This window comes from Salmo salar, chromosome ssa17, assembly GCF_905237065.1.
Source record: "Salmo salar chromosome ssa17, Ssal_v3.1, whole genome shotgun sequence".
In the NCBI taxonomy this organism is placed as follows: Eukaryota; Metazoa; Chordata; class Actinopteri; order Salmoniformes; family Salmonidae; genus Salmo; species Salmo salar.
This window is the reverse complement of record NC_059458.1, coordinates 6,728,513-6,872,691: the sequence shown is the minus strand read 5'-3', so window position 1 is coordinate 6,872,691 and position 144,179 is coordinate 6,728,513. Positions and strand designations below refer to the sequence as shown.

At 42.1% G+C, this 144,179-nt stretch overlaps 1 protein-coding gene and 1 non-coding gene across 2 annotated transcripts; both read right to left on the bottom strand.

Annotated features, from left to right (window-relative positions):
• Positions 1–13,143: 13,143 nt before the first annotated feature.
• Positions 13,144–13,219, bottom strand: trnae-uuc (transfer RNA glutamic acid (anticodon UUC)). Its single transcript has one exon. It is a non-coding gene; the product is annotated as a tRNA-Glu (tRNA).
• A 36,483-nt stretch (positions 13,220–49,702) lies between these two features.
• On the bottom strand, positions 49,703–135,109 carry nalf1a (NALCN channel auxiliary factor 1a). The gene is made up of 3 exons (XM_014151342.2): positions 133,816–135,109; positions 54,978–55,149; positions 49,703–53,018 (listed from the first exon to the last, which is right to left on the bottom strand). Exons 1-3 carry the CDS (start codon positions 134,518–134,520, stop codon positions 52,690–52,692), a joined length of 1,206 nt encoding a protein of 401 aa, XP_014006817.1. The 5' UTR covers positions 134,521–135,109; the 3' UTR covers positions 49,703–52,689.
• Positions 135,110–144,179: the final 9,070 nt, after the last annotated feature.

Below are 144,179 nucleotides of genomic sequence, written 5' to 3'. Positions count from 1 at the left end.
GCCTAAATGACATCCGACCCGTAGCACACACGTCTGTACCAATGAAGTGCTTTGAAAGGCAGGTCACGGCTCACATCTTAAATAAGCACGCCCCTTTCAAAAAATGTAGAACTAAGAACAGATATAGCCCTTGGTTCACTCCAGACTTAACTGCTCTTGACCAGCACAAAAACACCCTGTGGCATACCGCACTAGCATCGAATAGTCCCTGCGATATGAAACTTTTCAGGGAAGTCAGGAACCAATACACACAATCAGTTAGGACTGCAAAGGATAGCTTTTTCAAACAGAAATTTGCATCCTGCAGCACTAATTCCAAAAAGTTTTGAGACACTGTAAAGTACATGGAGAATAAGAGTAATGTGCAGCTGTCTTCATTGACCTGGCCAAGGCCTTCGACTCTGTCAATCATCGTATTCTTATCAGCAGACTCAACAGCCTTGGTTTCTCTAATGACTGCCTCGCCTGGTTCTCTAACTAATTCTCAGATAGAGTTCAGTGTGTCAAATCGAGTTGTTGTCCGGACCTCTGGCAGTCTCTATGAGGGTGCCACAGGGTTCAATTCTCGGGCAGACTCTTTTCTTTGTATATATCAATGATGTCGCTCTAGCTGTGGGTGATTCTTTGATCCACCTCTACGCAGACGACACCATTCTGTATACATCTGGCCCTTCTTTGGACACTGTTTTATCAGACCTCCAAACGAGCTTCAATGCTGTACAACACTCCTTCCGTGGCCTCCAACTGTTCTTAAATGCTAGTAAAACGAAATGCATGCTCTTCATCCGATCGCTGCCCACACCCGCCCACCCGACTAGCCACACTACTCTGGACGGTTCTGACCTAGAATATGTGGACAATTATACATACCTAGGTGTCTGGCTAGACTGTAAACTCTCCTTCCAGACTCACATTATGCATCTCCAATCAAAAGTTAAATCTAGAATCGGCTTCCTATTTCGCAACAAAGCCTCCTTCACTCATGCTGCCAAACATACCCTTGTAAAACTGACTATCCTACTGATCCTTGACTTCAGCGATGTCATTTACAAAATAGCCTCCAACACTCTACTCAGCAAATTGGATGCAGTCTATCACAGTGCCATCCGTTTTGTCACCAAAGCCCCATATACTACCCACCACTGTGACCTGCATGCTCTTTTGGCTGGTCCTCGCTACATATTCGTCGCCAAACCCACTGGCTCCAGGTCATCTATAAGTCTTTGCTAGGTAAAGCTCCGCCTTATCTCAGCTCACTGGTCACCATAGTAACACCCACCCATAGGACGCACTCCAGCAGGTATATTTCACTGGTTATCCCCAAAGCCAACTCCTCCTTTGACCGCCTTTCCTTCCAGTTCTCTGCTGCCAATGACTGGAACAAATTGCAAAAATCACTGAAGTTGGAGACTTATATCTCCTTCATTTGACTAACTTTAAGTGTCAGCTGTCAGAGCAGCTTATCGATTGATGCAGCTGTACACAGCCCATCTGTGAATAGCCCATCCAAACAACTACCTACCTCATCCCCATATTTGTTTTTGTTTTTCTGCTCTCTGCACACCAGTATTTCTCCTTGCACATCTGCACATCTATCACTCCAGTGTAAATTGCTGAATCGTAATTACTTCACCAGTATTGGCCTATTTATTGCCTTACCTCCTTACTTCATTTACACACAGTGTATACAGATTTTTCTATTGTGTTATTGACTGTACGTTTGTTTGTCCCATTTGTAATTCTGTGTTGTTGTTTTAGTCGCACTGCTTTGCTTTATCTTGGCCATGTCGCAGTTGTAAATGAAAACTTGTTCTCAACTGGCCTACCTGGTTAAATAAAGGTGAAATAAAAAATAAAAAACACACCATTATTACATTTCAGTCATTTAGCAGACGCTCTTATCCAGAGCGATTTACAGTAGTGAATACATTTCATACATTTTTGTTGTTGTTGCCGTACTGGTCCCCCGTGGGAATCAAACTCACAACCCTGGTGTTGCAAACACCATGCTCTACCAACTGAGCCACACGGGACCGATTATCCTAGAAGCCCTAGACCCACTCCAATTTGCATACCACCCCAACAGATCCACAGATGATGCAATCTCTATTGCACTCCACACTGCCCTTTCCCACCTGGGCAAAAGGAACACCTACGTGAGAATGCTATTCATTGACTATAGCTCAGCGTTCAACACCATAGTGCCCTCAAAGCTCATCATTAAGCTAAGGACCCTGGGACTAAACACCTCCCTCTGCACCTGGATCATGAACTTCCTGATGTGCCGCCCCCAGGTGGTAAGTGTAGGTAACAACACATCTGCCACGCTGATCTTCAACACGGGGGCCCCTCAGAGGTGCGTGCTCAGCCCGCCCCTGTACTCACTGTTCACCCACGACTGCATGGCCAGGCACGACTCCAACACCATCATTAAGTTTGCCGATGACACAACAGTGGTAGGCCTGATCACAGACAACGATGAGACAGTCTATAGGGAGGAGGTAAGAGACCTGGCCATGTGGTGCCAGGATAACAAACTCTCACTCAACGTAATCAAGGCAAAGGAGATGATTGTGGACTATGGGAAAAGGAGGACCGAGCACGCCCCCATTCTAATCGAAGGGGCTGTAGTGGAACATGTTGAGAGCTTGAAGTTCCTTGGTGTCCATATTACCAACAAACTATCATGGTCCAAATACATCAAGGCAGTCGTGAAGAGGGCACGGCAAAGGCTATTCCCCTCAGGAGACTAAAAAGAATTGGCATGGGTCCTCAGATCCTCAAAAAGTTCAACAGCTCTGCACCATCAAGAGCATCCTGACTGGTTGCATCACTGCCTGATATGGCAACTGCTCAGCCTCCGACCACAAGGTATTACAGAGGGCAGTGCGTACGGCCCAGTACATCACTGGGGCCAATCTTCCTGCCATCCAGGACCTCTATACCAGGCAGTGTCAGAGGAAGGCCCTAAACATTGTCAAAGACTCCAGCCACCCTAGTCATAGACTGTTCACAGCAAGTCCAAAGGGTTGCTTATCTATCTATCCCCCCACCATAAGAGTCCTGAACAGCTAATCAAATGGCTACCCAGACTAATTGCATTGTGTCGTCCTCCCCCCTTTTACGCTGCTGCTACTCTCTGTTTAGTAAATATGTCACTTTAACTCTACCTACTTGTACACTACCGTTCAAAAGTTTGGGGTCACTTAGAAATGTCCTTGTTTTCCATGAAAACATACATGAAATGAGTTGCAAAATGAATAGGAAATATAATCAAGAAAGAGACAAGGTTATAAATAAAGATTTTAATTGAAATAATAATTGTGTCCTTTGCTTTCATCAAAGAATCCTCCATTTGCAGCAATTACAGCCTTGCAGACCTTTGGCATTCTAGTTGTCAATTTGTTGAGGAAATATGAAGATATTTCCCCCCATGCTTCCCGAAGCACCTCTCACAAGTTGGATTGGCTTGATGGGCACTTCTTATGTGCCATAAGGTCAAGCTGCTCCCACAACAGCTCAATAGTGTTGAGATCCAGTGACTGTGCTGGCCACTCCATTATAGACAGAACACCAGCTGACTGCTTCTTCCCTAAATACATTTGAAGTCGGATGTTTACATACACCTTCGCCATATACATTTAAACTCAGTTTTTCACAATTCCTGACATTTAATCCTAATAAAAATTCCCTGTCTTGGGTCAGTTAGGATCACCACTTTATTTTAAGAATGTGAAATGTCAGAATAATAGTAGAGAGAATGATTTATTTCAGCTTTTATTTCTTTCATCACATTCCCAGTGGGTCAGAAGTTTACATACACTCAATTAGTATTTGGTAGCATTGCTTTTAAATTGTTTATCTTGGGTCAAATGTTTTGGGTAGCCTTCCACAAGCTTCCCACAATAAGTTGGGTGAATTTCGGCCCATTCCTCCTGACAGAGCTGGTGTAACTGAGTCAGGTTTGTGGGCCTCCTTGCTCTCACACACACTTTTCAGTCCTGCCCACAAATGTTCTATAGGGTTGAGGTCAGGGCTTTGTGATGGCCACTCCAATACCTTGACTTTGTTGTCCTTAACCTCTATGGGCTAGGTGGGACGTAAGCGTCCCACCCGTGGTGCACTCCATCAACAGCAGGTGCATTTCAAGAGCGGCAAATTTGAATCCAAATAAATGTCAAAATTCAAATTTTTCAAACATACAACTATTTTACACCCTTTGAAAGATAAACATCTCCTTAACCTCTTGGGGCTAGGTGGGACGCTAGCGTGCCACCTGTGGTGCACTCCATCAACAGCAGGTGCATTTCAAGAGCGGCAAATTTGAATCCAAATAAATGTCAAAATTCAAATTTTTCAAAAATACAACTATGTTACACCATTTGAAAGATAAACATCTCCTTAATCTAACCACGTTTTACGATTTCAAAAAGGTTTTACGGCGAAAGCATAAATTTAGAGTATGTTAGGACAGTACATTTACAAGAGTTGTGTGTAATGTTTTGTCAAGTCAAAGACAGGGTCACCAAAACCATAAAACCAGCTAAAATGATACACTAACCTTTTACAATCTCCATCAGATGACACTCCTAGGACATTATGTTAGACAATGCATGCATTTTTAGTTCTATCAAGTTCATATTTATATACAAAAACAGCGTTTTACTATGGCATTGATGTTGAGGAAATCGTTTCCCTCCAATAACCGGCAGTCAAGTCAGCGTCACAAATTAAATAATTAAAATTAGAAAACATTGGTAAAATATTATATTGTCATTTAAAGAATTATAGATTTACATCTTTTGAACGCAATCAACTTGCCAGATTTAAAAATAACCTTACTGGGAAATCACACTTTGCAATAATCTGAGCACTGTGCCCAGAAAAATACGCGTTGCGATACAGACTAGACGTCATGTTGGGGAGATCTAAAATCGAAAATACTATGTAAATAATCCATTACCTTTGATTCTCTTCATCAGATGTCACTTCCAGGTATCACAGGTCCATAACGAATGTAGTTTTGTTCAAAAAAGCTCATCATTTATGTCCAAAAATCTCCGTCTCGTTAGCACATGATGTAAGCCAGCCGGACTTCTCGTCATGAACGAGGGGAAAAAATATATTTCCGTTCGTTCAAACATGTCAAACGTTGTATAGCATAAATCATTAGGGCCTTTTTAACCAGAACATGAATAATATTCAAGGTGGACGAATGCATAGCCTTTTATAACGTATTGGAACAAGGGTACCCAACATGAAGTAGCGCGCCAGGTGTCTAATGGGACATCACCGTTCCATGGCTCTTGTTCGGTCAGATCTCCCTCCAGAAGACTCAAAACACTTTGTAAAGGCTGGTGACATCTAGTGGAAGCAATAGGAAGTGCCAAAATATTCCTAAACCCCTGTGTTTTTCAATGGGAGAGGTTTAAAGTCAATACAACACATCAGGTATCCACTTCCTGTCAGAAAATGTCTCAGGGTTTTGCCTGCCAAATGAGTTCTGTTATACTCACAGACACCATTCAAACAGTTTTGGAAACTTTAGAGTGTTTTCTATCCATATATAATAAGTATATGCATATTCTAGTTACTGGGTAGGATTAGTAACCAGATTAAATCGGGTACATTTTTTTTATCCAGACGTGCAAATGCTGCCCCCTAGACCCAACAGGTTAATCTAACCACGTTTTACGATTTCAAAAAGGTTTTACGGCGAAAGCATAAATTTAGAGTATGTTAGGACAGTACATTTACAAGAGTTGTGTGTAATGTTGTGCCAATTCAAAGACAGGCGTCACCAAAACCATAAAATCAGCTAAAATTATGCACTAACCTTTTACAATCTCCAACAGATGACACTCCTAGGACATTATGTTAGACAATGCATGCATTTTTAGTTCTATCAAGTTCATATTTATATCCAAAAACAGCGTTTTACTGTGGCGTTGATGTTCAGGAAATCGTTTCCCTCCAATAACCGGCATTCAAGTCAGCACCACAAATTAAATAATTAAAATTAGAAAACATTGGTAAAATATTATATTGTCATTTAAAGAATTATAGATTTACATCTCTTGAACGCAATCAACTTGCCAGATTTAAAAATAACCTTACTGGGAAATCACACTTTGCAATAATCTGAGCACTGCGCCCAGAAAAATACGCGTTGCGATACAGACTAGCCGCCATGTTGGGGAGATCTAAAATCGAAAATACTATGTAAATAATCCATTACCTTTGATTCTCTTCATCAGATGTCACTTACAGGTATCACAGGTCCATAACGAATGTAGTTTTGTTCAAAAAAGCTCATCATTTATGTCCAAAAATCTCCGTCTTGTTGGCACATGATCTAAGCCCGCCGGACTTCACTTCATGAACGAGGGGAAAAAATATATTTACGTTCGTTCAAACGTCAAACGTTGTATAGCATAAATCATTAGGGCCTTTTTTAACCAGAACATGAATAATATTCAAGGTGGACGAATGCATTCTCTTTTATAACGTATTGGAACGAGGGTACCCAACATGAACTCGCGCGCCAGGTGTCTAATGGGCCATCATCGTTCCATGGCTCTTGTTCGGTCAGATCTCCCTCCAGAAGACTCAAATCACTTTGTAAAGGCTGGTGACATCTAGTGGAAGCAATAGGAAGTGCCAAAATATTCCTCAGCCCCTGTGTTTTTCAATGGCATAGGTTTAAAGGTAATACAACACATCAGGTATCCACTTCCTGTCAGAATCTGTCTCAGGGTTTTGCCTGCCAAATGAGTTCTGTTATACTCACAGACACCATTCAAACAGTTTTAGAAACTTTAGGGTGTTTTCTATCCATATATAATAAGTATATGCATATTCTAGTTACTGGGTAGGATTAGTAACCAGATTAAATCGGGTACATTTTTTTATCCAGCCGTGCAAATACTGCCCCCTAGCCCTAACAGGTTTTAAGCTATTTGCCACAACTTTGGAAGTATGTTTGGGGTCATTGTCCATTTGGAAGGACCATTTGTGACCAAGCTTTAACTTCCTGACTGATGTCTTGAGATGTTGCTTCAATATATCCACATAATTTTGCTACCTCATGATGCCATCTATTTTATGAAATGCACCAGTCCCTCCTGCAGCAAAGCACCCCCACAACATGATGCTGCCACCCCCGTGCTTCATGGTTGGGATGGTGTTCTTTGGCTTGCAAGCCTCCCCCTTTTTCCTCCAAACATAGCGATGGTCATTATGGCCAAACAGTACTATTTTTGCTCCATCAGACGAGAGGACATTTCTCCAAAAAAGTACGATCTTTGTCCCCATGTGCAGTTGCAAACTGTAGTCTGGCATATAATTAGTAGATTTGGATAGAAAACACTCTAAAGTTTCTAAAACTGTTTGAATGGTGTCTGTGAGTATAACAGAACTCATATGGCAGTCAAAACCCTGAGACAAATCCTAACAGGAAGTGGAAATCTGATGTGTGGAATCACTTCAAACCTAGGATTCATTTTTCACTTCCCAAGGCTTCCACTAGATGTCAACAGTCTTTACAAAGTGGTTTGAGTGTTCTCCTGTAAAAACTGACCGAACGAGAAGGCTGTAAACTAGGTCACAGGCGGATGGCCATGTCTACTATGACGTGCATGTGTGTGGGGACCCTTTCTTTCCGAAACATTTTATAAGGCAATGCAATCGTCCGCCTTGAATATTATTGAAGTTCTGATTGAAAAAGGCCCTAAAGACTTATGCTATACAACGTTTGACATGTTTGAACGAACGTAAAAAAAAAAAATTGTTGCTCTTTCGTGGCGACAAGTCTCGCGGGCTTCGGTACATTTTGAGTAGCCTACAGAACGCACTAACAAGAAGGAGCTGTTGGGACATAAATTATTAACTTTTTTGAACAAAACTACATTTGTTGTGGACCTGGGATTCCTGGAAGTGCCTTCTGATGAAGATAATCAAAGGTAAGGGAATATTTACAATAGTATATTTGATTTTAGATGGTTCCAAGATGGCGCTAACCTGTATCTAGCCTATTTTTCTGAGCATAGCACCTCGTTTATTGCAAAGTGTGATTTCCCAGTAAAGTTATTTTTAAATCTGGCAATGCGGTTGCATTCACGAGACGTTAATCTATAATTCTTTGAATGACAATATTATAATTTACCAATGTTTTCGAATAGTAATTTTGTAAATTGTAGCGCTGATTCACCGGCAACATTTGAGGGAAAATATTTTCTGAATTTCACCGCCACTGTAAAATGCTGTTTTTGGATATAAATGTGAACTTGATAGAACACAAAATGCATGTATTGTCTAACATAATGTCCTAGGAGTGTCATCTGATGAAGATTGTCAAAGGTTAGTGCATCATTTTAGCTGGTTTTCTGCTTTTGGTGACGCCTGTCTTTGCATTGACAAAACATTACACACAGCTATTTTCAATGTACTGTCCTAACATAATTTAACTTTATGCTTTCGCCGTAAAGCCTTTTTGAAATCAGACAACGTGGTTAGATTAACGTAACAGCCACTGGCAGCCTGTGGCGCGATTTTCAAAACGTTAAAAATCCTATTACTTCAATTTCTCAAACATATGACTATTTTACAGCTATTTAAAGACAAGACTCTCGTTAATCTAACCACACTGTCCGATTTCAAAAAGGCTTTACAACGAAAGCAAAACATTAGATTATGTCAGCAGAGTACCAAGCCAGAAATAATCAGACACCCATTTTTCAAGCCAGCATATAATGTCACCAAAACCCAGAAGACAGCTAAATGCAGCACTCACCTTTGATGATCTTCATCAGATGACAACCCTAGGACATTATGTTATACAATACATGCATGTTTTGTTCAATCAAGTTCATATTTATATCAAAAACCAGCTTTTTACATTAGCATGTGACGTTCAGAACTAGCATACCCCCGCAAACTTCCGGGGAATTCGCTAACATTTTACTAAATTACTCACGATAAACGTTCACAAAAAGCATAACAATTATTTTAAGAATTATAGATACAGACCTCCTCTATGCACTCGATATGTCCGATTTTAAAATAGCTTTTTGGTGAAAGCACATTTTGCAATATTCTAAGTACATAGCCCAGGCATCACGGGCTCGCTATTTAGACACCCGGCAAGTTTAGCACTCACCATAATCATATTTACTATTATAAAAGTTTGATTACCTTTTGTTGTCTTCGTCAGAATGCACACCCAGGACTTCTACTTCAATAACAAATGTTGGTTTGGTCCAAAATAATCCATCGTTATATCCGAATAGCGGCGTTTTGTTCGTATGCGTTCCAGACACTATCCGAAATAGTAAAGAAGTGTCGCGCGCATGGCGCAATTCGTGACAATAAAATTCTAAATATTCCATTACCGTACTTCGAAGCATGTCAACCGCTGTTTAAAATCAATTTTTACGACATTTTTCTCGTAGAAAAGCGATAATATTCCGACAGGGAATCTCCTTTTCGGCAAACAGAGGAAAAAATCCCAAAGGCGGGGGCGGTCGGGTCACGCGCATAAGCCCAGTGTCCCTTGATCGGCCACTTGAGAAAGGCGATAATGTGTTTCAGCCTGGGGCTGGAATGACGACATTCTGTTTTTTCCCGGGCTCTGAGCGCCTATGGACGACGTGGGAAGTGTCACGTTAGAGCAGAGATCCTTAGTAAATGATAGAGATGGAAAAGAAGTTCAAGAAATGGTCAGACAGGCCACTTCCTGTAAAGGAATCTCTCAGGTTTTGACCTGCCATTTGAGTTCTGTTATACTCACAGACACCATTCAAACAGTTTTAGAAAATGTAGGGTGTTTTCTATCCATATGTAATAAGTATATGTATATTCTAGTTACTGGGTAGGAGTGGTAACCAGATTAAATCGGGTATGTTTTTTATCCAGCCGTGTCAATACTGCCCCCTAGCCCTAACAGGTTAATTAAGGAGATGGTTATCTTGCAAAGGGTGTAAGATAGTTGATTGTTTGAGAAATGTAAATTATTTGATTTATTCTGATTTGAATTTCGCGCGTTGTATCTTGTCAAGCAATCCCGTTAACGGGATCCGAACAGGAAGGGGTATCCCCAACAGGTTTTAAATGTCAGAAATTGTGAAAAACTGAGTTTAAATGCATTTGGCTAAGGTGTATGTAAACTTCCGACTTCAAATGTAGGTACAGGCACGTATAGAAAATCCAGATCAAAGGTGGCAAACTGATCTCACAACGTGACTCCATGGTTTTTCTGCTCTGCATGTCCGTTCTAAAAGGTACACAATCAAGCACTCAGCCTTGTGATAGACTTATCATCTCTTTTTGTGAAATGTTCAAAATGCAAAGTATGCTAGAAGAGCAGAGGGGGAAGGTATTTCAATTAATACATTTTCCATGAATATGGAAAAATCCTCACTGGAAAAGATGGGCTATTTTCCATTCAATTTAATATCAATTTACTATCTGAATTTACATATTTTGACCCCAACCCTGATACTAAAACTGTATGGAATATGGAAAATCTTAATTCAGCCAAAGGTAGGCCAAACAGACCATGATGTAAACGTCCTCTCGAAGTGTTCTGTCCCAGGCAAATTTCTTTGAGGAACACATTTTATTTGGCATTTCAGAATGTCAGGGAAAGTGGAGGGGGTTGACAGAAAGGGTCATGTCTAGATGGGATACAGCTTATGTCAAATTAACACTGCTGGTAAGTTCTCCAAACCTACTACGAAAGGTCCATTTTTATATAAGCTGTACTCCATCTAGACAAAACAGACATAAATGTGGGGCATAGAAAAATTGCAGACACAGGGATCGAACCCCCAGAGTTGAGAGCATTACCACTCGACCAGACTCTGGCACAACATTTCAGGACTTTGAATGATCTTGAATAACCAACACCCTGTGACATTTCCATTTGACACATGGTGAATCTAAATGCCATTATATTGAATTTTAACCTGTTAGGGCTAGGGGGCAGTATTGACACGGCTGGATAAAAAACGTACCCGATTTAATCTGGTTACTACTCCTGCCCAGTAACTAGAATATGCATATAATTATTGGCTTTGGATAGAAAACCCCCTATAGTTTCTAAAAGTGTTTGAATGGTGTCTGTGAGTATAACAGAACTCCTATGGCAGGCCAAAACCTGAGAAGATTTCAAGCAGGAAGTGGCCTGTCTGAGAAGTAGTGTTTCGTCTTGGCTCTTTTTATTGAAGACTCAGGATCTGTGCAATAACGTGACACTTCCTACGTCTTCCATAGGGTCTCAGAGCCCGGGAAAACGTTGAACGATATCGAGGCAGGCTCTGGCTGAAACACTTTATCGCTTTTGGCAAGTGGCCACTCAGAGTACTATGGGCTTAGGCGCATGCCCGCTTCGACCGAATGGTTTCTTTTCCTTTGTCTGTTTATCTAAACGCAGATTCCCGGTCGGAATATTATCGCTTTTTTATGAGAAAAATGGCATAAAAAATGATTTTAAACAGCGGTTGACATGCTTCGAAGTACGGTAATGGAATATTTAGAATTCTTTTGTCATGAATTGCGCCATGCTCGTCACCCTTATTTAGCCTTTAGGATAGTGTCTAGAACGCACGAACAAAACGCCGCTGTTTGGATATAACGATGGATTATTTTGGACCAAACCAACATTTGTTATTGAAGTAGAAGTCCTGGGAGTGCATTCTGACGAAGACAACAAAGGTAATAACATTTTTCTTATAGTAAATCTGACTTTGATGAGTGCTAAACCTGCTGGGTGTCTAAATAGCTAGCCCTGTGATGCCGGGCTACCTACTGAGAATATTGCAAAATGTGCTTTCACCGAAAAGCTATTTTAAAATCGGACATAAAGTGCATAGAGGAGTTCTGTATCTATAATTCTTAAAATAATTGTTATGCTTTTTGTGAACGTTTATCGTGAGTAATTTAGTAAATTCACCGGCAGTGTTCGGTGGGAATGCTAGTCACATGCTAGTCACATGCTAATGTAAAAAGCTGGTTTTTGATATAAATATGAACTTGATTGAACAAAACATGCATGTATTGTATAACATAATGTCCTAGGGTTGTCATCTGATGAAGATCATCAAAGGTTAGTGCTACATTTAGCTGTGGTTTGGGTTTATGTGACATTATATGCTAGCTTGAAAAATGGGTGTCTGATTATTTCTGGCTCGGTACTCTGCTGACATAATCTAATGTTTTGCTTTCGTTGTAAAGCCTTTTTGAAATCGGACAGTGTGGTTAGATTAACGAGAGTCTTATCTTTAAAATGGTGTAAAATAGTCATATTTTTGAAAAATTGAAGTAATATCATATCTAAGGTATTTGAATAACGCGCCACAGGATTCCACTGGCTGTTACGTAGGTGGGACGATTTCGTTTCCCACCTAGCCCATAGAGGTTAAGGGACTGTACATGACATAATTCACTGAGTCAGGAATATCCTGAATATTGAAGGATTTACAGATCTGAGCCAATGAACAGCCCAATGTCCTCAGATGCTACATTAGTGTGGCGGTGGAATGAAGCAAGTCTATCTCCTTAGTTCTCACCATAATAACACTGTGTCTGAATGTCACCATGATTCCACATTGAAGAGAGATAAATGGTTCCTAGGCAACACGTCTGCCTACTGTAGGTTTACTATAATACACCCGTTAACCCTCAAGACTGAGGCTTTGCGTTTCTGACTCCATAAATGTGAGTCTAATTAAATTCGGCATTAGACTTAATACCACTCAAAAACAATATTTTGGTATCTGTTTCATTAGTCCACTGTTGATATATTTTGCGCTAAAGCAATCAAGTTTTCAAGATATAGAACTTTCAATATACAGAAAGTGTCAGAGTATGATGCGTTTTGGGTTTTGCAAAACCTTTAACTGACATGCTGACCACACCATTCACGTCATGTGCGCGTCAACGAGAGTCTACGTATCCAGGCGTTAAAATAGAACATGGTTCTATTTGTGATGCTTAATGCGCTGCAAGTCCCACCTCTCCCATCTGCTCTTTGATTTTTAGGAGCATATATTTTTACATTTATATTTTAGTCATTTAGCAGACACTCTTATCCAGAGCGACTTACAGTAGTGAATGCATACATTTCATACATTTTTTTCCCCATACTGGTCCCCCGTGGGAATCGAACCCACAACCCTGGCGTTGAAAACACCATGCTCTACCAACTGAGCCACACAAGACCATATATCCACGTGGGTTATTGAAAGATGTACTGAGGTCCACACTCCAGTCCAATCGGTAGTGGTAATGCACCTTAATAACCTCTCTGGTATCAGTGGGACGGTAGCGTCCCACCTCAACAACAGCCAGTGAAATTGCAGGGCGCCAAATTCAAAACAACAGAAATCCCATAATTAAAATTCCTCAAACGTACAAGTATTATACACCATTTTAAAGATAAACTTCTTGTTAATCCAGCCGCTGTGTCAGATTTCAAAAAGGCTTTACGGCGAAAGCACACCATGTGATTATGTTAGGTCAGCGCCTAGCCACAGAAAACCATACAGCCATTTTCCAACCAAGGAGAGGTGTCACAAAAGTCAGAAATAGCGTTAAAATGAATCACTTACCTTTGATGATCTTCATCTGGTGGCACTCCCAGGACACCATGTCACACAATAAATGTTCGTTTTGTTCGATAATGTCCTTCTTTATGTCCAAAAACCTCCGTTTTGTTGGTGCGTTTAGTTCAGTAATCCAAAGGCACAAAGCGCACTCTCAACATCCAGACGAAAAGTAAAAAAAAGTAGAATAAAAGTTCGTAGAAACATGTCAAACGATGTTTAAAATCAATCCTCAGGTTGTTTTTGTCATAAATAATCAATAATATTTCAATCGGACAATAGGTTCGTCAATAGAAAAGGAGAAACAAGAGAGGTGCGTTCCAGATCACACGCAGGACTCAGGTCTGGAAATTTCCACTGTCCACTCATTGAAAGTGATGTATCTGCCTCATTTTTCAGAGTAGAAGCCTGAAACAATGCCTAAAGACTGGCCACATGTCGAAGAAGCCATAGAGATTGTGAACTGGGTCCTAAGTCTTTGTATGATGGATAGGCTTTTCAATGGAAAAACAGCCTTTCAAAATAATAGTACTTCCTGGATGGATTTTCCTCAGGTTTTCACCTGCCATATCAGTTCTGTTATACTCACAGACATTATTTTAACGGTTTTGGAAACTTTACCACTTATATGCATATCCTAGCTTCTGGGCCTGAGTAGCAGGCAGTTTAATTTGGGCATGCTTTTCCTCCAAAATTCTGAATGCTGCCCCCTACCCTAGTGAAGTTTTAAAGTTGGTTTCCAACTGCCATATAAAGTCCCAAAAAGAAGAATAAGCCTGAAGGAGGAGAGAATACTAGAAAATAAACTTTTACCCTTTTATCTGTGGATTAATTGTTGGATAAGAGGACCTTGTGCATTTCAGGTAAAATAACAACCCAATGATAATATCCAAGGACAAATTAGCGAGCAACAGCAAGCTAGCTAGCTAAATTTACATAAATGTATCATGCATTTTGACCTGCCCCCAAATTAATATAGTTGGTTCATAGTTTGTTTTGATATTTCAACCTGTGTGTCTTGATCACGTCTGGTGTGGGGGAACAAAATCAATATGTCTATGTGTGGTGTGGTCAGCATGTTAGCGTGAAGATGAACATGTGTGGATGATTAAAGGCCATGAATTCCCTTTGGTAACCCCTCGTTTGAGTAACAGCATGTCGTTTTTGGGTTGCTGCAGCTGTGCTTTGGCAGTAGGTTGGGGTGAAAACACAAGAGGTGATTAGGTGTTACACACATTTTTTCCCCCTCCAAATTCTCCATGCAGTAACTCCCTCTGGCTGATTATGATGTACAATGTGTCTGATAAGAACAGTCCTGGGTGTTTTAGAGTGCTGGCCGCCACCCCTCGTCTCTTCACCTCTCAGGTAATCAGCCAAGGGCTCCTCTGTCTGAGCACCCTTTTCCAGGCTGAAAACAAGGGGGCTCCATTACTAGCCTACTAGGGGGCAGTGGACAGCATGAGTGGCATTGATGAAAGGACTGTGTGTGTATGTGTGTGCCTGCTTGCATGTGTGGGTCTGCAAAAAAAGGTGCTATTTAGAACCTATAACAGTTCTTCAGCTGTCCCCATAGGAGAACCCTTTGAAGAACCCTTTTTGGTTCCAGAAAAACCCTTTTGGCTTCCATGTAGAACCTTGGAGAACCCAAAAGGGTTCTACCTGGAACCATAAAGGGTCCTACCTGAACCCAAAAAAGGTTCTCCAATGGTGACAGGCGAAGAAGCCTTTTGGTGCCTGAAAGAACCTTTTGGGTTACCACACCATCGGAACCTTTCCAGTTGAATAAGGTTCCTCTAGGAACCCCTATGAAAAGAGTATTCAAGGAACCCCTGAGTAATGGTTCGAACACAAATCTTTATGTGATGGGAGGACTTCAATTTTAAACCATTTTAATCATATATTTTAGAGGCGGCACCCTATCAGATTGGAGGTGTGGCTTATTGAAGGCGTAGCTTTCAGATAGTTATTTTTTGTCACCCGTTAGCATTAATGTCATTCCTGTTCATTATTTTAAGTGTGTACACTGAAAATTGACATTGAATATTTATGCATAGTACATATTCTAATATAATATTACCAGTGCTGATTACACACAGTAATAAAGTGGTAACGTTCCAACTTTAGGATTTGCATTTGCTCTTCAGGAACTCAAACACCCCTGTTAGCCTCATTGAAGCTACAACCTTAACATTAGTGATGGGTCGTTCACGAATGAGTCAGCTCTAAGAGCCGGTTCTTGTAGGTGAACATTGGGAGCCGGCTCGCATATCAGAAGAGCCGAATCTATTTATAAAAAAATTAAGATATGAATAATCGAAAGATTTCAATGAATAGAATTAACTTGTCACGGCTGTTAGAAGGAGCGGACCAAGATGCAGCGTTTCCATAGTTCCACATATTTATTTAAACGTGAAACTTAATGCAATACATAACTAACTTGAAAAATAGGAAAACAACAAACCGTGACGCAGAGAGGACAACACACTACTCAAAAGACAATAACCCACAAACCACAATGAGAAAAAACCCTACTTAAATATGATCTGTAATCAGAGGCAAATGAGGATCAGCTGCCTCCAATTAGAGATCAACCCCAAACAATCCAACATAGAAATAGAAAACTAGAATTTAAACATAGAACTGGAAAACATAGATCAGCCCAAAAACACCCCCTGTCACGCCCTGCTCTACACTACTATAGAAAATGACATCTTACTAGGGTCAGGACGTGACATAACTAATTCAAAGAACGAATATAGAAATAAAATGATATAGGCCTAAATGCTCAAGCGCACACATTCATTCTGACTGTCTGCTCAGACAAACAGCCTCACCTGTTGTTCATGTCAATCAGACATGCAGTGTCAACCAATGAACCAAAGATGCGTGAGGGAGGCCCGAGCCAACTCACTCACAGTCACACACTTAGCAGCCAAGGAGAGATAGGAAGGACAGCTGTGAAAACAACAGCTGGAAAATGAGTCGGAAGCACAGTAGCATTTGGATGCATTTTAATAATGTAAACAATGTTAGAGCACAGTGTAGAATTTGCCAAAACAAAATCTCATATAAAGCCAGTTCTACTCACAACCTACACCGGAATATGCGAACTGTGCACCCAACTGTGAAGCTAGCTGTAGTGGAGCTTCAAGAAACTAGAGGGCTTGCTAGTGATAGTGGTGGAGCAAGCACCGCCACACATGGAGATGTATCCACTCAGTCAAGTAGGCCTACTCCGCGACCCACAGCAACACAGTCTTCTATGGACCAGTTTATGCCAAAGTCTATGTCTAGCAAAACAAGGCCAAATTGATATTGCATTGGCTAAAATGATTGCCACCGAATTCCAGCAATTTTCGATCGTGGAGGACAGAGGTTTTAGAAATTATAGCAATAGTCTAAATCCAATGTTTACAATTCCACGCCGGAAAACCCTTTCAAAATCACTTATTCCACAACTGTATGAGAGCACACAGGCTTCAGTGTGGGAAAGAGTCCAAAAAGCTATTGCAGTTTGCTGTACCACTGACTGCTGGACATCAAGGGTAACCACTTCTTACATGTCGGTTACATGTCACTTCATTGAAGATTTTTGATGTCTAGCTGTCTTCTGGACTGTTTTGAGTTCAGCGACAGACACAACTCTGAGAACTTGGAAGAAGAACTGTTGAGAGTGGCAAGAGAATGTCAAGTAGATGGAAAAGTGGTATGTTGTGTTAGCAACAATGCAGCTAACATAACCAAAGCCATGAACATTTTTAAATGGACCTATCATCCATGTCTTGCCCACACAATCCACCTGATTGTAAGAGATGCTCTGAAGGTGATGAAGTCCACTGTGGACAACGTGAAAGCAGATGTGGAATACTTCCACAGGAGCACAGTAGGTGCTGAAAACTAAAGTCTACACAATGCCAGATGGAGATGCCTGAGCTGAGGCCTAAACAAGACTGCACTACAAGGTGGAATTCAAAATGTTATATGTTGAAGCGGTTTCTTGAGTCAAAGGATGCCATCATCTCTACCCTGGTCATTGTCAATGCACCTGTTGATGCTCTGACCCAAGAGGAATGGGAGGTGGTGGAGGAGGTGTGCAGAGTCCTGGAACCCTTTGAGCAGGTCACCGTGGAGATCAGTGGAGAGAGGAACAGTAAGCGTTACTACTACATTATTATTTCATCCGGTATAATATATGTATATGAGCAGTAGATGAGAATGTGCTATCAGTAGACAAAACATGAACCTGAACTAATAAGTTACTGTTCTCTCTTTTCAGCTATGTGACAGCCTCAAATATGATACTCCTGTGTAAGGGTTTGCAGCGAATCATAGCCAGCCGCCAGAGAGAAGCAAATGTAACCACAGGACATGTGACAGAGTTGATGGACACACTTTGTTCGTCAATGGACAGAAAGTTCCACAGAATGGAATTTAATCACGTGCTATCAGAAACCGCTGCACTTGACCCCAGGTTTAAGAAGTTAGCCTTCAGTGATGCCAGAGCGATTGATGAGGCTCTTCAAAGAATAACCTCAGCAGCAGGGAGGAACAGCCCCAGCAGTCAGCTGGCTCAGGCACCAGGGCAACAGGAAGAAGAGGGATCAGATGGAGCAGAAGCGTCAGCAGTAGTGCCACAAACGTCTGCTGTTTGGATGCTGTTTTATGAGAGAGCAACTGGGGATGCCGCACGAAGGAATCCCTCAGCAGATAATGGAGGTCCGATCCTATTTGGAGGAGCCCCACCAAAGATCTGCAGATCTTCTGAGCTGGTGGAAGAACAAGGCCTCTGTCTACCCACGGCTTACTAAAGCCATGACAGGGAGAATGCATAGTGGCCACATCCGTTCCCTCTGAGAGGGTCTTCTCGAAAACAGGACAAATAATTACTGAGAGAAGAAACCGCATCAGCCCCTCGAAAGTGAGGCAGCTTGCATTTCTGAATGCAAATCTCTCATAAAAGCAAAATATGGTCAGCATTGTTGTGTGCTGCTGGTTATAACATGGCCTTAAAGAAGAGAGAGAAAAGAGGGGCCAGTTTAATGTTTTAAGTGGGATGCTGCAGTTTTGCAAATTGTTATTTATTTTTCTTTGACATGGTGCAATATTCTATTATGCTGTTCAGATTGTATTCATTTTGAATGGTTAGATTTATATGCACTTTGTTTATATACATAAAAAAAGTTATACTTTAAATGCAAACGTTTAATAGCATTCGTTTTCATAACAAACCAATGCATTTTTAAATACATTGTGGTTAAGGTAGAGTATGATTTCATTTAATAATGTAATTAGAATTGTTTTAACACCAATCATAGTCAAACTATCACAAACTGTTTGACTTGAAAAAATACAAAACATATATTTTTTTAAAGAGCCATTTGGGAGCCAAAAGAGCCAGATCTTTTTGGTAAACTGAGCTGAGCTAAACAAGCCAGCTCACTGAAAAGAGCCAGAATGCCTATCACTATTCAACATGTCAACAGAATACAACAGAACAGATGAACAGGAATTACATTTACTCTAATGGGTGGCCAAAATATCTAACTTAAAACCACACCCTTTCTAAGCCACGCCTCCACTACATTGAACCATTTAAAGTTCCTCCAAGAACCTGGTGCAAATATGAACCATTGAATAGCAATGGTTCCTTGAGGAACTCCAGGGGTTCCTTGAGGATCTCCAGGGTACTTTGAGTCACCACTAATTCTAAGAGCGTATGTGTGCTTGCGTTCGTCGTTTGTGGGAGCATTCTTGCGTGAATACATGCGTGTTCTGAGAGAGTATGTGGGTGGCTGGCTAGCATATACTTCACAGGCTCTATCTTCATAACCATAGATGTATGACGTCTGTTTGTTGGACAGATGGGGTTGAGTCAGCCACAAAGCCATGATGGCATACTGTGGCACACAACTAATGACATTCGAGTCATCAATAGACTAATTTGTCACAGCTAAAAGGCCTCCACAACTAGAATTTCATTTTTTATAGAATTCTAAAATTCAAATCCTTTTTTTGTATCCATCTTTTGAAAGATACCCACAAAATGGTTTCTTTGTTGGGTAATAAAATAAATGCCTTATACTGCTTGCAAGTAAGACAAATCACCACAGAAGCCCCAGAGGCTGGTGTACGTACACATTTCAAAGGACTTATGAATGATAGAGAACCCTGCAATAACATCAATATATCACTGTAGCTACACCATTTTCTTCAGAGGAGCTATTGTCCAGAGGGAGACCTACACAACAAATTGGCCACTGTCTATTTTTCAGTGTTACATTTGTAGTGTTGATTTAGAACTAATGTTGAACTGGCAGCATTTTAGCAACATGTCTTCTTGTTAAAATCTATTCTTATAGACCTACAGGAAGAATATGACACATTTTTTTTTATTTTGGGGACAAGAGAGTACTTAGATGTGGTCATTTTCATGTTTCCATAAATTCATAGAAATTCATAGAATGTTTGGGAATGACGTAAGGCATTTGTGAAAATTCTATAGCAATATAGAGTGGGAAAGTGGCCGTGCACCTGGACAATTAATAGATACTGCAGTAAATAAAAGCAAATAAAATCATATGTCCTGTCCAGGACCGGAGTCTATGCAGACCGGTGTGCCATAGCCAATCATATATTTGGGAACTTCACAATCCTGTTGATCAAACAACTATGAAAAGGTAGGCTCTCTCTCCCTCAGTTACCTATGCACATCAACAATAACAAGATCAACAACTAATGCCATCCAGAGCGAGATGAGCTAAAATCTAACGAGAGAACATTAGATAAACCCTCTCAAACAACTAGTTGGCCTTCAAAACTGCACTGATAAACGATGGAGAAATGTAGGCTGCTCATCAATCTGCAGCTTGCCTGAAAATACATGCTTTTCCCAACCCACATTTTGACAACTGAATGGGAACTTGCCTGCCCGCCCATTTGATCGAAGCCAAATACATTTGATTGACAACTAAGCAATATGCTAACTGCGGATAACAGTCATTCAAGTTCAGCATAGCTACCTAGCTAGCAAAGTGATTCACATTTCTTGCTAGCTAAGCAAATGACACCTGCAGCGTATCTAGCTGTAGCCAACAAAAAACGATATAAGGGGAAAAAGTTGGTCACTCACCCACTCCTCAAAGAACATGACATACTCCCATCAGCTAGCTAGCTAGCTAACGGTAGGCTTCATGTTTTTAGCTGGCTAAATAAATAGCTAGTTACATAAATAGATACGCTAGCCCAGGGATATGCTTGCAGATGCAAGTAAAGCTTTGCTGCTATGCTTGCAGATGTGCATAATATGCTGCGACCCTAATCAAAAGTATTTAATATCTCCAAATAACAATAACTTAGCTATAATTTGTTGTAACAATTAAACTTAAAACATGTTTTTCATTTTTTTGCACTGTATGGAGCAACAGTGCAGTTCAATGCAGCATTGCTGTATGGTACACTCAAAATGTATTGTAGTTGAGTAGCAAACCTAGGCTACTGCTCAAATGTTGCTGTAATAGGCCTACATCACATCAAATCCTTTCCACGGAGGGCCGAGTGTGGGTTTTCGTTCCACCCTTGTACTTGATGGATGAATTAAGGTCACTAATTAGTGAATAACTACCCTCACCTGGTTGTCTAGGTCATAATTGAAAGGAAACACCAAAAACCTGCCGACACCCCTGGCCTACATGTTTCTCTTTTGCACTGTGTTTTGTTGAAGGTTTTGTTTTTTGGTTATTCATTGTCAAGCTTTAAAACATATTAGTTGCTTTGTCTGTACACTTTCCCTCCGCAACGCTGTAAACGGGCTACATGAAAGCACTGCAATTGAAATTGAATTCACCAATGCCAGTGAATCAGGCTGTAATTTCATAAAGTAGATGACTCAACTGTTGACTCATTCAGACTCACTTGCATGTCCTATTTGGCCCACGGGCCTTGTGTTTGACACATTTGTGCTAGCCTATTAGCCACGCTATGACTGACTTGTGATCATTGCCCTTGCTAGTTTGATTTTATTGACATTTCCAGCCTTAGTTACAGTCGTCCGTTTCTGTTCAAAATGTTGAGTCATTGAAGCTGAAACGGTGCATCACAAATGGGTGGAGGCAGGAAACGACATCGCAATATGTTTTGACCATGACAGTTTACAATCTATGGTTACTCCAAGCAGTTTAGTCATCTCAACTTGCTCAATTTCAACATGATTTATTACAAGTTTAGTTGAGGTTTAGGGTTTAGTGAGTGTTTTGTTCCAAATACAATGCTTTATGTTTTAGAAATATTTAGGGCTAACTTATTCCTTGCCACCCACTCTGAAACTAACTGCAGCTCTTTGTTGAGTGTTGCAGTCATTTCAGTCGCTGTAGTAGCTGACATGTATGGTGTTGAGTCATGAGCATACATAGACACTCTGGCTTTACTCAGTGCCACACAACGTTAGTAAAAAATGAAAAAAGCAAGGGGCCTAAAAAGCTACCCTGGGGAATTCCTGATTCTAACTGGATTATATTTGAGAGGCTTCCATTAAAGAACACCCTCTGTGTTCTGTTAGACAAGTAACTCTTTATCCACGTTATAGCAGGGGGTGTAAAGCCATAACACATACGTTTTTCCAGCAGCAGACTGTGATCGATGATGTCAAAATCTGTGCTGAAGTCTAACAAGACAGCCCCCAACTATCATTTTGTAATCAATTTTCTATAATAGTCATATACTGTAGAGCAAAACCTCAAGGGTTGATGGTGGAATGAAATCAATCTGTCTCCATTGTAATGTTGAATTGCTGTGCATTTCTTCTACCATCACAATGAGCCTGGGTGCAATCAAGAAAGCCTGGTAACACTTTACTATAGGGGGGTAAGCACAACACCTTTACAGTGACATTTAGTCAGGGTAGGCAGTGTAGTCAGATATTATTATCAAAATAACTGTTACATACTAACATGTGTCAGGTCCTGACCATAGTAAGCTATCCTCCCGGCCGGCTCGGTCCTCCCCTCCTGCTCCGTGGCTTGACGACTCATTGCGAGCTCACAGAACAGGGCTCCGGGCAGCCGAGCGGAAATGGAGGAAAACTAGCCTCCCTGCGGCCCTGGCATCTTTTCACTCCCTCCTCTCTACATTTTCTTCCTCTGTTTCTGCTGCTAAAGCCACTTTCTACCACCCTAAATTCCAAGCATCTGCCTCTAACCCTAGGAAGCTCTTTGCCACCTTCTCCTCCCTCCTGAATCCTCCTCCCCCCCCCCCCCCCCCTCCTCCCTCTCTGCGGATGACTTTGTCAACCATTTTGAAAAGAAGGTGACGACATTCGATCCTCGTTTGTTAACCTGTTATGGCAGTATTTTCACAGCCAGATAAAAAACGTACCCGATTTAATCTGATTATTACTCCTGCCCAGAGACTAGAATATGCATATAATTATTCGCTTTGGATAGAAAACACTCCAAAGTTTCTAAAACTGTTTGAATGGTGTCTGTGAGTATAACAGAACTCATTTGGCAGGCCAAAACCTGAGAAGATTCCATGCAGGAAGTGACCTGTCTGACAATTTCTTGCCCTTCTTGATTATCTCTATCCATTACAGAGGATCTCTGCTGTTACGTGACACTTCCTACGGCTCCCATGGGCTCTCAGAAGGCGGCAAAAAGATGAATCGTGGCTTTGCAGGCTCTGGTTGAAAAAAGTAGCGCGTTTGGGTAGTGGCTGGTTACAGTACTGTGAGACTCAGGCTCGTGCCCGCGTCGACAGAATGCTTTGTTTTCTTTCGTCGGTTTACCTAAACGCAGATTCCCGGTCGGAATATTATCGCTTTTTTACGAGAAAAATGGCATAAAAATTGATTTTAAACAGCGGTTGACATGCTTCGAAATACGGTAATGGAATATTTAGAAATCTTTTGTCACGAATTGCGCCATGCTCGTGACCCTTATTTACACTTCGGATAGTGTCTTAAACGCACGAACAAAACGCCGCTATTTGGATATAACGATGGATTATTTTGGACCAAACCAACATTTGTTATTGAAGTAGCAGTCCTGGGACTGCATTCTGACGAAGACAACAAAGGTAATCAAACTTTTGTAATAGTAAATCGGAGTTTGGTCAGGGCTAAACTTGGTCGGTGTCTAAATGGCTAGCCGTGATGGCTGGGCTATCTACTGAGAATATTGGATAAGAGTGTCTGCTAAGTGACGTAAATGTAAATGTAATGTAAATGTTATTTTCTATGGTAGAGTAGGTCAGGGCGTGACAGGGGGGGTTTTCTAGTTTAGTTTTTCTATGTTGTTATGTTCTAGTGTTGTATTTCTATGTTGGGTTTTGTTTGGGATGATCTCCAATTAGAGGCGGATGGTCCTCGTTGTCTCTAATTGGAGATCATACTTAAGTAGATGTTTTTTCCACCTGGCTTTGTGGGAGATTTTTTCTGAGTTAGTGTATGTTTCTACTCTGCGTCACCTTTTTTTGTTTATGTTCGTTCAGTTTATTGTGTATGTTTTGCAAAGTTTCACAGTGAAAATAAAATGTGGAACGACACACGCTGCACTTTGGTCCGCTTCTACTTCATACGACAACCGTGACAATATGCATTTTCCATTATTTTTTGTTTATTTTAAGTTATCCTTTTTTTTGTAACACTTCATATTAAACTTTACATATTAGCCACTAAATTGTAGTTTATAAGTATGTATAAGTAGCCTAGAAGGCCTTCATTATGTCTTATTAGCCATGTAGAGTGAATGTGTGTTCTTCATTGATCAAATTGTTTTATCAACACAGTGTGTTGCCTGTGTGAGAGAATTTGAGTTTAAACACCTTTACAACCACGTGTTGTGTGTGTTATATACACTGAGTATACACAACATTTAAGAACTATTTCCATGACATAGACTGACTAGGTGAATCCAGGTGAAAGCTATAATCTCTTACTGATGTCACTTGTTAAATCCAATTCAATCAGTGTAGATGAAGGGAGGAGACAGGTTAAAGAGGGAGGTGCTAGGCGCACCAGTTTGAGTGTCAAATACTGCAACTCCGCTGAGTTTTTCACACTGATCCATTTCCTGTGTGTACCAGTCAAAAGTTTGGACACACCAACTCATTCAAGGGTTTTTCTTTTTTTTTGTTGCTATTTTCTACATTGTAGAAAAATAGTGAAAACATCAAAACTATGAAATAACACATATGGAATCATGTAGTAACCAAAAAAAGTGTTAAACAAATCCAAATATATTTTATATTTCAGATTCTTTAATGTAGCCACCCTTTGCCTTGATGACAGCTTTGCACACTCTTGGCATTCTCTCCACCAGCTTCATGAGGTAGTCACCTGGAATGCATTTCAATTAACAGGTGTGCCTTCTTTTTTACATTTACATTTACGTCATTTAGCAGACGCTCTTATCCAGAGCGACTTACAAATTGGTGCATTCACCTTATGATATCCAGTAGAACAACCACTTTACAATAGTACATCTATATCTTCTATGTGGGGGGAGGGTAGGGGGGGAGGGTTAGAAGGATTACTTAATCCTATCCCAGGTATTCCTTAAAGAGTTGGGGTTTCAGGTGTCTCCGGAAGGTGGTGATTGACTCCGCTGTCCTGGCGTCGTGAGGGAGCTTGTTCCACCATTGGGGTGCCAGAGAAGCGAACAGTTTTGACTGGGCTGAGCGGGAACTGTGCTTCCGCAGATGTAGGGAGGCGAGAGACCATGATAGGAGAGACCATGTGAGGATATGACAGAGCCAAGTGACTTGGTGTATAGCGAGAATAGGAGAGAGCCTAGAACTGAGCCCTGGGGGGACACCAGTGGTGAGAGCATGTGGTGCGGAGACGGATTCTCGCCACGCCACCTGGTAAGAGCGACCTGTCAGGTAGGACGCAATCCAAGAGTGAGCCACGCCGGAGATGCCCTACTCGGAGAGGGTGGAGAGGAGGATCTGATGGTTCACAGTATCAAAGGCAGCAGATAGGTCAAGAAGGATGAGAGCAGAGGAGAGAGAGTTAGCTTTAGCAGTGCAGAGAGCCTCCGTGACACAGAGAAGAGCAGTCTCAGTTGAATGACCAGTCTTGAAACCTGACTGATTTGGATCAAGAAGGTAATTCTGAGAGAGATAGCAAGAGAGCTGGTCAAGGACGGCACGCTCAAGAGTTTTGGAGAGAAAAAAAAGAAGGGATACTGGTCTGTAGTTGTTGACATCAGAGGGATCGAGTGTACGTTTTTTGAGAAGGGGTGCAACTTTCGCTCTCTTGAAGACGGAAGGGGCATAGCCAGCGGTCAAGGATGAGTTGATGAGCGAGGTGAGGTAAGGGAGAAGGTCTACGGAAATGATCTGGAGAAGAGAGGAGGGGATAGGGTCAAGCGGGCAGGTTGTTCGGCGGCCGGCCGTCACAAGTCGCAAGATTTCATCTGGAGAGAGGGGAGAAAGAGGTCAAAGCATAGAGTAGGGCAATGTGAGCAGGACCAGCGGTGTCGTTTGACTTAACAAACGAGGATCGGATGTTGTCAAACCTTCTTTTCAAAATGGTTGACAAAGTCATCTGCAGAGAGGGAGGGGGGGAGGGGGAGGAGGATTCAGGAGGGAGGAGAAGGTGGCAAAGAGCTTCCTAGGGTTAGAGGCAGATGCTTGGAATTTAGAGTGGTAGAAAGTAGCTTTAGCAGCAGAAACAGAGGAAGAAAATGTGGAGAGGGGGGATTGAAAAGATGCCAGGTCCGCAGGGAGGCTAGTTTTCCTCCATTTCCGCTCGGCTGCCCGGAGCCCTGTTCTGTGAGCTCGCAATGAGTCGTCAAGCCACGGAGCAGGAGGGGAGAACCGAGCCGGCCGGGAGGATAGGGGACATAGAGAGTCAAAGCATGCAGAAAGGGAGGAGAGGAGGGTTGAGGAAGAAGAATCAGGAGATTGGTTGGAGAAGGGTTGAGCAGAGGGAAGAGATGATAGGATGGAAGAGGAGAGAGTAGCTGGAGAGAGAGAGCGAAGGTTGCGACGGCGCAATACCATCTGAGTACGGAGAAAAAAAATTAAAAAAAATAATGAAATGTATGCAATCACTACTGTAAGTCGCTTTGGATAAGAGTGTCTGCTAAATGACTTAAAATGTCAAATGTAAAATGAGTAGGGGCAGAGTGAGTAGTGTTGGAGGAGAGCGAGATGGAAAAGGATACAAGGTAGTGTTCGAAGACTTGGAGGGGAGTTGCAGTGAGATTAGTAGAAGAACAGCATCTAGTAAAGATGAGGTCAAGCGTATTGCCTGCCTTGTGAGTAGGGGAGGACGGTGAAAGGGTGAGGTCAAAAGAGGAGATGAGTGGAAAGGAGGAGGCAGAGAGAAATGAGTCAAAGGTAGACGTAGGGAGGTTAAAGTCACCCAGAAATGTGAGGGGTGAGCCATCCTCAGGAAAGGAACTTATCAAGGGAACCTGGAGGGCGATAAATGATAAGGATGTTAAGCTTGAATGGGCTAGTGACTGTGACAGCATGGAATTCAAAGGAGGAGATAGACAGATGGGTCGGGGAGAAAGACATTCTGTCCACTTGGGAGAGATGAGGATTCCAGCGCCACCACCCCACTGACCAGATGCTCTCGGGGTATGCGAGAACATTTATCGTGAGTAATTTAGTAAATTCACCGGAAGTTTCGGTGAAGTCACCATTGGCCTCAGGGTGAAATCCCTAAGCAATTTCCTTCCTCTCCAGCAATTGAGTTAGGAAGGACGTCTGTATCTTTGTAGTGACTGGATGTATTTATACACCATTCAAAGTGAAATTAATAACTTCACCATGCTCAAAGGAATATTCAATGTCTGCTTTTGTATTTTTACCAATCTACCAATAGGTGCCCTGCTTTGCGAGGTATTGGAAAACCTCTCTCGTCTTTGTGATTGAATCTGTGTTTGAAATGAACTGTTCGACTGATGGACCTTACAGATGATTGTACGTGTTGGGTTATGAATACTTTCTGAGGCACTGCACATGTGTTTCTCTCTCTCTCTCGATCGTCTCTGTGCTTCATCGCTCTGCTCATCACCATGTTCCATGCTCTACTGTTTGGTTGGAAGCGAGCCTGCGAGGAGGAGGCCTACCATTTCTACCTGCCCTGTAACTTCGTGGTGGACCTTGCCTTGCCTGTGTGCCTGTGTGTGTCATCCTGGAGAAGATGTTCCTGCTGAACCCGTGTGGGACGGAGGTTCCACAGAATCAAAGGGGGAGCTTTCTGAAGGCTCTGTATGCCATACAGCCAACATTCAAGTCAAATGTTTATGTAAACAACTAAACGTCCATATTTCATTATATAAATGTAGGCTGTAGATGTTATGAATCGCAAAGGGGCACACCTCCCCACACTCTTGAACAAAAGCGTATAATGTTTGCCTGAAACTGAGGATTTGTGTAGTTGAATGACATTTATACATGTATTCATATATAGTGCTCTGAAAAAGTATTTGCCCCCTTTCTAATTTTCTCTACATTTGCATCTTTTTTTATACTGAATGTTATCATATCTTCAACCAAAACCTAATACAACAATTACATACTTATTTAATGTATTCCATAACCAAAGGAATGCAACACCCAATGCCCCTGTGTGAAAAAGTAATTGCCCCCATTACACTTAATAACTGGTTGTGCCACCTTTAGCTACAATGACTCCAACCAAATGCTTCCTGTAGTTGGTCAGTCTCTCACGTTGCTATGGAGGAATTTTGTCCCACTCTTCCATGCAGAACTGCTGTAACTCAGCAACATTTGTGGGTTTTCAAGCAAGATCTGCTCGTTTCAAGTCCTGCCACAACATTTAAATTGGGACTATATCTGAACTTTGACTAGGACATTCCCAAACTTCTTATTTGTTGCTTTTGAAAAATGTTAATGTAGACTTGATTGTGTGTTTTAGATCATTGTCTTGCTGCTTAATCCAGCTGTGCTGCAGCTTCAGCTTCAGTTTACTGATGAATGGCCTGACAAGTTGTTATGCATACCTCTGTAACAGCCGTCATAGGAAGTGGACCAAAATGCAGCAGGTACGTGAATGCTCATATTTATTTTATGACGAACATTACACAAAAACAACAAAACAAAAAAAAACGAACGACAGCTAGAGAGTCTTGCAGGCTAAACATAACAATGCAAAAACAACCTCCCACAATTCCCACAACAAACACACCCCTATACATAGGACCTTCAATCAGAGGCAACGAGGAACAGCTGCCTCCATTTGAAGGCCCAATCTCAATTAACTAAACATAGGACTAAACACCCTAGATCTAACATAGAAATACACAACATAGAACCTAACCAAAAACCCCAGACTAATCTAAACAAACACCCCTCTACAAAACACATATACCAACAAACCCCGAACCACATAAAACAAACACCCCATGCCACGTCCTGACCAAACTATAATAACAAATAACCCCTTTACTGGTCAGGACGTGACAACCTCCCTATTTTAATGTATTTAATTTAACCTTTATTTAACTAGGCAAGTCAGTTAAGAACAAATTCTTATTTTACAATGACACGGCCAAACCCTCCCCTAACCCGGACGATGCTAGGCCAATTTTGCGCCGCCCTATTTGACTCCCGATCACGGCCGGTTGTGATACAGCCCGGGATCAAACCAGGGTCTGTAGTGACGCCTCTAACACTGAGACATTTACATTTTACATTTACATTTAAGTCATTTAGCAGACGCTCTTATCCAGAGCGACTTACAAATTGGGACGCAGTGCCTTAAAACCTGTTAGGGCTAGGGGGCAGTATTGACACGGCTGGATAAAAAACATACCCGATTTAATCTGGTTACCACTCCTACCCAGTAACTAGAATATGCATATACTTATTACATATGGATAGAAAACACCCTAAATTTTCTAAAACTGTTTGAATGGTGTCTGTGAGTATAACAGAACTCAAATGGCAGGTCAAAACCTGAGAGATTCCTTTACAGGAAGTGGCCTGTCTGACCATTTCTTGAACTTCTTTTCCATCTCTATCATTTACTAAGGATCTCTGCTCTAACGTGACACTTCCCACGTCATCCATAAGCGCTCAGAGCCCGGGAAAAAACAGAATGTCGTCATTCCAGCCCCAGGCTGAAACACATTATCGCCTTTCTCAAGTGGCCGATCAAGGGACACTGGGCTTAGGCGCGTGACCCGACCGCCCCCGCCTTTGGGATTCTTTCCTCTGTTTGCCGAAAAGGAGATTCCCTGTCGGAATATTATCGCTTTTCTACGAGAAAAATGGCGTAAAAATTGATTTTAAACAGCGGTTGACATGCTTCGAAGTACGGTAATGGAATATTTAGAATTTTATTGTCACGAATTGCGCCATGCGCGCGACACTTCTTTACTATTTCGGATAGTGTCTGGAACGCACGAACAAAACGCCGCTATTCGGATATAACGATGGATTATTTTGGACCAAACCAACATTTGTTATTGAAGTAGCAGTCCTGGGTGTGCATTCTGACGAAGACAACAAAAGGTAATCAAACTTTTATAATAGCAAATATGATTATGGTGAGTGCTAAACTTGCCGGGTGTCTAAATAGCGAGCCCGTGATGCCTGGGCTATGTACTTAGAATATTGCAAAATGTGCTTTCACCAAAAAGCTATTTTAAAATCGGACATATCGAGTGCATAGAGGAGGTCTGTATCTATAATTCTTAAAATAATTGTTATGCTTTTTGTGAACATTTATCGTGAGTAATTTAGTAAAATGTTAGCGAATTCCCCGTAAGTTTGCGGGGGGTATGCTAGTTCTGAACGTCACATGCTAATGTAAAAAGCTGGTTTTTGATATAAATATGAACTTGATTGAACAAAACATGCATGTATTGTATAACATAATGTCCTAGGGTTGTCATCTGATGAAGATCATCAAAGGTGAGTGCTGCATTTAGCTGTCTTCTGGGTTTTGGTGACATTATATGCTGGCTTGAAAAATGGGTGTCTGATTATTTCTGGCTTGGTACTCTGCTGACATAATCTAATGTTTTGCTTTTGTTGTAAAGCCTTTTTGAAATCGGACAGTGTGGTTAGATTAACGAGAGTCTTGTCTTTAAATAGCTGTAAAATAGTCATATGTTTGAGAAATTGAAGTAAAGCGTCCCACCTAGCCCATAGAGGTTAAACTGCTGCGCCACTCGAGAACCCTTAGTAAAGTGTTACCATGTTTTCTTGATTGCACCCAGCCTCATTGTTGTGGTGGAAAAAATTCACAGCTATTCCACACAACATTCAAATAAAGATAGATTGATTTCACTCCAGCATCAACCCTATTATATGACTATTCTATTCAAGATCAATTTATCAAGCAAAACTAAACTTCATGAAAGTTATAGTTATAGTGATTGCAGATATTGTAATTTTGCGTTCATTGTTAAATCAACTGGGAAATTATTTTTCAAGGCTCTCAAAGCTTTTTAAAACACAACAGTGTCATGTTGAGATGAGAACTCTCTTTGACAAAGTGACAGAATATCAATTTGTCTCCCTTTTGGTCGATACAGCAAAATTTTAAATGTTAAATTAACTTACTGTAGTGTTAATCTTAACACTTGTGAGGTGTGTATATGTAGCCACTCTCAACAGAGTGAATTTCACACCATCAAAAGTGTTTAATTGTTAACATTTAGACAGTGTTTCTGTAACCCAATATATATTTTCCCTCAATGATTCTAGTGGTTTTTATGCAAATTGCTAATACTGCATCAAAGGCTCAGATAGTTGCCAGGGCATGTGTCATATGTACAGGCTTAATAATGTTGTGGGAGAGGCACACAGCGCCTTTGAGTATTTAGGCATGTCTACCAGTGGAGGCTCCTTGGAGGAAAAAGGAGAGGACCATCCTCCTCAGTAAATTTCATAAAAATAGATAAAACTAAATATATTCATGTCACCAAATTATTGATTAAAACACATTGTTTTGCAATGAAGGTCTACAGTAACCTCAACAGCACTCTGTAGGGTAGCACCATGGTGTATCCAGAGGACAGCTAGTTTCCGTCCTCCTCAGGGTACATTGACTTCAGTACCAAAGCTAGCAGGCCCGTGGTTCTCAACCCCTTCCATAGACTTACACAATAATTACGACCACTCCAGGAGGACATCCTCCAACCTATCAGAGCTCTTGCAGCATGAATTGACATGTTGTCCACCCAATCAAAGGATCAGATAATTAATCTAGTACTGAGAGCATAAGCTACAGCTAGCTAGCACTGCAGTGCGCACAATGTGGTTTGTAGTTGACTCAAAGAGGGAGAAAGACAACAAATTCATTTCTTCAAAATGTACGGAGAAGCAAGAGAGAGAGAGAACTAGCTATGTAGTATTTTTTGAAAAATGCAGCTCGCTAGCTGGTTTATCCTACTCAAAAATCCAGCTCGAAAAGAGAGGGATATACTGTATGTTAACTAGCTGGCTATGGCCATCCAACACTGGAACTCTTTCAAGTCAAGGTAAGCTTTTGGTTGTATTAATGTATTGCCACCGGCGCCTACCGTTTTAACTGCTAAACTGCTTGCTAACTGTACACTGTACAACATGATTGTAGCGGGTTTACTAATGCATTAGTTCTATTAGCTATGTTGTTGACTTGACCTTAGCTAATATGGTTTCAACGATGTTGGCTATGTGTAGCCATTATGATATGAAGGTTTGGCTTGGAAAGGTTTTTTCGGCTGGTCACAGACAGCAGATGTGTTGTGCACTGAAGTCCACAAGTGAAGGGAAAAGGTGAGAGGAGGAGAGCGCATAGATGCGCTCAATGATCTGGCTGGTATGAAAGTGAAATGAGTTTGCATGTGATCAGGGGTGTATTCATTCTGACTATTCCGTTAAAAATTGTTTCTTAAACGTAAGCAAATGGAACTAAATGGGGATAAACATGCCTGAATTTGTCCAACAAAAACTCTTGATGCAACTGTTGGACAAAGGATTACACCCTGGATCAGCTAGCCTCTTGAGCATCTGATCCCGTTAGCGGGATCAAAATCCAGCGAAAAATCATATCGCCAATTAGCATTAAAAAATTATCATAATTTTTTACAAAAATAAAAAATATATATTTTTTTTTTTTATAGATACACCTCTCCTGAATCGACCCACGTCGTCCGATTTCAAAAAGGTTTTACAGGAAAAGCAAATCATTAGATTATATTAGATGAGTCCATCGTAAAAAGCAGCTTCATAGCCATTTTCCGACCAACCACTTCCATCACATATTATCAATAAACAGCTAAATGTAGCACTAACCTTTTACAAACTTCATCAGATGGCACCCCTAGGACATCATGTTATACAATGCATGCATTCTTTTGTTCAATAAAGGTCATATTTATATATAAAAACAGCATTTTACATCTCTGTCTGACGTTGACTACCTAATTTCCCCTCAAAAGCGTCCCGGTAAACAATGCTACGTTTCAATAAATTGCTATACTATAACGATTTTTTAAATGTATATTGTCAATCTAACATTTATAGATGAATATCTCTTGAGAACACCCGTCATACCAGATTTTAAATTAACTTTACTGGGTAATCACACTTTGCGATAAAAGGAGATGCGATACTCAGAAAATCAGCTAATATACAGTGCTCGGCGCCATCTTGGATGCAACAGTATGAACCATCTCATCTTCAATAATATTGTCAATAATCGCCTACCTTTAGTTGTCTTCATCAGAAAGCATCCCAGGTCCACAACAGATGTATTTTCGGTCAAAAAGTCCATACTTCACGTTCCATTAGCCTGATGTTGGTAGCGCGTCCTATGGCTCTCTCCAAACGCAGCTCTGCACTTCATACTGAAAGCAATCCTCGCGCATGTAGGTTCGTTCAAACATGTCAAACGTTGTATAAAATAAATGTTCAGGGCCTCTAACACCAAGAGAGCCAATAAGATTCGAGGGGGATGATTTCATTGCCTTTAAAACCGTTTCCAAAGGTGGGGGCAGACATGGCCGCCGGCGTCATAATGGTGATGGCCCATCCCCTGTGACCAATTTCAAACTCCTGTCATTCACTGAGTTTTGACTCTATAAGGCTCAAACCACTGTGAAAGGACTGGCGACATCTAGTGGAAGCAATAGGAAGTGCCAAAATATTCCTAAACCCCTGTGTTTTTCAATGGGATAGGTTTAAACTCAATACAACACATCAGGTATCCACTTCCTGTCAGAAAATGTCTCAGGGTTTTGCCTGCCAAATGAGTTCTGTTATACTCACAGACACCATTCAAACAGTTTTAGAAACTTTAGAGTGTTTTCTATCCATATATAATAAGTATATGCATGCCCTATCTTCTGAGTTTGATTAGTAGGCCGTTGAAAATGGGAACGATTTTTTTTCAAAATGCGCTGTGGCGCCCCCTATCCTAGGGTATCCTCAAGAGGCTAGATGCAGGCAAGATTGTGCGAGGCAGTATTGAATCTGTCAATGTCTGTCACCTTGGTTACTAAAATTTCTCTCAACCTGTGCACCTGCGTTGTAAACTTTCATTCATAGGCTAGGTTGTAGCAACCTCATGATGGGTATAGGGAAAATTATAGTATCATGTACTAAGTAGCCTAAACATATCCATGTTACATTGAGCTGGGTGAATGAAATATGAATGACAGTCATTCAATATGCTGTAATAGTAATTCACCTAGTCAGCTAGTAATATGGATATTATGCACCTCAAACAATTTTCCACAAGGATAGACAAGGTAGGCCTAAATGCATTTTTCCTTCGAAATTAGCGGGTCACTGTTGCATGGTAATGTTTATTACAAATGTGTAACACATATGTGACTTTGAAATAATGCATCAGGTTAGGATAATGTGAAGAGTTTTACTCCAAAATGCTATATCCACCATATTTTTTTTCATTGGTGTTTTTAACTTTTAACTGCTTTCATACACAGTAAGTGAGTTGGTCCAAATACTTATGACTTCAACTGGGGGCACTACATACATGAAGTGCTTTCATTTCTAAACGGTAAAACAGATATATATGAAAATATACTCTTAGAATGAGTGGTGACTTGAGGAACACTGAAGATCCTCAAGGAACCCCTGCAGTCCTCAATGAACCATTGCTAGTCAATGGTTCATATTTGCACCTTTGGTTAGTTCAGAGGTTTTTGGAGGAACCTTTCATGTCTCAATATAGCAAAGGTTTCCTAGAGGGACCCTGAACTGTAAGTGTTGCGTAATAGGGACGTGGCTTTCAGATATATATTTTTGGCCACCCGTGGGAGTAAAGGTCATTCTTGTTCATCTGTTCTGATGTATTACCATCACATGTTAAGGTTGACATTGACCGTTTTGTAGCTTCAGTGAGGCTTACAGAGCTGTGAGTTCCTCAAGAGCAAATCCTGAAGTTTGAATAGTTACCACTTTATTACTATAATTACTATATGTAATAAATGTATTACTGTGTGTGTACAAACTTAACATGATGAACAGAAATTACATTTACTCAACGGGTGGCCAAAAATAACTATCTGAAAGCCACCCCTCCAATAAGCCACACCTCCAATCTTCAAAAAGCTTCCAGTTTGAATCTTTACACAGGGGTTCCTCAAAGGCCCCTTTCAGAACTGGAAAGGTTCTCCCTCTGTGGCAATTTTTTTAACCCCAAAATGTTTTTCCAGGCTCATTTCCTTCTAAATGTGTACACTGAAATAAAAGTTACTGTCGCCTCATATGAAAGATTTGATTTCAAATTCAAAACGCTGGAGCATAGAGCCAAGTTTAAAATGTTTACTTCACTGTCCAAATACATACTGTGTGTAGAGAAGTGTATGTCACTCTGGTTGTTGGAGCTATATGTTGTATGGTGAACTTCGGCTGCATCAGGGTTTATTTGTGAGTAAATCTGGCTTTGATAATAGATAGTGCCCACTTCACCTCACGTCACTGCACCTTTATGAGTCATAACACCTTTACTATCTTCGTTTGTGTTGTTGAAACACAAATGTGTTAAACTGCACTGTAACACAACATTGATACAACAAATACAGTAAAAAAATGTTGTGATGGAGTAGATTAGTTAAGCAGCCCCATCACATAAAGCTGTGTTTCTGTCACGCCCTGACCTGAGAGAGAGACGTTTGGTTTCTCTATTTTGGTTAGTTCAGGGTGTGATTTGAGTGGGCATTCGAGATTTGTAGTTCTTTGTTCTATTCTATGTTTTCTATTTCTATGTTGTCAGGTTCTAGTTTTGTATTCCTATGTTGGGTTTTGTTTGGGATGATCTCCAATTTGAGGCAGCTGGTCCTCGTTGTCTCTAATTGGAGATCATACTTAAGTAGGGTTTTTTTCCACCTGGGTTTGTGGGAGATTATCTTTGAGTCAGTGTATGTTTCACCTCTGCGTCACGGTTTGTTGTTTTTGTCATTCAGTTTATTTATATGTATTGCATAGTTTCACAGTGTAAATAAAATGTGGAACGACACACACGCTGCACTTTGGTCCGCTCCTCCTTCCTACGACAACCGTGACAGTTTCCAGAATGTAAAAACACATTCAACATGTACTTTTCTGAACCACCCAGCAGAAATGCTGTTGATATAAGGACTACTGCCATGTTATTAATACTCGTTACTGTTATTCACTATGTATTTATTCCTTGTGTCAATATTAAAACATTTTATTGTCTTTTTTAACTCTGCATTGTTGGAAAATGACCCATAAGTAAGCATTTGACTGTTAGTGTTCACCTGTTGTTTACGAAGCATGTGACAAATAACATTGGATTTGAAATACAGTATATCAGATAGGTTATGAGATTATCTGGATCTCCTATTATGTTGTTAGAGCTTACCACTGCTGTAGAGCAGTTAGACATTAGCAGAAGAGGGATTTTACATTAATAAAATACTGTATATCCCTCTTCATGATGAATTCTAGAATTTGCCCCACAGTTCTCTCTGACTCTGAACTAAATCCAGAGTTCTGTTGCTATGTGTTATGAATAATTATTTCTCTCACACACACACTCTTTCACAAACCGACTGACGCACAAATGCACAGACAAACATACGCTCACATACACAGAACGCAAGCTCATACGGATGAACGCACACACACACGCTAACAGCATGTTTGGATTTCTCATTGATTTTCATACAGTTCCTGTGGAGCAAATCTTTGAAACCAAATATTCTGGGAACCAACACTGTATACCAGGGTTGAGAGCATCATTGTCCCTTGCAATACCTTGAAGTTAATAGTCTGCCCTTGAGAGAGAGAGACATTGTGTTCTACTCTAATACACAGGACTCATCCCTCAGGCACAGGGTGTATGGTGATAGAGACTGGAGAGGGGATGTGGTTAGAATACAGTATTGGCATTGGCAGCACAGCACAGCATGGCAGCAGTTGCGGTCGAATATATTGGCACCCATGCATAGAGCGGGGACGATAAACCGTGTGGATCACTTATCGCAGGCATTTTGCTGATATTGTTCATTACGATAAGAAGCCTATACTAGAGAAATGTGAAGATTGAAATAGAATACGTTTTCTAATATAGGTGATCGTTAATGGGACAATTGATGGCTACAACCATCAAACGACTAGTAGTAGTTTAAGTAACATATAATGAAATCAAACTGTACAGCACATTAATGTTATAAATGTATTGTTCTATTTATTGTTATCGATAAATTCAGGCAATTCTTCGTGATATGGATTTTTGTCCATATCGCCCAGCACTTTTCTTAAATAATTCACAATTTCTGCTGATTTCATGATGCCTTGTACACATTCAAGGCCCCCACTACCAGGGGCAGAAAAGCAACCCCACAGCGTTATTGAACCTCCCCCATGTTTGATTGTAGGGAGGGTCTTCTTTTCTCTGACTGCTTGACCTACAACCAAACGAAGTATTCAACGAAATAACCCTCCTTACAATCAAACATGGGGACATCATAAAATCAGTAGCTTATCAAGGTGTTTCAGAGAGCAATGTTCAACCCAGTGTCCCAAAACTGGGTCTCCGTTAAAGGTTGTTGGTTTTCCAACAGGACAACAACCCCGAACACACATCAAAAAGCACTCAAGAATGGTTCATAAAGCACTGGACAGTTCTGGAATGGCCAGCGACAGTGGAGGCGTCTCAGAAGAGGAAGGGGAGGACCATCCTACTCAGTGAATTTCATAAAAATAAAAATGGTGAATCATTAAAAAAATATCATTTTTAGATAAACGTTTACTAAATATACTATTAATATGTCCCCAAATAGCTGATTAAAACACACTGTTTTGCAATGAAGGTCTACAGTAGCCTACACATCAGTGTAGGGTAGAACCATGATGTAGCTGGAGGACAGAAAATAGCTGTCCTCCAGCTACACCATGGTTCTACCATACACTGATGTGTAGGCTACTGTAGACCTTCATTGCAAAACAGTGTGTTGCATTGACTTCAATACAAAACCTAGGAGGCTCATGGTTCTCTCCTAGACATGTTGTCTTTCCAATCAAAGGATCAGAGAATGAATGTAGTACTGAAAGCTACGGTAGTACTGCAGTGCATACAATGTGGTGAGTAGTTGACACAAAGAGAGAGAAAGACAATAGTTGAACAGTTTTGAACAAATACTTTTCTTCAAAGATTAAGGAGAACCAGCAGAGAGACAGGGAGGCAGAGAGATATTTTGTTGTATTTATTTTTTCAGTTTCACTTACTCTAGCTAATGCAGCTAATTTAGTCTACTCAACAACCTGACTCAAATAGAGAGGAATTCCATTTTTGTTAGCAATCTGGCTGAGGCTATCCAACACTCCAACGTTTCCAATTCAAGGTAAGCTTTTGGTTTTATTAATCTTTTGTCACCGGGGCCTGCTGGTGTAACTGCTAAACCCGCTTGCTGTACACTACTCCATCATAGTACACATGGATTGGATTGTGGGTTTACTAACGCGTTTGTTCTAGTAGCTATATTGACTATGATGTTAGCTATCATGGTGACAACTATGTAGGCGGTGTGTAGCGTTTATGGTTTGGGTTAGGGTTGTATTCATTCTGCCAATTCTGTTGTAAAATGTTTCTTAAACGGAATGAAACAGGGATGGACCTACCTGAATTTGTCCAATAGTAAGCAACATGCAACAATTTCTAAGATTTTACTGAATTACAGTTCATAGATGGAAATCAGTCAAATTAAATAAATTCATCTAATCTATGGATTGGGAGCCAGGTCCACCCAATGAGGAGTGGACCTGGACCATGGTTACACGTGGTCTGTGGTTGTGAGGCAGTTTGGATGTACTGCCAAATTCTCTAATTTCACACTCTCTCAAAGCTTGAGTTATATGTGGCATTCTGTTGTGTGACAAAACTGCACATTTTAGAGTGGCTTTTTATTGTGCCCAGCACAAGGTGCACCTGTGTAATGGTCATGTTGTTTAATCAGATTATTAATATGCCACACCTGTCAGTTGGATAGATTATCTTGGCAAAGGAGAAATTCTCACTGACAGTGTTAGTAGAAATAGAAATAAGCTTATAGAAATAATCTTTTTTTGCATATGAAACATTTCTGGGATCTTAAATTTCAGCTCATGAGAAATGGGACCAACACTTTACATGTTGTGTTTATATTTTTGTTCAACATAGTAGCCTAAACCTATCAATGTGACCTTGAGCTAGGTGAATGGAATATGAATGACAGTCATCCAATATACTGTAATAGAAATAAGGCCATGCTCATAAAAAAATAGTACACAGCTGCTAAAAGGAAGCATCTCAGATCACCTGACGTGACTAAGTCCTGGATTCATAAGATTGAGCGTTAACTAGCATTACCCAGCATGGGCCGACATCCGCATAGCAGTGTTGGAGGTGTAACTGCGGTATGAACTGTCATATCGATGAGTGGCTGCTCTTCTGTGTCACAAACAACTCCCTTCCTTATTATCCCTACCGTGTTAGAAGTTCAAAAAGGTGCTAGAAAGTGTAGGCTCTCAAATGTCTAACCAGTGATGTTAGGGTAATGCATGTTTTCATGTTAATTTGGATGGAGGATTTTATGCCTATCAGTCTAATTTGAGTGTTTGAACTTGGAACGTGGTTGCATGAACTTCTCATGTGGCTGCATGGGATTTGTCAAATTATTTGGGTGTGGTTTCGTTGCATCCAACACAATGAGCCGCTACGTGGATGTTAATCTGATTGGATCTTGCCCTACATCCTTGCTATGTTAGCCCTAAGGGTACAATCTTAGTTGTATTCACATACACAGGTAGTGCCCATAAGTGGAGAGAAAGGTTTATGCAGAGAAAAGAATGCCTGAGCAGAAATAACTATGGTTGCATCCAAAAAGGCACCCTATTCTATATTTACTGAACTATGCAGAGAATAGGGTGCTATTTTGGATGCAGACAATAACCCTTTTTATACCTGGCACTAAATCACGTGTCCTGATCTTGTCCACATTCTGATTGTTCCCACATTTTTTTTTAAATGTGTGTACAAACGGTATTAAAATGTGTGTTTATCTGTCCACTGTGTCCGCATTGTGACTATACTACCTGGTCCATCCCTCTAGGCAAATTATTTCACAGCTATTCTTTCTAAATAATATTTATTTATTTATTTGAAAATACATATTGTTACCTAGCCTCGCGAGCCAGCTTGATTTCGCAAGCTTACATAAATTATTCGCTAGCGAAGACAAATGATAAGCTTGCAATCTCAGGCTGGCTCGCGGGGCTAAATGGTACCACCTGTCAATGATTTTAGTGGGCAGGATAATGATTATTTAAATTGTTTCACTGTCCAGATCTGTCTCCACTTGTAAGTTATTCAGCCACAATATGTGCCTGACTACCTCCGGAAGATCATCTGGTAAGGAAGATCTAATCACAATCAGATAAAAATGCGTCTTTTAATTGTCTACATTTGTCAAAAATGTGGGTACAATCAGAATGTGAAATGAGATCAGTACAAAGGACGCATGTTAGAACTAGGTATAAATGGGACTTCAGCCTATCAACAGTCACACAATTATTCATGGCCATGAAACAGAACTGTTACACTCCCATTGGCTAGTCAATGCATCTACAGGTGTTAAAGTAAAAAAAAGCCGGCAAAAGACAGCACTGACAGAATGCAAACCCAATGTTTGCAGTGTAACTTCACCATAGATGAGAGCAGTAACTGATACCAGACTAGTACTTTTACACAGCATTGTTCTCCCAACCAACACCTTAGGTTTCACACTCAGTGGTGGTGATGTGACTCATTAGTGTTATAGTGTTATCGATTAGATAACTTACTCCTAGAGATGACTCTCCATACAGAAGGCATAATATTATAATGGTCATATACATTACATTACCACACATTAGTCATTGGGGTTGACAGGTAGCCTAGAGCAGTGGTTCCCAACTGAATTTTGCTCTGCCAGAGTCCCCATGAAATACCACCTCATGTACATTTTACCAGCAAGCCTATGGTCTCATGAGTCTTCTCATGTACCCCCTGTGGATAGACCAAGTTCCCCCACTGGGCCTAGTACCCCTGCTTGAGAACCACTGGTCAGGAGTGGGCTTGCAACTGGAGGGTTGCTGGCATCAGCATCTTAGATGCCATCTCCTGCTGTTGTACCCTTGAGCAAGGCACGTAGCCCTTAAACCTCTAAACTGTTTACACATATAACTACTAAGCATAAACAGCATATTATGATTAGCAAATGCTACCAGGGGTATATCAAATCCAGGGGATACATTGTCAGAAAATGAGCCTATTAGCTATACTTCTCGAACCACCTACATCAGCACCATTATCCCGGAAACACTAGGCCCACTCCAATTCGCATACTGCCCCAACAGATCCACAGATGACGCAATCTCAATCGCACTCCACACTGACCTTTACCAGCTGGACAAAAAGAACACCTATGTCAGAATGCTGTTCATTGACTACACCTCAGCATTCAACACCATAATACCCACAAAGCTCATCACTAAGCTAAGGACTCTGGGACTAAACACATCCCTCTGCAAATGGATCCTGGACTTCCTGACGGGCCGCCCCCAGGTGGTAAGGGTAGGCAACAACACATCTGCCATGCTGATCCTCTACACGGGGGCCCCTCAGGGGTGCATACTTAGTCCCCTCCTGTATTCTCTGCTCACCCACGACTGTGTTGCCAACCATGACTCCAACACCATCATTAAGTTTGCTGACGACACAACAGTGGTAGGCCTGATAACCGACAACGATGAGAGTTCAGAGACCTGGCAGTGTGGTGCCAGGACAACAACCTCTCCCTGAACGTGAACAAGACAAAGGAGATGAGTGTGGACTACAGGAAAAGGAGGGCCTTGGAGTGGGTTGACAGTTTCAAGTTCCTTGGTGTCCACATTACGAACAAACTATCATGGTCCAAACACACCAAGACTGTTGTGAAGAGTGCACGACAACACCTTCTCCCCCTCAGGAGACTTAAAAGATTTGGCATGTGTCCCCACATCCTCAAAAGGTTCTATAGCATCACCATCGAGAGCATCCTGACCGCTTACATCACCGCCTGGTATGGAAACTGCTCGGCATCTGACCATAAAGCTCTACAGAGTAGTGCGTACGGCCCAGTACATCACTGGGGACAAGCTTCCTTCCATTCCAGGACCTATATACTAAGCGGTGTCAGAGGAAGGCCCAAAAAATTGTCAAAGACTCCAGTCACCCAAGTTATAGACTGTTCTCTCTGTTACCGCACGGCAAGCGGTACCGGAGTGTTAAGTCTAGGTCCAAAAGGCTCTTTAATAACCTGTTAGGGCTAGGGGGCAGTATTGACACGGCTGGATAAAAAACATACCCGATTTAATCTGGTTACCACTCCTACCCAGTAACTAGAATATGCATATACTTATTACATATGGATAGAAAACACCCTAAATTTTCTAAAACTGTTTGAATGGTGTCTGTGAGTATAACAGAACTCAAATGGCAGGTCAAAACCTGAGAGATTCCTTTACAGGAAGTGGCCTGTCTGACCATTTCTTGAACTTCTTTTCCATCTCTATCATTTACTAAGGATCTCTGCTCTAACGTGACACTTCCCACGTCGTCCATAGGCGCTCAGAGCCCGGGAAAAAACAGAACGTTGTCATTCCAGCCCCAGGCTGAAACACATTATCGCCTTTCTCAAGTGGCCGATCAAGGGACACTGGGCTTATGCGCATGACCCGACCGCCCCCGCCTTTGGGATTTTTTCCTCTGTTTGCCGAAAAGGAGATTCCCTGTCGGAATATTATCGCTTTTCTACGAGAAAAATGTTGTAAAAATTGATTTTAAACAGCGGTTGACATGCTTCGAAGTACGGTAATGGAATATTTAGAATTTTATTGTCACGAATTGCGCCATGCGCGCGACACTTCTTTACTATTTCGGATAGTGTCTGGATATAACGATGGATTATTTTGGACCAAACCAACATTTGCTATTGAAGTAGCAGTCCTGGGTGTGCATTCTGACGAAGACAACAAAAGGTAATCAAACTTTTATAATAGTAAATATGATTATGGTGAGTGCTAAACTTGCCGGGTGTCTAAATAGCGAGCCCGTGATGCCTGGGCTATGTACTTAGAATATTGCAAAATGTGCTTTCACCAAAAAGCTATTTTAAAATCGGACATATCGAGTGCATAGAGGAGGTCTGTATCTATAATTCTTAAAATAATTGTTATGCTTTTTGTGAACGTTTATCGTGAGTAATTTAGTAAAATGTTAGCGAATTCCCCGGAAGTTTGCGGGGGTATGCTAGTTCTGAACGTCACATGCTAATGTAAAAAGCTGGTTTTTGATATAAATATGAACTTGATTGAACAAAACATGCATGTATTGTATAACATAATGTCCTAGGGTTGTCATCTGATGAAGATCATCAAAGGTGAGTGCTGCATTTAGCTGTCTTCTGGGTTTTGGTGACATTATATGCTGGCTTGAAAAATGGGTGTCTGATTATTTCTGGCTTGGTACTCTGCTGACATAATCTAATGTTTTGCTTTCGTTGTAAAGCCTTTTTGAAATCGGACAGTGTGGTTAGATTAACGAGAGTCTTGTCTTTAAATAGCTGTAAAATAGTCATATGTTTGAGAAATTGAAGTAATAGGATTTTTAAGGTTTTGAAAATCGCGCCACAGGCTGCCAGTGGCTGTTACGTAGGTGGGGCGTCCCACCTAGCCCATAGAGGTTAACAGCTTCTACCCTCAAGTCATAAGACTGCTGAACAATTAATCAAATGGCCACCCGGACTATTTACATTGCCTGCCCCCTCCCCCCCCCCTTTGATTTTACTTTGCTGCTACTCACTGTTATATAATTTGATGTCCACACTGGATGAATCCATGGCTATATAGTGGCTATGTAGTGACATCTTGTGGTGCAGGAGAGCATTACTGCTTACTACATCTACATGTGGGTATCAGTATGTGAACTGCAAGTTATGACTCAGGAGTCACACTCCTCTAGTGGCTTCACACCTGCAATGCCAGTGAGGATATTGTGACGGTATTTTTCCTAGGATACGTTTACAAATATTGGCTGCATTCTATGCTAACAACATTGCAGGTGCCTGCCAGATCTCACAATGGCTGGATAAGTGTTTAACATTTCAGCTAAACACATCATATGATATAGGAATCTGATCCATTGGTTGATGCTTTGCAAGATCTGCAATGTAGTCAACCTGGAACCGATGGGCACGTTCGAGCTGATCACTATTGTCAAGTCAATGGTCATGCTTTTCAAAGTGTGTTGCTTTCTGGGGATAAAAATTGTCTGACTTTCATCTACATGTCGACTGCATGAACTTTACAAAAATCATGACGTTTTGACTGCAAGTTTCTGCAGTTGATTTTCATCAACTTCATCCTGCAGCCATCGCATGCATTGTGGGAGGCTCTATGTCAACGAATCATTCCGGTGTTTTTGTTTTACCCATGCGAACGTGACCAAAGACGTGACTGAGACAGGAACCACTTTGCCACAATTCATGTGTAGCCTACAGTGAAGAAATAAATGTAATTGAAGCTCACTCTCACTAAATGATTGTACTGTGCATTCAGAAAGTATTCAGACTCCTTGACTTTGTCCACATTTTGTTACATTTCAGCCTTATTCTAAAACGGATTGAATCATTTTTTCCCCTAATCAATCTACACACAATACCCCATAATGATGAAGTGAAAACAGGTTCTTTGACATTTGCGCAAATGTATTATAAAAAAATAGAAATACCTTATTTACATAAGTATTCAGATCCTTTGTTATGAGACTCGAAAGGAAGCTGAGGTGCATCCTGTTTCCATTGATCATCCATGAGATGTTTCTACAACTTGATTGGAGTCCACCTGTGGTAAATTCAATTGATTGGACATGATTTGGAAAGGCACACACCTGTCTATATAAGGTCCCACAGTTGACAGTGCATGTCAGAGCAAAAACCAGTCTTGAGGTCGAAGGAATTGGGATCTATAGGGGGAGCCTGGGCAACTGAAATGTCTGACCTTTTTCAACAGTCTGACTGTGAACATCTGTCCAAAAAAAATATTAAGGGAGACATAGATATGATTAAAAAACAACCGTTGATGCAATATGAAAATAAATGGGTGGAGGAGATTAATCATAAACCCTAATTGAGAACCTTTTGTTTGATTAAGGGTGAATTTGTGTGTGAGAGATATATTAAGTATAACCTACCTAAAAGCAAGAGATCACTGTGTGCACAGGTAAGATCAGGGATATTGCCTCTGCGTATTGTTTTTTTATCCATTGTGTATTTCCATTTGCAGAATATTTAGATAAAGCCTGGAATAAAAGAAAAATGGCTACCTATAATTCAATTATAAAAATATTTAGCTTCTATGTGGTAAATGGCACGTGTATATATAGATTGTGTATAGATTGTTCCATATGAATCTTATTTTTGTGCCAGATGGTTCAAATGCCTTCTGTTTCTTTTTTTCTGTATTTATTTATTTATTTATCTGTTTATGTTATGTTATGTATGTATTTATATTCTTTTACTACTCCAGGGATATAATTATTGTTTGGATAACCTTATTTAATACTAAGTATTTTTATGTGATACGCAATGCAGAGAAAACCGTAAGAATAATTATTATTTAATTACCATAGTCAATTATTGTAATGTTTGTTTGTGTCAATTAATATCATTAGGGATGGGTTGCCAATTGGCGATTTGACAAAAAAAGAACATTTCATTCATTCGTCTGTAGAGCTCCGAGACAGGATTGTGTTGAGGCACAGATCTGGGGAAGGGTACCAAAAACGTTCTGCAGCATTGAAGGTCCCCAAGAATACAGTGGCCTCCATCAATCTTAAATGAAAGAAATTTGGAACCACCAAGACTTGCTAGAGCTGGCCGCCAAGCCAAACTGAGCAATCGGGGGAGAAGGGCCTTGGTCAGGGAGGTGACCAAGAACCTGATGTTCACTCTAACAGAGCTCCAGAGTTCCTCTGAGATGGGAGAACCTTCCAAAAGGACAACCATCTCTGTAGCACTCCACTAATCAGGCCTTTATCTTAGAGTGGCCAGATGTAAGCCACTCCTCAGTAAAAGGCACACGACAACCCTCTTGGAGTTTGACAAAAGGCACCTAAAGGACTCTCAGACCATGAGAAACAAGATTCTCTGATCTGATGAAACCAAAGACTGAACTCTTTGGCCTGAATACCAAGCATCAATTCTGGAGGAAACCTGGCACCATCCCTACTGTGAAGTATGGTGGAGGCAGCATCATGCTGTGGGGATGTTTTTCAGCGGTACGGACTGGGAGACTAGTCAGGATCGAAGGAAAGATGAATGGAGCTAAGTACAGAGAGATCCATGATGAAAACCTGCTCCAGAGTGTTCAGGACCTCAGACTGGGGCAAAGGTTCACCTTCCAACAGGACAACGACCCTAAGCACAGCCAAGACAACACAGGGGTGGCTTTGGGACAAGTCTCTGAATCTCCTTGAGTGGCTCAGCAAGAGCCCGGACTTGAAACCGATCAAACATCTCTGGAGAGACCTGAAAAAAGCTGTGCAGCGATGCTCACCATCCAACCTGACAGAGCTTGAGAGGATCTGTAGAGAAGAATGGGATAAATTCCCCAAAGACAGGTGTGCCAAGCTTGTAGCGTCATACCCAAGAAGACTTAATCGCTGCCAAAGGCGCTTCAGCAGAGTTCTTGTTAGATGACTTGTTAGATATTGCTGCACTGTCGGAACTAGAAGCGCAACTGGAAGCACCAGCATTTCGCTACACTCGCAATAACATCTGCTAACCATGTGTATGTGACCAATAAAATGTGATTTGATTTGATTCAGCAAAGTACTGAGTAAAGGGTCTGAATACTTATGTAAATGTAATATTTAATTTACATATTTTTTCGTTTGCAAAAATGTCAAAAATACTGTTTTTGCTTTGTCATTATGGGGTATTGTGTGTAGATTGATGAGGGGGGGGAAACGATTTAATCAACTTTTGAATAAGGCTGTAGCATATGAAAATGTTGAAAAAGTCAAGGGCTCTGAATACTTTATATATTCACTGTATAATGTACACACATATTATTTCAGTTTGTGACTGGGTGACTTTTTTTCAACATTATAAAAACCTTTTATAAACAATGGCAACTTTGCCATGTTGATCTGAGCCTTACAGTTGGAAAACCACATGAGTTTCCAAATTTCGGCTGTGGCAGATGCACCTCCCTGTCTTCACTCCTCGACTTTCATCTAATCGATTGCTTAAGCCATACCACTCAAACCCGTCAACATTCTGGGGCCCAGATTTACTAAAGTTTTGCACTAGATTGTTTATTCCCTTTCGATAAAAAAAGGCATCAATGAAGACCGAATCAAAGAGGTAAAATAAAGAGAAAGAATAAAGAATAAGTATAAATGAATGAAGACTGTTTCATGTTTTAGCTGAATGTTTTAGGTTTTATGCCTTTCTGAAAAAAAGATGCAAAACTTTGCACCTGGTGAAGATGCAGAGTAAAACTGGCCCTGGAAGTTTACTTGTGTCATAGGCGTCGTAAGGATTGGACCAAGGCGCAGCGGGTATAGTGATTATCTTCTTTATTTACTTACTAAAGTGAACACTCAAACGAAAACAATAAACGACTACCAACAGTTCTGTAAGGTAATCCAACTATACAGAAAGCAAGCACCCACAAAACACAAGTGAAACAAACAGAACTATATATGGGGAGGGCTACATCCCCCCTTCCCAATCCTCCCACCACGGAGGTGGCTCTGGCTCTGGCTGTAGCTCCCGTTCAGCAGACTCTGGGCTGCACAGCATCGCTGGAGGCCCCGGGCTGAGAGGCGTCGCTGGAGGCTCCTGGCTGGGGAGCGCCTCTGTAGGCTCCGGACTGTAGGCCGTCTCTGTAGGCTCCGGAATGTAGGCCGTCTCAGTAGGTTCTGGACGGGGAACTGTCGCCAGAAGCTCTGGACGGGGAACTGTCGCCGGAAGCTCTGGACGGGGAACTGTCGCCGGAAGCTCTGGACTGGGAATGCGCACTGGAGGCCTGATGCGTGGGGCTGGCATAGGAGGTGCCAAACTGGTGACACGCACCTCAGGGCGAGTGTGGGGAGCAGGAACAGGACGTACTGGGCTGGACAGGTGCACTAGAGGTCTGGAGCTTATAGCTGGCACACCCCGTCCTGGCTGAATGGTGACTGTAGCCCGGCACGGGCAGAGCGCTGGCACAGGGCGAACTGGGCTGTGCTGGAGAGTGAGGGCTGCCATGCGTAGAGCAGGCGCAGGGTAAGCTGGACCGAGGAGACGCACCGGCGGCCAGATGCGCTGAGCAGGCACACTCCTTCCTGGCTGAGTGCCAACTCTAGCACGGCAACGCTGCGGAGCCCGTACCAACCGCACCGGACTGTGCATGCGGATAGGCGAGATAGTGCTCATCACCCCGTAATGCATCGCTCGCCCCTCCGCACACCTGCTCAGTCGTGCCCTCTCTGCCAGTACCTCCTTCCGGAATCTTGCGTCAAGCTCGGCGCTCGACTCCCTTCTCAGCTCCGGTTTACATTTACATTACATTTTAGTCTTTTAGCAGACGCTCTTATCCAGAGCGACTTACAGTAGTGAAAGCATACATTTCATTTTTTTTTTTTCTCCGTACTGGTCCCCCGTGGGAATCGAACCCACAACCCTGGCGTTGCAAACACCATGCTCTACCAACTGCTCCACGGCTCCCTCCGAATAGCCCGGGAAGTTCCCCCCTGACCTAGCAACACTCCCCTTATTCCCCCCCCCCAAAAAAAAAATGTTGGGTCTGCCTCTCCACCTCCTGAATAGGAGGATACAATGCCTCGTACCTTTGTCGTTCCCTCTTCGACTCTTCCAACTCCGCCTTCGGGCGCTGGTACTCCCCCAGCCTGGCTCCATGAACCCTTGCCCTCGAGGATCTCCTCACACGTCCATGACTCGAGATACTTCTCCCGTTGCTCCTTCTTCCGCTGCTTGGTCCCTGTTTGGTGGGTGGTTCTGTCATAGGCGTCGTAAGGATTGGACCAAGGCGCAGCGGGTATAGTGATCATCTCCTTTATTTACTGACTAAAGTGAACACTCAAACGAAAACAATAAACGATAACCAACAGTTATGTAAGGTAACCCAACTATACAGAAAGCAACCACCCACAAAACACAAGTGAAACGAACACAACTAAATATGGCCTCCAATTAGAGACAACAACAACCAGCTGCCTCTAATTGGAGGTCATTGCCAAAAACCAACATAGAACTAGAATAACCATAAAAATATAAAACATAGAACAAAACCCCAAAAACATCAAAACACCCAAAACAAACACCCCCTGCCATGCCCTGACCATACTACAATGACAAATAACCCCTTTTACTGGTCAGGACATGACAACCTGTTCACCAAAAAAGTGCTGGGGGACTGCTTTTTTGCTATTGTTTGAATCCCAGATTGCCCACTTACCACAGAATATTGGCCAAATTCAATTGGTCTGGCTACAGGCCTACAGTCAGGTAACCGTGGTCAGTGGTACAAAATAAAATACAATCCAAAAGAAAGCAGACAACAATCATATTTAACATCATTTTTATTTTATTTTGAACAAAATTTTAATAAATGTGGCTGCATTTCTCTTACGTTCAAAAAAGATGATGACTTTCGAGACGCATTATAAATTATTTCATCAAACTCTTTTGTAGAAAAAGAAAAGATAATTGCAAACTAAAGCATCTATCTTATGATAATATGACAATAGTAAGATAAATAAGGTATCTGTGTTCTTTTTTTTTTTTTTTACAATTTTTCTTCATTATTTTCCTTGCACACACCTATCACACCTTTTCCCAATCCTCTCTCCTACTGATCTGACTTACAATGCTGTAGACAGTTCTTAACAAGGTCCAACTTCAAATAAAGTACAACATTAAAAGGCTTTATAAAGCATGCATAAAGTCTTCATAAGCACTACATACTGTAGATGCTTATAAAGCCTTTACAAGTTGTAGTTTGTTTGAAGTGAGACCATTAACAGAAAATGCAACCAAAAACAAGAAAAACAAACACAAGAAGCTTTCCCTAAAAAGAAAAACAGAACAATCTGGAATATCTCACTTCTCTAGGACATATTTACACCAGTTAACAGTTGTTCAACTGAAGTCCAATGCATATGGCATAACATGTCATTCAACATCGTGTTTTTTCTTCAGAAAAATTATTATACAACCATTGTGCAGACAAACTCTCTGTTGAATCACAAAAACAACAGTTGTATCACAACCATTCTGCCAAATGTGTTGTACATCAGTTGTGCAACTTGAGTACTGTATATACGGGGCCAGACAGGGTTGGGACATCTGCATAGATCCACAAGGTTCAGATCATGAATGTTTGGGGGAGCTTGTTGGAGGTTATTTCTACAGAGAGGGGGTTACATCCGCTGCTGTCTTTTGGGGGAATAAAGTTAATGTGAGGGAAACAATGAAGTCATGTTGTTGATTGATGGTTACAAAGAACAGTTCACCTCGATGAGTGTCTGTGAGAAAATCAACTGTTACGAGGACCTAAGGGGGAAACAGTATAATGTGAAAAGGCTATAGCACATAGCCTTTCAGGGTGAAGTTTTCCCTAGGTAAAGATCAAGGATCAGTTTTCCCTCCCCCAATTCTAACACCTAACCATTAGTGGGTAAAATGCTAAACTGACTCAAGATCAGCGTATTGAAGAAACTTCACCCTAATCCTCAGATTGATGTCTTCATGCCCAGAGTACGGTTGACTTTAGAGTTATTCCGGCTGTACTGATTATATGTACGCGTAGAAAAAACAAAGGTGCCATAATATGCACTACTCAGTTAAATGGGAAGGATAATACAGGGGATGTCAAGGTCAAAGGTGAAAGCATAAGGAGCCTATCAGATGTCTTCCCCTACGTGCAATATCAATGAGTACCGGTTAGCAGCAGTCACACCAACGGAGTAAATACAGTATGTAGAGCCAGCCCTTGAAAACTCCTTACACTCACACAAACGCCTACTAGCTAAGGCCTTAGATCTGTGTAAAGATACAAGGTTATTATCTTGGTCACGATGATAATAAGGTCAAATAGAGACAAAGAGTATGTATGATCCATCCTGGGTTCAAATTGTGTCCGTTTTCTGTCGAATGTGTTGAGCATTTGATTGAGCTTGTCTGGAGATGCCACATGGGCAGGGTTTTCATTTATACTTTTGGGACAATCCCATTGGGTACATTGTGCCAGGCAAGCTCAATCGAGTGCAGCTAAAATATTTCAAAGAGAACAAATACTATTTGAACCCAGGTATGGTTGATCTTTTCAATGCTACTCGACTAGCACTTTCGCATCTGAAAACGACTCAGTAAGAGATATATTTTGTTTCGATGTGTTCCTGTGTCTCCCCTTGTGACACCTCTCCCAATGTGTGAAGAGAACTGGCTGTAATGTACTGGTATGACGTACCAGAGACTTATATTGAGAAATATATGAGTCAAATACAAAAGCCTGACGTACAGTTCTAGGATGTACTGCTTTAGAAAAACAGAGTCTATCTAAGCCAACAGGTGACTTGATTTGAGGTAAATTGAGCTTTGTTGATCCGACGTCCCCTTTGGGCCCATCACATACAAACACATGGACACAGGATAATGAGAGAGAAACTTATTGGCTCAAATAATATAAACTCCGAGGTACACTGAAGCCAATTGGTGGGACAGTTTTGAATCCAAGTGACAAGACCTCCACTGCTACCCTATTCACACTACTGAGCCAAGCTAAGACGAGCTGAGCTGTACTGTACTGCACTGGCCTGGTTACACATTCAGCATATTTGCTGGAACCATGCAACCGTGTAAAGAAAACAATCCAAGCGAGCACAATACGGTTCAGATCGGCAAAATAGTGTAAAAAGGTATACTACACCTGCTCTTCACTGGCTCTGGATTAGAGTTATATGTACTGCCATGAGAGAACCCTGTTATGACTGATATTTTCAATGTATCCACCAGGACAGGCGGGGATCTATAAGTGTTTACTCTTTCTGTTTGTGTTTGAGTTAAGAATATTGTTAGCATATCCACTGTCTGTTACCTCAAAAGAAGCTAAATGTTACTGGTGATGAGAGGGGTGGATAAAAATACACAGGTTGGTGATACCTTTTTCAATATTCTCTGCCTCTTATATGTTCTAAGACAACCAATTCACATTCCAATAAACTCCACAAACAACTGAACAAGGAGGAGAGAGAAAATTATATCGTACATTCTGATGAAACAAGAGACAGAAAAGGTGAACTCAGGTTTAGATTGACACGGTGATATGATATTGATCCTTTGGTCTGAGGTGTGTTGGCCCCGCCCATGTCGTCGCCTCTCCACATGACTACAATTCCCAGCATCCTTTGCTCCTGGTAAATTGCTCTCACTTCCTGTGGCCCAATTAGGCTTTAACAGCACATACCAGGGACCTTCCAGGGTTCTCTCTGAACAGAGACGCAGCAGCCAGAACTGGTCAGAACCGGTTTTTCAACTCACTCACTTTTTGCAATTTTTATCCATTATTCCTCACTGGAGGAGCTTTCCTCCAGGGGGAAAATGGCAGCCACACCGATGACCCCAGTGGAATTTTGGGAGCTGGTGGTGATGGTGACTACAGTGTGCAGGAGAACAAAGACCAGCAGGCACAGCTTCAGCCGGCCGCTGCTGCTGCACAGTCTGGTGGGTGTTGCGGCCGAGGTGACTGATGTCGACACCCTCTGTTGGTGATGGCAGGAGGGTGTTGGAGTCCTTTTCAGCGTCCCACGGGAACGGTTGTCCGGTTTAGAGTCCCACCGGACGTCGCAGCACTCTGCCTGGTTGTTGGGCTGCCCATGGCTCCCCAGTAGCCCTGTGGGGGATGAAGAGAGTAGTGGGTAAACACCATAAATGCTCATGTCTCTGTGCATCCCTCTCATGCGTCCCTGTGTGTCTATATCATCCATGCCTGTGTCTGATGATGATGACAAACTCAATTTCCCCAATACCAATAAAGTGTATTCATTCATTCAGATGACCCACAATAAGCTAAAGAAATGACCCAGCCTAGTTCCAGCCTTACTTACAGTGTGTTAACGCATTGTTTTGTTGAAATGTATCACCAAAAAAATACATATTACCATGTGCATAAGAGCATAAATACCAGTCAGTATGCACGGTTAAACCATAGTCTTCATACAACTTAACTATCAGTATCATTATGTCATTTGTTGTATCATAACCTAACAATAATGACCCTATACTGAATTCAAAATGAAAAAAAGTCACATTTTGTAGCGACCCCATATTGCAGCACGGTAAATATAATCTACACCGCTGCCCACCAGGACACCTACAGCACCTGATGTCACCGGAAGGCCAAAAAGATCATCAAGGATAACAACCACCCGAGCCACTGCCTGTTCACCCCGCTACCATCCAGAAGGCGAGGTCAGTACAGGTGCATCAAAGCTGGGACAGAGAGACTGAAAGGCCATCAGACTGTTAAACAGCCGTCACTAACACAGAGAGGCTGCTGCCGATATACAGACCTGAAATCATTGGCCACTTTAATAAATAGATCACTACTCACTTTAGTAATGTTCATATATCTTGCATTACTCATCCCATCTGTTGCATCTTGCCTATGGCACTCAGTAATCACTCATCCATATATATTTTTTTATTTATTTAACCAGGCAAGTGAGTTAAGAACAAAATCTTATTTACAATGAGAGACTACCCCAGACAACACTGGGCCAAGTGTGCACCACCCTATGGGACTCCCAATCACAGCTGGATGTGATGCAGCCTGGATTTGAACCAGGTACTGTAGTGATGCTTCTTGCACTGCGATACAGTGCCTTAGACCACTGCGCCACTCAGGAGCCCCGAAGTGTGTGTATTTATATATATGTATATATTCTTATTCCATCCCTTTACTTAGATTGGTGTGTATTAGGTAGTTGTTGTGGAATTGTTAGATTACTTGTTAGATTTGACTGCACAGTCAGAACTAGAAGCACAAGCATTTCGCTACAATCGCAATAACATCTGCTAGCCATGTGTATGTGACCAAGAAAATATGATTTGATGTCACGCCTTGTGTAATCTCTTTTCAAAGAAACTGCCAGTTCACACTAAAGGAAGACATCAAATGAGCGGCAGAAAAACAGGGATCTCAAATGGCAAAGCCTACCATTTAATCGCTGACGCACAAGTAATAAAAAAATATCAAAGGCTATTCTAATTACGGTATTGAAATACTTCAAACTTTGAGGGCTGGGGGAAGAAATAACAGAGCACCCCACTGAGATCAAATCAGGACAGGGTAGGTCATGTTATTCTGGTTCTGTAGTTGTGCCAAAAAAAATTCTACCCTGTAGTTGTACCCCATCACAGTGATTTCTCAGCAATACACTTTACACTTAGAGGGAAGTGTCATTGACTTTACTAACACTGCCTTATGTGGCAGCTAGATGTCGCCAGTGACAAGTACTATAATTCATTGTTGGCTAGGTTCCCAGAGTTCAAAACCATACAACTTTATTGATACCAGTGAAAAGTAATAATACAAGACATCATCAGGGGCACAAGCGCACTATTACATATATCCTCCAACATACAATTCCATCCAAAGTCCATCTAAATTCCGACATTGAGTACATTTCAAAATTAATTGACCCAAAGCCACCTATCCTAGATCTATGGTGCATCTCAGCTAAACAGCATAGCCCTAGAGTGGATATACGCCCACCCGTATAAGCTGTGGCTACAAATCACACTTGATTGATTGACTGACTGATTGATCAGTCCACACCACCACACTCACCTGTACATATGAAGCTGGGACTTCCTCCGTGGATGAGATCGTCGTTGTCCGGCAGTATGAAGGGACACCTCTGCTGAACCTCCAGGCAGTACTGGAGACACGGTACTGTCCTCCCACAATGCCTCTGTGTGGTGGGGAAATACTGTGCACACAGCCATGGTTTGTAGGCAACCTTAGAGGTAGAAAATAGAGCATGTTAGTTAAACCAAATGAAACCCATATGTAAATGTAAACAACTTAAAGGGGAAGTTCAGTTTTAGCCATCATAAATAAGCAAACTATTACTTTGACATCAAGACTAAGCTATGTCTGTTCAATAACAAAGGTCTCAGTGGTCTTCTGTATGGCTCTGAATGTTAGTAAATAACATCCATCCTATCTTCAAAACAAGAGATTTTTCAGTACACATTTTTCCAGAAAATACTATAGGCATTTTTCAGAAACAGATTCAACCATTTCTCACAGATCTTGCAAAATTCCATTCGATGTGATTCAGCCTTATAAGTTGATATGTGTGAGTGATACATGACTGTATAAAAGACAACCAGATGCCAATCACCATTTGTCAACGTAAACCACCCATGACATGTGACTAAATCATATTTGTTGTGATTAGGAATGCTTTGATTAAATTAAAGTATCTCGAGGAGAACAAGGAGTTGTGGCAGTGTGCCCTAGCTGAGTTATTTTGGTAAATACAGAGGCAAGTTTCCTCTCATACTACAGTACTTGTACTTATGTCCTGCCTTTTATACTTATACTACTTTCATACTTACCTGATACCTAAAAGTGTCATTGATTTGAAAACAATATGAAAAGAATAGCAGAAGGTATAAAGCTGCAAAATTCCAGTAACTTTCCCATAATCCTGGTTGGAAGATGATTGGTATTAGGAGGAAATAAGCAGGAAGTAGCCTATAGCAATCCTCCAACCGGGACATCTGGAAAACTGGGACATTTTTGGAAAGTTACTGGAATTTTGAAAAGGATTTTGAATTCAATGATTCTACTAATTACTGTTTAGTACATTGTATTTGGAATCACCTGGGCCTGTATTCAGTTCTTCAGCACTCCAGGAGCAGCAGGTAGCCTAGTGCATTGGGCCAGTAACTGACAAGGTAAAAATCTGTTGCTTTCTTCCTAGGCCTTCATTGTAAATACAAATGTGTTCTTAATTGACTTGCCTAGTTAAATAAAGGTTAAAATAAAACTCTTACTCTTGCTACTTTGACCTATACACAACCAGCAGAGGGGAATGTCTCTTCCTAATTGATCCTCAGGATAAGGTTCTCTGATACCCAGCCAAGCCCCATAACATATGACATTTACCTTAGTCCATACATACATTTTCATATTGGTAGTCCCAGCGGGAATCAAACCCACAACCCTGGCGTTACAAGTACCGTTCACTACCAACTGAGCCACACAAGACCATTCATAGTGCTGCTACTGCCAATGTACTGTACAATTGACTCTGCCCTTAAACAAATCAAATCAAAATCTCCCTTTCTTCCAGTAGACGACACTACCTTCACACAAAAATGCATAATGTACCTATCAAATGAAATCACATACACATTTATGTTATTGGCGGGTGTAGCGAAATGCTTGTGTTCCTAGTTCCAACAGTGCAGTAGTATCTAACAATTCACAACAATACACAAACATCTAAAAGTATCACATCCAGCCGTGGTTAGGAGTCCCATATGGCAGGGCACGACCGGCCCAGCGTCGTCCGGGTTTGGCCGGGGTAGGCCGTCATTGTAAATAAGAATTTGTTCCTAACTGACTTGCCTAGTTAAATAAAGTTTCAATTAGTGGTTCAACGGATCAGTCTATCTAGGCCCACACAATAGTAAAGGTCAGGGGATCAGAGCTGGCAAAGCTTCCTAGAGCTGTAGTGTAAATTAGTCTTTGAGCATGCTAAACAGCGATAATGATGATATCGACTGGAACAGCCAGTGTCATTGGCTGAGAGCCAAGGTCAGGATTTAAGTGTCACTTTTTCCAATGGCTTCAGCATGGCCATGCTCCAATCAAAGGAAAATCAATAAAGAGTGAAAAAGGCAAGTGATTAACAACTGGTGCAATAATATTGGTCATGTTCAGGAGTGTACAAAACACTAAATGTTGCAGATAGAAATGCCACGAATAAAGCAGACATTATTACTTACCCTACATATACTGTATGAAAGGCATGTCTGTTCTCATAATGTATTTCTAACTGAACGTTCCATAACATTGTGCAGTGCTGAATGCGACCCTGGAGTAAGCTGAACACAACTCGAACTCATAAAAGAGATAAAGAATCCTTTACCCATCTGGGACGCAAACCATACACCACTCTTTTACATTACCAAACACAGGGGTTTTTGAGCACATGCACACAGGCACGGACCCACCCACCCACAGACACTCACTCACTCACTCACTCACTCACTCACTCACTCACTCACTCACTCACTCACTCACTCACTCACTCACTCACTCACTCACTCACTCACTCACTCACTCACTCATCTGTTCACACGGTTAGATAAAGCTATGTCTGTATAAACTGTGAATAAATATACATCAGCTTTCCCAAGGACAACACTGTTTCAGCACCATGGACAGCATCTATCAGGTTACATTAGCCTCCCACCAGTGACTGTAAAGCGGCATTGTCCATTTCAGCACCATCTACAGTTTCGACCAGGCCTCCCACAAAACTGTCAGTAGAGCTCATAGAGATAGTATCTGTGCCATTATGGCATCTGCGACATCATGGGCAGCGCCATTGTGGCTATTTTCATTTTAAGGTAGCCCATTTATTTATTATTTTGTGTTTGAAAAAAGCATAAAGCTAATATTGGTGATTCACAGGAACCTACAGTGCTGGAGTCCTGAACCAAATCTTGTGTGCCATTCAAATATTGTGGCCATTTGATGGTGGTCCTCTGTAGCCCATTAGGTAGAGCATGGTGCTTGCAACGCCAGGATAGTGGGTTTGATTCCTGGGACCAACAATATGTAAAATGTATACACACGACTGTAAGTCGCTTTGGATAAAAGTGTCTGCTAAATGCCATGTATTATTATATTATGACGGTAATATAGCTTAAAGCCATACGCTTTAGTTACGCAGCCGCCATTTTGAAACAAAAGCGAGGCCGAGGTGGGAAATCCTAGGGGGGAACCCAGAAGTCAAAAAAACAATTGTGTGGACTTCTCGTTTTTCAAGTTTGAAGTTTTAATGTCATGCGCACATAGTTTACAACTGTTGCCGGCTATAACATTGACTTATATTGATAAATGGCAGATGAAGATGTCAGACTGCCCAAGGCAGTCCAACTAAAAGGTTACGGTAACTGGATCGAGGGTTACATTCACGATGTACAAGGTAAGATTGTGTATGTACGTGTTTTTGCCACCAGTTTGTTGCTAGCTCGGTAGCTAGCTAGCTATCTATAGCTAACATAACGTTGTAGGTTGAAAAAGGTGTAAAGTTGATATTTTAACATAACTTAATTGACAATATTACAGAATACTTTCAGCTATTGCTACTTACAACCATTGTAGCTAAGTAGTTAACGTTCTCTGTTGTTGTTGTGGCTGTGCTTGTCATCTTGACTCGTCCAATGGTTTCACAGTCAGGAGGAGTGAGTCAGGCACGTGCGAAAGAATGAGCTTTACATAATTCAGATAGTTTACTGGTCAGTTAGGTAAGTGGGGGTGTCAATTGAGTATGGGAATTTCTTCTTGCAAATTAAGAAAGTGTGGTGGCATGCATTCTAGTCGTGCGCTGGGATGTCATGAACCACGGAATCCACATATAGAAGGTACTGCATGTGTGTAAAACCTACCCAATTACCATTTTCATTTCAATCCAGAAAAATGCAATCAATAGCCACTCTGCCATGATCAAAATGTCGCTGAAATGACACCAACTTTATATTCAGCCTGTTTCAGTTCCAACATAATTTCAAATCTGCTTGCTAATCACGCTGCTGAAATGCAAACGGTTTATGGATCTTCAATTAGATTTAGTAGACCCAAATTGAATAATTTTGGCCCTACCAGTTACAATGATTTTTTTTTTTTTAAACCTATCACTACTGAAATCGCTGAAATCTATTCAATAATCACAAATGTTGTTTTCAATTTCAGGTAAGTAGCCTTTTTTGCATTGTTCTGCTTTTGGTTTCTGCTTTGTTATAGCTTAAGTTAATGCATTATACAATTGATTGGACAATCCATATCATTATATCTTCTTATTTGTGTGTCCCTTATGGTGAATTAAAATGAATATTAGGTTGTCTTGTCTAAATCAATTCTGTTTTTACTTTGTTTCCAGGTAGAGTTCTCCCCTGAAAGTCCATTCATCATGGAGACTAAATAAAACTGCGAAGCGGGCCAAGGACAGTGCAACCATGCCATCGGTTTACTGTACACCGTAGCTCATTACATTAAAATGGGCTACCCGTCTTTTCCACCAACAGAGAGCAAAACATTGTTGCCTCAAACATGGCACATTCCCACACATATGTCAGGTCTGCAGTCAAAACCTGTAAATACAGTTAAAATATTGAAAGTTAAGCCACCAAAGAAAGACATTGCACCTGCCAACAAGATCCGGAGGACTTGTGAGTGGATTGTGCCAAACCTCTATTGTCCAGTCCCTACACCATTGCCCAGTAAAGAGTTTGCAAGAAACGTCCTGCAAAACCTTGCTGCGTTTTGAAGCAACTGTCAGATGTAAACCTTGCTGGCCTCAAACTCAGAGCAATAGTATGTGCCTTCTGAGTATGGTGAGCTGCCCTTTGGATTCGGTCTCACCTACCAAGTACACAACAACCCCCACCTATGGCCTCCTGGAGATCAAGTGCCGAGACCAGAGCAGTTTTGCTGGATGCAAGTACCTGACCAATAGAGAAGATGGAACCTTCAGCCTGAAGCAAAATCACGAGTAGCCCTACCAGGTCACAATTGTATTCATCACATTCTTTGTAACAACAGGTGTAGACAGCAACAATTAAGAGAAAAAGAAAATAGATAAATAATAGACAAGTAATAACAGATAGTAATAAAAGTAATAAATACACAATGATTAGCTATAACTTGGCTATATACATGGGATACCAGTACCGAGTCGATGTGCAGGGGAACGTGTTCACTGAGGTAGATACGTAGATATGTATATAACTAGGAATAAAGTGACTAGGTAACAGGAAAAAAGTTAGTGCAGAAAGGATCAATGCAGATAGTCCAGGCAGCTTTTTGGTAAACCAAAATGGCCTGTTAATCCGTCTGGCCCTGCGGCCTTGTGAATGTTAACCTGTTTAAAGGGCTTACTCACATAGGCTACAGAGAGCGTGATCGCACAGTTGTCCAGAACACCTGGTGCTCTCATGCATGGTTTAGTGTTGCTTGCATCGAACCAAGCTTAGAAGGCATCTAGCTCATCTGGGCAGATTGTGGTTGGGTTTTCCTTTGTATTCTGTGATCGTTTGCAAGCCCTGCCACATCCAACAAGAGTCCGAGCCAGTATAGTAGGATTCGATCTTAGTCCTGTATTGATGCTTTGCCTAGTTGACGGCTCGTCAGAGGTTGTTGCGGGATTTCTTATAAATGTCGGGATTAGTGTCCTGCTTGTTGAAAGCGACAGCTCTAGCCTTTAGCTCAGTGCGGATGTTTCCTGTAATCCATGGCTTCTGGTTGGAATATGTATGTACGGTCACTGTGGGGACATTGTTGTCAATGCACTTATTAATGAAGCCAGTGTCTGATGTGGTAAACTCCTTTAAAAAAAAGGTAGGGGTGTGGATCAGAAAACCAGTCATTAACTGGAGTGACCACCAATTGCCTCGTGCAGTGCAACACATCTCATTTGCATGGAGTTGTTGCGTTTATATTTTTGTTCAACGCATATTTCCTGAGCTTTATTATATCTGCAAGATACAGGACAGGCACTTCAAAACCTTTTTCATTATTTATTTTTTGACTGTCTTTTTTGCCATTTATGAATGTGTTATCAATGCTTTTGGGGGGGTAAATTCAATGTTTTATTAAAAAAATGTGTATATATATATTTTTTGGGGGGTCCTAACATTTTAAATCAAACAGCTGAGTAGCTGAAGGATGGGACTAAAAACAAACAAAAGATAACTAATGTAAAATATTCTGTGTCCGTAAAATGTATATAGTATGTATAAGCTGGAAGTAGGAGCCTAAGTGTTGTTGTCCAATAGTTTACTCAAATTAGGGGAAGGTGGTAGGGTTTAAAATAATACATATACATATATATAAGTACCAGTCAAAAGTTTGGACACACCTACTCATTAAAGGGTTTTTCTTTATTTTACTATTTTCTACATTATAGAATAAAAGACATCAAACTGTGAAATATCACATTTGGAATCATGTAGTAACCAGAAAAGTGTTAAACAAATCACAATATATATTTATATATTTGAGATTCTTCAAAGTAGCCACCCTTTGCCTTGATGACAGCTTTGCACGTTCTTGGCATTCTCTCAAGCAAATTAGAGAGGTAGTCACCTGGAATGCATTTCAATTAACAGGTGTGCCTTGTTAAAAGTTAATTGTAGAATTTCTTTCCTTCTTAATGCGTTTGAGCCAATCAGTTCTGTTGTGACAAAGTAAGGGGGGTACACAGAAGATAGCCCTATTTGGTAAAAGATAATGTTCAAATTATGGCAAGAACAGCTCAAATAAGCAAAGACAAACAACAGTCCATAATTACTTTAAGCCATGAAGGCCAGTCAATATGGAACATTTCAAGAACTTTGAAAGTTTCTTCAAGTGCAGTTGTAAAAAACCATCAAGCGTTATCATGAAACTGGCTCTCATGAGGACCACCACAGGAAAGGTATACCCAGAGTTACCTCTGCTGCAGAGGATAAGTTCATTAGAGTTCCCAGCCTCAGAAATTGTAGCACAAATAAATGCTTCACCGAGTTCAAGTAACAGACACATCTCAACATCAATTGTTCAGAGGAGACTGCATGAATCAGGCCTTCATGGTCGAATTACTGCAAAGAAACCACTACTAAAGAACACCAATAATAAGGAGAGACTTGCTTGTGCCAAGAAACACAAGCAATGGACATTAGACCGGCGGAAATCTATCCTTTGGTCTGATGAGTCCAAATTTGCAGGGTGTGTAAGGGCTATTTGACCAAGAAGGAGAGTGATGGAGTGCTGCATCAGATGACCTGGCCTCCACAATCACCTGACCAAATCACCAAATTGAGATGGTTTGGGATGAGTTAGACCGCAAAGTGAAGGAAAAGCAGCCATCATATGTGGGAACTCTTTCAAGGCTGTTGGAAAAGCATTCCAAGTGACTACCTCATGAAGCTGGTTGACAGAATGCAAAGCTGTCAACAAGGCAAAGGGTGGTTACTTTGAATAAACATTTTGATTTGTTTAAAACTTTTTGGTTACTACATGATTCCATATGTGTTATTTCATCGTTTTTGATGTCTTCACTATTATTCTACAATGTAGAAAATAGTAAAAATAAATAAAAACTCTTGAATGACTAGGTGTGTCTAAACTTTTGACTGGTATATCTATTGACCTAAAAAATATATAGGGGATTGAAAATGATGCAGACAATTACATTGATAGAAGCCACAATCTATCTTCAAAATTAAAGCTATCTAAACCCTAAACATAAAAAAGCTAAATTATCCATGGTATGATCTTAAAACAATTCCATTTGTCAGCTTAGAACCCCCTTTTGACTCTTAAGAATTAGATAGTGGCTAAATTCAGACATAAATTAATTAATGAAGAAAATATTTATCTTACTTTTTAACTCTGCACTGTTGGGAATGGGCTCGTAACTAACCATTTCACTGTGAAGTCTACACCTGCTGTATTCGGCGCATATTACCAATACAACTTGATTTGATTTTGAGTATAGTCATAAAACTTGCACTTGAGAGCGTGTCTGCAGTCAGATACATTGCCATGGGAGAAATTACTGGCTTCCAGATCAGTGCTATTTCAAGGATCTCACTGCCACTTTTTGCACTTGTCCAGAATCAGTTACAACAGCACCAGAAATAGCACAGACATTAGGTCAAGCTGTTCCAGCACAACAAAAATAACATCTTGACCGGACTAGGAACAACTTTGGATCTGAAGTGGGTGGATTGTTGACCCTAGTCAAAACATAGGTTGTGTCTGCATCTTTCTTTCATACAGCCCTCATCTTACTCGGTAGGCGATACACTAGGCTAGGCTAGATTAGGCTACCGTCCTTACAGATCAGTGGTTATAGTAGTCAGGAGTTTTCCTAATGGCACCATATGGACTGTTCCCTATATAGTGCACTACTTTTGTGCCCAGGTCAAAATATATATAGGAAATAGGGAGCCATTTGGGAAGCACTATGTGATTATGAAATCTCTGCTTCTTTCACTGTAGTCACCCAATACTAGGATGGCAAGAGCTAAGGTTCAAAAGGGCCAGAAATGTGCATCGAGTTGCTCTTTATGTGGTCCTTTACATGTGAGATGTGTCAACAACAGAAAAAAGGTACATTTACGATGAAAGAAATTGAAAACCTGTAAGCTCTATCTGTGCAAATACCTTTAAACTTGCTGCTATACGGTTCTACTTGCAATTCAATTGTCAATCAAAAATAATTGTATATAAGGCGACATACTTATTGAGTCATGAAAGAGGAAGACGTCACAAAACAGTTATGAAATCTGGGACTTGAAAAATACTAATTATCTCAAAGCTATACATTTGCAGATAGAACCTTATAATACCATGTCCTTGATTATTCATATAATAGGTTCTGGTCCTCTTTTTAAATTACTTCAATTTTTTTCTCACAGCTTTTTCAGAAGGATGGCCATAACATAAGCTCTTTATGGTAAAAACAAATAAATACAGGTGCCTTAGAGCATGTTTAAGGCCCTTGGGAGAGGCATTGCTGTTTTTGTCTTGTCCTATGTATATCAATACCAAAACCTCCATGGAAGGGAAATTTCACAAAAATTACAAACTTACCACATTTTATTAATAACTAGCAAGTAGTTTACTGTCTTTGTGTGACAGAGACCAGAAAAATATATCAGTTTACTAATCCAGTGCTAAGCTTTAGCAATGTTGCTACTTATCCATAGGATATAATGTATTTGTCATTTTCGGTAACTATCGCTTTAACAAATGTGTGATGAACATTAATTAATATATTCGATGATTTGATTAGAAAGAAGGGAGGGTATTCTCTTTATTTTAATAATTAAAGAAATAACCTTAAGGTTGAACCCAGATTGACATTTCAGGGATTGAAGAGGGGGGTCTGGCGTTTGCACATGACTTGAGTTTTCAATTGCTATTAATCAATAGTGTGCCGTCCTATGGAACTCCCAATGAAGGCCGGATGTGATACAGCGTGGATTTAAACCAGGGACTTTAGTGACGCATCTTGCACTTAGACTGCTGTGGCACTCGGGAGCCCATTTCATAATGGGTTACGAAAGAAGAATTCACAAAAAAAAAGTTCTGAGATCTGGGACGTGAAAACTTTGATGCTCAATATCTCAGAACTATGCTTGCACATATCTCAGAACTATACTTTGCGCAGATAGAACCTTACGTTCCCAAGGTCTCGCAGTGTGAAAGACAACACCTCGGTCATGTTCCCAGCATAGAAATACATGGGTGGGTACCCATGAGGGTGCAGTCAAATTGCCATGGTCTGAGGGGATTTTCCCATACAATTATATTTATATGGTTCCCATTCATTATGTGGACAAATAACTCTGTCGGTGCACCTGTGTCTGTGTGTGTGCTTGATTGCATAATGGAGTGAGTAGCCTAGTGCCGTCAATGGGTTTCAGTATCGTTTCAAGCGACCTTTTCCAAGCATTGATGACCATCACCGTGACCAATACACATTCTGACCAATCAGGATCCAGATGGAATTAGTCACTATATCCACTGCTTTAACGGCCAGAGAGAGGGAGAGAAAGAAAGGAGAGAGAGTGAGGGGGAGGAGGGGTTAAAACATGGCCAGTGTAGCACCTCTATGTTTAAAGCCTTGCAAGTGAAGTTCCTCTTTTAAGCTATGCACACACGCTCACAAACTGATACGTTATACACTGCATTTGGAAAGTATTCAGACCCCTTGACTTTTCCCACATTTTGTTACTTTACAGCCTTATTCTAAAATTGATTAGTGTTTTTTCCTCATCAATTTACACACAATACCCAATAATGACAAAACAAAAACAGGATTTTAGAATTTTTTGCTAATTTATTCAATATAAAAAACATATCACAATTACCTAAGGATTCAGACCCTTTACGCAGTGCTTTATTGAAGCACCTTTGGCAGCAATTACAGCCTTGAGTCTTCTTGGGTATGACTCTACAAGCTTGTTTCACCCATATTGGGGGAGTTTCTCACATTCTCCTCTGCAGATCCTCTCAAGCTATGTCAGGTTGGATGGGGAGCGTTGCTGCACAGCTATTTTCAGGTCTCTCCAAAGATGATAGATCGGGTTCAGGTTTGGGCTCTGGATGGGCCACTCAAGGACATTCAGAGTCCTGAAGCCACTCCTGCGTTGTCTTGGCTGTGTGCTTATAGTTGTTGTCCTGTTGGAAGGTGAACCTTCACCCCAGTCTGAGGTCCCGAGCGCTCGGGAGCAGGTTTTCATCAAGGCTCTCTATATACTTTGCTCCTTTCAAATTTGCCTCAAACCTGACTAGTCACCCAGTCCCTGCCACTGAAAAATATCCCCACAGCATGATACTTCCACCACCATGCTTCACCATAGGGATGGTGCCAGGTTTCCTCCAGAAGTGACGCTTGGCATTCAGGCCAAAGAGTTCAATCTTAGTTTCATCAGATCAGAGAATCTTGTTTGTCATGGTCTGAGAGTCTTCAGGTGCCTTTTGGCAAACTTCAAGCAAGCTGTCGTGCCATTTACTGAGGAGTGACTTTCGTCGGGCCACTAACATAAAAGCCTGAGTGGTGGAGTGCTGCAGAGATGGTTGTCCTTCTGGAAGGTTCTCGCATCTCTACAGAGGAACTCCAGAGTTTTGGCCGGGAGGCCAGCTCTAGGAAGAGTCTTGGTGGTTCCAAACATCTTCCATTTAAGAATGATAGAGGCCAATGTGTTCTTGGAGAACTTCAAAGCTGCAGAAATATTTTTCTGCAGCATTCCCCAGATCTGTTCCTCAACACAACCCTGTCTCGGCGCTCTACGAACAATTCCTTCGACCTCATGGCTTGGTTTTTACTCTGACATGCACTGTCAACTGTGGGACCTTATATAGACAGGTGTGTGCCTTTCCAAATCATGTCCTATCAATTGAATTTACCACAGGTGGACTCCAATCAAGTTGTAGAAACATCTGAAGGATGATCACAGGATGCACTTGAGCTCAATTTCGAGTCTCATAGCAAAGGGGCTGAATACTTACGTTAATAAGTTAATTCTGTTTTTTATTTTTAATAAATTTGGCAACATTTCTAAAAACAGTTTTTGCTTTGTCATTACGTGGTATTGTGTGTAGATTGCTGAGGATTTTTATTTATTTAATCCATTTTAGAATAAGGCTGTAATGTCGCAAAATGTGGAAAATGTCAAGGGGTCTGAATAGATTCCAAAGGCACGGTATATAGAAAACTATGTGGACACCCCTTCAAAAAAGTGGATTTGACTATTTCTGACACACCCGTTGCTGACAGGAGTATAAAATCGAGCACACAACCATGCAATCTCCATAGACAAACATTGGCAGTAGAATGGTCTTACTGAAGAGCTCAGTGACTTTCAATGTGGCTACCTTTCCAACAAGTGATTTCATAAAATTTCTGCCCTGCTAGAGCTTCCCCAGTTAATGTAATAGCTGATATTTTGAAGTGGAAATGTTTAGGAGCAACAGTGGCTCAGCCGTCTGTTCTCGATTGTCTGACGGACTGATCTGGGTTTGGCGGATGCCAGGAGAACGAGTTGAGCCAGGACGGGTTGTGCCAGCTCAGCGCGTCTGGTCTCCGGTGCGCCTTTTCGGTCCAGGTTATCCTGCACCGGCTCTGCGCACTGTGTCTCCAGAGCGCTGGGAGGGCCCAGTTCACCCAACGCCTGCGCTCCGCCCGTGCCGGGCCAAAGTGGGCATTCAGCCTGGAGTGTGGGTAAGGAGCCTACGTACCAGAACTCCAGTGCTCCCCCACAGCCCGGTTTATCCTGTGCCTCCTCCTCGGACCAGGCCTCCAGTGGGTCTCCCCATCCTGGTCAGTCCTGTGCCTGCTCAAGTGGGTCTCGGCAGTCCGGGCCTCCAGTGGGTCTCGGCAGTCCGGAGCCGCCAGAGCCGCCCGCCAGTCCGGAGCCGCCAGAGCCGCCCGTCAGTCCGGAGCCGCCCGCCTGTCCGGAGCCGCCAGAGCTGCCCGCCTGTCCAGCGCCGCCAGAACCGCCCGCCAGCCGGGCGCAGCCAAGGTCGCCCACCAGTCCTCCGGCGCGGCCAAGGGCGCTACCTAAGTGGTCGACGCCGAGGGTGGAGCAGAGGCCACGTCCCGCACCTGAGCCTTGGGGGGGTACTGTAACGCCCTGGCCATAGAGAGGGGTTTTTGTTCTTTATTTTGGTTAGGCCAGGGTGTTACATTGGGTGGGCGTTCTATGTTCATTTTCTATGTTGTCTGTTTCATTGATTTTGGCCGTGTGGCTTCCAATCAGGCACAGCTGTTGTTGGTTGTTGCTGATTGGGAGTCACACAAGTGCCTGTTTTTCCGTTGGGGTTTTGTGGGTAATTGTTTCTGTTACGTATTGCACCTGACAGTACTGTTTGGCTGTCAGTTTTCTAGTTTTTCTGTATAGTGTTCTTTCGTCCATTAAAATCATGATGAACACTAACTCCGCTGCGCCTTGGTCTACTCTCTCTCCCGACAGCCGTTACACATAGGCAAGGTGCAATAGATGATATAGAATACAGTATATACATTTGATATGAGTAATGTAAGATATGTAAACATTATTAAAGTGCCATTATTTAAAGTGGCATTGTTAAAGTGACTTGTGATCCATTTATTAAAGTGGCTAGAGATTGGGTCTCAATGTAGGCAGCAGCCTCTCTGAGTTAGTGATTGCAGTTGCTGTTGAGCAGCCTGATGGCCTTGAGATAGAAGCTGTTCTTCAGTCTCTTGGTCCCAGCTTTGATGCACCTGTACTGACCTCGCCTTCTGGATGGTAGCGGGGTGAACAGGCAGTGGCTCGGGTGGTTGTTGTCCTTGATGATCTTTTTGGCCTTCCTGTGACATCGGGTGCTATAGGTGTCCTGGAGGGCTGGCAGTTTGCCCCCGGTGATGCATTGTGCAGACCGCACCACCCTCTGGAGAGCCTTGCGGTTGAGTGCGGTGCAGTTGCCATACCAGGCTGTGATACAGCCCGACAGGATTCTCTCGATTGTGCATCTGTAAAAGTTAGTCAGGGTTTGGGTGACAAGCCAAATTTCTTCACCACACTGTGGGTGGATCATTTCAGTGTGTCTGTGATGTGTACGCAGAGGAACTTAAAACTGTCCACCTTCTCCAGTGCTGTCCCTTTAATTTGGATAGGGGGGCGCTGCCTCTGCTGTTTCTGAAGTCCACGATCATCTCCTTTGTTTTGTTGACATTGAGTGAGAGCTTATTTTCCTGACACCACACTCCGAGGGCCCTCACCTGCTCACTGTAGGCTGTCTCATCGTTGTTGGTAATCAAGCCCACGACTGTTGTGTCGTCTGCAAACTTGACGATTGAGTTGGAGGCGTGCATGGCCACGCAGTCGTGGATGAACAGGGAGTACAGGAGTGGGCTGAGCACGCACCCTTGTGGAGCCCCAGTGTTGAGGGTCAACTAAGTGGAAATGTTGTTTCCTAACTTCACCATCTGAGGGCGGCCCGTCAGAAAGTCCAGGACCCAAAAGCACAGGGTGGGGTTGAGACCCAGGGCCTCAAGCTTGATGATGAGCTTGGAGGGTACTATGGTGTTGAATGCTGAGCTGTAGTCAATGAACAGCATTCTTGCATACAGTATACAAACACATACACAGATATTGAGTTGTACCCCCCCTCACCCCTTTTCCCTCAGAACAGCCTCAATTCGTTGAGTCATGGACTCTACAAGGTGTCAAAAGTGTTCCACAGGGATGCTGGCCCATGTTGACGCCAATGCTTCGCACAGTCATGTCAAGTTGGCTGGATGTCCTTTGGGTGGTGGAATGTTCTTGATACACATGGGCAACTGTTGAGTGTGGAAAACCCAGCAGAGTTGCAGTTCTTGACACAAACTGGTGAGCCTGGCACCAACTATCATACCCCATTCAAAAGGCACTTAAATATTTTTTCTTGCCCATTCCCCCTCTGAACGACACGCATACACAATTATCCATAAGTCAAAAGTCTCAAGGCTTCAAATGTAACTAAAATAATTACCCAAAAGTAATTATTTATCATGAGAGGGCCATAAACAATAACTAGTAATGCTACATACTCCAAGAAAGGTTAAAATCTCATCTTTCTGGTTAAGATAGTTATACATTGCTGAGGTGTCGTCACTTTTGAGGACATATTTGTACAGTAGACAGTACAAATATGAAAATGATTTTTTTTGTATGATATATTTCCTATTCAACAAAACTACGTAAGGCTTTAAATTACTTCTATTTTTCTAAATATTTGTATAATCAATTTATTAAATTAATAACTAAGATTTCACCTTCCTTATACTGTAAAATACATATTTGTATATTTAGTGTTGAAGAGCTGCAGCTTGGCTTCCTAAACTCATTAGGAACTTGCCTTTCATCTCATATTAATATTGCCCATATATGACAAACAGAAAGGTTATAGATGTATTTTTTTATCTATTAATTATTTTTTGAATACTGGCTATAAATCGATCTCTGAATTTGGTACAGCGATGAAGCCACTCTCTCCTGTTGGGTTATGATTTAAGGATTCCAGGCATATGTATTGTTAGTGGCTGTGAAGTAGGGTTTAGCCAGGAGTTGATGGACAGTCAGAAGAGCGAATTAAATGGTAGAGACCTCCCAGCTTCAAGTGGTGTCAGATTTCGATCTACGGTGTACACAGATTGACTTATAAATGAAAATATAGGTCAAAACCGGTACCAGAACAGCGCAGGTCCCATAAACCATGGGATTTACATCAAAGAGGTTAAAAACCTTCCTTAACCTGTCCTCGCCTTCATCTACAGTGATTGAAGTGGATTTAACAAGTGACATCAATAAGGGATCATAGCTTTCACCTGGATTCACCTGGTCGATCTATGTCATGGAAAGAGCAGGTGTTCTTAATGTTTTTAAATTCAGTGTACTTACACACAACACGTGATTGTAAAGTTATGTTTAAACTCAAACTCTCTCCTACAGGCAACCCATTGTGTTGATAAAGCAGTTTGATCAATGAAGAATACACACACATATACACACACAGGACACAAACACTATACTCAATAGTAGACACAAGTGTTTTTGGAGATTACATTTTTTTTACTACTCCACACATTTGCATTTAGATTATGAAGAAGAACTGATGACAAAGAACTCTCTCTGCCTCTCTCTCCCTCCTTCCCTCACTCCTCTCCATCTTGCGTGCATGCCTTCCTCTCCTTTCTGCCTGGACCTAACGTGTATCCCCTGAGATCCTTTCACATGCAACGCTGCTCTCCCTCCTCTCCTGTTCTCTGCATGGGGAAAGAGAGGAAGAGCGCACAGCACATCAGGGGGAGGGAATTGAGAGTTGCACACTGACATCTATCATGTGAATGCCACGAATACTATTGGTCCTCATCTTTTGACTAAGTGTCTGAAGAGAGGACAATTACTACACAACAGAGTCTGGCTTTATAATCTTGGTAATTATGATTTGTTAGGCGGATATGCAAGGCTAAGCTATGCACTATAGGCCTACATGTAAGAACATGGTGAAGTGATATCCTACAAAAACGTGTAAAGCAAGCTAGTGAATAAAGTGGAAAACCACACTACAGGCTGATCCAACTTTGATGTAATGTCCTTAAAACAAGTCAAAATGAGGCTCAGTAGTGTGTGTGGCCTCCACGTGCCTGTATGACCTCCCTACAACGCCTGGGTATGCTCCTGATGAGGTGGCGGATGGTCTCCTGAGGGATCTCCTCCCAGACCTGGACTAAAGCATCCGCCAACTCCTGGACAGTCTGTGGTGCAACGTGGCGTTGGTGGATGGAGCAAGACATGATGTCCCAGATGTGCTCAATTGGTGGATTCAGGTCTGGGGAATGGGCAGGCCAGTCCATAGCGTCAATGCCTTCCACTTGCAGGAACTGCTGACACACTCCAGCCACATGAGGTCTAGCATTGTCTTGCATTAGGAGGAACCCAGGTCCAACTGCACCAGCATATGGTCTCACAAGGGGTCTGAGGATCTCATCTCGGTACCTAATGGCAGTCAGGCTACCTCTGGCGAGCACATGGAGGGCTGTGCGGCCCCCCACACCATGACTGACCCACCGCCAAACCGGTCATGCTGGAGGATGTTGCAGGCAGCAGAACGTTCTCCACGGCGTCTCCAGACTCTGTCACGTCTGTCATGTGCTCAGTGTGAACCTGCTTTCATCTGTGAAGAGCACAGGGCGCCAGTGGCGAATTTGCCAATCTTGGTGTTCTCTGGCTAATGCCAAACATCCTGCACGGTGTTGGGCTGTAAGCACAACCCCCGCCTGTGGATGTCGGGCCCTCATACCACCCTCATGGAGTCTGTTTCTGACCGTTTGAGCAGACACATGCACATTTGTGGCCTGCTGGAGGTCATTTTGCAGGGCTCTGGCAGTGCTCCTCCTGCTCCTCCTTGCACAAAGGCGGAGGTAGCGGTCCTGCTGCTGGGTTGTTGCCCTCCTACGGCCTCCTCCACGTCTCCTGATGTACTGGCCTGTCTCCTGGTAGCGCCTCCATGCTCTGGACACTACGCTGACAGACACAGCAAACCTTCTTGCCACAGCTCGCATTGATGTGCCATCCTGGATGAGCTGCACTACCTGAGCCACTTGTGTGGGTTGTAGACTCCGTCTCATGCTACCACTAGAGTGAAAGCACCGCCAGCATTCAAAAGTGACCAAAACATCAGCCAGGAAGCATAGGAACTGAGAAGTGGTCTGTGGTCACCACCTGCAGAACCACTCCTTTATTGGGGGTGTCTTGCTAATTGCCTATAATTTCCACCTGTTGTCTATTCCATTTGCACAACAGCATGTGAAATTTATTGTCAATCAGTGTTGCTTCCTAAGTGGACAGTTTGATTTCACAGAAGTGTGATTGACTTGGAGTTACATTGTGTTGTTTAAGTGTTCCCTTTATTTTTTTGAGCAGTGTAATACTAATGCAAAGTGACTGTTGCAAGGCACTGGCTAATGCTATGCTAACTGTGGAAGGAAGTTTAGCTCTGGGTAGGTTGGCTGAGTTGGTGCTCACAGTTCAGCAAGTAAAAGGGTTGAGTTAACTTTTGTAGAAATTAGGCCCAAATCTGTTGCCTGAAATAAATAGAGAATGAGTCAAAAGCTGTGATCTGCTATACAGTACATCATCGCCATTTCCCATCCTAACATCACAGTGTAATGAACTCGAGGGGAGACAGAGAGCTGGTTTCAAGCACAGGGCGCAGCAGGTGTTTATTGCAAAGGACCACATGAGGAGGCAGGTAGCTGGGTCCAGGAACAGGCAGAAGGTCATACGCAGGGGGTCCAAAAGGGCAACAGTACAGGCAGGGAAAAGGCTAGTAAACGAAGTCCGAGAGATCAGGCAATAGGTAGATAACAGGATTGGCTAAAGTAATAGGCAAAAGGCGTCGTTAGTGAGGCAGGCAAAACTATCATACACGGGAGGAGTACATCACGAGACCACCAGCACTCCGAAAGATATGCGTCACAAACAAACAAAACCTCACAGTGATGTGGTGCAAAGAACTGAACTAAATAGTGTGATAATTACATGCAGGTGTGTGAACAGGTGATTAGAATTCAGGTGATTGGGATCTGGAGAGTGAGCTGCGTTCAGGGGATGTAGGTGTTTGAGAGTGTGAGCTGGAAAGTGGTTGAAAAGTGATCTGCATTCAGGGGATCTACGTGTTTGAGGGTGTGAGTTGGAAGCAGACGTTACACACAATAACATGCAATCCCAATTGAACCCCTGACCCCATATCCCTATATCCCCTAGCCACATATGTAGATCTGTGAGGACTGGATAGACATGCGAAATATGGTGGAAAGTCTACACCTGTTGTATTCGGCGCATTTGACAAATAAAATTTGATTTGAAAATATACCTAACCTAACCTATTGATCGCAAGGTGGAGCTACTTTCATATTGTCTATACCCACACAATCCTCTCAAATTTACACCACTGCCTAGGAGATAGTGGCTGATTTTGGATTGGGTAGAAGGATAGCGGGTAGTAATTGTAATCATGCCTTGGCAGCACAGTACGTATGTTTGTAATTATTTCTCCATCAAGCTGAGGCATGTGCTTCATGGTGGCAAGTCCATTTTTCCCCCAAATGAGGCACAACTGAATCAGATGCGCTTCACTTCAGTCTGGGGCTGTGGGGTGGTGTAGCAAAGAAAAGCGTATCCCCCTGATTTGGGGAACCAGCCAAAATTCCCTGCCACCCGCTGCTAGCCTTAAATCTGTCGGCTCCTTCGTGGTAATGCCACCCGCCACAAACAAAAAAAGCATAAAATACAAATCACATTTTCGGTTATTGTCAGGATGATTTTCATTATGGCACAGAGTCATGAAGTGCCTCTCTCCCCTCTGTTGGCTTGACCTGTCCTTGTGCACATCCTGCCCTGCTCATGCTCCCCTCCCCCATCTCTTCAGTCTACACATCCTGGAAGCCCACTGGAGCTTTCACTGGAGGAACGATACAGTATGGTGCATCACAAATGACACACTATTCTCTACAGATGTAGGATCTTAATTTTATCACTCTTTGTTGCTGAGAAATGTCCTGCACAACACGAAATGAAAACATGTAGTGCATTCGAGGTTTAAAAAGGCTTCTAAATTTTGTAATTTTCACTTTAAATGTGACTTGATTTGGCGTAACAAAAAATATATCAACCCCTACAACAAATGTCCATTAATTATCATCCACATAATAATTCACATTTCCTGTTGCTGCAGTATTTGTTTCCTGCTGTAGAAAACTGGTTCAAATTAAGATCATACATCTGTATATAATGCACTGAGCTCTGGTCCAAAGTAGTGTACTAATTTCAAGTTCAAGTCCTCTGAATGAGGTATAAATTATGTGACGAATAGGCTTACAGTGCCTTCAGAAAGTATTCATACCCCCCTTGACTTATTTCACATTTTGTTGTGTTACAACCTGAATTCAATATGGATTCAATAGATTTTTTCTCACACATCTACACACAATACCCCATATTGACAAAGCAAAAATGTGTTTTGGGAATTTTTTGCAAATGTATTGAAAATGAAAATGAAATATCAAATTTACATACTGTAAGTGTTTACACTCTTGAGTCAATACTTCGTAGAAGCACTTTGGGCAGTGATTACACCTTTGAGTCTTTCTAAGAGCTTTCCACAACTGGATTTTGCAACATTTGCCCATAATTTTTTTATTTATTCTTAAAGCTCTGTCAAATTGGTTGTTGATCATTGCTAGACAACCATTTTCAGGTCTTGCCATAGATTTTAAAGTAGATTTAAGATGAAACTGTAAATTGGCCACTCAGAAACATTCACTGTCTTCTTGGTAGGCAAGTCCAGTGTAGATTTGGCCTTGTGTTTAAGGTTATTGTCTTGCTGAAAGATGAATTAATCTCACATTGTCTGGTGGAAAGCACACTGAACCAGGTTTTCCTCCATCTCTGTAGTGACTGGGTGTATTGATACTGGGTGTATTGATGCACCATCCAAAGTGTAATTAATAACTTCACCATGCTCAAAGGGATATTCAAAGTCTGTTTTTTATTTGTATCCATCTACGAATAGGAGCCCTTCTTTACGAGGCATTGAAAAACCTCTCTGGTCTTTGCGGTTGAATCTGTGTTTGAAATTTTAATTAAAACATTTTCATTTCACCTTTTTTTAAGCACATATGACAGTTGAAAACAAGTTCTCATTTGCAACTGCAACCTGGCCAAGATAAAGCAAAGCAGTGAGACACAAACAACACAGAGTTACATATGGGTTAAACAAACGTACAGTCAATAACACAATAGAAAAGTCTATATACAGTGTGTGCAAATGTAGTAAGATTAGGGAGGTAAGGGAATAAATAGGCCATAGTGGCGAAATAATTACAATTTAGCAATTAAACACTGGAGTGATAGATGTGCAGAAGATGAATGTGCAAGTAGAGATACTGGGGTGCAAAGGAGCAAAAATTAAATAACAATATGGGGATGAGCTAGTTGGGTGGGCTATTTATAGATGGGCTGTGTACAGGTGCAATGATCGGTAAGCTGCTCTTACAGCTGATGCTTAAAGTTAGTGAGGGAGATTTAAGACTCCAGCTTCAGTGATTTTTGCAATTCGTTCCAGTAATTGGCAGCAGAGAACTGGAACGAAAGGCGGCCAAAGGAGGAGTTGGCTTTGGGGATGACCAGTGAAATATAACCGCTGGAGCGCATGCTACGGGTGCTGCTATGGTGACCAGTGAGCTGAGATAAGGCGGGGCTTTACCTAACGAAGACTTACAGATGTCCTGGAGCCAGTGGGTTTGGCGACGAACATGTAGTGAGGACCAGCCAACGAGAGCATACAGGTCACAGTGGTGGACAGTATATGGGGCTTTGGTGACAAAACGGGTGGCACTGTGATAGACTACATCCAATTTTCTGAGTAGTGTTGAAGGCTATTTTGTAAATGACATCGCAGAAGTCAAGGATCGATAGGATAGTCAGTTTTACGAGGGTATGTTTGGTAGCATGAGTGAAGGATGCTTTGTTGCGAAATAGGAAGCCGATTCTAGATTTAATTTTGAATTGGAGATGCTTAATGTGAGTCTGGAAGGAGAGTTTACAGTTTAACCAGAGATCTAGGTATTTGTAGTTGTCCACATATTCTAAATCAGAACCGTCCAGAGTAGTGTTGCTAGACAGGCGGGCGAGTGCGGGCAGCGATCGGTTGAAGAGAGTGCATTTAGTTTTACTTGCATTTACAGTTTTTTCCAATTGCTAACACACTAAAATGACATACAGAGAGCAAAACCTCTTCTCAAGTCTCCAAAAGTCTAAACACATTTTCTGCTTTACACACATTTTGCAATTCAAAATGGCACTTTTTAAATGTTCTCTGCATAAGACACAACAATCTGACAAAGTCACATGTTTGCCATTTCAAAACACTGCCATTCAAAATGACACTACATGAGCTAATTGGCCAATTCATGTGCCACCTGGCCAAACACCTCAATGGTTAATTGTTACCACTTCAATCAGGAAGTAAGCACTATGAAAAGACCACAGATGAGCACCTTTTCTTTTACAACAACAATGGAAACCGTTGCAGAGAGAGGAAGAGGAAGAGGAAGAAGGAGAATGAGAGGGGGAGGAAGAGTGAGAGGTAGGGGTAGAGCTGGTAGAGGAGTTCTTGGCCAAAGAAGACAACCTTTCAAATGAAATCAGAGTAACCTTAGTTGATCATGTCATCAACCATGGGCTGACAATGCGAGAGGCTGGACAGAGAGTGCAGCCCAACTTGAGCCGTTTTACTGTCGCCTGTGTCATCTGGACATTTAGACTGGAGTACAGGTATGTAACCATAATTTCTTTCACACAATGTAGTACACCCCATGTCATAGTGTATCAGTTGGGTGACACCTGTTTACTTCATAAATGGCTGATGTCATACACTAACTGCACAAATTTCCTGTAGAATTTACTCTACTGTGGGGGAAATATCTTTAGGCTGCATTGTCCAAGCCCTATTTTTTTTGTTTTTCTAAAGGACTGAGAGACGCAACCATGGTGGAGGAAGGGGCCAAATGTTCACCGGGGTACAGGAAGCTGCCATTGTAAACTTGGTTTTGGAAAATAATGAAATCAGATTACGAGAAATTCAAAGCCACATCATCCAAGACAACACCATATTCAAAAACATTCAACGAGTCAGTCTGTCCACATTGGCTCGCATTCTCAAGCAAAACGAAATCAGAATGAAACAACTTTATAAGGTGCTGTTTGAGAGAAACTCTCAAAGAAACAGAGGTCAGACGAGCATATGTGGATGTAAGTACAATATTGACTGCAGTACACAACACGCAACATTGTTTCCCAGTGTACTGGATAACACCATATTGACTGCTTTTGTTCTTTGTTTTCAGGGAATACTGGAAATGGATGCTCATGCAATCCCACATGAGTTCATCTTTATAGATGAGGCTGGGTTCAACCTTGCAAAGACCATAAGAAAGGGGGAGAAACGTCATTGACCACAGAGCTATTATAGATGTTCCTGGCCAACGTGGTGGGAACATCACAATGTGCGCTGCCATCTCCAATACGCATGGTGTCCTCCACCGTCATGCCAACCTTGGACCATACAACACAGCCCATATTCTCACATTTCTGGACAGACTCCACAACATTCTCATACCACCAGAGCGTATGAATGATGCAGACCATCAAAGAACCTGGTACGTTGTAGTATGGGACAACGTGAGCTTTCATCGTGCAGCCCCAGTCCAAAACTGGCTTGCTGACCACCCACCATTTCTCGTGCAATACCTCCCACCATACTCACCATTTCTGAACCCCATAGAAGAGTTATTTTTGGCATGGCGGTGGAAGGTATATGACCGGCAGCCCTTTGTGTGCATGCCTCTTGTGCAGGCTATGGAAGAGGCATGTGATGAGATGGATGTGGGTGCGATTCAGGGATGGATAAGGCACTCAAGGCGCTTCTTCCCTCGATGTCTGGCAAGGGAAGATATTGCCTGTGATGTGGACGAGGCGTTGTGGCCAGACCCAGCTGTGCGGCAAGATGCTGCCTAATTATTTTTCTTGCCTCTTTTATTTTTATATATTTTTTCTGCACATTGTTTCAGCAATTTTCTTTTTCAGTTTACTGTTTTTTGTGAGCATATTTTTTTTCAGTCCAATGTAATCTGCTGTGCATATGTTGCACTGACTTGTTTGGTAAAAAATAAAATGTTTCAACAGCATGTGTGTATCTGCAAATATTTCCGTGCATCTGAAGAATTTTCTACAATTTGAACTATTTTAGTATTATGGCAAAGCATACTAAAGATGAGTGCTTTTCATTATGCCCAACAGTGTGTAGTTGGTTAGACAAAAATCTGGTAATATGAATGAAGTGTGTCATTTCGTGCAAACGTTTGATTTTGATAATTCTATATGTAGTTTTGGTTGCAGTGCTTAATTTTGCAGGATATATGAGGTATTTTGCAGTTTGGGTGTGTGGTTTTGTGAATTGTGTTAAGTATTTTGATAAAATCAGCCTAGTTTGCAAAATGGTGTTATAGTAATTGGGAAAAACTGTAAGAGCAGTTGGAGACCACGGAAGGAGTGTTGTAGGGCATTGAAGCTCGTCTGGAGGTTTGTTAACAGTGTCCAAAGAAGGGCCAGATGTATACAGAATGGTGTCGTCTGCGTTGAGGTGGATCAGAGAATCCCCAGCAGCAAGAGCGACATCATTGATGTATACAGAGAAAAGAGTCGGCCCGAGAATTGAAACCTGTGGCAATCCCATAGAGACTGCCAGAGGTCCGGACAACAGGCCCTCGGATTTGACACACTGAACTCTGAGAAGTAGTTGGTGAACCAGGCGAGGCAAGTGAGAAACCAAGGCTGAGTCTGCCGATAAGAATGCGGTGATTGACAGAGTCGAAAGCCTTGGCCAGGTTGAAGATGGCTGCACAGCATTGTCTTTTATCGATGGCGGTTATGATATCGTTTAGGACCTTGAGTGTGGCTGAGGTGCACCCATGACCAGCTCAGAAACCAGATTGCATAGCGGAGAAGGTAGGGTGGGATTTGAAATGGTCGGTGATCTGTTAACTTGGCTTTCGAAGACTTTAGAAATGCAGAGTAGGATAGATATAGGTCTGTAACAGTTTGGGTCTAGAGTGTCTCCCCCTTTGAAGAGGGGGACGACCGCGGCAGCTTTCCAATCTTTAGGGATCTCAGACGATACAAAAGAGAGGTTGAACAGGCTAGTAATAGGGGTTGCAACAATTGCAGCGGATAATTTTAGAAAGAGAAGGTCCAGATTGTCTAGCCCGGCTGATTTGTAGGGGTCCAGATTTTGCAGCTCTTTCAGAACATCAGCTATCTGGATTTGGGTGAAGGAGAAATGGCAGATGTTTGGGCAAGTTGCTGTGGGGGGCGCAGAGCTGTTGACCGGGGTAGGGGTAGCCAGGTGGAAAGCATGGCCAGCCGTTGCACAATATTCAAATTCTCGATTATCGTAGATTTATTGATAGTGACAGTGTTTCCTAGCCTCAGTGCAGTGGGCAGCTGGGAGGAGGTGCTCTTATTCTCCATGGACTTTACAGTGTCCCATAACTTTTGGGAGTTTGTGCTACAGGATGCAGATTTCTGTTTGAAAAAGCTAGCCTTTGCTTTCCTAAATGCCTGTGTATATTGGTTCCTAACTTCCCTGAAAAGTTCCATATCTCGGGGGCTATTCGATGCTAATGCAGGATGTTTTTGTGCTGGTCCGGGGCAGTCAAGATTGGAGTGAACCAAGGGCTATATCTGTTCTTTGTTCTACATTTTTTTAACAGGGCATGCTTATTTAAGATGGTGAGGAAAGCACTTTTAAAGAATAACCAGGCATCCTCTACTGACGGAATGAGGTCCATATCCTTCCAGGATACCCGGCCAGGTCGATTAGAAAGGACTGCTCGCTGAAGTGTTTTAGGGTGTGTTTGACAGTGATGAGGGGTGGTCGTTTGACCGTGGACCCATTACGGATGCAGGCAATGAGGCAGTGATCACTGAGATCCTGGTTGATGACAGCAGAGGTGTATTTGGAGGGCAGGTTGGTCAGGATGACATCTATGAAGGTGCCTGGGTTTCCGGATTTAGGGTTGTACATGGTAGGTTCCATGATAATTTGTGTGAGATTGAGGGCATCTAGTTTAGATTGTAGGACGGCCGGGGTATTAAGCATATCCCAGTTTAGGTCACCTAACAGTACAAACTCAGAAGATAAATAGGGGGCAATTCATTCACATATGGTGTCCAGGGCACTGCTAGGGGCTGAGGGAGGTCTATAACAAGCAGCAACGGTGAGAGACTTATTTCTGGAAAGGTGGATTTTTAAAAGTAGAAGCTCGAACTGTTTGGGCACAGACCTGGATAGCAGGCTATCTCTGCAGTAGATTGCAACTCCACCCCCTTTGGCAGTTCTATCTTGTAATGCACTGCTTGATTGAGGCACCTTACAGATAATTGTATGTGTGGGGTACAGAGATGAGGTAGTCATTCAAAAATCATGTTAAACACTATTATTGCATAAAAAGTGAGTCCATTCAACTTATTATGTGACTTGTTAAGCACATTTTTACTCCTGAACATATTATGGCCTGCCATAAAGGGGTTGAATACTTATTGACTCAAGACATTTGAGCTTTCCATTTTTTTGATTAATTAGTAAAAAATTTGAAAAACATAATTCCACTTTGACATTATGGGGTATTGTGTGTAGGCCAGTGTCAAACAATCTAAATTTAATAAATTGTAAATTCAGGCAGTAACACAAGAAAATGTGGGAAAAAAAGTCAAGAGGTTTGAATACTTTCTGAAGGCACTGTATGTTGAAAAGCCAAGGCAATAGAGAAAACAATACGTGTTTGTCTTTGTAGGCGAGTAGTGTGTGTGTGTGTGTGTGTGTGTGTGTGTGTGTGTGTGTGTGTGTGTGCATTCAAGCTGTGTCTGTATGACTGACAGTGTTGTGTGTCTTGTGTCTGTGCACAGAAAGAGAAATGTGTCCGAGGGGGAATTGAGTTATGAGTATGGCTGCAGGAAGCAGACCTCTCAGACAGATTAGATCAGTCAGTGTAAATGTGCTGGCTTTCTCTCTTATTACAGGGATCATGCGCGAGAACACACACACATATACCAGGTCGAATACATTGCAGACATTACATTGCATCAACCATCGGTTGTCACATCATCGTCTGCGCAGTCGGGCATCAGATTGCTATATTATATGATTTTAAACACATATCTAGACATTGTGAGATCTGGCATGCATCTGCAATGTAGTTAGCCTGGAACATGGCCTTCATAACTCATTTCAGCATTATATCATGAAGTGTTAGAAAATGTACACCCTGCACCATACACATCTGTGGAGGGATGAATCTACTAGGAAAACTGAGATAATGATGCCAGTAAATCATATTGTTATTTTAATATAGTCTCTTGACTGCTGCTTTTTGGGGAATAGGTCTCTCTTGTAATAAAATGTAGCTTTAATCTCAATGGGATCCACCTGTAAAAATTATAAATAAATCTAAACGAAAAACAGTCCATTGAACAGAGCATCATCAGTTGAGCAAGTCCAGCTCTTGAGCAAGTCCAGCTCAGCAACTTGACATTCCTCCTCCTCCTCTCTTCCATAAAGAAATGGGAGATCCCTCCTTTTAAAATCCCTCTCTTCCAAACAAAACACAGGTCTCCACTCCATCAGCGCACACGGCCAAAAGAGTTAGGTCCTTTTCCTACAGAGAACCACGCTTCAAAGGAAGCCTGCTGGCTTTGAGTGACAGCCCCTAGAGCTGAGGTGCCTTGACTGCCACCGTCTCTTCAAAAGCAACCTCTTTCCACATTCTGTTTAACACTCTCATTCAGCCTCAGCTCCTTTCACATACCTGTTGTCTGCCTGACTGATGGAGAAGAAATGAAAGGATGAGAGGAAATGTGGCAGTCAGCAAAACAATTGTGCAGGGAACATTGTAAAATTCAGTTGGTTGAATACACCAAAAGGCACATACTGTATATCCGGTGGGTGTGATTACAACCATGTAAAAACATATTTATTTTTTTGCAAAGAAAGAGCATATTTCTGCAAGCAGTACACAACCAGACCATGTCACAATAGACGTCAAGAAGATGTCATTGCAAACACTTTTGCTCCCAGGATTACAGTTTTATTATTTGGTGCTATTTTCACAAGTATGTGGTGAATTTTATAAAGTCTTAATACAAAACTCCAAACTGGTAACACAGCCAGTCTTACATTCAAAAACTTTCATTGTGCATTCATTTTGTTTGGAGACATCTTTCGCTACACAACCATTGATCCAAAATATAAGTTTACTGTGAAATATAATGAAAACATTGCGACAAACCATCAAACAGGCAAAGCGTCAAAACAGGGCTAAGATTGAATCATACTACACCGGCTCCAACGCTCGTCTTATGTGGCAGGGCTTGCAAACTATTACAGACTACAAAAGGAAGCACAGCCACGAGCTGCCCAGTGACACGAGCCTACCAGACGAGCTAAATCACTTCTATGCTCGCTTCGAGGCAAGCAACACTGAGGCATGCATGAGAGCATCAGCTGTTCCGAACGACTGTGTGATCATGCTCTCCGTAGCCAACGTGAGTAAGACTTTTAAACAGATCAACATACACAAGGCTGCGGGGCCAGACGGATTACCAGGACGTGTGCTCCGTGCATGTGCTGACCAATTGGCAGGTGTCTTCACTGACATTTTCAACATGTCCCTGATTGAGTCTGTAATACCAACATGTTTCAAGCAGACCACCATAGTCCCTGTGCCCAAGAACACAAAGGCAACCTGCCTAAATTACTACAGAACTGTAGCACTCATGTCCGTAGCCATGAAGTGCTTTGAAAGGTTGGTAATGGCTCACATCAACAACATTATCCCAGAAACGCTAGACCCACTCCAATTTGCATACCGCCCAAACAGATCCACAGATGATGAAATCTCTATTGCACTCCACACTGCCCTTTCCCACCTGGACAAAAGGAACACTTATGTGAGAATGCTATTCATTGACTACAGCTCAGTGTTCAACACAAACACATCCCCCTGCAACTGGATCCTGGACTTCCTGACGGGCCGACCCCAGGTGGTGAGGGTAGGTAGCAACACATCTGCCACGCTGATCCTCAACACTGGGGCCCCACAGGGGTGCGTGCTCAGTCCCCTCCTGTACTCCCTGTTCACCCACGACTGCATGGCCATGCACGACTCCAACACCATCATTAAGTTTGCAGACGACACAACAGTGGTAGGCCTGATCACCGACAACAACGAGACAGCCTATAGGGAGGAGGTCAGAGACCTGGCCGGGTGGTGCCAGAATAACAACCTATCCCTCAACGTAACCAAGACTAAGGAGATGATTGTGGACTACAGGAAAAGGAGAACCGAGCACGCCCCCATTCTCATCGATGGGGCTGTAGTGGAGTAGGTTGAGCGCTTCAAGTTCCTTGGTGTCCACATCAACAACAAACTAGAATCGTCCAAACACACCAAGACAGTCGTGAAGAGGGCACGACAAAGCCTATTCCCCCTCAGGAAACTAAAAAGATTTAGCATGGGTCCTGAGATCCTAAAAGGGTTCTACAGCTGCAAAATCGAGAGCATCCTAACTGGTTGCATCACCTGCCTGGTACGGCAATTGCTCGGCCTCTGACCGCAGGGCACTACAGAGACTAGTGCGTACAAGCAAGTACATCACTGGGGCTAAGCTGCCTGCCATCCAGGACCTCTACACCAGGCAGTGTCAGAGGAAGACCCTAAAAATTGTCAAAGACCCCAGCCACCCCAGTCATAGACTGTTCTTTCTACTACCGCATGGCAAGTGGTACCGGAGTGCCAAGTCTAGGACAAAAAGGCTTCTCAACAGTTTTTACCCCCAAGCCATAAGACTCCTGAACAGATAATCAAATGGCTACCCAGACTATTTGCATTGTGTCCCCCCCAACCCCTCTTTTTACGCTGCTGCTACTCTCTGTTTATCATACATGCATAGTCACTTTAACTATACATTCATGTACATACTACCTCAATTGGGCCGACCAACCAATGCTCTCGCACATTGGCTAACTGGGCTATCTGCATTGTGTTCTGCCACCCACCACCTGCCAACCCCTCTTTTACTATACTGCTACTCTCTGTTCATCATATATGCATAGTCACTTTAACCATATCTACATGTACATCCTACCTCAATCAGCCTCACTAACCGGTGTCTGTTTGTAGCCTCGCTACTTTTATAGCCTTGCTACTGTATATAGCCTGTCTTTTTACTGTTGTTTTATTTCTTTACTTACCTATTGTTCACCTAACACCTTTTTTGTACTATTGGTTAGAGCCTGTAAGTAAGCATTTCACTGTAAGGTCTACACCTTTTGTATTCAGTGCACGTGACAAATAAACTTTGATTTGATATGGTGAAGTTGGCTCTAGACGCTAATCTTGGGTCAGTTTTTTATTTTCCACACTAATGGTTAAGGTTAGTATTGGGGGAATGGTAACTGATCTGACTTCAGCAGTGCCAAAACTGTTACATCACAACAACCCAAGAGTGGTGCTCAGAGCTGAGGGAGACAGCCAGGAGGTCAAGCCCCTACTGTAGGTGAACACCAGTCATCTGTTGACTTTTCAGATTTGTTCATAAAACCCATTCAACAGCCAGAGAGCATCTCAATTGCAGAGCAGAGAGAGAGAGAGTGTGTGGGGTATTCTCACTTTGACCTTTCAGCAGGAGTCTTTAACAATATATTTATATTTTTGAGCTGTGTGGGATGTTATCTCCATATAAACTGTTGAAAAGTCATAGTGCCAAGTCAGATACAGCATATACTGTATGTTCTAACAGGTAGGCAATGACACTCCATATTGCAAGTACAGGCAGCTGGCTGGTAAGGTCAATTAATAATTTCCCTTAACACATATCTCTGTTGCCACCCTGTATGCAGTAGTCAAAATGTGTCTCAGCTGTATTCACCACGCTAAGAATAGCAGTCTTCTCTCTTTCACATCCATTTCCCACTTGCTCCTCACAGTCACAGACTACAGACATGTCACAACCGTGCACAATGACTTTCCAGCACTTACAGTAAATGGTCAATCTGGGATTCAAACAACAACAAAGTGCACCCACCCCCCGCCACTTTTTTGGCAAACAGATTGCCCCTTTATTAACGCTTTCAAACAGCCCATCTCTTGTCTGTTTTGAGAGATGACATCCTGAGTGAGCTTGCTATTCATCCACCAGAGCACTGCATTTAATTGGTCAGCCATTCACTCCAAAGCCCAAAATTCTTGGTCTACTGCCATAATTACATAATTACAATTCTTTGTCTATTGCCATACTTACAATGTTCCTCAACTAGTCATTCAAAACAACACCGTTTCTTAAACTTCTGCAACGTTTTCCTCATCCTGAACTCAGTCCAGACTAACAACCATGCCGTTTATTACCTCCAGTCTACAATGATAGCATGGTTGCATCCCAAATGGCACCCTATTCCCTTTGGTGCACCACCCTATGGGCCTTGGTCAAAAATAGTGCACTATGTAGGGAATTGGGTGACATTTGAGACGCAGCCTATGACTCTGAGGATAGTGGAGATTCCTCCCATGAAGAAAAAGTACCTCACCAGTGGGAATCAATGGGAGAAGCTGGTTTTGAGCACCTATGAATAGTGGGAGAGTGGTGAATAGTCTAATTCAGTTGCTATATCAGATATGAACATGATACATTGGTATTATAATGCAGTCCGTTTCGATTTACATTTTTATTTGTTTTCTATTTTATTCTCTGTCTGAGCATTTTACAGCTATCAATGAAGTGCAGAAGATGTCCAATCTGATGTGTAAATGCGCATAGCTTTCTGTGAGCATGAGTGAGGCAACTGTCCAATATGATGTAGGCTTCAATACGAAGGACTCTTCAGGCTACTTTAGAGCTGGACACGGTATTGTACTGTGGCATCCAACCAAAGTGCCAGTAGGTACTTAATTCAACTGGCCGGTGTGTATTTGTTGGGGGAGGGCAGGACAACTGTGAAATTGGTCAAATGTATATACTTTCGTTGTACAGATTCGTTTACACTTCAAGGATATTTGTACAAGATGCGTGTCTAATTTCCTGAGGTGGTGAGATCTCATCATAATCAGATCAAAATGAGTCTTTTGATTGCCTACACGTGTTGACAAATGTGGCCACAATCAGAATGTGGACAAGATTAGGACAACGGACGCATGTTCAAACCAAGTATAAAAGGGGCTCAAGACAGGCCAACACACACACACCACTCTCTGCCTGTCAGCAAGGCTAATGAAAGGGGAGAGAGCTGGGACATCGTGCACAAGAGCAGACTGTTTGTACAGCTATACTGCCTCAGAAGGTAGGAGACCCGGGTTTAAAACCCAGTCGCTCACTTTGGTGCCGTGACCCTGATGGGTCTTTGCAAAGGAGGTCAAAGGCAGGTGAAGTATAACAGCGGTTGAACCACGCTCACTTGATGAGTACCCTTTCTTGAAGCCTGAAGACTTACGTTAACTCCCTGAGCTAATGTCTAGGCTTTAGCTCAGTGGGCTTAAACTGTTTTGTTGCACACAGGAAACCTTGGTTTGTCTCAGTCAGTGACATATGCATGTGTGTGTGTCTGTGTGGGGTTGCGTTCGTCTCTCAACGGGGCACGTGGGGCGCCCCAGTGAGTGAGCGACAGTCGAGGCCTCCCTGTTGGGTCTCTGTAAAGAGCCTGCAGGTGACCAACATCACAAAGCAAACACAGCAGCAACCCCCTGGTCCTACACACACACACACACAAACACACCATGTGCCTAGACAGCCAGCCCTGCAATCTGCAGAGTAGAGAGGCTAATGTCACCAGATATGCGAAATGCTTAAGGTCTACAATATACCGACCGATGAAACACCTCAAATACAGCACCTAGGTGGTAAGAGCCACAATTCGTATCTATGCAGTATCTATGCGATTCTTATTATTCAACCCTCTTATTGTAACTAAGCACTGATTATGACTCCAAATACAAGAGCCGGAAGGCTTAAAAAAAAAAATTTGACAGGATTGTAAAATACAGATGGGTTGTTTACCTTACAATACCCTACACTAAATATTTGAACACAAAACCATTTTGTTAAATGCTGGACTGGATTGAATTGTGTCTGTGTTCCAGGTTGTTCATTGCAGCACTGGTTTTAGCTTCGTATGCTACGTTAAAATTCCAGTCACAGTTGTTCATTCATATAAGCCTGCCATGGAGTTCTAGGCTGCCAGGCTCGCTGTGTGGGTCAAAGCCTTGCCAAGGTCAATGTCCTCAAGCACTGCAGAGAGGCATCACAGCAGGGTCATGAGTGGGGGTGTGTGAGAAACACTTGCACAAACACAAGCATACAAAGACATACACGCACACACATGTATGAATGCATGAATGGGGTGTGTGAGACACCTGCACACACACACACACACACACACACACACGGATGGACGCACTCGATCGAGGGAAAGTCAGTTGTGAAAGCTCCTCTAATGGTGGAGCAGCATAAACAGATGAACATAAACAAATATCATAAACAGATTGTCACACACTATCAAAATTCAGTGCCATGTATGTCACACAGGCTTCCATTGCCACAGACAGTGAGATGGAGAGGAAACGGTGCTGTGAGCGAGGCTAGCGTGAGTAGCGTCCCTCTGTGCTAGGCTAATTCACCTTTCCATTGCACAACGGCAGGAGCTGACAGTAATCTTCGCCTCCCTACCAGCTGATCGGTTGAACAGCTGAACCAAACCGCAGAGATTACGTATGAAAGGTCCCGCTGGGCTGATAAGACCAACAATGGATGAGAAAGACACACGCCTCTTTTCTTTTCTGCTTTAAGGCAGAAACCTAATATTAGCACTACTCTTAGCAAAAACTCCTGGCACAGGTGTCAAGAGACCTGCAGGTCTCATATACAGTAAACATACACATGCCAAAATACTGATCCTAGATTAGCACTCCTATTCTGAGACGCTTTGTGCATACAGGTCTTGATCCTTCACATTACATACAAAGAGCTATAGGGCAAATAGACAACTATTTTACAGAATACACACAGGACACCAGCCACAGCTAGGTAACACACATACACAAACACAGTTTTCACACTGCAGATAGAGAAGTTAGATGTAAAGGTCGAGAGGGATTCTGTAAACACCTATGATTGTGAAGCAGAGGTCCGAGGAGTCATTGATATCTGCTGATGTAAAAGGGCTTTAAAAATACATTTGATTGATCGATTGATTTATTGGGAAGTATCCGATTTCAAAGCATTGGAGGTACATCACATGGTCCTTCTACACTGTTTGATGCTCTGCATTAGGCCGCAATGATCAAGGGTACTGCAGGTGTTTCATGTCAATCTCAGAGGTGGACTCAAAGTAGGCCTTAAAAGTCTTAAGAGTAGGTCTTAGTACAGCAGTTTTAAGACCTTGACCAACTAGTCTTAAAACCTCTTCAGCGTCTCATCCCGTCACCGGGATCAAAATCCAGCGAAAAATCATATCGCCAATTAGCATTAAAAAAAAATCATAATTAAAAAAAAAAATTATAATATATATATATTTTTTTTATAGATACACCTCTCCTGAATCGACCCACGTCGTCCGATTTCAAAAAGGTTTTACAGGAAAAGCAAATCATTAGATTATATTAGATGAGTCCATCGTAAAAAGCAGCTTCATAGCCATTTTCCGACCAACCACTTGCATCACATATAATCAAAAAACAGCTAAATGCAGCACTAACCTTTTACAAACTTCATCAGATGGCACCCCTAGGACATCATGTTATACAATGCATGCATTCTTTTGTTCAATAAAGGTCATATTTATATATAAAAACAGCATTTTACATCTCTGTCTGAGGTTGACTACATAATTTCCCCTCAAAAGCGTCCCGGTAAACAATGCTACATTTCCCTAAATTACTATCCTATAACGATTTTTTAAATGTATATTGTCAATCTAACATTTATAGATGAATATCTCTTGAGAACACCCGTCATACCAGATTTTAAATTAACTTTACTGGGTAATCACACTTTGCGATAAAAGGAGATGCGATACTCAGAAAATTAGCTAATATACAGAGCTCGGCGCCATCTTGGAAAGAATCGCATGTCACATCTTATCTTGTATAATATTGTCAATAATCGCCTACCTTTAGTTGTCTTCATCAGAAAGCATCCCAGGTCCACAACAGATGTATTTTCGGTCAAAAAGTCCATACTTCACGTTCCATTAGCCTGATGTTGGTAGCGCGTCCTATGGCTCTCTCCAAGCGCAGGGCTGAAGTTCAGAATAAAATGCAATGCTCCCGCATGTAGGTTCGTTCAAACATGTCAAACGTTGTATAAAATAAATCTTCAGGGCCTGTAACACCAAGAGAGCCAATAAGATTCGAGGGGGATGATGTCATGGCCTTTAAAACCGTATCCAAAGGTGGGGGCAGACATGGCCGCCGGCGTCATAATGGTGATGGCCCATCCCCTGTGACCAATTTCAAACTCGTGTCATTCACTGAGTTTTGACTCTATAAGGCTCAAACCACTGTGAAAGGACTGGCGACATCTAGTGGAAGCAATAGGAAGTGCTCACTGAACCATTGTTAACGGTGTGATTAATAAGGAAAGATGAGAAGTCGAGTCCACAATTCAGAATTCCACTTCCTGTTTCAATCGGTCTCGGGGTTTTGACTGCCATTTGAGTTCTGTTATACTCACAGACACCATTCAAACAGTTTTAGAAACTTTAGAGTGTTTTCTATCCATATATAATAAGTATATGCATGCCCTAGCTTCTGAGTTTGATTAGTAGGCCGTTGAAAATGGGAACGATTTTTTTTCAAAATGCGCTGTGGCGCCCCTATCCTACGGTATCCTCAAGAGGTTTTAATAAGAGTTATTTTGGCCCCATTCGCTGACAAACCCATCTATACAAACACAGGTTAAATGTTGTTGTGTGACATTTGCATGGCAGTCTATGGTGATTTACAGGATGAATCCTGGTCTTGATGTTACAGTTTAACACCATCGTTCAAACTCCTAAGGCTATACTGTACAATAAATACCGAACAGTGTGACAATGAACTGAACGTATGCTGTTACTTAGACACATTCCCATGACTTAACTACAAGCACATACAGTAGATCATTTAAATGTAAGGGAATATTCCTTTGGACCAGTGGCGACCTTACAGGCTTCCTCACTTAGACTTTAGGCTGCAATAGCCTTCATATGAAGTATCCTATCAATCCTCCTGATGCCACTTCCTACTTTATTATCTGTCCCGGTAACTCATGCGATAAGTTGCCTATAACAGAGCGTAACATTCAAATTGTTGACGATAGAAACATAATGCCGAGGAAAAACAGACTTATTGCACTCCACATGATTGCCTGTGTCCCAAATGGCACACTTTTTCCTTTAGGTAAGCAACATTTCAACTAACTAACTATCTACTAACCATAAACCTTACCCTAGTTCTAATCCTAACCTTAACCGTTATTCTAAAGCTAACCCTAACGGTAACCTTAGCAAGCAGTAACTTATCAAAAGATAGTTTGTTGATAGTATGAAAATCCAAATAAAGTATGGCCTCCCTTTATAGTACAATATATATATATTTTGGGGTGTTTTACCCCCCAATTTCATCATATCTAATTACGATCTTGTCTCATCACTGCAACTCCCCAACAGGCTTGGGAGAGGCGAAGGTCGAGTCATGCGTCCTCTGAAACATGACCCGCCAAACTGCACTCCTTAACACCCACCCGCCAGCCACACCATTGTGTTGGAGGAAATACTGCCTCAAGCAGTGATGCAGTGCCTTAGACAGCTGCGCCACTCAGGAGGCCTCTATAGGACATTACTTTTATCAGGGTCCATGTAGACTAAGAAAGAAATGCAACAATTTATATGTTTTTACAGAGTAACAGTTCATATAAGGAAATTAATACATTTGTATTAATTAATTAGGCCCTAATCTATGGATTTCACATGAATGAGCAGGGGTGCAGTCATGGGTGGGCCTTGGTGGGCATAAGCCCAACCACTAGGCAGCCAGGCCCACCAAATGGGGAGCCAGGCCCAGCCAATCAGAAAGATTTTTTCCCCATTAAAGCCCCACCCCCGTGGTCTGCGGTAGTGAGGCCGGTTGGACGTACTGCCAAATTCTCTAAAAAGTCATTAGATGCAGCTTATGGTACAGAAATGAACATTAAATTCTCGGGCAACAGCTCTGGTGGACATTCCTGCAGTCAGCCAATTGCATGCTCCCTCAAAACTTGAGACATCTGTGGCATTGTGTTGTGTGACAAAACTGCACATTTAAAAGTGGCCTTTTATTGTCCCCAACACAAGGTGCACCTATGTAATGAGCATGCTGTTTAATCAGCTTCTTGATATGCCACACCTGTCAGGTGGATGGATTATTTCGGCAAAGGAGAAATGTTCACTAACAGGGATGTAAACAAATTTGTGCACAAAATACTTTTTTTGCATATGGAACAACTCTGGGGTTTTTATTTCAGCTCATGAAACATGGGACCAACACTTTACATGTTGCGTTTATATTTTTGTTCAGAATATATCTATTCCTGTACTTGCTACAGTTCAGTTAAAAACTGTTCATAGATAAATACAGATTAGTATAGCTGATAGTCAGGTGGCATGCAGCTTCACAGTAGAATGGTGTATCTTCTACAGATTCACCATTTAGAACATCCTGTAGGAATGTATCACAGCCTGGTACGGCAACTGTACCCTCGCAGCTCTCCAGAGGGTGGTGCGGTCAGTCCAACGCATCACCAAGGCACACTGCCTGCCCTCCAGGACATCTACAACACCTGGTGTTACAGGAAGGCCGAGATAAGTATCAAGTACCCCAGCCACAAGAGCTATGGCCTGTTCACCCCGCTACCATCTAGAAGGCGGAGACAGTACAGGTGCATCAAAACTGGGACAGAGAGACTGAAAAATAGCTTTCATCTCCAGATCATCCGACTGTTAAATAGTCACCACTAGCTAGCCTCCGCCCAGTACCCTGCCCCCAATTGTAGTAACTGTTACCAGCCAGCTACTAGCGGTACTTAACCCTGCTCCTTAGAGACTTCTGCCCTGTGTATATAGTCATTGAACACTGGTCACTTTAATAATGTTTACATACTGTTTTACCCACTTCATATGAACAGTATATACTGTGTTATAAACTGGGGGGATCAAGACCTGAATGCTGAATGGATGAAAGCCGTGGTACTGTATATAGTGAATATCAGATCACAAACCACGGGTATGACAAAAATATATATTTTTTGTGATCTAATTACATTGGTAAACAATTTATAATAGCAATAAGGCACATTTGGGATTTGTGGTTTATGGTCAATATACCACATCTAAGGACTGTATACAGGCACTCCACGTTGTGTCGTGCTTAAGAACAGCCCTTAGCCGTGGTATGTACAGTGCATTTGTAAATTATTCAGACCCCTTGACTTTTCCTACATTTTGTTAAGTTATACTGTAGCCTTATTCTAAAATGGATTAAATAGTTTTTTTTCCCCCTCATCAATCTAAACACAATAACCATAATTTACAAAGCAAAGACAGGTTTTTACAAATTTTTGCTAATTTCTTTTAAAACATTTACGGAAATATTACATTTACGTACACTACTGGTCAAAGGTTTTAGAACACCTACTCATTCACATTTTTTATTTTTTTTACTATTTTCTACATTGTACAATAATAGCGAAGACATCAAAACTATGAAATAACACATATGGAATCATGTAGTAACAAAAAAAGTGTTAAACAAATCAAAATATATTTTATATTTGAGATTCTTCAAAATAGCCACCCTTTGCCTTGATGACAGCTTTGCACACGTTTGGCATTCTCTCAACCAGCTTCATGAGGTAGTCACCTGGAATGCATTACAATTAACAGGTGTGCCTTCTTAAAAGTTCATTTGTGGAATTTCTTTCTTTCTGAATGCATTTGAGCCAAACAGTTGTGTTGTGACAAGGTAGGAAGATATACAGACGATAGCCCTATTTGGTAAAAGATCACGTCCATGTTATGGCAAGAACAGCTTAAATAAGCAAAATGAAACGACAGTCCATCATTACTTTAAGACATGAAGATCAGTCAATATGGAACATGTCAAGAACTTTTAAAGTAACAGACACACACAACATCAACTGTTCAGAGGAGACTGTGTGAATCAGGCCTTCATGGTCAAATTGCTGCAAAGAAACCACTACTAAAGGTCAGCAATAAGAAGAAGAGACTTGCTTGGGCCAAGAAACACAAACAATGGACATTAGACCGGCGGACATTTGTCCTTTGGTCTGGAGTCCAAATTGGAGATTTTTGGTTCCAACCGCTGTGTCTTTGAGACGCGGTTTGGGTGAACGGATGATCTCTGCATGTGTATTTCCCACCATAAAACATGGAGGAGAGGTGTTATGGTGTGGGGGTGCTTTGCTGGTGACACTGTCTGTGATTTAATTAGAATTCAAGGCACACTTAACCAGCATGGCTACTGCAGCATTCTGCAGCGACACACCATCCCATCTGGTTTGGGCTTAGTGGGACTATCATTGGTTTTTCAACAGGACAATGATTCAACACACATCCAGGCTGTGTTAGGATTATTCTACCAAGAAGGAGTGATGGAATGCTGCATCAGATGACCTGGCCTCCACAATCACCCAACCGAAACCAAATTGTGATGGTTTGGAATGAGTCACACCTGTATTTTGGGCGTTTCTCCCATTCTTCTCTGCAAATCCTCTCAAGCTCTGTCAGGTTGGTTGGGAAGTGTCACTGCTCAGCTATTTTCAGGTCTCTCCAGAGATGTTCAATCGGGCTCTGGCTGGGCCACTCAAGGACATTCAGAGACTTGCCCCGAAGCCACTCCTGCATTGTCTTGGCAGTGTGCTTAGGGTCGTTGTCCTGCTGGAAGGTGAATCATCGCTCCAGTCTGAGGTCCTGAGCGCTTGGGAGCAGGTTTTCATCAAGGAACTCTCTGTACTTTGCTCCGTTCATCTTTCCCTCTATCCTGACTAGTCTCCCAGTCTCTGAAAAACTTCCCCACAGCATGATGCTGCCACCATCATGCTTCACTGTAGGAATGGTGCCAGGTTTCCTCCAGACCTGACACTTGGCATTCAGGCCAAAGAGTTCAATCTTGGTTTCATCAGACCAGAGCATCTTGTTTTTCATGGTCTGAGAGTCCTTTAGGTGCCTTTTGGCAAACTCCAGGCGGGCTGTCATGTGCTTTTTACTGCTTTTTACTGAGGAGTGGCTTTCATCTGGTCACTCTCCCATAAAGGCCTGATTGGGGAAGTGCTGCAGAGATGGTTGTCCTTCTGGAAGGTTCTCCCATCTCCACAGAGGAACTCTGGAGCGCTGTCAGAGTGACTATCGGGTTCTTGGTCACCTCCCTGACAAAGGCCCTTCTCCGCCGATTGCTCAGTTTGGCAAGGGGGCCAGCTCTAGGAAGAGTTTTGGTGGTTCCAAACTTCTTCCATTTAAGAATGATGGAGGCAACTGTGTTCTTGGGGACCTTCAATTCTGCAGAAATGTTTTGGTACCCTTCCCCAGATATGTGCCTCGACACAATCCTGTCTCGGAACTCTATGGACAATTCCTTCGACCTCATGGCTTGGTTTTTGCTCTGACATGCACTGTCAACTGTGGGACCTTATATAGACAGGTGTGTGCCTTTCCAAATAATATGCAATCAATTGAATTTACCACAGGTGGATTCCCATCAAGTTGTAGAAACATCTCAAGGATGATCAATGGAGAGCTCAATTCCGTGTCTCATTGCAAAGGGTCTGAATTCTTATGTAAGGTATTTCTGTATTTTATTTTTAAGAAATTAGCAATAATTCTATAAACCTGTTTTTGCTTTGTCATTATGGGGTATTGTGTGTAGATTGATGAGGAAAACATTTAATTTAGTCGATTTTAGAATAAGGCTGTAACATACCAAAATGTGGAAAAGGTCAAGGGTTCTGAATATTTTCCGAATGCCTTGGTCAGATACCACACCTCCTCGGGTCTTATTGCTCATCCTATATAACTACTACTGCGCACACCTTTTCTACTCATATACTGTCCATAATGTCTATACACACCATCGTATACACTGACTATACAAAACATTAAGAACACCTGCTCTTTCCATGACAGACTGACCAGGTGAATCCAGGTGAAAGTTATAATGACTTGTTAACTCCACTTTAATCAGTGTAGATGGAAGGGAGGAGACAGTTTAAGTATTTTTAAGCCTTGAGAAAATTGAGATATGGATTGTGTATGTCTCATTCAGAGAATGAAAGGGCAAGAAAATAGATTTAAGTGCCTTTGAACAGAGTATGATAGTAGGTGCCAGGCACACCGGTTTGTGTCAAGAACTGCAAAGCTGTTGGATTTTTCATGCTCAACAGTTTCCCATGTGTATCAAGAATGGTCCACCATCCAAAGGACATCCAGCCAACTTGACACAACCTTGGAAAGCATTGGAGTCAACATGGGCCAGAATCTCAGTGGTACGATTTCCAAATCTTGTAATGTCCTGATGAATTGAGGCTGCTCTGAGCGCAAAAGGGGAGTGGGGGTGCAAATCAATATTAGGAGGGTGTTCTTAATATTTGGTATACTCAGTGTATATTTATATTCCGGATTCTGATATTGCTCATTCTAATATTTCTATATTTCTTAATTCCTTTCTTAATTTGCGTGTATTATTTTGTATTGTTAGGTAATACTGCACTGTTGGAGCTAGGAACATAAGCATTTCGCTACACCCATGATAACATCGACAAAATATTTGTACTCGACCAATAAAATTTGATTCAGTTTGTTTGGAACATTAGCTCGAACTATAGAAATCTGGAGCGTATGCAGCCATTATGCAGAATTAAATTGAACACCTCAGTGTAGGTTAGTATCTGCTCTCTGGTAGGGATGAGTTAGTTTGTGTCCCAAATGGCACCCAATTATTTACATGGTGCATTACTTTTGACCAGAGCTTTTTGGGTCATGGTCAAAAATAGTGTACTATATAGGGAATACGGTTCTATTTGGGACGCAGCCTTAGAGTGCACTCTTGGCTAAGCTGCATGCATCCCATCAGGATGATTAAAATGGTCAAGATGATGACATGGCCAAGCCAGCCTGCTAAATGAATTGAATATGTCAGCGTAGTGAGGGACTTGACTGTGGATAGAGAGATAGAGGCATAGTTGATATCAAGATGCAAGTGGAGGGAGGGGATACTTTCATCAACACACACACACACCTTACTGTACCCTTACATACATATTCACTCACACACACACACACACACACACACACATACATACAGTGGTTCCTCCTTTAAAAGTTGCAGCGTACTGCGGTGCAGCTTGCATGTTGCCGCAGAATTCTATGGCCCGTTATTTAAGTGTGAACCACTGGTACCATTAATGCTAGTTAGTGCTAGTTCAACCACCAGAGGGCATCATTGAGAAGCATTTGATAGCTTTCAATAATGGCTGTACTAGAGAATGCGGGCACACGGGAGACCGGGGTTCAATTTCCCGATGGGAAAGAAGGAGTAAGCTGTCCTTGTAAATAACAATTTGTTCTTAACTCATTCCATATGTGTTTTTTCATAGATGTGATGTCTTCACTATTATTTTACAATGTAGAAAATAGTAAAAATAAAGAAAAATCCTGGAATGAGTAGGTGTGTCCAAACTTTTGACTGGTACTTGCTAAATTCATTTGATTAATATTATGGTGTTTCTATTCCAACGGAAACGAAAAACACTCTGGGTTTCCGTTAGGATGGAATGGAAAATATGGCGCTGTACAACGTGATGGTCGGGAGTACAGTACTGGGCTATTTAGCTAAAGAATCCATTGCGGGAGACCGGGGTTCAATTCTCAGAAAGGGAGGAAGGGGTAGGCTGTCCTTGTAATTAAGAATTTGTTCTTAACTGACTTGCCTTGTTAAATAAAGGTTACACTAAGATAACATTTCTCCACCCTAATTTTATAATTCTTTTTTTAATGAATGCATAAATATGCCATTATTACTTACAATGTTTTAGTTTGAATGTGCAGACTGGCACTAAGAACAGTACAGCGGGAACGTTTCCCTAGGCAGCGCCATTATTAGTGCAACCCCCTCCCCCTTCCTCCTCCTTCCTTCCCCATGGGCTAGGTCGGTCTTCTGTGTGCGGCTCTGTGGCCCATCCTGTGCCCCCTGCCCTCGTGCCTTGAACCTCGCGCACTTTCGTTGGATACTGCTGGAGAACTGCTTGGCAGTCCCATTGTGCGCCACTCGGGAGCCATGACCAATATGACCAATATATATTGTCCTGCTAATAACAGGGTTAATAATATATCTGTGAGAATATCCAACGGTCTTTTTTATAATTCTAAATGAATAATAATAATAATTGCTTTGTTTAAAAAAGAATAATATTTTGGAGATGATTTCGTTTTCAAATAACGTAAAATCAGCGAGAAAAATACCATTCTTGAAAATGGGGTGAGACATTATTACTAATTTGTAAATAAATCCAGTTTGTTATTTAGAATGATTTATTTCTGTTTTTAGAGGGAGAAAAACCAAAAACCTAAAATAACCTCATGGGTCTCCCAGTCAAGTCCAGCACAGGTACTGAACCAGCATCTTAGACCGTTGCGCCACTCAGCCGCTGTACAACGTGACCAGTCGGGAGTGGCCTACAGTACTACAATAAGAGGATTATTTTACTAACAAAATAAAAGAATAAAAACCTTAGTGTAACAACAGTTTTAGTAAGTAATACTGATGTTGTGCACAAATATCAGTTTCTAGCTTTATGTCGCCCATTCATTGTCAGTTAGAGACAGTAGGACCCAAAAGCTCTACCTCCCCCTTTCTCTGGTCTGGAGCAATGAAGTGGTGACGCAGGGTACCGTACTAAACCACAAAGGACCTCTAAGTCCCGCGGCGTAAACTTGCAACTTTTAAAGGAGAAACCACTGTATATATTTAGCTCAGTGCGGATGTTGCCTGTAATTCATGGCTTCTGGTTGGGGTATGTATGTACGGTCACTGTGGGGATGACGTCATCGATGCACTTATTGATAAAGCCAATGACTGATGTGGTGTACTCCTCAATGCAATCGGAGGAATCCCTGAACATATTCCAGTCTGTGCCAGCAAAACAGTCTTGTAGCTTAGCATCTTCTTCATCTGACCACTTTTTTATTGATCTAGTCACTGATGCTTTCTGCTTTAATTTTTGCTTGTAAGCTGGAACCCGGAGGATAGAATTATGGTCAGATTTGCCAAATGGAGGGCGAGGGAGAGCTTTGTATGTGTCTCTGTGTGTGGAGTAAAGGTGGTACAGAGTTTTTTATCCTCTGGTTGCACGTTTAACATGCAGATAAAAATTAGGTAAAACAGATGTAAGTTTCCCTGCATTTAAGTCTACTAGGAGCGCCGCCTCTGGATGAGCAATTTCTTGTTTGCTTATGGTGGAATACAGCTCATTCAATGCTGTCTTAGTGCCAGCCTCTGACTGTGGTTGTATGTAAACAGCTACAAAGAATACAAATGAAAACTCTCTAGGTAGATAGTGTGGTCTACAGTTTATCATGGGATACTCTACCTCAGGCAAGCAATAGCTCGAGACTTCCTTAGATATCGTGCACCAGCTGTTATTTACAAAAATACATAGTCTGCCGACCCTTGTCTTACTAGCCAGCTGTGTGTTGATAGTGTCGTCGTTCAGCCACGACACCGTGCAGCATAAGATATTACAGTTTTGAATGCCGCATTGGTAGTTTAATCTTCCGCGTAGGTCATCTATTTTATTGTCCAAAGATTGCACGTTTGCTAACAGAATGGAAGTGGGGGTTTATTCGATTGCCTACGAATTCTCAAAAAGGCAGCCCGCCCTCCCGCCCCTTTTTCTCCACCTTCTCTTCACGCAAATCATGGGGATCTGGGCCTGTTCCCAAGAAAGCAGTATATCGTTCACGTCGGGCTCGTCAGGCTCGTTAAAGGAAAAAAAAGGGTTCTGCCAGTCCGTGGTGAGTAATCACAGTCCTGATGTCCAGAAGTTATTTTTGGTCATAAGAGACGGTAGAGGCAACATTATGTACAAAATAATATAAAAAATAAGTTACAAACAACGCAAATAAACGAACCAAAAAAACACAATCGGTTGGGGGCGCGTAAATGTCTGATTCTTCTCCGGCACCATTTATACTCTAACCTGGAAGCTTTTAAGAAATCCCACTATGCACTCCGACGAACCATCAAACAAAGCATCAATACAGGACTAAGATTGAATCATACTACACCGGCTCTGACGCTTGGATGTGGCAGGGCTTACAAACCATTACAGACCACAAAGGGAAGCATAGCCGAGAGCTGCCCAGTGACATGAGCCTACCAGATGAGCTAAACTACTTCTATGCTCGCTTCGAGGTAAATAACACTGAAAGATGCATCATAGCACCAGCTGTTCCGGAAGACTGTGTGATCATGCTCTCCGCAGCCGATATGAGTAAGACCTTTTAACACGTCAACATTCACAAGGCCGCAGGGCCAGACGGATTACCAGGACATGTACTGCGAGCATGCGCTGACCAACTAGCAAAAGTGTCTTCACTGACATTTTCAACCTCTCTCTGTCCGAGTCTGTAATACCAACATGTTTTTAGCAGACCACCATAGTGCCTGTGCCCAAGAACACTAAGGTAACCTGCCTAAATGACTACTGACCCGTAGCACTCACGTCTGAAGCCATGAAGTGCTTTGAAAGGCTAGTCATGGCTCACAGCAACACCATTATCCAAGAAGCCCTAGACCCATTCCAATGTGCATACCGCCCCAACAGATCCACAGATGTTGCAATCTCTATTGCGCTCCACACTACCCTTTCCCACCTGGACTCCAACACCATCATTCAATTTGCCGATGACACAACAGTGGTAGACCTGATCACCGACAACGACGAGACAGCCTATAGGGAGGAGGTCAGAGACCTGGCCATGTGGTGCCAGGACAACAACCTCTCCCTCAACGTGATCAAGACAAAGGAGATGATTGTGGACTACACGAAAAAGAGGACCGAGCACGCCCCTATTCTCATCGACGGGGCTGCAGTGGAGTAGGTTGAGAGATTCAAGCTCCTTGGTGTCCACATTACCAACAAACTAACATGGTCCAAGCACACCAAGACAGTCGTGAAGAGGGCATGACAAAACCTGTTCCTCCTCAGGAGACTGAAAAGATTTGGCATGGGTCCTCAGATCCTCAAAAGGTTCTACAGCTGCACCATCGAGGGCATCCTGACTGGGTGCATCACTGCCTGGAATGACAACTGCTCGGCCTCCGACAGCAAGGCACTACAGAGGGTAGTGTGAACGACCCAGTACATCACTGGGGCCAAGCTTCCTGCCATCCAGGACCTCTAAAGCAGGTGGTGTCAGATGAAGGCCCTAAAAATTGTCAAAGACTCCAGCCACCCTAGTCATAGACTGTTCTTTCTGCTACCGCACGGCAAGCGGTACCGGAGCGCCAAGTCTAGGTCCAAGAGGCTTCTAAACAGCTTCTACCCCCAAGCCATAAGACTCCTGAACACCTAATCGAATGGCTACCCAGACAATTTGCATTGCCCCCCTCCCCCCCTTTTACACCGCTGCTACTCTCTTTTGTTATCATCTATGTATAGTCTCTTTAATAACTCTACCTTCATGTACATATTACCTCAACTAACCGGTGCCCCCGCACATTGACTCTGTACCGGTACCCCCCTGTATATAGTCTCGCTATTGTTATTCAACTGCTGCTCATTAAGTACTTGTTATTTTATTTCTTATTCTTAAACTTATTTTTTTTCAAACTGCATTGTTGGACAGGGGCTCGTAAGTAAGCATTTCACTGTAAGGTCTACACCTGTTGCATTCAGGATTGATTTGCACTTTTCGCACCAAAGTACGTTCATCTCTAGGAGACAGAACGCGTCTCCTTCCTGAGCGGTATGACAGCTGTGTGGGCCCATGGTGTTTATACTTGCGTACTATTGTTTGTACAGATGAACGTGGTACCTTCAGGCATTTGGAAATTGCTCCCAATGATGAACCAGACTTGTGGAGAACTACGATTTTTTTATGAGGTCTTGGCTGATTTATTTAGATGTTCCCATTATGTCAAGCAAAGAGGCACTGAGTTTGAAAGTAGGCCTTGAAATATATCCACAGGTACACCTCCAATTGACTCAAATGATGTCAATTAGCCTATCAGAAGCTTCTAAAGCCATGACATCATTTTCTGGATATTTCCAAGCTGTTTAAAGGCAGAGTAAACTTACTGTATGTAAACGTTTGACCCACTGGAACTGGGAAACAGGGAATTATAAGTGAAATAATCTGTCTGTAAACATTTGTTGGAAAAATTTGTGTCATGCACAAAGTAGATGTCCTAACCGACTTGCCAAAACTATAGTTTGTTAACAAGAAATTTGTGGAGTGGTTGAAAAACGAGTTTTAATGACTCCAACCTATGTGTATGTAAACTTCCAACTGTATATATATATATATATATATATATATATATATATATATACACACACAACATAACCTGTGGTTGTAAATGTGCATTTAAACTCAAATTCTCTCACACACACACACACACACACACACACAACATCTACAGCAGTTTGATCAATGAAGAAACATAGAAAGACAATGAGAATAAGAAAGACTGAGAATATATGCCTTCGCTTAGTAATAGCCTACAGAGTATTATTGAGCATACAGGCAAATTTACACAAATGCATGACTTTTGGACAGTCATTAATAGCCCAATGCTGACCACTGTCCCACGTTTAATGACCTTTGTTACACAATTATAAGAACGGTTAAAAGGCATATAAGAGTTATATAACAACCATTGCCACTGACTTATAGTTGCATTTTTCCCCAAGATCTGACCTGCTTATACGTAACATTTGTTTGTCTCTCTCATGCAGGGTGACTAGTCACTCTCTGGCCCCATACATACTCAGGCTGTATAACTGATGTACAGCACATTTGACACAATGGTTGTGATACGACACATTTTTTTATGCCTTTTAGTTAGCACAACATTGAAGTAACAAGACAATAAACTGACATTTTTGTGATAAAACAGAAAGTATGTCTGCACAATATTTGGAAGAAACTCAGTATATCAAAGTTTTGTACATGGCCTCTCACAGGGATCATGTTTCAAGAGATTCAAAATAGACACAACACCATAGTGTCAACAGTATGACTGTACCAACCCGAAGAGTGGTGTATCAATACACCCAGTCACTATAAAGATACAGGCGTCCTTCCTAATTCAGTTTCCGGAGAGGGAGGAAACCACGCAGGGATTTCACCATGAGGAGAATGGTGACTTTAAAACAGTTATAGAGTTTAATGACTGTGATAGGAGAAAATTTACGATGAATCAACAACTTTGTATTTACTCCACAATACTAACATAACATGGAAACATTACCTTTAAATGTAAATCGTGCTATCTCTGATCTTCTTTGCTTCTGATTGAATTCAGCCATATTGTAATGAATCATGCCAGCCCACAGCCTGTGTACTTAAAATCTAGGGAAATCTAAGGTTAACTATTGTTTTCCGGTTTGCTTGAGCGATTCTGGTTGTATGATTTGTAAAATTTTTCCACATGGGTTTAACAATATTGGAAACTCACTTCGCCTTCACAAGTCAGGTGCTTTTAAATACATGAAGGAAAGTGTGCAAGTTGTGCAAGTGCACACTTCTGGAAAGGCCTTATGACAGACTAGCATCCTGTTCCGGGAAGGGGTGTACATGTATGTCAAGCTGCCTCATGTTACAGAAACAGTAGAAAGGCTCCTGCCCTTATTGGCCGTTCTGACTCAGAAAATGCTATTTAAACATCTAGAAAATGATTGAGGATCCGGAACGCAGCCAATACATCCTCTCCCCAAAAGCTTCAAGTTTGTACCTGAAACTAATTAACACCGAACATGGTCAGCCCTTGAGAACAATACACAAAAGGTATGGGATTGGATCAGACAACCAGTCAATATCTGGTGTGACCACGATTTATCTCATGCAGCGCGACACATCTCCTTCGCATAGAGTTGACAGGATTTTGATTGTGGCCTTTGGAATGATGGCCCACTCCTCTTCAATGGCTATGTGAAATTGCTGGATATTGGCAAGAACTGGAACATGCTGTCATACATGTTGATCAAGAGCATCCCAAACATGCTCAATGGGTGACATGTCTGGTGAGTATGCAGACCATGGAAGAACTGGGACATTTTCAGCCTCCATGAATTGTGTACAGATCCTTGCAACGTGGGGCCGTGCATGATCATGCTGAAACATGAAATGATAGCGGTGGATGAATTGCACGACAATAGGCCTCAGGATCTCAGACAATGCTATTTACACATCTGTAAAATGATTGAGGATCTGGAACGCAGCCAAAATATCCTCTCTCCAAAAGCTTCAGATGTGTACCTGAAACTAATTAACACCGAACATGGTCAGCCCTTGAGAACAATGCAGATAGGGGAGTGGATCAGACAGCCAGTCAACCACGATTTACCTAATACAGTGCTGCACATCTCCTTCACATAGAGTTGATCAGGATGTTGATAGCTGATCAGGATGTTGATTGCGTCCTTTGGAATGATGTCCCACTCCTCTTCAATAGATGTGCGAAATTGCTAGATATTGGCGGTAACTGGAAAATGCTGTTGCTGTGCTTTCAAATTGCCATCGATAAAATGCAATTTTGTTTGTCCGTAGCTTATGCCTGCCCATACCATAACCCCACTGCCAACATGGGGCACTCTGTTCACAACGTTGACATCGGCAAATGTCATAGGCATCGTAGGGATTGGACCAAGGCGCAGCGGGTAAAGTGCTCATCTTCTTAATTTATTAAAGATAACACTTGAACAAAATAAACAAAACTACGAAACAGTTCCGTAAGGCAACACAGGCTATACAGGAAAACAACCACCCACAAAACACAAGTGAAACAAACACAACTAAATATGGCCTCCAATAAGAGACAACGACAACCAGCTGCCTCTAATTGGAGATCATTGAAAAAAAAACATAGAAATAGAAAACTAGATATAAACATAGAAATAGATAACATAGAACCTAAACCACAAAACACCGAAACACACAAAACAAACACCCCCTGCCACGCCCTGACCAAACTACAATGACAAATAACCCCTTTTACTGGTCAGGACGTGACAGCAGCCCACACGATTCCATACACGCTGTCTGCCATCTGCCCAGTACAGTAGAAACCGGGATTCATCCATGAAGAGCACACTTCTCTAGAGTGTCCATCGAAGGTGAGCATTTGCCCACTGAAGTCAGGTACGACGCCAAACTGGAGCCAAGTCAAGACCCTGGTGAGGACGACGAGCACGCAGAACTTCCCTGAGACGATATCTGACAGCTTGTGCAGAACTTCTTTGGTTGTGCAAGCCCAGTTTCATCAGCTGTCCAGGTGGCTGGTCTCAGACAATCCTGCAGATGAAGAAGCCAGATGTGGAGGTCTTCGGCTGGCGTGGTTACAGTTGGTCTGCAGTTGTGAGGCCATTTGGACGCACTGCCAAATTCTCTAAAATGACAATGGAGGCAGCTTATGGTAGAGAAATGAGCATTCAATTCTCAGGCAACAGCTCTGGTGGACATTCCTGCAGTCAGCATGCCAATTGCATGCTCCCTCAAAACTTGAGACATCTGTGGCATTGTGTTGTGTGACAAAACTGCACATTTTAGAGTGACCTTTAATTGTCCCCATCACAAGGTGTAATGATTATGCTCTTTAATCAGCTTCTCTATATGTCACACATGTTAGGTGGATGGATTATCTTGGCAAAAGAGAAATGCTCACAAACAGGGATGTAAACAAATTTGTGCACAACATTTGAGAGAAATAAGCTTTTTGTGCATATGGGATCTTTTATTTCAGCTCGTAAAACATGGGACCAACACTTTACATATTGCGTTTATATTTTTGTTCATTGTAGATCTACTCAGGGTTTTCTAAAGCTAACCAGCTTCAGTTAGCTTCACATTCCAACTCAGGCTTCATTTGTTCTGCTACGGTGGATATTGCTCGTCCGCATGCCACTAACTCTTGCGGGCTTGCAACTGAGCATGCTTTTCGCACATGGCTAGTTAAATGCCAAACTCTTCATTGAAACAATGCTAAAACATCGATCCATGGGCGAGTCAGTGCCACCTTTTCATTTGTGCCAAAATCAAAATGAAAGAAAAGTTATTTAGCAAATTCAGCAAGCTATGGTGTGAAATAGGCTTTTAGAAGTGATGTCTTTATTACTTATCATTAATGCTGACTTGTGTGCTTATCAATCCCACTTCTGTTGATAAAATAATTGTATTAAGTTGTAAAAAAGTGTGTGAAGTTTAAAATGCATTTTGTCATTACTAAATTTTAATGTGATATATTTAACATTAAATTAAAACATGAATAAACATTTGATTAATAAAATATTGGCTCTGTCATCTTTCACAAATGAAGGGGATGATGATGCAATCTTGCAAGAGAGAGGAAATCTAATTTCATTGGTCCTCAACTCATGGCTCAGCAGTAACAGTGCATGGGTAAAATCACTGGGGAAGCCAATCCAGAAAAAAAAGCCAAATAACAACCTGTGTGTTGTGATAATTGCGTTGTTTGCTTTATAACCTGTTAGTTCATATGCCTTGACAGCGTGATCTGTAGGCCTAAGGCCGAGACAATAAGTCACAGTGGCAGAATAAATTCAACCATATATTTGTTTCATTACAAATAGGAAAACATCATCTGCCCTGTGAAGTTCACAAAACATATTGCAATTAACAAACAGTTACATGACCTACAGCATGGTCAAGCAAGGTAATGTTTCCGACATTTTTGGACTACTAAATAACTATTGATTTAGAACCACGGAGAATTACTGCAAGTTGCAAAGCACCATTTCAACTTCAACATTTCAACATCATCTAATCACCTATGCTTAGTCTAATACAGTGACAACTAAAAGATACCGAAAACGATTTAGACCAATCGCATAAGGTAAATATGATGTGGCTGTCCATGGTACTGATTTCTGTGTGTGTGTATGCATGTGTGTGTGTAGAAAAAACATGTTGACTCATCCTAGTTGTAGAGAAACACAAATGCCATCCTTCTCTTTAATGTTGCCTAAACAGTCTATGACTCTGTCATACAGTACACGCTTTTAGTTTTTGCTGTCCTAGGCTACCTGGCTAAAATTCTTGCTTGCTAACCTAACTCCTGCCAGGCCAGCTAGTTAACATTAGCTTAAAACATTCAGGTCAGGGGCAGGGGTATGGATTTATGGTTGGAGAATTAAATAAAACCCCAAGTCCAAATCCCTATCTCCATCCATGGCTAATTTAGGAAAGGGGCGGTTTTAGCTACCTACCTAGCCCCTGGTGGATAACAACACAACAAGATGCAACAATTAAAAATGTTCTGTCAATATTGACATTTGCCTTGTGATGTGATTGGTCTGAAGCCAAATTCAAACTGGCTTCCCTTGACACTTTGTTTTGGTGCAATAAGAGCATTCACAGCTGAGTTTGCTCAGTTTAGCTCAAAGCTGATTGGCTATTATGTTATATTTGTTTCTATCAAGGGAGGTCAAATGCTAGTTGGCTTCCCTTGCATTCAATGGTATGGGCGGCAAGAATGTCACACTCTTTCTGACCAGAAAGCATCATATAGATACGCTACACATACCGAGATACAGGGCTACTGTTTCGTTCGCTCGGATGCTTTCTAGGGCGAGATACATTCAGCCTCTTGCGAACTGAAAGAAAGTTATGAAACAGAGATGAAAGATAAATTATTAAAAAATGTCAATGTTTTTTTCTTGGTCTATTTTTGGGAGAAGCCTGGCTACCTTTGGCAGCCATGAATACATGTCAAATTTAATTCAGGGTAAGTGGAGTTAGCCGTGAGTTAGCCTGCCCTAAAGTAGGGTAGGTATGAAGGATTCATTGCCTGGCAAAAAGGTTTGCCACTTTTGTATAACCAGTTACCCCGAGTTGAACTCAGAGTTGGCCAAAGTTACCTCGCTACCTCCTCAAATCTGTTTCGTAGGCTACCCATTGCTCAATTACCCAACAATCCAACTAAGTGACCCAACTGGCTGGGTCAAAATAACCCAACATGTGTTCTGTCCAATATTTACCCAAACTGGGTTGTTTTAACCCATTATTTTTTGAGTGAAGCAGAGAGAGAGAGAGAAAATGGGAGCAAAGAAAGAGAGACTAAGAGAGAGAGCTCTGTGCTCCTCCCGCCAGGCCCTAGAAGATGATAGCATTGGTGCTAATGAGAGACACAAAGGCCCCTGTGCACACCTGTGAAACAGAGACAATGCTAGCATTTGCATTTTCTCTCTCTCGCCATCTCTCTCTCTCACTCTTTTTCGCTCCCCCTCTCACTGCTAATACTCCCTCATAATGTCCAGGCCCTCCAACATGCAGATACAATTTCAAGAGGGGGCAGACAGGTAGAACCCCTCCCCCCCCCCCCACACACACACACAGAGTCATGAACATGCTCATACACACAATACACACACACACACACACACACACAAACACACAGTCATCATGAACATGGACACACACAATCATGAACATACACACAGACACACACAGTCATGCCCACACAAATACACACAGTCATGAATACTCATAATGTTCCATTTATGTCCATTCATGATGTCGATATGTTTCTAAACAGAAAAAGGTTAATTATTTGTCATATGTCTTACAAGCCTGGAAATGGGGGGGGTTCTACTAAGCTAATGTATGGAATTGTTTTAAGATGGTCTGACCATGGATCATTTAGCTATATGATTTAGAATTTTAGGAACGCTTTAGGCATCTTTTTTATTTTTATTTGATAAAATATTGAATTTGGTCTTCACTACTGTAGCCCATAGAAACGTTGAATTACACCTTCATAAATGGCAAAAAAAAGACAGTAAAAAAATACATAATAATGAATAAGGTTTTGAAGTGTCTGTCCTATGTCGAGGAGTTATAAGAAAGATCAGGAAATATTTTAGTTTTTTGAACATATATTTAACCCCTTATTTTTGGTGGCACAAAACTACATCCATACTTCCATTCATTTGTAAGGGTTACCTTCTTACGAGTCCTGTGACACTTTTTGGGGTCGTAAGGCAAAAGGGAGAACACCATCATGTTCATGAGAGTCTCATATTTCCATAGAGTGGTCATATTTGTAGACCAAACCATTGGGACGTTACAGTCGTTTTTGTGAGAAGAACGATTTTCGGGATGTCTCATAGTCTGACAAACACCGCTGTAGCTCGGCCAACTTCCACCGCAGATGCGAAAGGCCGACATAGACGGATGTGGTGGATTGAGAAGGAGCCCATGATCTGTAGTTTAAATTGACTGTTTTTGAAGGGGATTTGTTATTATGTTACTTAGATTGTCACACAGGTCCGTCAAAAGACTCTTAATTATTACATTTTTTTCAATTGCTAACATGCATTGGTCAAAACTGAAGTCACATTGTCATAACGCTTCACACAGTCAGTGAAACAGAAGTGTATGTGGACCAAACTGTGAATCATTTTTCATTGCTTTCACACAAAACGCATTCAATGACCACATTCTTCGAAATCCATGAACTCTTTTCTCATTCATACTCCACCACCTGCAAAACTATATATTTGTAGCACATGTTTTTCAAATGCTAACACACTGTTTCCAAAACTGTTAAAAACACATTCAAAACAGAATGATGGCAAATGTTGTGCATTTCTGCAGTAAACATATTGAAACCATATTGAAAAATCTCAGCTGAAAGCCTACCCAAGTGTCCTGTTTTTAGTCTCGTTGCCAAACAGGGTACATACACAGCTATGCGTAATGTAAAGTACTGTAAAACTGTATATTTACTCGATTTTGGAGAATAATGGAGATGGAAGCCAGACAATCTGCACATACATTCATCTTTGTGGATGAAGCTGGATTCAACCTGGCAAAAAACGCTGCAGGGGAAGAAATGTGATTGGACAGAGAGCAGCCGTGGATGTCCCAGGCCAGAGAGGAGCTAACATCACAATGTGTGCAGCACTGTCCAATGATGGTTTGCTGTTACACAAACCACTCATTGGCCCCTACAATACGGAGAGGCTCATTTACTTTCTGGATGACCTGCATAATCGACTTGTGCCAGTGGAGGAGAGAGGGGCAAGAAACTCCCCTACCTTCATTGTGTGGGATAATGTGGCATTCCACCACTCTGCTGCAGTCACAGACTGTTTTGCTGCACATCCCAGGATGTCAGTACTATTCCTGACGCCATACTCCCCCTTCCTAAACCCCATAGGAGTTTTCTCTGCGTGGAGGTGGAAGGTTTATGATCACCATCCACATGACCATATGTTCTTACGGATGCCATGAATGCAGGGTGTGGAGACACTTCTCCTGAAGACTGCCAGGGTTGGATTAGACATTCCAGAAGATACTTTCCAAGATGCATCACCAGAGAAGACATAAGATGTGATGTTGATGAGAACTTGTGGCCAAATAGGAGAGAGGGAGAACTAGAACACCCACAGTACTGTACAGTATGAGTGATTAGACTATACATGTTGTTGATGTAATTTTTTGTACTTATTATTGCAGCCCTGGAATTTCAGGAATTTGTTTTTTAAACTTTTTATTTTTCACAAGAAAATTATTATATGCAAAGATATAGAAAAGAATAAAGGCTATTGAAGCAAATTGCTGCATTTCTGATTCATTCTTGTACATATACTTTAGTACAGTCAATAAAGTGAAAAGGTGTTATTCTTATTCTATAATGAAATACTTATTTTTGTGAAATCATTCAGACTCCAAAGAAAAAAGTTAATTATTTATGTAATGCTCCCTGTTGTCAATGTTTTTTAGGTCAGTGTGTTATGAGTGACAATGTATGCTTTCTGAGTGAGAATTGTTGCCAGTGTTATGGTCGAACGAGCTTATTTTGAGATATGTATGAAGCGTTTTGGTGGTTTAATTGAGTTTTGGAGGTGAGATTAACTGTTTGGCCAAGATGCATGTTGGTAATGCAGACTGTGTGAAGAGTTTTTAAAAAGTGGCTTCAGTATTGACTGATGCTTGTGAGCAATTGAAAAAAACTAACAGTGAAAGCCTAAAATACATTCACTCAGGTATTTCATCTTTACGATTTACCTTTCACCATGATGATGTGGTCCAACCACTGAGTAACTTGAATTTTGGCATTACTTATTGTAACTTTTTTTAGCTTTACATTAAAAATACTTACAGTAAAGCTATAATAAACCTTCAGAGCGAGGATATTCTAATGGATGGATAAATGGATGGGTGGGTGGATGGATGGACTGACTGATCATGTTTACTATCTTTCAAGAGGAAAAAATTTCAAAAGCTCACAAATGACTTACACAACATACATTATGTGATGTACAGTACCAGTCAAAAGTTTGGACACCTACTCATTAAAGGGTTTTTCCATATTTTCTACAATGTAGAATAGTAGTGAAGACATCAAAACTATGAAATAACACATATGGAATCATGTAGTAACCAAAGAAATGTTAAACAAATGAAAATATATTTTATATTTGAGATTCTTCAAAGTAGCCACCCTTTGCCTTGATGACAGCTTTGCACAGCTCTTGGCAGCTCATGGCATTATCTCAACCAGCTTCATGAAGGTAGTCCCCTAGAATGCATTTCAATTAACAGGTGTGCCTTAAAAGTTCATTTGCATTTGAGCCAATCAGTTGTTTTGTGACAAGGTAGGGGTGGTATACAGAAGATAGCCCTATTTGGTAAAAGACCAAGTCCATATTATGGCAAGAACAGCTCAAATAAGCAAAGAGAAACGACAGTCCATCATTACTTTAAGACATGAAGGTCAGTCAATGTGGTAAATGTCAAGAACCTTGAAAGTTTCAAGTGCAGTCGCAAAAACCATCAAGTGTTATGATGAAACTGGCTCTCATGAGGACCGCCACAGGAAAGGAAGACCCAGAGTTACCTCTGCTGCAGAGGATAAGTTCATTAAAGTAAAATGCACCTTAGAATACAGCCCAAATAAATGCTTCAGAGTTCAAGTAACATACACATCTCACAGAGACGACTACGTGAATCAGGCATTCATGGTTGATTTGCTGGAAACAAACCACGACTATAGGGTCGCTCTGGATAAGAGCGTCTGCTAAATGACGTAAATGTAAATGTAATAGGTCACCAATAATAAGACGAGACTTGCTTGGGCCAAGAAACACAAACAATCAAAATCTGTTATTGGGTCTGATGAGTCCAAATTTGAGATTTTTGGTTCCAATCGCTGTGTCTTTGTGAGACGCAGAGTAAGTAAATGGATGATCTCCGCATGTGTGGTTCCAACCGTGAAGCATGGAGGAGGATGTGTGATGGTGTGGAAGTGCTTTCCTGGTGACACTGTCTGTGATTTATTTAGAATTCAAGGCACACTTAACCAGCATGGCTACCACAGCATTCTGCAGCGATACGCTATCCCATCTGGTTTGCACTTAGTGGGACTATCATTTGTTTTTCAACAGGACAATGACCAAAACACCTCCAGGCTGTGTAAGGGCTATTTGACCAAGAAGGAGAGTGATGAAGTGCTGGATGAGATGACCTGTCCTCCACAATCACCCGACCTCAACACAATTGAGATGGTTTGGGGTGAGTTGGACCGCAGAGTGTAGGAAAAGCAGCCAACAAGTGCTCAGCATATGTGGGAAATCCAAGATTGCTGGAAAAGCATTCCTCATGAAGCTGGTTGAGAGAATGCCAAGAGTGTGCAAAGCTGTCATCAAGGCAAAGGGTGGCTACTTTGAAGAATCTAAAAATGAAAATATATTTTGATTTGTTTAACACTTTGATGGCTACTACATGATTCCATATGTAATATTTCATAGTTTGATGTCTTCACTATTATTCTACAATGTAGAAAATAGTAAAAAATTAAGAAAAACCCTTTAATGAGTAGGTGTGTCTAAACATTTGACTGGCATTCGGAAAGTTCTCAGACCACTTGACATTTTCCACATTTTGTTACGTTAAAGCCTTATTCTAAAATTGGTGAAGGAAAAAAATTATTTAATCAATCTACACGCAATATCCCATAATGACAATGCAAAAACAGGTTTTTAGAAATATTTACATAAGTATTCTGTCACGTCCTGACCAGTATAGGGGTTATTTTGTAGTTTGGTCAGGACGTGGCAGGGGGTATTTGTTTTATATGGTTCGGGTTGTACTTTAAGTTACTCAAGTTTGGAGCGAGCAGTCGCACCACGCTTCGCTCCACAGGTAATATTACACTTCACTACATTACAACGGCTTGATTTGTTTGATCTGAGCAATTCTTCTTAGCTAGCTACATAGCCGTCTTTGTATCAAAGATAATTGTGTAGTTTAGAGTAATTGAGTAATTATCGAGGCTAGCTATCTTCGTCCTCCTAACGTAGTCAACACTGCTAGCTGCTAGCTAGCTAGTCATCACTGCTAGCTAGCCAACTTCTACCGACTAGCAGCACTGCAGAAACTATTACATTACAACGTAACGACTTGATTAGTGTGGTGTTAGTGTTAGTTAGCCAGCTACATAGTTGTCTTTGCTGTCTCTGTATCTAAGATAATTGTGTAGTTTGAGTATTATCGAGGTGAGCTAGCCAGCCGCGACGCGGCGCCTGACTTAGTCAACACACCTAGTCATCATTAACCCACTGCCAGCTAGCCAACCGTTACCGACTAGCAGCGCTGTAGATACTAATACTTTACAACGGAACGATTTGACTAGTGCAGTGTTACCTAGCTAGCTACTTAGTTGTCTTTGTCATAGCTCGATAATTGTTAGCTAGCCAGCCATCGAGGTTAGCTAGCCAGCTATTTCCGTCCCCCGCGACGGCATTTTTCCTAACCCAGCCAACTATTACCGACAAGCAGCATTGTAGAAACTAAATACATTACAAGGAACGTCTTGATTAGTGTTATGTTAGCTAGCTAGCTACAAAGTTGCTTTGTATCATGACAAGGTGTAGTACTGAAACTATCGAGGTTACCTAGCCAGCTACACGTTCAAAGTCAACAACGCAGCCACTGCTAGCTAGCCTACTCCACCAGCCAGCAGTACTGTATCATTTTAGTCAATAAGATTTTTGCAACGTAAGCTTAACTTCCTGAACATTCGAGACGTGTAGTCCACTTGTCATTCCAATCTCCTTTGCATTACCGTAGCCTCTTCTGTAGCTTGTCTACTATGTGTCTGTCTATCCCTGTTCTCTCTCCTCTGCACAGGCCATACAAACGCTCCACACCGCGTGGCCGCTGCCACTCTAACCTGGTGGTCCCAGCGCGCACGACCCACGTGGAGTTCCAGGTCTCCGGCAGCCTCTGGAACTGCCGGTCTGCGGCCAACAAGGCTGAGTTCATCTCAGCCTATGCTACCCTCCAGTCCCTAGACTTCCTGGCGCTGACGGAAACATGGATTACCACAGATAACACTGCTACTCCTACTGCTCTCTCCTCGTCTGACTACGTGTTCTCGCATACCCCTAGAGCATCGAGCCAGCGGGGTGGTGGCACTGGAATCCTCATCTCTCCCAAGTGGACATTCTCTCTTTCTCCACTGACCCATCTGTCTATCTCCTCATTTGAATTCCATGCTGTCACAGTTACCAGCCCTTTCAAGCTTAACATCCTTATCATTTATCGCCCTCCAGGTTCCCTTGGAGAGTTCATCAATGAGCTTGACGCCTTGATAAGTTCCTTTCCTGAGGATGGCTCACCTCTCACAGTTCTGGGTGACTTTAACCTGTTAGGGCTAGGGGGCAGTATTTGCACGGCTGGATAAAAAAAATGTACCCGATTTAATCTGGTTACTAATCCTACCCAGTAACTAGAATATGCATATACTTATTATATATGGATAGAAAACACTAAAGTTTCTAAAACTGTTTGAATGGTGTCTGTGAGTATAACAGAACTCATTTGGCAGGCAAAACCCTGAGACATTTTCTGACAGGAAGTGGATACCTGATGTGTTGTATTACCTTTAAACCTATGCCATTGAAAAACACAGGGGCTGAGGAATATTTTGGCACTTCCTATTGCTTCCACTAGATGTCACCAGCCTTTACAAAGTGTTTTGAGTCTTCTGGAGGGAGATCTGACCGAACAAGAGCCATGGAACGATGATGGCCCATTAGACACCTGGCGCGAGTTCATGTTGGGTACCCTCGTTCCAATACGTTATAAAAGAGAATGCATTCGTCCACCTTGAATATTATTAATGTTCTGGTTAAAAAAGGCCCTAATGATTTATGCTATACAACGTTTGACATGTTTGAACGAACGTAAATATATTTTTTCCCCTCGTTCATGAAGTGAAGTCCGGCGGGCTTAGATCATGTGCTAACAAGACGGAGATTTTTGGACATAAATGATGAGCTTTTTTGAACAAAACTACATTCGTTATGGACCTGTGATACCTGGAAGTGACATCTGATGAAGAGAATCAAAGGTAATGGATTATTTACATAGTATTTTCGATTTTAGATCTCCCCAACATGACGACTAGTCTGTATCGCAACGCGTATTTTTCTGGGCGCAGTGCTCAGATTATTGCAAAGTGTGATTTCCCAGTAAGGTTATTTTTAAATCTGGCAAGTTGATTGCGTTCAAGAGATGTAAATCTATAATTCTTTAAATGACAATATAATATTTTACCAATGTTTTCTAATTTTAATTATTTAATTTTTGGTGCTGACTTGACTGCCGGTTATTGGAGGGAAACGATTTCCTCAACATCAATGCCATAGTAAAACGCTGTTTTTGGATATAAATATGAACTTGATAGAACTAAAAATGCATGCATTGTCTAACATAATGTCCTAGGAGTGTCATCTGATGGAGATTGAATTGACTGTCTTTGAATTGACAAAACATTACACACAACTCTTGTAAATGTACTGTCCTAACATACTCTAAATTTATGCTTTCGCCGTAAAACCTTTTTGAAATCGTAAAACGTGGTTAGATTAAGGAGATGTTTATCTTTCAAAGGGTGTAAAATAGTTGTATGTTTGAAAAATTTGAATTTTGACATTTATTTGGATTCAAATTTGCCGCTCTTGAAATGCACCTGCTGTTGATGGAGTGCACCACGGGTGGGACGCCTGCATCCCACCTAGCCCATAGAGGTTAACCTCCCCACGTCTACCTTCGACTCATTCCTCTCTGCCTCCTTCTTTCCACTCCTCTCCTCTTTCGACCTCACCCTCTCACCTTCCCCCCCTACTCACAAGGCAGGCAATACGCTTGACCTCATCTTTACTAGATGCTGTTCTTCCACTAATCTCATTGCAACTCCCCTCCAAGTCTCCGACCACTACCTTGTATCCTTTTCCCTCTCGCTCTCATCCAACACTTCTCACTCTGCCCCTACTCGGATGGTATTGCGCCGTCCCAACCTTCGCTCTCTCTCTCCCGCTACTCTCTCCTCTACATCTCTTCCCTCTGCTCAAACCTTCTCCAACCTATCTCCTGATTCTGCCTCCTCAACCCTCCTCTCCTCCCTCTCTGCATCCTTTGATTTCCTCTGTCCCCTATCCTCCAGGCCGGCTCGGTCCTCCCCTCCTGCTCCGTGGCTCGACGACTCACTGCGAGCTCACAGAACAGGGCTCCGGGCAGCCGAGCGGAAATGGAGGAAAACTCGCCTCCCTGCGGACCTGGCATCCTTTCACTCCCTCCTCTCTACATTTTCCTCTTCTGTCTCTGCTGCTAAAGCCACTTTCTACCACTCTAAACTCCAAGCATCTGCCTCTAACCCTAGGAAGCTCTTTGCTACCTTCTCCTCCCTCCTGAATCCTCCTCCCCCTCCCCCCCTCCTCCCTCTCTGCGGATGACTTCGTCAACCATTTTGAAAAGAAGGTTGACGACATCCGATCCTCGTTTGCTAAGTCAAACGACACTGCTGGTCCTGCTCACACTGCCCTACCCTGTGCTTTGACCTCTTTCTCCCCTCTCTCTCCAGATGAAATCTCGCGTCTTGTGACGGCCGGCCGCCCAACAACCTGCCCACTTGACCCTATCCCCTCCTCTCTTCTCCAGACCATTTCCGGAGACCTTCTCCCCTACCTCACCTCGCTCATCAACTCATCCTTGACCGCTGGCTACGTCCCTTCCGTCTTCAAGAGAGCGAGAGTTGCACCCCTTCTGAAAAAACCTACACTCGATCCCTCCGATGTCAACAACTACAGACCAGTATCCCTTCTTTCCTTTCTCTCCAAAACTCTTGAACGTGCCGTCCTTGGCCAGCTCTCTTGCTATCTCTCTCAGAATGACCTTCTTGATCCTAATCAGTCAGGTTTCAAGACTGGGCATTCAACTGAGACTGCTCTTCTCTGTGTCACGGAGGCTCTCCGCACTGCTAAAGCTAACTCTCTCTCCTCTGCTCTCATCCTTTTTGTGCGAGGTTGTTCTTGTATTGCTCTGTGTTGCCTTCAAGACTGTTTTGTCGTCGTTCATCATTTTCTTGTTTTGTTGTTTATCAGTGTTCACATTAAAAGTTTAATTATGAGCACTCAACCCGCTGCGCTTTGGTCCATTCCTCATGACGAACGTTACATATTCAGACTCTTTACTCAGTACTTTGTTGAAGCATCTTTGGCAGCAATTACAGCCATGAGTCTTCTTGGGTATGACGCTACACGCTTGGCAAACCTGTATTTAGGGAGTTTCTCCCATTCTTCTCTGCAGATCTTCTCAAGCTCTATCAGGATGGAAGGGGAGCATTGCTGCATGGCTATTTTTAGGTTTCTCCAGAGATGTACGATTGGGTTCAAGTCCAGGCTCTGGCTGGGTCACTCAAGGACATTCAAAGACATGTCCCGAAGCCACTCCTGCATTGTCTTGGCTGTGTGGTTAGGGTCATTGTCCTGTTGGAAGTTGAACCTTCGCCCCAGTCTGAGGTCCTGAGTGCTCGGGAGCAGGTTTTCATCAAGGATCTCTCTGTACTTTGCTTTGTTCATCTTTGCTTCAATCTTGACTAGTCTCACAGTCCCTGCCGCTGAAAAACATCCCCACAGCATGATGCTGCCACCACCATGCTTCACCGTAGGGATGGTGCCAGGTTTCCGCCAGATGTGACGCTTGGCATTCATGCCAAAGAGTTCAATCTTGGTTTTATCAGACCAGAGAATCTTGTTTCTCATCTCTGAGAGTCTTTAGGTGCCTTTTGGTAAACTCCAAGCGAGCTGTCATGTGCCTTTTACTGAGGAGTGGCTTCCAACTGGCCACTCCACCATAAAGGCCTGATTGGTGGAGTGCTGCAGAGATGGTTGTCCTTCTGGAAGGTTATCCCATCTCTACAAAGGAACTCTAGAGCTCTGTCAGAGTGACCATTATGTTCTTGGTCACCTGCATGACCAAGGCCCTTCTCCCCCGATTGCTCAGATTGGCCGGCCGGCCAGCTCTAGGAAGAGTCTTGGTTATTCCAAACGTCTTCTATTTAAGAATGACAGAGGCCACTTTGTTCTTGGGGAACTTCAATGCTGCAGAAATGTTTTGGTACCCTTCCCCAGATCTGTGCTTCAACACAATCCTGTCTCGGAGCTCTACGCTCAATTCCTTTGACCTCATGACTTGTTTTTTTCTCTGACATGCACTGTCAACTGTGGGACCTTATATAGACAGGTATGTGCCTTTCAAAATCATGTCCAATCAATTGAATTAGCCACAGTTGGACTCCAATCATGTTGTAGAAATCTCAATGATGATCAATGGAAAGAGGACACACCTGAGCTCAATTTCGAGTCTCATAGCAAAGGGTCTGATTATCAAATAAAATAAAATCTAATTTTATTTGTCACATTCGCCGACTACTTACAGTGAAATGCTTACTTACAAGCCCTTAACCAACCATGCAGTTCTAAGAAAAATAAGCGTTAAGTAAAAAATAGATAAGTAAAATAAAAGTAAAAAGTAATTAAAGAGCAGCAGTAAAATAACAATAGCGAGGCTATATACGGGGGTACCGGTACAGAGATAATGTGCGGGGGCACCGCTTAGTCCAGGTAATTGAGGTAATATGTACATGTAGGTAGAATTAAAGTGACTATACATAGATAATAAACAGAGAGTAGCAGCAGTGTAAAAGTGTGTGGACAATGCAAATAGTTTGGGTAGCCATTTGATTAGCTGTTCAGGAGTCTTGTGGCTTGGGGGTACAAGCTGTTAAGAAGCCTTTTGGACTTAAACTTGGCGCTCCGGTACCGCTTACCGAATACTTATTTAAATAAGGTATTTCTGTTTGAATGGGGGGATTGCAAAACATTCTAAAAACCTGTTCTAGCTTTGTCATTATGGGGTGTTGTGTGTAGACTACTGGCGGAAATCGTTTATTTAATCCATTTTTAGAATAAGGCTGTAACGTAACAACATTTTGAAAAAAGTCAAGGGGTAATGAATACTTTCCAAAGGCACAGTATACACACCTTATACAGTTCACCACACTGACAATGACGACACAGATGACAACTTTGTTTAGTCATATTTATTTCCTGTTGTAATCCTACACAACCACACACACATATCCTGAGACATCATTCATTGCCTTTCACTAACTCACAGTATCTTTATCCGCCACCCTCGAGGGAGACACCTGTCAAGTCCTCCTAGTCCTCCTACTCCTCCTGAGTTTCCCTCCCACTCATCACAGTTGGCTGTTGTTGTTCTGTCTCTCCCCCCCCCCCACCCACACACAGAATACTTTTTTACATCTCCTTCTCTATAATATAATAATATATCTCACAAACACATTCATAATCTATATTGTTTCTCTCGCTCCCTCATTCTTTTTCTCTCTCTCCCTGCCTTTCCCTCTCTTTACACACACATACACAGACACACATACAGAATCTCTCCCCCTCTCCCTCTTTCCTCCCTCATTCAGGAAAACAAGCATACCATAGCTGTGATTGAATTAGGCTGTACCTCATTCAGGGATGGTGGGAGGAAAGGAGGGAGGGAGCTATGGTGGGGTGGTGTACCCGCAGGGTGTACCCACAGCATGTAGTATAGCGCAACAAACACACACACACACACACCCCAGTAGAGGAAAGGAGAGCCTTATCTTCCAAGGAGACACACACACAGCCACAATGCTGTTCCATCGGGGGGGGTGGTGGGGCAGAGTCACGTTCACCAGTGGCGGTGCTGACATGCTAACTCAATCAGCGGCCAGTCGTTTCAGGAGCCAGCCCTCAGCCCTGGGAACCGAACTGTAGCCACAGTGGCTTGCGAAAGTATTCACCCCCTTTGCATTTTTCCTATGTTGTTGCCTTACACCCTGGAATTAAAATTGATTTTTGGAGGGTTTGTATCATTTGATTTACAGAAAACTTGAGCGTGCATAACTATGCCCCCCCCCCAAGTCTCTTGGGGTTTGTCTCTATAAGTTTGGCACATCTAACCACTGGGATTTTTGCCCATTCTTCAAGGCAAACTGCTCTAGCTCCTTCAAATTGGATGGGTTCTGTTGGTGTACAGAAATCTTTAAGTCATACCACAGATTCTCAATTGGATTGAGGTCGGGGCTTTGAATAGGCCATTGCAAGACATTTAAATGTTACCCCTTAAACTATTTATAAGTTATATTCTTCAAGAATCAATGGATATATATATACAGTTGAAGTCGGAAGCTTACATACATCTTAGCCAAAAACATTTCAACTCCGTTTATCACAATTACTGACATTTAATCCATGTAAAAATGTCTTAGGTCAGTTAGGATCACCACTTTATTTTAAGAATGTGAAATGTCAGAATAATAGCAGAGAGAATGATTTATTTCAGCTTTTATTTCTTTTATCACGTTCCCAGTGGGTCAGATTTTTATACACACTCAATTATTTATTTGTATTTGGTAGCATTGCCTTTTAATTGTTGAACTTGGGTCAAACGTTTTGGCTAGCCTTCCACAAGCTACCCACAATAAGTTGGGTGAATTTTGGCCCATTCCTCCTGACAGAGCTGGTAACTGAGTCAGGTTTGTAGGCCTCCTTGCTCGCACATGCTTTTTCAGTTCTGCTCACATATTTTCCATGGGATTGAGGTCAGGGCTTTGTGATGGCCACTCCAATACCTTGACTTTGTTGTCCTTAAGCCATTTTGCCACAACTTTGGAAGTATGCTTGGGGTCATTGTCCATTTGGAAAACCCATTTGCGACCAAGCTTTAACTTCCTGACTGATGTCTTGAGATGTTGCTTCAATATATACACATAATTTTCCATCCTCATGATGCCATCTATTTTGTGAAGTGCAACAGTCCCTCCTGCAGCAAAGCAACCCCACAATATGATGCTGCCACCCCCGTGCTTCACGGTTGGGATGGTATCTTCTGCTTGCAAGCCTCCCCCTTTTTCCTCCAAAAATAACAATGGTCATTATGGCCAAACAGTTTCTGTAACAAAAATGAAATACGAAATTATGTGAAATTGAATGAAACAATAATGTATGTTGACGGTAATATGATGTACAATATTCCATTATGTTTCTATATGATAACAATAGCATAATATATTTAAATACCATATACTATTTTTTAACAGTTTCACAAATTAATTTGTATTAACTTAATGATTATGACACACCCCTCACCACTGTCATTGGTTACACTAATTGCACTGTGTGCCTACATAACCTGGTTCAAGTATTCATGACATTACCTTGAGGAAGGCACAGTGATGCCGAAACGTTGGTAAATACCCATTAAATTGCTGGGAGATTATACATAGAGTGTGCGACTTTATATTGATAGTTTACAAGTAATTTTTCCAACAATTGTTTACAGACAGATTATTTCACTTATAATTCACTGTATCACAATTCCAGTGGGTGTCACGTCCTGACCAGTAAAAGGGGTTATTTGTTATTGTAGTTTGGTCAGGGCGTGGCAGGGGGTTGTTTGTTTTGTGTGGTTTGGGTTTTTTGGTTTATGTTCTACATTTTCTATTTCTATGTGTTTATCTAGTTTTTCTATTTCTATGTTGGGGTTTTGGTAGGACCTCCAATTAGAGGCAGCTGGTTGTCGTTGAATCTAATTGGAGGCCATATTTAGTTGGGGTTTGTTTCACTTGTGTTTTGTGGGTGGTTGTTTCCTGTATAGTCTGTGTACCTTACGGGACTGTTTTCGTCGTTTTTTTCTGTTTAAGTGTTTTTCCTTCAATAAAGAAGAAGATGATAAATATACCCGCTGCATTTTGGTCCACTCCTTACGACGAACGTTACAGTGGGTCAGAAGTTTACATACACTAAGTTGACTGTGCCTTTAAACAGCTTGGAAAATTCCAGAAAATCATGTCATGGCTTTAGAAGCTTCTGATAGGCTAATTGACATCATTTGAGTCAATTGGAGGTGTACCTGTGGATGTATTTCAAGGCTTATCTTCAAACTCAGTGCCTCTTTGCTTGACATCATGGGAAAATAAATAGAAATCAGCTAAGACCTCAGAAAATAAATTGTCGACCTCCACAAGTCTGGTTCATCCTTGGGAGCAATTTCCAAATGCCTGAAGGTACCACGTTCATCTGTACACACAATAGTATGCAAGTATAAACACCATGGGACCACGCAGCCGTCATACCACTCAGGAAGGAGACGCGTTCTGTCTCCTAGAGATGAACGTACTTTGGTGCGAAAAGTGCAAATCAATCCCAGAACAACAGCAAAGGAACTTGTGAAGATGCTGGAGGAAACCGGTACAGAGAAGATCTTTGTTGTAACTATTTTGTTGAACGTTTTGTACATCCGTTGTACAACTTGAGTGTGAACGGGGCCTATAAGAGTCAGTGGGCAACTTGATCTCATAGTTTCACTTCGGGATTTGACGTATTTGGATGAACGTCGATTTTTGACCCATAAATTCACGTGGTTACAGGGTTAAAACAGAAACATCTCAAAGGGTTAAGTTTAGGTATTAATTCCGTATGGTTAAGGTTAGGGCTATGGTTTGGTGAAAGTATAAAACTAAATAATAAAAAATAATAATTGAAGGGATATTTTTATGGTGAGCGCCGAGGACGGCATATAACGAAGTCCTCAGGACCCTTTTCAAATGTTTGAAATTGACGTGTGTTTCTAGTGACCAGCCTGCAATAGGAGCCATATACTGTGCCTTGCAAATGTATTCACCCCGATTGGCGTTTTTCCTATTTTGTTGCATTACAACCTGTAATTTACATACATTTTTATTTGGATTTCATGTTATGGACATACACAAAATAGACCAAATTGGTGAAATGAAAAAATGACTTGTTTAATTTTTTTTATTTTTATGGAAAAGTGGTGCGTGCATATGTATTCACCCCTTTGCCATGAAGCCCCTAAGTAAGATCTGGTGCAACCAATTACCTTCAGAAGACACATAATTAGTTACATTGCACACAGGTGGACTTTATTTAAGTGTCATATGATCTGTCACATGATCTCAGTATAAATACACCTGTTCTGAAAGGCCCCAGAGTCTGCAACACCACTAAGCATGTCACGACACCGACGGATGGTGGCGCCCCTCGGCGGTCGTCGTCGCCGGCCTACTAGCTGCCATCGATTCTGTTTCACTTTCTGTTGGTTAGGTCTAGGTTAGGCACGCACCTGTTTTGTTTTAGTTGTTAGTTGGTGGGGGTTAGTCTAGCTAGGTAGGTTTGTGTTTTGTGCGTGATTGTTCTATGTCAGGACTTATGTCGTTTGAGGAACGAATGTTTTCCCTCTGCCTGTGTTTTTGTTTGCCGCAGAGGTTATTGTGGGCTGCGTCCCTGCTTAGTGTTTAAGCTTGGGTTTTGGAGCATTTGTTTGTATGCGCCCTGCCCTACCGTGTTCGGACATTGTGGATGCTCATTAAAAGTGTGTTCACGGATTTTCTGTCTCCTGCGCTTGACTCTGCCTCTCCTGCTTCCTTGAGCCAACCTTGTCAAAGCAAGGGGCACTATGAAGACCAATGAGCTTTCCAAACAGGTCAGGGACAAAGTTGTGGAGAATTACAGGTCAGGGTTGAGTTATAAAAAAATAGCTGCAACTTTGAACATCCCATGGAGCACCATTAAATCCATTATTAAACAATGGAAAGAATATGGCATCCCAACAAACCTGCAAAGAGAGGGCTGCTTACCAAAACTCACGGACCAGACAAGGATTTGCAATTTGCATCCTGTAGTACAAACTCAAAAAAGTTCTGGGACACTGTAAAGTCCATGGAGAATAAGAGCACCTCCTCCCAGCTGCCCACTGCACTGAGGCTAGGAAACACTGTCACCACCAGTAAATCTGCGATAATTGAGAACTTCAATAAGCATTTTTCTACGGCTGGCCATGCTTTCCACCTGGCTCCCCCTACCCCGGTCAACTGCCCGGCACCCTCCACAGCAACCTGCCCAAGCCCCCACCATTTCTCCTTCACCCAAATCTAGATAGCTGAAGTTCTGAAAGAGCTGCAAAATATGGACCCCTACAAATCAGCCGGGCTAGACAATCTGGACCCTCTCTTTCTAAAATGATCTGCCAAAATTTTTGCAACCCCTCTTACTAGCCTGTTCAACCTCTTTCGTATCGTCTGAGATTCCCAAAGATTGGAAAGCTGCCGCGGTCATCCCCCTCTTCAAAGGGGGTAGACCCAAACTGCTACAGACCTATATCTATCCTACCATGCCTTTCTAAGGTCTTCGAAATCCAAGTTAAAAAACAGATTACCGACCATTTCGAATCCCACCGTACCTTCTCCGCTATGCAATCTGGTCTTGGGTTGGTCATGGGTGCACTTCAGCCACGCTCAAGGTCCTAAACGATATCATAACTGCCATCGATAAGAGACATTACCGTGCAGCCGTATTCATCGACCTGGCCAAGGCATTCAAATCTGTCAATCACCACATTCTTATCGGCAGACTCAACAGCAATGGTTGAGTATTTATGCTGTATTTATGCAGCCTCCAGTATTTATGCTGCAGTAGTTTATGTGTCGGGGGGCTAGGGTCAGTCTGTTACATCTGGAGTATTTCTCTTGTCTTATCCGGTGTCCTGTGTGTATTTAAATATGCTCTCTCTAATTCTCTCTTTCTCTCTTTCTGTCTTTCTCTCGGAGGACCTGAGCCCTAGGACCATGCCTCAGGACTACCTGGTATGATGACTCCTTGCTGTCCCCAGTCCACCTGGCCGTGCTGCTGCTCCAGTTTCAACTGTTCTGCCTGCGGCTATGGAACCCTGACCTGTTCACCGGACGTGCTTGTTGCACCCTCGACAACTACTATGATTATTATTATTTGACCATGCTGGTCATTTATGAACATTTTAACATTTTAACATTTTGACCATGTTCTGTTTTAATATCCACCCTGCACAGCCAGAAGAGGACTGGCCACCCCTCATAGCCTGGTTCCTCTCTAGGTTTCTTCCTAGGTTTTTGGCCTTTCTAGGGAGTTTTTCCTAGGGAGTTTTTCCTAGCCACCGTGCTTCTTTCACATGCTTTGCTTGCTGTTTGGGGTTTTAGGCTGGGTTTCTGTACAGCACTTTGAGAATATCAGCTGATGTACGAAGGGCTATATAAAAATAAATTTGATTTGATTTTGATTTGAATGGTTTCTCAAATGACTGCCTTGCCTGGTTCACCAACTACTTCTCTGACAGAGTTGAGTGTGTCAAATCGGAGGAACTGTTGTCCGGACCTCTGGCAGTCTCTATGGGGGTGCCACAGGTTTCAATTCTCGGGCCGACTCTCTTCTCTGTATACATCAATGATGTCGCTCTTGCTGCTGGTGATTCTCTGATACCCCCCAATTGCAGACGACACCATTCTGTATACTTCTGGCCCTTCTTTGGACACTGTGTTAACTAACCTCCAGACGAGCTTCAATGCCATTCAACTCTCCTTCCGTGGCCTCCAACTGCTCTTAAATGAAAGTAAACTAAATGTATGCTCTTCAACCGATCGCTGCCCACACCTGCCCGCCTGCCCAGCATCACTACTCTGGATGGATGGTTCTGACTTAGAATATGTGGACAACTACAAATACCTAGGTGTCTGATTAGACTGTAAACTCTCCTTCCAGACTCACATTAAGCATCTCCAATCCAAAATTAAATCTAGACTCTAAATCTAGGCTTCCTATTTCGCAACAAAGCATCCTTCACTCATGCTGTCAAACATACCCTCGTAAAACTGACCATCCTACCAATCCTCAACTTCAGTGATGTCATTTACAAAATAGCCCCCAACACTCTACTCAACAAATTGGATGCAATCTATCACAGTGCCATCCGTCTTGTCACCAAAGCCCCATATACTTCCCACCACTACAACCTGTACGCTCTCATTGGCTGGCCCTCACTTCACACTCGTCGCCAAACCCACTGGCTTCAGGTCATCTACAAGTCTTTGATAGATAAGGCCCCGCCTTATCTCAGCTCACTGGTCACCATAGCAGCACCCACCCATAGCACGCGGTCCAGCAGGTATATCTCTCTAGTCACCCCAAAAGCCAATTCCTCCTTTGGCCGCCTTTCCTTCCAGTTCTCTGCTGCCAATGACTGGAAAGAATTGCAAAAATCACTGAAGCTGGAGACTCTTACCTCCCTCACTAGCTTTAAGCACCAGCTGTCTGAGCAGGTCACAGATCACTGCACCTGTACATAGCCCATCTGTAAATAGCCCATCCAACTACCTCATCCCCATGCTGTATTTATTTATCTTGCTCCTTTGCACCCCTGTGTCTCTACTTGCACATTCATCTTCTGCACATCAATCACTCTAGTGTATAATTGGTATATTGTAATTACTTCGCCACCATGGCCTATTTATTGCTTAACCTCCTTTTTCTTACCTCATTTGCACACACTGTATATAGATTTCCTTCAACTGTATTATTGACTGTATGTTTTGTTTATTCCATGTGTAACTCAGTGTTGTTGTATGTGTCAAACTGCTTTGCTTTATTCTTGGCCAGGTCACAGTTGTAAATGAGAACTTGTTCTCAACTTTCCTACCTGGCTAAATAAAGGTGAAAAAAATGAAAAAAGGAGGGCAATAATCAGAGAGGCAACAAAGAGACCAAAGATAACCCTGAAAGAGCTGCAAAGCGCCACAGCAGAGATTGGAGTATCTGTCCATAGGACCACTTTAAGCCGTACAATCCACAGAGATGGGCTTCATGGAAGAGTGGCCAGAAAATAATAAGCAAACATGTTTGGTGTTTGCCAAAAGGCATGTGGGAGACTCCCCAAACATATGGAAGAAGGTACTCTGGTTAGATGTGACTAAAATGTAGCTTTTTGGCCATCAAGGAAAATGCTATGTCTGGCGCAAACACAACACCTCTCATCACCCCGAGAACACCATCCCCACAGTGAAGCATGGTGGTGGAAGCATCATGCTGTGGGAATGTTTTTCATTGCCAGGGACGGTCAGAATTAAAGGAATGATGGATGGCGCTAAATACAGGGAAATTGTTGAGGGAAACCTGTTTGTCTTCCAGAGATTTGAGACTGGGACGGAGATTCACCTTCCAGCAGGACAATGACCCTAAGCATACTGCTAAAACAACACTCGAGTGGTTTAAGGTGAAACATTTAAATGTCTTGGAATGGCCTAGTCAAAGCCCAGACCTCAATCAAATTGAGAATCTGTGGTATGACTTAAAGATTGCTGTACACCAGCAGAACCCATCCAACTTGAAGGAGCTGAAGTAGTTTTGCCTTGAAGAATGGGCAAAAATGGCTAGATGTGCCAAGCTTAAAGAGACATACCCCAAGAGAAAGTATTGACTTTGGGGGGTAAATAGTTATGCACGCTCAAGTTTTCAGTTTTTTTGTCTTATTTCTTGTTTGTTTCACAACAAAAAAATATTTTGCATCTTCAAAGTGGTAGACATGTTGTGTAAATAAAATGATACAAACCCCCCAAAAATCTATTTTCATTCCAGGAAGTAAGGCAACAAAATAGGCACAATGCCAAGGGGGTGAATACTTTCGCAAGTAGAAAGCGATGGGTTAGACGAAGCCTACATCGCCAACCCATAAAGTAAAATGTAACATTCATATATGGCCAGCTATGTAAACTTTAACACTGATTTATCCCGCAAAAGTGACATTACTGATTACAATTTTGGACAGGTAACTAGTAACTGTAACGGATTACATTTAGAAAGTAACCTACCCAACCCTGATTCTACATGACCTGGTCGTCTGACAAGGGGGGGAATCCAGAGGGATCACGCACGTTGAGGGAAGGATGACTCATAGTAATGGCTGATACCATTCCATTAATTCTGTTCCAGCCATTACTAGGAGCCCGTCCACCAATTGAAAGTGCCACCAACTACTACTTAAACACACACATACACACACAGACACACACACAAGCGCCATGCTCTACCAACTGAGCCACAAGTATCTATGTCCAGATGTTTCCATACAACTCTCTGAAGAGTGACCTCTCTGTGAACCTGCCCCTTGTGACAGCAGTCAATTGGTCAACAGAACGCATTACATCAGGCACGCTATATTGTGACACATAGCGACTCTAGCCTGGTACCAGATCTATTTGCGCCATCTTGTCAACTCCTATTCTCATTGTCACACCAAACATTGACAATAGGAATTGGCAAGCCAGCACAAACAGATATAGGACCAGTCTAACATAGTGACTCTGGCAAAAGCATGTAGTTAAAGATAGAAACAACACAAAAATCACCCTATTCCCTACTTAGTGCACTAATTTTGAGGGCTCTGATCAAAATCAGTGCACTATATAGGGAATAGGGTGCCGTTTGGAATGCAAGCATGATTGTTGGGGTTGGAATAACTGTTCCAATACTGAAGCTCTGTAATACTTTACCGTAATTGGACAGTGAGATATATACCAAAGTTAATAAAGGGTGGGTGACCGTGCTATCACCTCTCTGAGTTCATATACACACCACTGGGACAAGACTCCCTGTCCATGTCTCATCAATGAGAGAGAAAGAGAGAGCGAGATAAACACACCCTGTTCTGGCTACTCAAACATTTTCAGTAAAACGATTTCCCAAAAAAATAAGTTAAGAAACGTAACTTAAATAGCTGAAGTGAGCAGTAATACAAATGGTATATTATTAAGGTACATTATTAATTTACCGCCCCAACTAAGCCACGCCTCCAATCAAGATGGTGCTGAAGAACATTTCTGACGTTTCACATTCTCCCAACTAATTGTGCTATTTTTTTTATTTATTTTTTTATCGCGTTTTGTGTAACAATTTTTTTTACTTATTGTGTACATAATGTTGCTGCTACCGTCTGTTATGACCAAAAATAACTTCTGGACATCAAAACAGCGATTACTCACCGTGGACTGGAAGAAACTTTTTTCCTTTAAAACGAGTCCGACGAGAAGGATATCCTGCTTTCACTGGAACCGGCCCAGATCCCCGCCTTTTGTGTGAAGAAAAGATTCAGGACAAGGGGCCGCAGATCGGGAAGCCTTCTGAGGATCCGTAGGCGAGTAAACTCCCACTGCCATCCGTTCTTCTTGCTAACGTGCAATCATTGGAAAATAAAATTGATGACCTACGATTAAGATTATCACACCAACGGGACATCAAAAACTGTAACATTGATATTTCACCAAGACATGGCTGAACGACGATACGGACAATATAGTGCTAGCGGGATTTTCCATGAACCGGCAGAACAGAGACGCTACCTCTGGTAAGACGAGGGGTGGGGGTGTGTGTCTATTTGTCAATAACAGCTGGTGCGCAATGTCTTGAGGTATTGCTCGCCTGAGGTAGAGTAGCTTATGATAAGCTATAGACCACACTATCTACCGTCTATTTACCACCACAGAATGAATCTGGCACTAAGACCGCTCTCAACCAACTCTATAAGGCCATAAGCAAAGAAGAAAATGCTCACCCAGAAGTGGTACCCCTAGTGGCCGGGGACTTTAATGCAGGCAAACTTACATCAGTTTTACCAAATTTTTACCAGCATGTCACATGCAACAAGAGAAAAGCAAAAACTAAAGCAGGAAGTACCAGTGACTCGCTCAATACGGAAGTGGTCAGATGACGCGGATGATACGCTACAGGACCATTTTGCTAGCAGAGATTGGAATATGTTCCGGGTTTCATCCAATGGCATTGAGGAGTACATCACATCAGTCATTGGCTTCATCAATAAGTGCATCGACGACGTTGTCCCCACAGTGACTGTACGTACATATCTCAACCAGAAGCCATGGATTACAGGCAACATCCGCATCGAGCTAAAGGCTAGATCTGCCGCTTTCAAGGAGCGGGAGATTAATCCGGACGTTTATAAGAAATCCTGCTATGCCCTCAGATGACCCATCAAACAAGCAAAGCGTCAACACAGGATAAAGATTGAATCCTACTACACCGGCTCTGATGCTCGTTGGATGTGGCAGGGCTTGAAAACTAACGGACTACAAAGGGAAATTCAAAAGCGAGCTGCCCAGTGACGCGAGCCTACCAGCCTTTTATGCTCGCTTCGAGGCAAGCAAGACTGAAGCATGCATGAGAGCACCAGCTGTTCTGGATGATTGTGTGATAACACTCTCGGTAGCCGATGTGAACAAAATCTTTTAACAGGTCAACATTCACAAAGCCGCTGGGCCAGACGGATTACCAGGACGTGTACTCAAAGCATGTGCGGACCAACTGTCAAGTGACTTCACTGACATTTTCAACCTTTCCCTGACCGAGTCTGTAATACCTACACATTTCAATAAGGCCACCATAGTCCCTGTGTCCAAGGAAGCAAAGGTAACCTGCCTAAATGATTACCACCCTGTGGCAGTCACGTCAATAGCCATGAAGTGCTTTGATAGGCAGGTCATGGCTCACATCAACAGCATCCTCCCGGACACCCTAGACCCACTCCAATTCGCATACCGCCCCAACAGATCCACAGATGATGTAATCTCAATCGCACTCCACGCTGACCTTTCGCACCTGGACAAAAGGAATACCGAACGGGGGGAATGCTGTTCATTGACTACAGCTCAGCATTCAACACCATCGTGCCCACGAAGCTCATCACTAAGATAAGGACTCTGGGACTAAACACCTCCCTCTGCAATTGGATCCTTGACTTCCTGACGGGCCGCCCCACAGGTGGTAAGTACACAGCCCCTCAGCACGTGAGTGCTCGGCATCTGACTATAAGGCGCTACAGAGGGTAGTGCGAACGGCCCAGTACATCACTGGGGCCAAGCTCCTGCCATCCAGGACCTATATAATAGGCGGTGTCATAGGAAAGCCCATAAAATTGTCAGAGACTCCAGTTACCCAAGTTATAGAAATGTTTTTTCTGCTAAACACGGCAAGCGGTACCAGAGTATCAAGTCTAGGACCAAAAGACTCCTCAACAGCTTCTACCCCCAAGCCATAAGATTGACTATGCATATATAATAAACAGTGAGTAGCAGCAGTGGGGGGCACTGCTGCTGCTCACTGTTTATTATCTATGCATAGTCACTTCAAACCCCACTTACATGTACAAATTACCTCAACTAACACACTGACTCGGTACCCTGTCCTTTGTATATAGCCTCGATATTATGTTACTTTTTATTATTACTTTTTATTTTAGTCTACTTGGTAAATATTTTCTTAACTCTTCTTGAACTTCACTGTTGGTGAAGGGCTTGTAAGTAAGCATTTCACAGTAAAGTCTACACTTGTTGTAGTCGGCGCATGTGACAAAGTTTGATTTGATTTTAATAATTTCCCAGTGTGCCTTGCCTTTTTTTTATCCATTTGTATAGTTTCCACCCATGACTGTATTTGTTAGTGACTGAGACATGGTTGTTGAATTTATCAATTTTCAGTCCTTTGGCCTTCCCCAAGTGAGTTCCTAGGTGAATATTATCATTATAATTGAACCATTACATATATGAGAAGGTCTTGTATAGTGGCCTGAAACTCAGTTCACAAGTAGGGTTGCAAACTTTCCCCAAACATTTTTCCTGTAATCTTCCAACCAGGATTTCTGGAAAACCTGGGAAATGTACTAACATTTTTAAACACTAACTGTAAATGACATTATGCTGGCTTGCAAAGTGATGTGTAATTCCTATTGGAATCTAGTCTGTATTAATCTATCCAACAGTTGAGATTTGTATTCACCCGCAATCTGCATTCATAATGACTGCTAGGGTTAACAACCATTTCACTTATCGTTGCAAAAATTCAATGATTGGATTAGTTTACAAAAAGTATTTTTGTGTAGCATAACATTGAATCAATCAATCACTCAATATACATGCATAAACACAGATATTAAAAACAATTCCAATAAATCTACCTGCAGTAGAGTATGCTGGGAAAAAAGTTAGTTTGTTATCATACTGTATCTTTAAAAAAAATTGTTGGTGTGACTTCTCATTTAGTTTTGAGTCAGTGCCATATTAACATTAAGTAATAATGACTTTTCCTTGACTTTGAGTACAACTTACTAGATGTATTTGAGTTAAAAAGGCTTTGGGGTTTAGAGTGATGTCCTCAACATCCATCATCTGCCTGTCAAAACCAGGGATGGAGGTAGTACTGGAGGAGAGGTTGAGACAGCATGAGAGAGAAAAAGAGGATGAAATTCATCAAAAGAAACATTTTTACAAATTAACTGAAAATACTGATAAGAGAGAACTAATCGTAACCAACATTTCGTAGTGATGGAGATGTCCCTTGATAATTATCAAACAAATATGAGCATGTAGGCCAATGTTTTGGTTTTGTTACCTCATCATTATCGAACCACAATAAGCTTCACAAGGATGAAAGCATCCTGCCAAAAGTATCCTGCCAAAATCGTCATAAAATAGCGTGGCTGTTACTGCATCCTCATCACAGTGATTCCTGGCCTATTGGTGGGAGGCTGGGAGCTGTCTTTTCAGCACCACACACACACACACACACACACACACACACACACACACACACACACACAATTATCATGACTCATATGTCGGGTTTACAGACACCTGTTTTCATAGAGCACTTCAGGTGGTGCCCCATTTCCCCCACCCCCAATTCTAGCCTTAACCATTAGTGGGGGAAAAGGCGAAACTGACCCAAGATCAGTGTCTAGAAGCAACTCGACCCCACACTGTGACCCCCCTGTGTGGCTTTGGATATCATGTAGGCTAGGTCTATCTAATCTACTGGTGCATCATCAGCATATGGAGCATTAAACTTCAACAGTCAACCAACAACAATATAGGCCTACTTTACGATTTCCACAATGTTGAATAAAACATTTTGAATCAATCTCCCTCTGTTTTGTTGATCTTTCACGTGAATGAATAAGATGAGGTGCGCTACTGTAGCCTATGTGGGCCTACATATTCATAGTCATATTTAAGCAAATGCATTTATTTAATTGATGATTTATTATGATTTGTTTGTTTGTTGTCACTGACTGGTTCATGAATACTGACCGCCTGGCTGCCATTCGCTTGGAGCGTCGCCTTTCTATAGATGGATTTCAGCACCATGGACAGCTCTCACACGTCCATGGTGGCTGTCGACTATTAAAAAAAAAATACATTAAAACTAAACAACAATTCTATACTGAAACTCTAAAGGTACAGGAAATCTAACACCAAAAACCCTGAATGCACTTTAAACGATGTTTTCCAAGCAGGCTACTCGTGAATGTTGCATACAATTATCGAATAGAGATGGCAAGGGTGCACTGAAACATAGGCCTCTATTTTAATGGCTCTTGACCAACCAGTCGGTGAAGTGTAAAACAATACTACAGGGTCGGAGCTTCCTCCAGGCCACATAATTTATACCTCAAATATGACTATGTGATAAAAAGAGAGCAGCTGTCGTAATTCTGTGTCAACGCCATTGTCGAGTTTACGACTGATAAAAGACTTCCCTAGGCTACATACAGCAGGTGAATAACGAGCAGTGCCAAATGCGACGGGGGAAAAGGCCTCTCGGCGGATTAGGCATGGAAGCCACCGGTGCCCTATTAACGTTATTGAAATGTACTCAATGTGGAGTGGAGTGGCCATGGCGGAACACCTGGCACCGAGTGGCCGCTACACCGCATGCGCAGCACAATACTGAAAAAAGACCACCACCTGCGTGTGGTGCGGTGCGGGATAATGCATGAATAGGAAAATAGTAGTAGCTATTGTAGTCTTTGCCATATACTAGCCTAGCACTAAAATAAAATATCTAACTCAACATTTTACAGAAAGAATTAACATGTAAATCTGGCTGATATTTGCTTGGAAATAGCCTATTTCTAGTGATATTGTGAAGCCTGTGGAAGGAAAGTTATGACACCTCAAGGCCTGGCTCTTTCTCCATTCCACAACCGATTTAAAACTCCTCAATTGTGGAAAAAGCAACCAAAGACACACATGCAAGACCTTAGACTACAAGGCCATATGTTTCTCATCCTGTTTGAGCCTTCTGGTAAGAGAGCAGAGGATCTCCTTGAATCTGACATCCGTTACCATGACGATCGACGACTGTATGGGACCAAACTGCATCTATTTAGGCAAAACCAACATATTGGGGGACGATCCCCGTCAGCCTACCTTACATTCATCCATGCATGTTCTCACTGAATATGCATCCGTTTCATATTTCTGAGTCATAAGCTCAAATTCCTCATATTTCTCCAGGGCGTGTTGGTCGTAGCGCTGGTACGCCTGGACGCACAGGCTGCACCTCGCCACATCGCCATCAATAATCACGTCAAGACTGCAGTTCAGATTGTCCGGACTCGTAGACCCGTAAAACAAATCCAAAAGAGAATAAGAATTACAAAAGGAAAGGTACAAATCACTTATATTTACAGTCCGGGTCCCTTCTTTTTCCGAAAGGTCCTTGCACAAATGGTCGGCGTCATCAAAAGTAAAGCAGTTTTTAGATAAACTATCGCGGTGGCAAGTTTCAAGTCGCCACAAAGGTTTGGTAGAATTCCCTACAAAAATAGCATATTCGTTTTCTCGGAGGCTGCTGTGTGCTAAATGGAGGTTGGATGATGGGATTGGGTTTGCAGATGGGTAAACTCCCATGTCCGTCAATGCAAACTTATCACGGGTCCTTGTCAATTTCGCCTCGGCGCAGAACCATAAGTGATCAGAGAGCAGAATGGTTACAAACAAGAGTGAAGCCAAGGACAGTCGCCATCTCTGGGCCCTCTCTGAGTCGGTGAATGGCTTTTCGTTCTCGCGGGGTTGTAGCCAGATTTTGAAGCCGTCTTCTTGCTGCAGACACGTCCAAGCACCCCTGGTCATATTTTGGTAACGCGCTTCTTCACCGGCCGACTCCACCGTGGGGGTTTCTCTGCCACAACATGCATTGACTTGGGGTCTAATTTGCGTTTTTCACCTCTTAAATGTTATATCGTAGGTGGTGCTGCTGGTTTACCTCCGCGATGATCTGTAATTCACATTCAATAAATGTGTTGGAGGAGATTAAGCCGTGATTTGATGGGGCCGCGTTCTCCATGGCTCTCCGATGAAGATGCTAGTTTTCTGTAGCAACATGTCTCGCTTCCCCCTCCTCTGCTCTAGCCTGCGCTCAGCACTGGTCCTTTGTGTAGACCCGTTTTACGGCAACCTGCATTTACGTTCGCCTTGAATCCGCCGGTGGTGGCTCTCGGATGAGGGCTGGGTTCTATGTCAGCACAGTGATTTTCGCTTACGTGTCTGCTAGGCGGCAAAGTGCCTGAGATGTTGTCTTTTGATGTCCACTGTCATCTTGGTCCTGGGTTAGTTGTCGCAATCATGTTCTTCTTGGAACACTTTCTGGAGGTGCTGTGTCGTGCGCGACATCTTTAGAGTTGCGACCGTTCCATTCTGACGCACCCGAAGGGTCTGTTTTCAGAAGGTGCCGCATCAGTAGCAATCCAGCTACTCTGAAAGCTAAAACAGAGTCTAGAAAATAGTGAGGACTCGAGAGACAGGAGAGTCAGCTCAACAAGTAGCCTAATGGATGGCAAAATAGAATATGAGATATTTAACCTCAGTCACAAAACGCAGCCATAGCGTTCGAGTGATAGCTGTCCATGATCCTGAAACCGGGAATGGTTTCATTTCTGTAAGCTTCCCCCACTAGTGGAGTTGAATGCAAAAAATAAAATTAACGATTCAAACTTTGCACCTGGTGTAAAGGCTTAGTTGATGTGACCCATAGGGGTTGATGTGTGATCTGTATGTAAAGCATGCATGCATTATTTTTGAATTATTACTGAATTATGGCCATGTAAATACTTCCATCAAGGTCAAAAGGAAGAAAAACACACAGACTCCTTTCATTTGCTTTGTCATGTTCATCAGGTGCACCTCATTATAAAATCATTATAACAGCATAACATTTAATCATGGCATAAAACATCCAGGTTGTTGTCATGTTCTAGCACAAAGATTGATTGTGTTCTATCATTCAGGGTGATATGGGTTCAGGATTGTATCCAAGGCAACTGATCATGTATTGTGTGGTGTGTTTGGCTGTGGACCTGTTTTTTCAGAGTGACATAATGTTTGTTTTTGTGTTGGTTTGTTTCTCTTTTATCCCGCAGGCTTATCTTTCAGCAGTCCTTCAAAGACATCACTAGTATAGCCTAAACACTACAATAAAACCAAAGCTACATTTGAAATACACCATTTAAAAAACAAAACAAAATGTTTTTCTTTCTCATTTACACAGTTAAATAACTGACACTCCAGAGTGGTATAGGTTGCATGAAACGCTAGATGAATAGCTAGATGAGCTTTGGTAAAGATTCCTGGAAACAAATCTCCTTGAACTAATTTCAGCACCAGGCGCTGTCCACCAATGCACAGACAGGTGGTGAACTGTACTCGCTCTCTTCTCTCCTGTAAAATACTTCTTAGTTCCTTCTCTATTCTCCACACAAATGTATTTACTACTCCTTCACAGATGCTTATTTTTTTAATTTTTTTTAGTAAATACCCAGTTGACACAAAGTAAAGCATGAGAGAAGATCGGTGGAAAGAAACAACCCATCATGCATTTGGAAGTCTTCCGCATCACTTTGTGTCCTTGTCATTGATGACTGCAATCTATAGGCAATTTACCACAGATGAGAAACTGAACTGAGGTCAGGGGTCATATTTACAAAGCATCTCAGAGTGGGAGTGCTGATCTAGGATCAGGTCCCCCTTGTCCATGTGATTTTATTCATTATGATCAAAAGTTAAAACTGAAGCTGTATCAGCACTCCTACTATGAGATGCTTTAAGAATATGGGCCCAGTTGTCTGAGAGCTAGCTGGTCTGAGAGCTGTGCTTTAAACAGTAGACTGCAGTGTAGAGGATGCAGACAAATAAGCTGATCAGAAGTTTTCTGTACAGGCAAAAGTGCAAAAAAATATGTTTCTGTCTGTCTGTCTTATTGAATTTCCTTTTTTATATCTCTCTCTCTCTCACACACATACAAACACACTGCTCACATACAAAGACAAACATGCAGCAGAAAGTAATATAAACACGCAGAAACCCAAATACACCATAGAAACACAATCAAACACTAATGTATATACACATACTGCATATACACAAATCCAATTACCACACGCAAACACACTTGACATGGCGGGTAAACAGGACGGACGGATTGAAGATTTCCGGGATTTACACAGAATTGGTTATGCAAACATAGATGCATTCTAGGAAACAATTATTGATATTATAGCATGCACATACACACACACACACACGCTATGGAATAGACAGGCAGGCTACTATTTCATTGCTTATGAGAAACACCTGCTATTGGTAGTTTGTTGTGTGGTGTCTTTTTGAGATATCATGGACTGTTGTCCGATAATTTTTGCTACCTTGTCTTTTTTTAATCTCATTAAAAACATCCTAAATTCTTAACTTTTTGGTGACAGGGGGCAGTATTCGGAAATTCAGATGAATAACGTGCCCAAATTAAACTGCCTGCTACTCGGGCCCAGAAGATTTTGTAGATTTGGATAGAAAACACTCTGAGGTTTCTAAAACTGTTTGAATGATGTCTGTGAGTATAACAGAACTCATATGACAGGCAAAAACCTGAGAAGAATCCAACCAGGAAGTGTGGAAATCTGAGGTTTGTAGTTTTTCAAGTGATTGCCTATCCAGTATACAGTGTCTGTGGGGTGATTTTGCACTTCCTAAGGCTTCCACTAGATGTCAACAGTCTTTGAACGTTGTTTCATGCTTCTACTGCGAATGGGGTGAGAATAAGAGGTCCTGGAGTCAGATGACTGAGAGAATGACATGAGCTCAGTGGCATGTGAGCTGTGTTCCTTTTCATTTCTGAACACATTGGAATTGTCCGGTTGGAATATTACTGAAGATTTATGATAAAAACATCCTAAAGATTGATGCTATACATCGTTTGACATGTTTCTATGAACGTAAATATAACTTTTTTTAAACTTTTCGTAGTGACATTTTGCGTGCGCTTCCTCCATTTGGAGTAGTGGACTAAACACGTGAACAAAAAGGAGGTATTTGGACATAAATTATGGACTTTATCGAACAAAACAAACATTTATTGTGGAACTGGGATTCCTGGGAGTGCATTCTGATGAAGATCATCAAAGGTAAGTGAATATTTATAATGCTATTTCTGATTTTAGTTGACTCCAAAATGGCGGGTATCTGTATTGCTTGTTGTTGTTGTCTGAGCGCTGTACTCAGATTATTGCAAAGTGTGCTTTCGCTGTAAAGTTTTTGGAAATCTGACACAGCAGTTGCATTAAGGAGAAGTGTATCTAAAATTCTTTGAATAACAGTTTAATATTTTATCAACGTTTATGATGAGTATTTCTGTAAATTGATGTGCTCATTCACCGGAAGTTTTGGAAGGCAAAACATTTCTGAACATTACACACTAATGTAAAATGGGGTTTTTGGATATAAATATGAACTTTATCGAGCAAAACATACATGTATTGTGTAACATGAAGTCCTATGAGTGCCATCTGATGAAGATCATCAAAGGTTAGTGATTCATTTTAGCTGTATTTCTGTTTTTTGTGACGCCTCTCCATGCTTGGAAAATGGCTGTGTGGTTTTTCTTGTCTCGGCGCTGTCCTAAACAATCTAATGTTATGCTTTCACCGTAAAGGCTTTTTGAAATCGGACAATGTGGTTGGATTAACGAGAAGTGTATCTTTAAAATGGGATGTAATAGTTGTATGTTTGAGAAATTTGAATTATGAGATTTTTGTTGTTAGGAATTTGCCGCCCTGCTATTTCACTGGCTGTTGAATAGTGTGTCAAGCCTATAACTGTATTGTCGTCTGCAAACTTGATGATTGAGTTGGAGGCGTGCATGGCCATGCGGTCCAGTACGGTTTGAGTAATTGCTGTCCTGATAGCTTTTTTCGGTCATAAGTGGCAGACGGTGGCAGAAATATTATGTACAAAATAAGTTACAAATAAGGCAAAAAAACACACACAATAGCACAATTGGTTAAGAGCCTGTAAAACGGCAGCCATCTCCTCCGGCGCCAATGAACTTTAACATATCAGCTAACCATATCATATGATATAGCAATCAAATGCTCAACTGTGCAGTCAATAAAGTGGAGCACAATCATTGGTTGATGCAATGCAATGTAGTTGGGGGGAACGCCACCAAAAGCTTGATCATTAGGAAACATTTTCCCCCAGTATACCCTATACTTGATTCAGAACTGATACTTAACAGCTTCTACCCCCAAGCCATAAGACTCCTGAACAGCTATTAAATGTCTACCCAGACTATTTGCATTGCCCCCCCCTCCCCTCCCTCTCTTTTACGCTGCTGCTACTCTCTGGTTATTATCTATGCATGGTCACTTTAACTCTACCTACATGTACATATTACCTCAATTACCTCAAAAAACCTGTGCCCCTGCACATTGACTCTGTACTGGCACCCCCGTATATAGCCTCACTACTGTTATTTTACTGCTGCTCTTTAACTTGTTAGACTTCAGTGCAGCTCTTGACATTATCGATCATAGTCTGCTGTTGGAAAAACTGATGTTTTATGGCTTTACACCCCCTGCTATAATATGGATAAAGAGTTACTTGTCTAATTCCCCAGGGTAGCTGCTTAGGCCCATCGCTTTTTTCAATTTATACTAACCATATGGCACTGACTTTGAGTAAAGTCAGTGTCTTTGTATGCGGATGACTCAACACTATACACGTCAGCTACAACAGCGACTGAAATGACTGCAACACTCAACAAAGAGCTGCAGTTAGTTTCAGAGTGGGTGGCAAGGAATAAGTTAGCCCTAAATATTTCTAAAACTAAAAGCATTGTATTTGGAACAATACACTCACTAAACCCTAAACCTCAACTAAATCTTGTAATAAATAATGTGGAAATTGAGCAAGTTGAGATGACTAAACTGCTTGGAGTAACCATAGATTGTAAACTGTCATGGTCAAAACATATTGATGCAGTAGTAGCTAAAATGGGGAGAAGTCAGTCTATAATAAAGCAATGCTCTGCCTCCTTAACAACACTATCAACAAGGCAGGTCCTACAGGCCCTAGTTTTATCGCACCTTGACTACTGTTCAGTCGTGTGGTCATGTGCCACAAAAAAAAGGACTTAGGAAAATTGCAGTTGGCTCAGAACAGGGCAGCACAGCTTGCCTCTGATGTACACAGAGAGCTAATATTAATAATATGCATGTCAATCTCTCCTGGCTGAAAGTGGAGGAGAGATTGACTTCATCACTACTTTTATTTATGAGAGGTATTGACATGTTGAATGCACCGAGCTGTCTGTCTAAACTACTGGCACACAGCTCGGACACCCATGCATACCCCACAAGACATGCCACAAGAGGTCTCTTCACATACCCCAAGTCCAGAACAGACTATGGGAGGCACACAGTACTACATAGAGCCATGACTACATGGAACTCTATTCCACATCAAGTAATTGACGCAAGCAGTAAAATTAGATTTAAAAAAACAAATTAAAAAAACACCTTTTGGAACAGCGGGGACTGTGAAGCAACACAAACATTGGCACACACACACACACACACACACACACACACACACACACACACACACACACACACACACACACACACGTTAGCATACGCACTATGCATATATACCCTACTCAAGAAATTGGATGCAGTCTATCACAGTGCCATCCGTTTTGTCACCAAAGCCCATATACAACCCACCACTGCGACCTGTACGCTCTCGTTGGCTGGCCCTCGCTTCATACTCGTCGCCAATAAACCCACTGGCTCCAGGTCATCTACAAGACCCTGCTAGGTAAAGTCCCGCCTTATCTCTGCTCGCTGGTCACCATAGCTGCACCCATCCGTAGCACACGTTCCAGCAGGTATATCTCACTTGTCACCCCCAAAGCCAATTCCTCCTTTGGCCGCCTCTCCTTCCAGTTCTCTGCTGCCATTGACTGGAACGAACTACAAAAATCTCTGAAACTGGAAACACTTATCTCCCTCACTAGCTTTAAGCACCAGCTGTCAGAGCAGCTCACAGATCACTGCACCTGTACATAGCCCATCTATAAATAGCCCAAACAACTACCTCTTCCCCTACTGTATTTATTTATTTATTTATTTTGCTCCTTTGCACCCCAGTATTTCTACTTTGCACACTCATCTACTGTCAAATCTACCATTCCAGTGTTTTAATTGCTATATTGTGTTTACTTCGCCACCATGGCCTATTTATTGCCTTTACCTCCCTTATCTCACCTCATTTACTCACATTGTATATAGACTTATTTTTCTACTGTATTATTGACTGTATGTTTGTTTTACTCCATGTGTAACTCTGTGTTGTTATATGTGTCGAACTGCTTTGCTTTATCTTGGCCAGGTCGCAGTTGTAAATGAGAACTTGTTCTCAACTTGCCTACCTGGTTAAATAAAGGGGAAATAACATAAATACATACATACACCTGAATTTAGTACTGTAGATATGTGGTGGAGTAGGGGCATGAGGGCACACAGTGTGTTGTGAAATCTGTGAATGTATTGTAATGTTTTTAAAATTGTGTAGACTGTCTTAATTTTACTGGACCCCAAGAAGAGTAGCTGCTGCTTTGGCATCAGCTAATGGGGATCCATAATATATACAAATACAAACTATTTGTTATTTTTATTTAAATGTTTTTCTCATCTATTTTGTCACTTAACACTTATTTTTCTTTAATCTGCATTGTTCATTAAGGGCTTGTAAGTTAACATTTCACTGTTGTATTCTGCGCATGTGACAAATACAATTGACTTGACACCTACCCAAGCATTGTGAGATCTGGCAGCCACCTTTGTTTACAGTGCATGTGGACTGCTTGTGTATTAAATGGGCAGGTGCGCTTTTGACTTGGCAGTAGAAAAAATGATTTTGCAATCAGAAGCAAAGCTGAGCTATTAATTTATATCGCAAACCAGTTTTCCTAGTTGTGTTTTGACAGGAAGTGAAATCAACACACTTTGATGGGAATGTCCCAAATTTTATTGGTCACATACACGTGGTTAGCAGATGTTAATGCGAGAGTAGCGAAATGCTTGTTCTTCTAGTTCCGACTGTGCAGTAAAATCTAACAAGTAATCTAACAAATTCACAACAACTACCTTATACACACAAATGTAAAGGGATGAATAAGAATGTGTACATATAAATATATGGATGAGTGATGGCATAGGCAGTAGATTGTGTAGAATACAGTATGTACATGAGATGAGTAATGTGGTGTTATTTAAAGTGACTAGTGATCCCTCTATGTAAACATGATTAAAGTGCCGTTATTTAAAGTGACTAGTGATACCTTTATTAAGTCTGTTTATTTAAGTGGCCAGAGATTTGAGTCTGTATGTTGGCAGCAGCCTCTCTGTTAGTGATGGCTGTTTAAGAGTCTGATGGCCTTGAGATAAAAGCTGTTCTTCAGTCTCTCGGTCCCAGCTTTGATGCACCTGTACTGACCTTGCCTTGTGGATGATACTGGGGTGAACAGGCAGCGGCTCGGGTGGTTGTTGTCCTTGATGATCTTTTTGGCCTTCCTGTGACATCGGGTGCTGTAGGTGACCTGGAGGGCAGGTAGCTTGCCCTCGGTGATGTGTTGTGCAGACCGCACTACCCTCTGCAGAGTCTTGCGGTTGTGGGCGGTGCAATTGCCGTACCAGGCGGTGATACAGCCCGACAGGATGCTCTCGATTGTGCATTTGTAAAAGTTAGTCAGGGTTTTAGGTGACAAGCCAAATTTCTTCACCACACTGTGGGTGGACCATTTCAGTGTGTCTGTGATGTGTACGCAGAGGAACTTAAAACTGTCCACCTTCTCCAGTGCTGTCCCTTTAATGTGGATAGGGGGGTGCTGCCTCTGCTGTTTCTGAAGTCCACGATCATCTCCTTTGTTTTGTTGACATTGAGTGAGAGCTTATTTTCCTGACACCACACTCCGAGGGCCCTCACCTCCTCACTGTAGGCTGTCTCATCGTTGTTGGTAATCAAGCCTACCACTGTAGTGTGATCTGCAAACTTGATGATTGAGTTGGAGGTGTGCATGGCCATGCAGTCATGGGTGAACAGGGAGTACAGGAGAGGGCTGAGAACGCACCCTTGTGGGGCCCCAGCGTTGAGGATCAGTGGGGTGGAGATGTTTCCTACCTTCACCACCAGGGGGCGTCCCGTCAAAGTCCTGGACCCAATTGCACAGGGTGGGGTCGAGACCCAGGAACTCGAGCTTAATGACGAGTTTGGAGGGTATTATGCTGTTAAATGCTGAGCTGTAGTCAATGAACAGCATTCTTACATAGGTATTCCTCTTGTCCAGATGGGATAGGGCAGTGTGCAGTGTGATGGCGATTGCTTCGTCAGTGCACCTATTGGGCTGTTAAGCAAAATGGATAGGGTATCAGGTAGGGTGGAGGTGATATGGTCCTTGACTAGTCACTCAAAGCACTTCATGATGACAGAAGTGAGTGCAATGGGGCGATAGTCATTTAGTTCAGTTACCATAGCTTTCTTGGGAACAGGAACAATGGAGGCCATCTTGAAGCATGTGGGGACAGCAGACTGGGATAGGGATTGGTTGAATATGTCCGTAAACACACCAGCCAGCTGGTCTGCGCATGCTCTGAGGACGCGGCTAGGAATGCCGTCTGGGCCGGCAGCCTTGCCAGGGTTAACACGTTTAAATGTTTTACTCACGTGGCAACGTAGAAGGAGAGCCCACAGTCTTTGGTAGCAGACCGTGTCAGTGGCACTGTATTGTCCTCAAAGCGAGCAAAGAAGTTGTTATTTTGTCTGGGAACAAGACGTCGGTGTCTGCGACAGGGGTGGTTTTCTTTTTGTAATCTGTGATTGACTGTAGACCCTGCCACATGCGTCTCGTGTTTGAGCCATTGAATTGCGACTCTACTTTGTCTCTATACTGATGCTTTGCTTGTTTGATTGCCTTGCTGAGGGAATAGCTGTACTATTTTTATTCGGTCGTGTTTTCGGTCGCCTTGCCATGATTAAAAGCGGTGGTTCGCACTTTCACACCAATGCTGCCATCAATCCACTGTTTCTGGTTAAAGAAGGTTTTAATGGTCACAGAGGGAACGATATCTCCGATGCACTTGCTAATAAACTCGCTCACCGAGTCAGCGTATACATCAATGTTATTGTCTGAGGCTATCCGGAACATATCCCAGACCACATCATCGAAGCAATCTTGAAGCGTGGAATCCGATTGGTCAGACCAGCATTGTATTGACCTGAGCACGGGCGTTTCCTGTTTTAGTTTCTGTCTATAGGCTGGGAGCAACAAAATGGAGTCATGGTCAGATTTGCCGAAGGCAGGGTGGGGGAGGACTTGTATGTATCACGGAGGTTCGAGTAGCAATGATCCAGAAAGCTATCAGCTCTTGTCGCACATTCGATATGATGATAGAATTTAG

Bases quoted from the DNA above. Each gene is read 5' to 3' on its own strand.
- nalf1a (XM_014151342.2), bottom strand. From the start codon at position 134,520: ATGACCAGGGGTGCTTGGACGTGTCTGCAGCAAGAAGACGGCTTCAAA. The intron at 55,150-133,815 runs GTAGGCTGACGG...TCTACCTCTAAG, and splicing joins CATGCATGGATGAATGTAAG to GTTGCCTACAAACCATGGCT. The intron at 53,019-54,977 runs GTGAGTGTGGTG...CATCCCCCACAG, and splicing joins TCCCAGCTTCATATGTACAG to GGCTACTGGGGAGCCATGGG.